At 43.2% G+C, this 144,179-nt stretch overlaps 1 long non-coding RNA gene across 2 annotated transcripts; it reads left to right on the top strand.

The window, feature by feature from the left end:
* Positions 1-80,020: 80,020 nt before the first annotated feature.
* Positions 80,021-132,925, top strand: LOC134355264 (uncharacterized). 2 transcript variants are annotated; one of them, XR_010020002.1, is made up of 3 exons: positions 80,021-81,423; positions 96,703-96,986; positions 132,837-132,925. It is a non-coding gene; the product is annotated as an uncharacterized LOC134355264 (long non-coding RNA). The 2 variants fall into 2 exon arrangements; XR_010020003.1 differs by lacking the exon at positions 80,021-81,423 and adding an exon at positions 81,933-82,984.
* Positions 132,926-144,179: the final 11,254 nt, after the last annotated feature.

The raw sequence follows: 144,179 nt of genomic DNA, 5'->3' as shown, positions 1-144,179 counted from the left end.
CGAATGAATATTCAAACGGCTTCCACACAGACCTTCGATATTCTTCGCAGTCAGCTTTCGGGCGAGCCCTTTGTGATGTCTTCTGAGGTCACCGACCGTGACCCCTCCGTTTCCAGATACGATCGTTTCTCTGTGGTGAACCTGGCACCCAGGCAAGGGCGGACACACACACCAGGTTCCCGCTGATCGTGCCTTTCCACCCTGTGCGTCTATGGCTTGGTCCCGCGACCAGCCTTCCAAAACTTCCCACCGACTTGTGGGAGACGCACCGCTTCCAGGGTCTCATTACCTCGGGGTGTCGTGTGTGCCTTGCCCTAGCGAACCTGTCCCTTTTTATACCCCTGCTGGGGTATCGCCTGTCCATCACTTCAAACAGTTTAGGGTTCAAAGGGGGAGCCGATCTTGACAGCTCTCCTTCCGTTAAACTCTCCCGACCCTTCATTAATATCTCCAAATGCTGCTCCATTGTTTTCCTTATCCCTCTTTCTCCTGAAGACAGGTGGCAGACCAACTGCTGATCCCACTGGTGCCAGCACAGGCCAGCTAACATCTTAATCTATGTGTATTCTCGTCACAAAGGGTATTCATGTCCGCTGGGTCCATGGTGGCCAGATTGTTCTGTTACAATGTAATGGGGTGAACCCAAACGTAGGACACAGGCATGGAGATTGAGTTAGGATACAGACACAGATATCAATGTTGAACAGCAAACAGGAGGGAGTGCAAGAAAGCAGGAGGCAGACAGAACTTATCTTAACACGGAGCGTAGAAAGGAAAGCGGCAGACAAAACTTTTCTTAGCACGGAGAGACGGAGTTTCCAGGTAAACCTCGGAACTGGAGTAGAACTTAGAAAACTTCTCTTGACATGGAGAGACTGAATTTCACAGGTAAATCTCGGTACTGAAGCAAAACTTAGAACACACAATCCTAAGCAACCGGGAAACGTTAATTACCACACAGGCAGAACCAACAATCTGGCAGCTAGTGGGTGCAAAGCCGGGGTTCTTATGCTGCAGGTCTTGATGAAAACCAGGTGTGCCGCCATCAAAGGAAATTAGGAGACGTGGAATTAATGGTCAGGACAGTGACAATTTGATATTTCCATAAGACCATAAGACAAAGGAGCAGAAGTCAGCCATTCGGCCCATTGAGTCTGCTCTGCCATTTTATCATGAGCTGATCCATTCTCCCATTTAGTCCCACTCCCCTGCCTTCTCACCATAACCTTTGATGCCCTGGCTACTCAGATACCTATCAATCTCTGCCTTAAATATACCCAATGACTTGGCCTCCACTGCCGCCCATGGCAACAAATTCCATAGATTCACCACCCTCTGGCTAAAAAAATTTCTTTGCATCTCTGTTCTGAATGGGCGCCCTTCAATCGTTAAGTCATGCCCTCTCGTACTAGACTCCCCCATCATGGGAAACAACTTTGCCACATCCGCTCTGTCCATGCCTTTCAACATTCGAAATGTTTCTATAAGGACCCCCCTCGTTCTTCTGAACTCCAAGGAATACAGTCCAGGAGCGGACAAACGTTCCTCATATATTAACCCTCTCATTCCCAGAATCATTCTAGTGAATCTTCTCTGTACCCTCTCCAACGTCAGCACAACCTTTCTTAAGTAAGGAGACCAAAACTGCTCACAGTACTCCAAGTGAGGTCTTACTGGTGCCTTATAGAGCCTCAACATCACATCCCTGCTCCTATCCTCTATTCCTCTAGAAATGAATGCCAACATTGCATTCGCCTTCTTCACTACTGACTCAACCTGGAAAAATTTCAACCCCTTTTTCCCCCAGGAAAAAGATACTGTCTCTCTGTTCCATCTATGCCTCTCATAATCTTATCACATCTCCCCACAATCTCTGCTGCTCCAGAGAAACAACCCAAATTTGTCCATCCTCTCGTTATGACACATGCCCTCTAGTCCAGGCAGCATCCTGGTCGACTTGTTTGTCGGGTTGTTCACCGAGCCTGGAGTTTAGGTCGCAAGTGCTTTGTCAGCAGTTGAGGTGACATCATCAGTGTGCATGTGAGTGTTGTTTCTGCAGAGTGCTCAGTGCACAACCCCACAAACAAGCAGGCAACCAAAGCTACCAATGTTCTCTTTCTTCCTGGTAAACCTCTGTAATAAAGTGATCTGTATGGATAGCATGCCAAACAAAGATTTTCGCTGTATCTCGGTGCATGTTCAAAGTTCGAAAGTTCAAAGTAAATTTATCATCAAAGTACATATATGTCACTATTACAACCCTGAGATTCATTTCTTTGTGGACAGACTCGATAAATCCATTGAAAAATAACCATGACAGAATCATTGAAAGACTGCACTAATTTGGTTGACAATAATAGACCAGTTTTCCAATTTTAAAATTCAGAAGTATAAAGATAATAACGGTGACTATAAAATTATCAGACTTATAAAAAGCTATCAGTTAAATAAGGTTAAATTAGTAAATAAATAAGTTTATTAACCTGTTTATCCACCTCTAACTCTACTTCGTTGCTGATCTGAAGCCACAGATATTTTTCTTTAAATCCCAAGGTTCTGCATAGAATCTGCTCTGGGAGAAAAAACTGTCTCACAGCCTATTTCACAGTCTCTTTCTTTCATATTACAGAGTAAATTATATATATATTATGTTACCTCTTATCTCTGTTCACAGACAAAAAGATCAAAGATTTTACAACATAACAGGAGCAAAAGTTTGCAGAAACAGACTAACAAATTGATCCATGAGTCCATAATAACATACCGCAGCAAACTGTGTGTGTCTCCAATAGTTGCTCCAGCAGAATTGATTTCTGAGCCATTTAGTAATGGTTGTGTGGCCTTTCAGTATTCAATACCGCTGAGCAACTGTTGGAAGATTGTAAATTAACAATATATTATCAGCATTGATCTCTGGCAGGGTAGCACATCTCATAGAGCAGCACCAGAAACCTGGGCTCAGTCCTGAGCTCTCAGGTGCTGTCTGTGTACAGCTTGTACTTCTTTCCTGTGACGTGTGGGCTTCCCCCAGACTTTCTGAGGAGACTTGGTATGTCACCTAAAACTCATGAAAATTTCTACAGATGTACCATGGAGAGCATTCTAACTAACTGCATCACCGTTTGACATGGTGGGGTGGGGTTTGTGGGCAGGGGTGGCTACTGGACAGGTTCGAAGTAACCTGTGGTGAGTTGCTAAATTGGTCAGCTCCATCATGGGTATTAGACTTCATAGTATCCAAGCGACCTTCAAGAGCGGTGCCTTAAAAAGGCGGCGTCCATTATAAAGGATACCCACCACCCAAAACTCTTCTCATTGTTACCATCAGAAAGGAGGTACAGAAGTCGAAAGGCACACACTCAGTGATTCAAGAAAAACTCCTTCCCCTCTGGCATCTGATTTCTGAATGGACATTGAACCCATGAACACTACCTCACTACTTCCTGTTTCTATTTTTGAACTACCTATTTAATTTAATGTGCGCGCACGCACACACACACACACACACACACACACACACACACACACACACACACTTACTGTTATTTACTGTTTCTTATATACTGTATGATATTACCATGTATTGCATTCTACTGCTGCCACAAAGTTGACAACTTTCACGATATATGCCGGTGATATTAAACCTGATTCTGATCCTGATCTCTCCCACATACTGAGGATGTGCGGGTTGGTACGTGACTAGGCTCCTAGTAGTATCTGTGGAAATTTGATGGGAATATGGGAAGAATTTTGCACATACATTGTTTGTCAGTCTATGTTTATGTACAGATTTCCATAAATTTACTTATTTTTTTAAACTTGGAGATAAATCGCAGAACAGGCCCTTCTGGGCCATTAAGCCATACTGACCAGAAACCCTAGCACTAGCCTCAACACATGACAGAATAAATAAAAATTAAAGTTCCACAGCTCTTAGGTGCTCCTCCGTTTGACCACCGAAATGTCATTAAGCTGGACTCTTGACCTTGCCATCTACCTCATTATGACATTGCACATTATTGTCTGCCTGCACTGCACTCTCCCTGTAGCTGTAACACTTTATTCTGCATTCTCTTATTGTTTGATTTTGTCCTACCTCAATGGACTGTATAATGATTTGATCAGATTGAACAATCAATGTTTCAGGCCAAAATCCTTCATCAGTCCTGGTCCTCTTGGAGGAGGCAGCATCTATGGAAAGTCCTGGTGAAGGGTTTCAGTTTGAAATGTTGACTGTTTATTCCTTTCCATAGATGCTGCTTCCTCCAGGAAGACTGCAACCTCATCATGATTTGGAGGCTTGTGTGCCTCAATGACCCAGAGACCTACATTAGCTGGAGTCAGGGCTTTATGCTTTAGCTCTTGGAAGTGTCATCAATGCCCAACAGTTCAAAGGGTAGAGGCCAGACTAAGAGTGGTCCATCGGTCTTCCAGGTTCAGGGCTTATCTCAGGGCCGACAACCCTGACTGGTCAAACAAAATTGTTACGGAAACAGCAATGAAGATTTCTTCTATCAACAGCGATTCTTCATTGCTGCCCTAAACATCAGAGGCAGTAAGTACAGAGGTTGCTGTCCTGCTGAGTTCCTCCGGCATTTTGTGTGTGTGATTCCGGATTTCCAGCTTCTGCAGAATCTCTTGTGTTTATAAACAGTAAGGAAGTTAGGATTTTAACTGCATATCAGTCATCTGACAATAATAAACCAACTCCAATAATGTGGTGGACTCACATCAGATTGGTTTATGTCACTAAGGAGTTATTTTCTTGGACGTTGTGAAGGTCGTGTCAGGTTACTGCTGTGCCGTGTTAATGTGTCCGTGAAACATTCCCCCTCTCACCTGAAATACCGTACATGTACTCTGATATTTGACATTCCTGCAATGGGGGAAAAAGAGGATTTTGACTGTCTAACCTATCTCCCCTCTCAGAATTTCCCGTGTCACTTCTGCCTCTCACAATGTCCAAAGTTCTCTGTAAAGTAAGCTGGGACTTCAGCACATAGAGGTATCCAAATAACATCTTTATTCAGGTAATGTAAGGGATTATTGAGTTATACTAGTGAGGGAGGAAGCTGGACTAGCTACTTGGCAGTTCTTTCCTCACAATTACTTTGTACCTTTGCATCTTTCATGCATTTATGTCTATAAGGTTCAAAGTAAATTTTATCATCAAAGTACATATACGTCACCATATACAACCCCGAGATTCATTTTCCTGTGGGCATACTCTATAGCAGGATGAATGAAAGATCAACCAGAGTGCAGAAGACAACAAACGGTGCAAATGTAAATAAATAGTCGTAAATAATGAGAACATGAGATAACAGATAAAGAGTCCTTAAAATGAGATCAATGGTTCCCCATCTTAATGGGTGGGAAGTGAGCGTAGTTACCCTCTTTGTTCAAGAGCCTGATGGTTGTGGGGTAGTAGCTGTTCTTGAAACTGGTGGTGTGACACCTGAGACTCTTGTACCTTCTACCTGATGGCAGCAGTGAGGAGAGAGCATGACCTTTGTGGTGGGGATTTCTGATGATGGATGCTGCTTTCCTGCAACAGCATTTCATGCAGATGTGCTTAATGGTTGCGAGGGGCTTTACCCGTGAAGGACTGGGCTGATTCCAATACCTTTTGTAGAATTTTCTGTTCAAAGGCTTTGGTGTTTCCATAATAGACCATGATGCAGCTGATCAATACACTCTCCACTACACATCTGTTGAAGTTTGTCAAAGTTTTAGATGTCATGCCGAATATCCACAAACTCCTCAAGAACTAGAGGCACTCCCATGCTTTCTTCACAATTGCAGTTATGTCCTGGGTCCAGGACAGATCGTCTGAAATCGTAACAACCAGAAATTTAAAATTGCTGACCCTCTCCACCTCTGATCTTCCAATGAGGACTGGCTCGAGGACCTCTGGTTTCCTTCTCCTGAAGTCTACAATCAGTTCCTTGGTCTTATTGGCATTGAGTGAGAGGTTGTTGTTATTACACCACTCAGCCAAATTTTCAATCTCCTTCCTGTAGGCTGATTCATCACCACCTTTGATTTGGCCCTCAATGGTGGTGTCATCAGCAAACTTGAATATACTATTAGCCACATTGTCATCGGTATAAAGCCAGTAGAACAGGGGGCTATTCACACAGCCCTGTGGTGCACCTGTGCTGATGGAGATCGTGCAGGAGATGTTGTTGCCAATTCAAACAGACGGGAGTACAAGTGAAGAAAGTCAGGTTCTAATTGTACAAGGGGGTCATTGAGGCTAAGGTCTTGAAGCTTTTTAGAGATACTGCAGAGTGACAGGCCCTTCTGGCCTAATTACACCATGTGACTAACCCATGCATCCTTGTGATGTGGGAGGAAACCGGAGCACTGGGAGGAAGCCCACATGGTTGCAGGAGAATGCACAAGCTCCTTACAGACACTGACGGAAGTTGAATCCGGAATCACTGTTATAGCATGGTGCTAACCACTATGCATCCTTGCTGCCCTTGCGTGGAGCTTTTGATGTGCCTTCCCTAACAATGATGCAGTTAAGACCTGTCTCTTTAGGAAACTCAGCAGTAGCGTACTCTTTTGTGTTTCTGTCCACCACTTCATCACATATTCACAGTCCACTGGACAACAGCAGTGCCAAATACTGATTGACATCCCATTGAGTGCATGCATGTCACCTGCACAGGAAAGTGTGATCCAAAGTTCCCGTGCGTGCCATGCATGCAATAAAGTCCCAAATCGATTTTACTCTGCAATCATATCCAGGCTATAGAAAAAAAGAATTGCACTTTGCAATTGAATTTCTAGCCGCAATATGTAGTTCAAATCTCAAGGGATACTGATTGTGACATGAGCCTGTATAAGGGAGTATGTAAAACACGTAAACTGTTTGCAGAAGTGACCAGGATTGTCGCGCCTGAGAGAATACCTAAAGCAGACCAGACACTTGTAACAGAGATATTCTCTTAACAATCAGAGTACCAATTACATCCAGTTTGTAAAAGATTGCCACAGTCAGGAGACTGCAAGATACTGCTTTGTAAACAGTGCCTGAATTGTTTCTCGGTGTTGTACGTAATGCTGGTTTGACCTCAAGAACATCGAATTGAAACAAAAATCACCTTTTATTGTGCATTTAGTTTTTGCAAAATGTCTGTAGTCTTCTCTTCTGGAAGTACTTGAGCTTTTGTGCTTGATGAAGATCAAAGACCCCCAGAATCCAGTCCATATCATCTATTCAATGCTGCCATCAGAAAGGAGGTACAGGAACCTCAGGAACCATTGGGTTCAGGAATAGTTATTACCCCTCAACCATCAGGCTCTTGACTTCACTCAATTTCACTCACCTCTTCACTGAACTGTTTCCACAACCTGTGGATTCACTTCCAAAGACTCTTCATCTCATGTTCTCGATATTTATTGCATTTTTAAAATTACTATTATCATTTTGCTTTTTTAAAATTTGTTTATTTGTATTTACTATGAATGTCTGCGAGGATTAATCTCAGGGCTGTATATGGTGACATATATGTACTTTGATAATGAGTTTATTTTGAACTTTGTACTTTGAGTACATCTCCCTTGCCCTTCTTCCCTTTTTCAGATCAATATCAGAATCAGGATTATTATCATGGACATATCTAGTATATTTTACAATATAAAATATATAGAGAGTATACACTCTGTGGCCATGTTAATAGATACCACCAGTACTTACAAAAGTGACCACTAAATTTATGTTCATGGATTTCTGCCACTGTCACCCATTCCACTTGAAGGTTCAATGTGCTGTGTGCTCAGAGACGTTCTTTTGCACACCACTGTTGTAATGTGTGGTTATTTGAGTCACTTTTCCCGTCTTGTCAACTTGAACCAGTCTGGTAATTTTCTTCTGAACTCTTCCATTAACAAGGTATTTTTGCCCACAGAGCTCCCACTTTGTGGATTATTTTTTTGGTTTTCACATCATTCTCTGTAAACTCCAGACACTGTTGTGCATGAAAATGACAAAGGATCAGCAGTTTCTAAGATATGCAAATCACCCCGCCTGGCACCAATAATCATTCCACGGTCAAGGTCACTTATATCACATTTCCTCTCCATTCCTATCTTTGCTCTGAACAATTGAACTTCTTGACCATGTCTGCATCCTTTTATGCCTTCAGTTGCTGCCACATGATTGGCTGATTAGATATTTGCATTAATGAGCAAGTGTACAGATGTACTTAATACAGAGGCCACTAAGTGGATATAGGATACGACTGAAGTTATATACTGCAGTATGCTCTTTGTAACCCTTGACACCCTTACTATTAAACTCTGCTTTAAAATTACTTGTCCTGCACAGCGACTGTGGCAATGAATGCCACAGATTCACCACCCTCTGGCTGATGAAATTACTCCTCATTTCTGTGCATCCTTACATTCTGAGGATGTGCCCTCTAGTCCTGAACTCTCTAACTGTTGGAAGCGTCCTCTCCAAGTCCACTCTGCCTCAGCCAAGGGTTTACCCAATCTGATGTCCATGGACCCCTCTGTTCATGGTCGGGGTCCACGGCATAAAAAAATTTGGGAATACCTCAAAGGCCTTTCAATGATATCCCCCCCTCCCCGCTAAATTTCAGCGAGTACATGCCCCAATCCTTGAAGCACTCTTCATACGTTAACCCTTTCATTCTCAGGAATCTTGGTGTGGAGAGGGTGGAGTTGATAGGAACTGGGGGAGAATAATGATAAAACGTAACTGACTGGCAGCTGGCATGCAGAGGACTTTGATTCTGTGCTGTAGCTCCTACCTCCCACAGTATTAGAACAAGGGTAGTCGGGCAGGGTAACAGCTTCTTCCCCCACGCTGTGAGACTTCTGAGCATCCTGCTCCTACTCAGTGCACATTACTTATGACAGTGTCCATAGCATCATACTGTTGTATATTTAACTATATGTCATATCTGCATTTTATGTCAAGCTAGTACATCGACTGATTTTTAAAAAATTTTCTGTTAATATTAATGTGTTCATATTAATTTATGTTCTGAATGTGATATGTGTACTACCTTTTTGCTCCTCATTCCTATAGGAACAATGTTTCATTTACCAACTACCCAATAGAACCCCTACCAAAGATTATTTATTTATTTGTTTATTTATTTATTTACTATTTAGAGTTACAGCATCGAACAGGCTATTCCACCCCAATGAGCCTCACTGCCCAGCAACCCATCTATTAAACCCTAGCCTAATTACAGGAGAATGCACAATGCCCAATTAACCAGTAGGTCTTTGGACTGTGGGAGGAAACCTGAGCACCCGGAGGAAACCCACGCAGTCACGGGGAGAATGTACAAACCCCTTACAGAGAGCGGCAGCACTGAGCTCCGAACACCGACGCCCTGAGCTGTAATAGCGTCGTGCTAACGGCTACATTATCATGGCCTTTAGGTGCATGCATGTGTAGGCTTATGAACTTCAACTTGAACTTGACTGCATGACTCAGAGCCACACTGTGAACCATCACAGCAACAAACTAGTTTCCATAGCATTTAGCTTCAGAGGCTCCTTTAATGTTTGGGGGAGGCCTTGTTATCATTGATAATAGGATTAAATAAAGTAACTGGACACGGAACACATACTCTTACGACTTAACAACGCTTTATTTACTTAGGCACAAGGAGAACAGCATGGCCCCTGTCACCACACTATTCTGAATTCTGAACCGAGAAATGGAGGGCTATGGTCCCGGTGCAGGCCGATGGGACACATAGGCAGTTTAAATGGTTTGGTATGGACTAGATGGGCTGAAGGGTTTGTGCCTATGCTGCCTTTTTCTATAACTCCTTGACTAAATGCCATTTTTATACCGAATTTGCCAGCAGTTATGGATATTGACCACCTGGCAGGTTGCATATGTTTGAATCTCCTACTTGCAAGAACAACCACCATTCACAATACAGGTATTTAAAGTCAGTAGAAGCTACCAGCTTACAACCGATGATACTTTGAAGTTACTAAACCAATTGTCTCTCAGTTGTTGTGTGTGCCTTGGATCGCTTATCACCTCCCCAGACTCCTAGTGTGCAAAGGGAAGCTGTTCTCTTCAAAGCCTTTGCTTGCCTGGGCTGGCTGCACTCTATCTTCAGTCTATTGTTGCCTGGATATTATGTTAACCCTTGCCTTACCACCAAGAGGAGCACAACCTTGTCGTAGGGTTTGGAGGCTCGTGTGCCTCAATGACCCGGAGAGCCATGCCGGCTGGAGTCAGGGCTTTATGCTTTGGCTTTTGATAGGGTCACCCATGCCAAACAGGTCAAAGGGTAAAGGTCTGATTAAAAGTGGCCTATCTGTCTTCCAGGTTTTGGGGGGGTGGGGTTCAGGTCAGGGCTAACAACCACAACTGGTCAAACAAAACTGTTTCCAAATCAGCAATGAAGAATCATTCTACATCTGTGTGCGGCAGTATTCTTGAGTCTCCACCCATGATTTTCTTGGCTGACAGTAGTGAAAACTGAGATGAAGCTACTGATGATAAAGGAAACCGTGAACACTGCCAAGACCAAGACAAGAATTGGTTTCCCAGGACAGACAGAGATGGAGGACCTTCATTGCTGCTATAAATGCCAGTGGCGTAATAGGCAGTGAGTAAGTTACCACAACATCTACAGCCACATTTAGAGATAGGACAATGAGTACAGTGCATAGCAATCCACCTGTTCCACCCTGACCTAATCACAGGACAATTTACGAGCTCGAATCCGGCCGGCTCCCTTGAACGCTCGCCATCCATGCCTGGGTTGAGTCTCAAGCTAACAACTCGACCTCATAAAAAAAAAACCTGGAGAGGGATGGGCTTCACCAGGTTTCAGATGCCCAAGACACGTCGTACAATGAGCATAACAAAAAAGCTTGTCATGATGGCGACCCGACGACTCCACCAGGAGTTAAGGGGGCGCGCGCACAGACACACAATTAACCTACTAACAAGTATGTCTTTGGACTGTGGGAGGAAAGTGGAGCATCCAGAGGAAACCCATGTGTTCACGGAGAGAATGTACAAGCTCCTTGCAGAAGACGCCAGAATTGAACTCTGAATTCCAATGCTAGTCGTGTTAACTACTAACACGCCCGTGGGTGTGCTGAGAGCATCTTACAAGAGTTGCAACACATTCCAGTGCCACAGTGCTTGGCAGAACAACACAGAACACAGCAACATAGAAGACAACAATCTACAAACGCACCAGAACAAAACAAGCCCTGTTCCTCCCTCCCACCCACACACAATCGCAGCCTTCCAACCACGCGGCAGGCCCGTTTTCAGCCTCCAACCTTCAGCAGACTCTAGCTTGGACTCACAGACATTGGGCTTTCAATCCCCCAGTGGACTGGCAAAGATTCGAAGACCTGGGCTCTGTACAATGGGAATCGAATTCTGGGCAATTGATAGAGGGGAGATAACCACTAGAATAGGGCAATTGAGCATGGAATCGGGCTCTTTGGTCCAACAAGAGGAGGTGGAGGCATAGCACAAGACTTGGTAGTTGATAGGTGGATCCACATAAGGGGAGGTGATGGACAGATGGAGAAAGGAAGAGTGGAAATGATCACACAGGCTGAGACATGACAGTTGGAGGCAATAAATGGCTGCAGGTGATCAAAGGTTCAAATATTACTTTATTATCAAAGTATGTATCCATATACAACTCCGAGATTAATCTTCTCCAGATAGCCACGAAACAAAGAAAGAACGTGAAGGTCATCCAGAGAGAGGGACATCAAATCCACCTCCCCCGCACAAAAAGTATGGCATCCCGCTCATCAACCCACAGAACTTACTTCCCCACACAAAATGGAATAAGAACATCGACCCCCAAACCCCCCTTCACCTTTACAAAATGCAACAAGAACTTTGAACCCCATACAACTCCTCCCCTGCACAAAACAACTAACAGAACACAACCAGAACATCAATCCTCAAACCCCCACCCCACACATAACAAAACAGAAAAGGAACCGGTGAGATAAGTGAAGCATTATAAAAACTGTAAGTCTGAAAAAGTTCACAGTCCAGAAACACAAGAGTCCAATCCATAAACGCAGAACCACAATACAATCCTTTGATATCACTGACACTCATGGAAGGAAAAGGGCACCCCATGAGGCAGAGGACTACCAGCCTGCCACAGTGATAGGCCACTCACAGGTAAGGCAGGCATTCGGCACCGTACTCTCACTCACCTTCCACATTTGCTTTGATGGAATAACACCCAAGCCTCTGTTGCTGTTTCCTCATCTCTTCTTCCTCATCTGCCTGTCATCCCTCCTCACATAAATCCACCTATTACCTGACAGCTCTTGCTCTACGACCTTTCCTCATCTCTCTATACTAGCTGCTTCCCCACTAGCATCCAGTCTAGATCAGAATCAGCATTATTACCACTGATATATGCTGTTAAATGTGTTGCTTTCTGATAGCAGTACAGTGCAATTCAAAAAAAATTACTATAGGTAGACAGATAAATAGGTAGAACGATAGATGAATTTATAAATAGAGAGATAGCACACTCAAAATGCAGGAGGAACTCAGCAGGTCAGGCAGCGTCTGTTGTTGTTCATTTCTGTGCCTTGTGGCATATTGGGAGGTAACATAGAACATAGAACATAGAATAGTACAGCACATTACAGGCCCTTCGGCCCACAATGTTGTGCCGACCCTCAAACCCTGCCTCCCATATAACCCCCCACCTTAAATTCCTCCATATACCTGTCTAGTAGTCTCTTAAACTTCACGAGTGTATCTGCCTCCACCACTGTCTCAGGCAGTGCATTCCACGCACCAACCACTCTCTGAGTAAAAAACCTTCCTCTAATATCCCCCTTGAACTTCCCACCCATTACCTTAAAGCCATGTCCTCTTGTATTGTGCAGTGGTGCCCTGGGGAAGAGGCGCTGGCTATCCACTCTATCTATTCCTCTTATTATCTTGTACACCTCTATCATGTCTCCTCTCGACGTTATCGTTTCTTTAGCTTTTTGTCTGTTTTTTTACTAGGCCAATTTGCTAGCTCAATGCTCAACTCATCACAGATAGAAATGTACAAGGAGTTGGCTGGGTTTGAACCCAGGAGCACTTATCTTGAAGTCCGGTGTGGATGCAACAGCACCGCTGGCCGGCTGAGGCAGTGTCTGTAGAGAGGAATAAAGAGTTAATGTTTCAGGACAAGACCCTTCATCAGGACTGGAAAGGAAGGGGAAAACAGAATAAGGAAGCAAGGGGAAAAGGAGGGGGTACAAGCTGGCAGGTGATAGGTGAGACCAGGTGACAGGGAAGTCAGGTGGCTGGGAGAGGGGGAATTGAAGTGAGAATCATGGAGGTGATAGGTAGAAAAGATAAAGGGCTGAAGACAAAGGAATCTAAAAGGAGGGGAATGGTAGAAAGGGAAGGAGGAGGGGCACCAAAGGGCACGTGAGGAGAACAGGGTGGGTAATAGGGAGTGATACTGGGGAATGGAAAAAGAGAGAAGGGAAGGGGGAGAAATTACCAGAGCATACAGAAATCGATGTTTTTGCTGTCAGGTTGGAGGCTACCCAAACAGAATATGAGCTGTCACTCCTCTGACCTGATAGTAGCCACTTTGGGGCAGTAGAGGAGGACGCTGACTGACAGACAGGAATGGGATAAAATGTTTGGCCACTGGGAAATCCTGCCTGCTGCGGGTGGAGTGAATATGCTCAACAAAACAGGTAGGATCTTTATTGGTTTTCACTGTCAATAGATACATAGACAGAGAGTAATAACGAGAAGAGTGTATGTTGTGGGTGGTAAGGGTCCTTAGGGATAGATAAGATAGAAGTGAGAAAGTTGTTTCCATTTGTGGGTGAGACCAGAACTAGGGGACATTGCCTCAAGATTCAGGGGAGAAGATTTAGGACGGAGATGAGGAGAAACTGTTCATTCCAGAGAGTGGTGAATCTGTGGAATTCTCTGCCCAGGGAAGCAGTTGAGGCTTCTTCACTAAATATATTTAAGATACAGTTAGATAGGTTTTTACATAGTAAGGGAATTGAGGGTTATGGGGAAAAGGCAGGTAGATGGAGCTGAGTTTACAGACAGGTTAGCCATGATCTTATTGAATGGTGGGGCAGGCTCGATAGGCCGGATGGACTACTCCTGCTCCGATTTCTTATGTTCTTATGTAGGGTTGGATGTTGTCTTCTTGAGGCATTCCCTTTTGAAGATGTCCGCTATGGTGGGGAGAGTTGTGCTATAGATGGAACTGGCTGAGTCCATAACCCTCTGCAGTCTCTTTCGGTCCTATGCATTACAGCCTCCATGCCAGTCCATATCGGATAAATCATCTCAACCAGAAATATCAACAGTCCATTTCGCTCCATAGATACTGCTTGACCCAGAGAGTTCCTCCAGCTGTTTGTATCTCACTCTATGTCCCAATATCAACTGTTGCTTGTGTTGTCATTTGACTCAGTGCCTCTGGTCAGAGATGGAGCCGAAATCAAGACCCAAGACTGGATGTTCAGCCACAAACCTTGCTTTTGAAAGAACCTTGGGTTTAACCTCATTGTAATTCCGGTTTGCTTTAGTAGATATTACAACCAATTAGATTCTGAATATAGACTGCACTGTGTACCCACAATGTCAGTCAATTTAGCTATACTTATTAGGAGATGGTTAATATGGTAAGTAAATGAGTGAGGCTTCCATAGGTCAGGGTCGACCATGGATATTGTGTCCTAGCTGTCTAGATACACAAACCTAGGTAGTACGATATAGAGAGCAAGCTGTTGCCCATGTAGCAAGCTCCCCCTCTCCATACATCTGATGAATACAAAAGAATGGCAGAGACTGATGAAGTTTGGCACCAGCAGTGTCGTAGGAGTTGCCAGTCAACATTGAACTCAGTGTAGAACTGCCTTAGGGACTCCAGCTCTGGATTTTTCCCTCGGGATTTACTCCCAAAGCCTTCCCCCTGAGTGGGTATAGCCTCAAAGCAACGGAGGTTTGAGATCATAGTTTCCTTCACCTAGATGAGCTTCCAACCACGGCTGACAAGCCCGATCTGCCTGAAGCAACTGGTTTTAAGGTGCCAGTAATCCGCCTTTGCTCTTTCTCCTGTCAGTAGAAACAGTTCTGCTGGGCTTAGTAGCTAAGCCACGTGTGAAGGCCAGGAGCTGGACTTGGTTGTCAGAGGCTATTTGAGGCGCACACCATTGGGAACATTTAATAGGTAGTGGGAGCTTATCCCCACTACCACCCCCCAGCTATAACAACCTTAAGGAACCATGGCAACTATCTACTGTCCATCCAACATTGTCCCCCAGGGTGGTCCTGAGCTATCTTTTTGAGCTGCCTATGCAGTCTGTTAAGGGGTGAAAAGTCCCTAAATTGAGAACATGCAATAGTGAGAGATTGGCAATATTGTACTTCTCAGCTGAGATGGTTTGTATCCTAGAACAGCAATACTATAGAATCATTTTGGGTGGTGGGATGGAGATATATCTCTACTAAAGGAGGTGTAAGACGCTCCTTCCCTCCACTGTCCTGCAAATCACCCTCGGACAAGGTGTAGCACCTGCTTAGCCCCCCCCAATCAGGGTCATGTGAAGCCATGGGAGCAGGTGGTGGATGGTCATATGAGCACTGGTGCATATCACAAGTCCTGGTTATGCGACCACTGACACCAGGCAGACAATCTCTGAAGAGTATTGATAACGGCTGTGGTCACCGGTCCTGTAAAGACACTGCCCAGAAGAAGGCAATGGCAAACCACTTCTGTAGAAATATTTTGCCAAGAACAATAATGGTCAAAGACCATGATAGCCTTTGAAATACAACATGGCACACAATAATGATGATAGAGTCATTGAGTGATAGAGTGCCACAGCACAAAAACATGCCATTCAGACCATCTAGTGTGTGCTACATAGACCTACACCCGGACCACAATTCTCCATACCCCTCCTATTCATGAACCTATCTACATTTCTCTTAAATTATGAAATCAAACCTACATCCACCACTTCTGCTGGCGGCTCATTCCACACACTCACCACCTTCTTCGTGAAGAAGTTCCCCTTCAGGCTCTCTTTAAACATTTCACCTTTCATCCTTAGCCTCTGACCTCTTGTTCTAGTCTTGCCCAATCCGAGGGAGAAAAGTCTGCTCATATATCTATCTATCTATATTTATATATATTGTGGTGAGCAATTGGCCCATAATGATAGAGGAGGAAGCTCGTTAAACTCAACAACCACTTTATTGTGATAAACACAACACAGGCCAGGCACCATGACCCAGAGAGAGAATAGCTCAGTCTAATATAAATGGGGGAGATGACCATCACATATCCTGGTTACAGTTAAGGTGACCCATAAATACACAAGAGAATAACTGTACAACCCAAGCTAAAATGTAACAATGAATGCACTTGAACTTCCCACCATGATTCTGCAAAAGCATTTTAACACAGGAACAATAAACAGCATTGATCATTAGAACTACAGGGGTGGACTGTTAACCATGGCCTCCCGGAGCATCACACTGCCGCCACCTGAGGGGCCAGCCATCCTTGGCTACCCGAGAGTTCATAACAAAGTCCAAAAGACCTGGTGGGAGTCGACGCTGCTGCCTGGGGTGCTGGAACACCATCGAAGGAAGGCACCGTTTGTGTGAGGCCAGAGGCAGGGCACTCGGAGTGTCACTTCCTTCCTTCAGCCTCGGTGGGTCAGTGGTGGTCAAAAGCTGATGCGGTGCCAGCCGATCCCGGTGCAGCACGACTGCGTTCCGCCACACAGGCAACCGCGCCCGGCATACCACATCAGAGATGTGGTCGAGCACCTCTCCTGGCTTCCTCCAGTGGCTTCTCAGCCTGGGGGATAGCCCCTTCTTCCGGGAGGGGCAGTAGACCCATACTGGGGTCCCCACCATGTACTGCTGCATTGGCCCCTAGACTGGTGGCCCAGCCTCTTCTAGGGAGTGCAGGCGTTGCAGCAGTGCACGAACAGCTCCGCGTCCTGCTTGCACTCAGGCCAGTAGAAGTATTGGAGCAGCTTGGCCAACGTCATGGCAGCTGCGAAACAGCTGGCCCCCACCAACCCATGCACCGACCACAGCACCGTGGCGCAGAGTCCCCGGGGGATCACTGACTGCAGATGTCTGTCACCACAGGGCAACAGCCACCACCGGAACAGGAACCCGTCGCCCACCTCCAGCGAGCATAGGGCTTTGGTCTCTGGATCCAGGGCAGGGACCTCTGCCCTCTCTAGCTGTCATCACATGCTCAGCATCTCCTCACCCAGGCCAGCACGGGTTCGCTCAGCTGCTCACTGCACAGGTGCTGGAGGTTGTAGCCGGCTGTCACCTGAAGGGCTGTCACTGTAACTTCCCCCTGTTTCAGCTGTGTTTTGTTGGGACGCTTTGGGGTGTGCTGCACTGCAGTGGGCCGCTGTGAGATTGGTGGTGGTGGTTTCTGCCCTACTGGAGAGCCACGGGTTCAGTGCCAAGTTAGAGTGTTGCCCCCGACACACCCACATAGGTCCAGGCCAATGATGCAGGGTTACTGGATGTCTGCGAGCCTCACCTTGTGCTCCTCTGTGTGGCCTGCCTTACTGCAATGGTAGCAGAGATCGTTTCGTGGCCCACGGCGGGGTTGCCACGGCACTGGTCGGACCTGTCTCACGGGCTCCTCCTCCTTCTCAGTTTCCTCTTCACCCTCAGTGACGCAAGGCTCGCGGCATGTGGGGTGATGCTGGAACACCTTGGGGCGGGGCGGGGGGAGGATAACATTGCTTCTGCTCTCTCTGCCTTGGCCAGTGCCTCAGTCAGCGATGATGGTGATGCCAGGCGAACATGCTGCTCTTCCTGGGCCGCGGGACAGAACTGGGGGTAGCCATGCCAAGGACTGGCCCCAAGCTTTCTCCCATACGGCGCCGTCTGCTGCACAGTTCTTTCCTCATTGCTTCCGGCAAACGCCTCCGCTCGAAACTCCAGCACCGTTACGAGGGCCCTGTAGTCACACTGCTCAGCTGGTGGTAAGACATGGAGGGCCCTCAGGGCATCTCACTCCAGTGCCAGGACAAGGTGCACTGCCATCTTGGAGGGGCTCCACCCATTGTGCCATGCAGCAAGTTTGACCTGCACCAGGTAAACCTCCAGTTAGCCGGTGTTGTTGTGTCTGAGGAGCTTCAGGATGGGCATTCCTCCAGCTCCGGCAGTGTCTGCCATCGTGTCCATGGCTACAGCGTCTGGGGTTCCCTGGTGTGGGTCGTGATGTGCTCTGCCATGGCTCCTGGATGTGCTCGCTCCATCTGGGCTCCCTGGGAAGGCACTCCCTGTGTCCTCCCTCCCAGTCTCATCTTCATGAGCCTGGGCCAGAGGTACAAGGGAGATATACTGCTTGGTCCCTTGGCTTATTCCCTGAGTCTTAAGGCGCCCTATCTGATGTCGCAGCTCTTCAACCTCGTTGCCAATTTCGCACCCCACTCCTGACAACAACGGCAAGCATTTGGTTCATAATGACAAAGAAGCTCGTTAAACTCAACAACTGTTTTATTGTGATAAACACAAAACAGACTGGTCACCATGACCTGGTGAGTGAGCCCAACTAGTCTCTTTCAGCCGGGGGGAGGTGACCATCACACACCCCAGTTACAGATAGAGTGACCCACAAGTACACAAGGGAGTATGATCCTACAAAATATTTTTAACACAAGGACAATAAACAGCATTCATCATTAGAAATACAGGGGTGGGCTGTCGACCACGCAACCCCCTCCCCACTGCTGGAGTGTCACACTATATATATATACACACACACATATACAAATGCATAAATGCATCCAAGGACACAAATACTCTCCCAAAGCTTTTTCCATGTGTGTTTTTCCTTCAAAGCAAATCACTCCAGAATTATATCGACTGCCATTATTAAGACCATAAGACCATAAGACAAAGGAGCAGAAGTCGGCCATTCGGCCCATCAAGTCTGCTCCGCCATTTTATCATGAGCTGATCCATTCTCCCATTTAGTCCCACTGCCCTGCCTTCTCACCATAACCTTTGATGCCCTGGCTACTCAGATAACTATGAATTTCTGCCTTAAATACACCCAATGACTTGGCCTCCACTGCTGCCCGTGGCAACAAATTCCATAGATTCACCACCCTCTGACTAAAAAAATTTCTTCGCATTTCTGTTCTGAATGGGCGCCCTTCAATCCTTAAGTCATGCCCTCTCGTACTAGACTCCCCCATCATGGGAAACAACTTTGCCACATCCACTCTGTCCATGCCTTTCAACATTTGAAATGTTTCTATGAGGTCTCCCCTCATTCTTCTAAACGCCAAGGAATACAGTCCAAGAGCGGACAAACGTTCCTCATATGTTAACCCTCTCATTCCTGGAATCATTCTAGTGAATCTTCTCTGTACCCTCTCCAACGTCAGCACATCCTTTCTTAAATAAGGAGACCAAAACTGCCCACAGTACTCCACGTAAGGTCTCACCAGTGCCTTATAGAGCCTCAACATCACATCCCTGCTCCTATCCTCTATTCCTCTAGAAATGAATGCCAACATTGCATTCACCTTCTTCACCACCAACTCAACCTGGAGACTAACCTTAAGGGTATCCTGCATGAGGACTCCCAAGTCCCGTTGCATCGCAGAACTTTGAATTTTTTTCCCATTTAAATAATAGTCTGCCCGTTTATTTCTTCTGCCAAAGTGCATAACCATACACTTTCCAACATTGTATTTCATTTGCCACTTCTTTGTCCTTCTTCCAATCTATCCAAGTCATGGTTGAACATCATTTAGGATTTCAGAAACTTTCATGATGGTTTCCAGAATGACTGTGGTGCCATGATAAATTAGAGATTAGTGCGACACCATTACCGCTCAGGGTGCCGGGGTTCTGAGTTCAGTTCTGGAGTTGTCTGTAAGTTTGTATGTTCTCTCCCTGACCAGGTTTCATCTGGGTGCGAAGGTGTTCTACCACAGTCCAAAGTCATAATGATCAGTAGGTTAATTGGTCATTGTAAATTGTCCCGTGATGAGGCGAGTGTTAAATTGGAGTTTGCTAAAAGGGCCTGTTTCGCACTGAATCTCAACAAGTAAATAAATAAAGTAAATCACTCCTGATGCGCAGTATAACAACTGCTGTTATTTGGGGAGCTCTGTAGGGTTTAAACAACTATAGATATTCGTGGTTGAACAGCATCTAACGTTGCATAAACTTCTCATGACTTTTTCCATGAGAAAAACCCAGACAGGGGTCACTGAGGTTTGCGGAGACACAGGATACAGACTGATGGTAAACAGACACAACTGACATGCGAGTGGTGCATATGTAGAAAGGTAATGACGGCCAGAACCTTGGGCCTAATTTGTCAAGGGTCGACATAGAGAATTACAGCAAGGAAGCAGACTCTGTCTCCATACTGACAGTCAAACACCCATTTACACTAATCCCAGACAAATCAGATTTTATACTTCCCACAGTCCCATCAACTCCTCTCCAAATTCCACCACACACTGACACACCAGGGGCAATTTACAGCAACTAATTAATCTACCAGTCTGCATGTTTTTCAAAGTTCAAAATTCAAAGTAAATTTATTATCAAAATATGTATATGTCACCATATTCTACACTGAGATTGATTGGCTTGAGGGTATTCACAGTGGAACAAAGAAATAAAAAATAATCAATAAAAAACTACATACAAAGATGGACAAATAACCAACTTGCAGAAGAAGACAAACTGTGCAAATACAAAAAAACAAGTAATCATAATAATAATAGTAATAAATAAATAATACCGAGAACATGAGTTGTAGAGTCCTTGAAAGTGAGTCCAAAGGTTGTGGAATCAGTTCAGTTCAGTTTCCCAGGATGCTGCCTGGTTTAGAGGGCATGTGTTATCACATGAGACTGGGTAAACTTGAGTTGTTTTCTCTCAAGTGACGGAGGCTGAGGGGAGATCTAATTGAGGTTTATTAAAATATGATAGAGGTTTCTTGATTTCTTGAACTTCTAATAATACCCCCCACCATCACCAATCCCATTCCTGCTTCCCTCTGTTGCTCTTCTTCTTTCTCTTTTTTTCCATGGTCACCTACTCACTACTATCAAATCCCCCCTTCTCCAGACCTTTATCTCCTTCACCTGTCAACTTCCCAGCTCTTTACTTTACCTTCTACCTCTCCTGGCTTCACCTATCGCTGACCACTTTGTGCTTCTTCCTCCCCTCTCCCCACCTTCTTGTTCTATCTTCTCATCATTTTTTCCAGTCCACGGTGAAGGCTCTCGGTCTGAAATAATGATTATTTACTCTTCTGCAGTGCGGGCACGTGGCCAAGTGGTTAACGCATTGGACTAGCAACCTGAAGGTCATGAGTTCAAACTCCAGCTGAGGCAATGTGTTGTGCCCTTGAGCAAGGCACTTAATTACACATTGCTCTGTGACGACACCGGTGCCAAGCTGTATGGGTCCTAATGTCCTTTCCTTGCACAACATCGGTTTCGTGGAGAGGGGAGACTTGCAGCATAGGCAACTGCTGGTCTTCCATACAACCTTGCCCAGGCCTGCACCCTGGAGAGTGAAGACTTTCCAGGTCCAGATCCATGGTCTCACAAGACTCTTTTGCAAAGATGCTGCATGGCCTGCTGAGTTCCTCCAGTATTTTGTGTGTATTAGGGATAGTTGGCTTGGCTTTGTGCATGGTAGGTCATGTCTAACCAATATTATGGAGTTTTTTCCGGAAGTTACCAGGAAAGTTGATTAAGACAAGGCCGTGTATGTTGTATGCATGGACTTCAGCAATGCATTTGACAAGGTCCCACATGGGAGGGTTGGGCAAGAAGGTTTAGTCACTTGGCATCAAGATGAGGAGATAAATTAGATTGGACATTGGTTTAGCAAGTGTGGTAGTAGATGGTTGCCTTTCTGACTGGAGGCCTGTGACTAGTGAAGTGCAGGGTCTGCTGTTGTCTGTCATCTATATCAATGATCTGGATGATAATGTGGTAAACTGGATCAGCAAATGTGTGGATGAAACCAGAACTGGGTCTGTAGTGGACATCGAGGAAGACTATCAGAGTTCGCGGTGGGATCCGGACAAGCTGAAAAAATGGGCTGCAAAAATGCCAGATGGAATTGAATGCAGACAACTGTGAGGTGTTGAACTTTGGGAGGTCCAGCCAGGGTAGATCTTACACAGGGATCAGTCAGGAACTGAAGAGCTCAGTAGAACAAAGGGATCTGGGAATACAGGCCTATAATTAATTGAAAGTGGTTTCACCAGTAGTTAGGGTCATAAAAGAAAGCTTTTAGCACATTGGCCTTCATAAAACAAATAGTGAATACAGGAGATGGGATGTTATGTCGAAGTTGTGTAAGACATCAGTGAGGCCTAATTTGGAGTATTGTGTGCAATTTTAGTCACATATCTGGAGGAAAGATGTAAATAAGTTTGCAAGAGTACACAGAAAATTTACAAGGATGTTGCTGGGACTGGAGGACCAGAGTTATAGAAAAGTCTGAATAGGTTAGAACTTTATTCCCTAAAAATGTAGAAGATTGAAAGGAGATTTGATGGAGGTATACAAAATGATGAGGGGTATAGATTGAGCAAGTGCAAGCAGGCTTTTTCTACTGAGGTTGGCGAGACTACAACTAGGGGTCGTAAGAGTGAAAGATAAAAAGTTTATGAGGAACATGAGGGGCAATTACTTCACTCCGAGGGTAGTGAGAGTGTGGAACAGGCTACCAACACAAGTTTTGGATGTGACTTTGATTTCGGCATTTAAGGAAAGTTTGGATCGGTAGATGGATGGGAGGGGTATAGAGAGCTACTGTCTGGGTGCAGGTCGATGAAACAAAGCAGTTTAAATGGTTCAGCATGGATTAGATGGGCCGAATGGCCTGTGTCTGTGGTGTAGTTTTCTATGACTCTATGTCAGAGGTAGTTTATTAGTTTATTACACAAAGAGTTATGGGTGAGTGGATGCCCTGCTGGGGCTTGTGGCAGAGGTAGATACATTAGGAACCTAAAAGAGGCTCTTAGATTGGCATGTGGACTGGAGGAAAATGGAGGGCTCTGTGGGAGAGGAGGGTTAAATTGATCTTAGATTAGTCTAAAAGGTTGGCACAACATTGTGGGCCAAAGAGCCTATACTGTGCTGTCGTGCTCTATATTGATACTCCAGTGACCTATCTTCAAAGAACTGAACAGTCAAGGAGGCAGGTACCCAACTGTGGTAGTACTGGTTCTTTGAATGTGGTTCTCAGTTAGTCCTTTACCCCTCAGCATTGTTATATTTTTTAACTTTTTCAAAGCCTTTTTCCAACTCCCTCTTGAGAGTTAAATCAAAACTAAAATATGTAGAGTTCTGTTTAAATTGTAGGAATACTATGAATGCTTTAGTCAGAGGGATCTGGGTATCTGGCTATAAGAAGGTTAGCTGGAAAGAGTGCAAAGAAGATTTATAAACGCAAGAGATTCTGCAGATGCTGGCAATCCAGAGCGACATGCAAAACGCTGGAGGAACTCAGCAGGTAAGGCAGTATCTATGGAGGGAAATAAAAAGGTTCAAAGGTTCAATTTAATGTCAGAGAAATGTATACAATATACATCCTGAAATGCTTTCTCTTCACAAAAACATCCATGAAAACAGAGAAGTACCCCAAAAAATGAACGACAGTTAAACGCGAGAACCCCAAAGTACCCCCCAGTTCCCCCCTCCCACACGTAAGTGATGGCGAGCAACGATTCTCCTTCCCTCCACAAACAAAACAAAGAGCGCACACGCTACTGAGCACAAGAGTGAGCTAGGCGATAGCAAAGACACAGACCTTGCAGTTACTCCAAAGACTATCACAATTCATCCAGCAACCCACAGGTTCTCTCTCTCCCTAATAAGGGAGAGGGAGGTTTCCCCCATTTTCACAGTGAGCGGGAGACATAACAACAACCCATAGGTTTACGATGTTAATAGTCTGCTTTGTCGCTTTTTACAAGCTCTGTCCCTGAAGATCGCAAAGATCCCGGGTCTTTGGGCCACAGCGAAAAACTTCCTGGCCTCCCCGATGACACACGAGTTTCCAGCCGTGACACTGACCCTCGATCTGCCCATCTCCAGACCCCTGAGATCTTAGGCTTCCAAACACTAGGCCACCTCTCAGGCCGAAGCCTTGGTGTGCCGAGCAACAACGGCCAGTCCTGAAACTCTGAGAACGGGTCTCATTCCCACAAAGAAGCGAAGTCAGCATGTAACTCCAGGTCATGGTCTTCAGAAGAACCCTGAAAGTGAATAATAAAGATATTAAGGATGGAAATAGAGCTGTTTCCGAAGATTCAAACAAAGGAGTCGCCGTTTAGCGCCATCTTAACTCCACCTCCATTCTAATGTCAATGTTTCAAGCCAAGACCCGGTGAAGGGCTCCTGTGGTGCAATTCCATTGGTCCCTGTACTCCCTCCTTATTTTTCTGTTTACCCTCCAACTTACTGTCTGTCATGTGCGCCTGCCGACTCCATTTTGCCATCACCATCTCCTCACCTGATCTACCCATCACTCACACACTCCCACTTATTCCTTTAAGCAAGAGCGTCTTGCCCCAGTCTAAGTATCAAAAATTATCAATACAAGGGATTCTGCAGGTGCTGGAAATACAGAGCAACACACACACACACAAAATGCTAGAGGAATTCAACAGGTCAGGCAGCATCTATGGAGAGGAATAACCAGTTGATGTTTTGGGCTAAGATCTTTCATCTGGACTGGAAAGAAGGGGGAAGAATCCAGAAAAAGAAGATGGGGGAGGGAAAGGAGTACAAGCTGGCAGATGATAGGTGAGATCAGGTGAGGGGGGTAGATGGGTAGGTGGGAGAGGGGCAATGAAGTGGGAAGCTGAGAGACGATAGGTGGAGTAGATAAATTGCTGAAGAAGAAGGAATCTCATAGTAGAGAGGAGTGGACAATGGGAGAAAGGGAAGGAGGAGAGATGATGGGCAGATGAAGAGAATAGATGGGCTAAAACAGGAGCCAGAATGGAGATTGGAAAAAGAGAGAAGGGGAAGGGGAAAGAAGTTACCAGAAGTTAGGGAAATCATGTTCATGCCTGACACATAATAGGTGAGTCTGGTGTTCTAAACCTGATGCTGGCAAGTCGAGAAGTTGAAGCCCAAAGGTCAAAACCCCAAGGTTGATGAGTTTGGAGGTTGGAGGCCTGATATCTGTCAGTTCAGTGCCCCAGTCTGAAGGTCATGTTACCAGATGTAGGCTTCCCTGGAGTTGGAGTCACATCTGTACATAATGAGTGAGAGTGTGTGGAAGAAGGTTTTGTTTGTTGTTGTCACTTGTATGTTGGCTGCGTGTTGTTCTGATGAACATTATGTTCATGCTATGTTGGCACCAGATTGTCTAGATAGTTAACACAAATGACACATTTTTCTCTATGTTTTGAGGTACATATGATTTATGAATAAATATAAACTAATCTAATCTATAAGACCATCAGACCATAAGACTGAGGAGCAGAATTAGTCCATTTGGTGCATTGAGTCTGCTCTGCCATTCCATCGTGGTTGATTTTTTTTATCCCTTTCATACCCATTGTCCTGTCTCTGCCCGTAACAAAGGATGCACTGATTAATCCAGAATCTATCAACCTCTACCTTAAATATACCCAATGACTTGGCCGCACAACCATCTGTGACAAGGATTCCAGAGAATCACCACCCTCTGGCTAAAGCAATTTTTCCTCATCTCTGTTCTAAATGGACAACCCTCAATTCTGAGGCTGTGTCTTCTGGTCCTAGAGCCCCTGGTATAGGAAACATCCTCTCCACATCCACTCTATCCAGACCTTCCAATGTTTGATAGGTTTCAATGACATCCTCACTCATTCTTCTAAACTCCTGCAAGTACAGGCCCAGAACAATCAAAAGTTCCTCATATGTTAACCCTTTCATTCCTGGGATCATTCTTGTGAACTTCCTCTGGACTCTGTCCAATGCCAGAACATCCTTTCTAAGATAAGGGGCCTAATACTGTTCTCAATACTCCAAGTGCAGTCTGACCAATGCCTTATAAAGCCTTAGCATTAAGTCCTTGATTTTGTTTCCTAGTCCTCTCGAAACTAATATTAACTTTGCATTTTCCTTCTTTCCCACTGATTAAACCTGCAAGTTAACCTTGAGGGAATCCTGCACAAGGACTCCAAAATCCCTCTGCTCCTCTGATTGTTGAATTTTCTCCCCATTTAGAAAATAGTCTACACCTTTGTTTCTTCTGCCAACGTGCATGATGGTGGACTTCTCTAAATTATATTCCATCTGCCACTGCTTTGCCGTTTCCCTCAATCTGTCCAAGTTCTTCTGCAGACACCCTGCTTCCTCAACACTACTTGCCTTTCCACCTACCCGCAAACTTTGTCACAAAGCCATCAACTTCTTCTTCCAAATCATTGACTTAAAACATGAAAAGAAGCAGTCCCAAAACTGACCCTGCAGCACTCCACTAGTCACTGACTGCCAACCATAAAAGGCCCCCTTTATTCCCATTCTTTGCTTCCTGCAACCAGCTGATATCATTCTAGTACCTTTCTCTTAATACAATGGGGTCTTGTATTTTTAAGTAGCTTCATGTGTGGCACCTTGTCAAAGACCTTCTTAAAATCCAAATAAGCACCATCCACTGGCTCTCCTTTGCCTTTCCTACCTGCTATTTCTTCAAAGAATTCCAATAAATTTGCCACATGAGATTTCCCCTTTAGAAAACCATGCTGTCATTCACATATTTTGTCATGTGTTTCCAAGTATCCTGAAACCTCATCCTTAATAATCAAATCTAAAATCTTTCCAAGCACTGAAACCAGACTAACTGGCCTATATTCTCCTTTCGTCTGCCTCCCTCCCTTCTTAAACGGTAGAGTGACATTTGCATTTCCCTGGTCCTCAGGAACGATTCCAGAATTTAGTGATTCTTAAAAGATCATTACTAATGCCTTCGCAATCTCTTCAGTTACTTCTCTCAGAACCCTAGGGTGTAATCCGTCTGGTCCAGGTGACTTATCTACCTTCAAACTTTTCAACTCCCCAAGAACTATCTCCTTGGTAATAGCAATGATACTCACTTCTGCCCCCAGACACCCTTGCATTTCTGGCATTCTGCTAGTATCTTCCATGGTAAATATGGACGCAAAATACTTATTAAGTTCCTCTGGCTTTTCTTTGACCCCATTACTACCTCTCCATTATTTTCTAGCAGTCCAACATCTACACGTGTCTCTTTTTTACTCCTTATATATTTGAAAAATAAATTTTTGTATCTTATTTTATATTATTGGCTAGCTCACCTTTATTTTCATCTTTTCTCTCTTTATGGCTTTATAAGTTCCCTTCTGTTGGTTTTTAAAAGTTTACCAATTCTCTACTTTCCCACTACTTTTTGCTTTATTATATGCCCTCTCTTTTGCTTTTATGCTGTCTTTGACTTCCCTCATCAGCCATGGTTACCTCATCTCCTTTCAGAATACTTCTTCATCTTTGGGATGGATCTTTACTGCATTTCAGAATTCCTCACAGAAATAATAGCCTATGTTGTTCTGCCATCTCCCTGCTGGTATTGTTTTCCAATCAACTTTGTCCAGCAACTCACTCATGCCCCTGTAATTCCCTTTATTCCACGGTAATACTGATACATCCAATTTTAGCTTCTCCTTCTCAAACTGCAGGATGAATTGTATCGTAATATGAATACTGTCTCCTACGGATGCCTTTACCTTAAGCTTCCTAATCAAATCTGGGTGATTAAACGATACCCAGTCCAGAATTGCTGATCCCCCAGTGGGCTCAACCACAAGTTGCTCTCAAAAGCCATCTTGTGGGCATTCTACAAATTCACTCTCTTCAGGTCCAGTACCAACTAATCTTCCTAATCTACCTGCATATTGAAATCCCCTATGACTTTCTGTCAATACCTCCAGTTGAACTCTGTCTTTTTGTGTGTTTCCCCCTAGTTGTCAGTCTGTGGTTTTGTATTGCCATGTGCTCCTGTCCTCACTCCTGCTCTACTCCGGCCCCTGTATTACTGAGTACTCTGTCTCTCATCTGCTTCTCATTATTACCTGTATTGCTGCCACCTGTGTCTCATTGTGCTCCACCTATCATCTGCCTCTCCGTTTATTGCTCAGTGTATTTCAGACCTGTGTTTTCACCTGTTTGTTGCCAGATTGTGCTGGTGAATTTTCCTGAGCCTTTCCAGCATTTATACCTGTCTGTCTGTCTGTCTGTCTGTCTGTCTGTCTGTCTGTCTGTCTGTCTGTCTGTCTGTCTGTCTGTCTGTCTGTCTGCCTGCCTGCCTGCTCTGCCTGTTCTGCCTGTTTCCCAATTCTGGTTTTTAGATTTCTTTGGATGCTTTGATCTCTGTCTGAACTCTGATGCTGACTTTGTTTGCACTTTGGGACTAGTTACTCAAGAAATCACTGTGTGCACAGCATTGTGTCTGCGATTGGATTCCTGTTCCAGTGTCCTGACACTTTTGCAATATTACCTCTTTTACATGCTTTTTCTATCTCCCATTGTAATTTTACCCCACATCCTGGCCACTATTTGGAGGCCTGTATATAACTCCTATCATGGTCTTTATACTCTTGCAATTTCAGAACTCTACCCACAAGGATTCTACATCTTCCAATCCTGTGTTATCTCTTTCAAAGGTTTTGATTTCAGTTTTTACCAATGGAGCCACACCATTCCCTTTGCTTTTCTATCTGGTCTTTTGATATAATGTGTATCCTTGTATGTTAAGCTCCCAACTGTGATCTTCTTTCAACCACAACTCAGTAATGCCTACAATATCACACCTGCTAACCTCTAACTACTCTACAAGATCATTTACCTTATTCAGTATACTGTGTGCATTCAAATCTAATACTTTCAGTACTGTATTCATCACCCTTGTTTGATTTTGGTCCCTTGTTACACTTTAACTCCTCCCACTTACTACAATTCTGTTCTATCATCTGCTTGTTGTCCCACACAATCTCACTATACGAGCATCAACTTGTATACCTACTGCCTATGACTTCAGTTCCCATCTTCTTGCCAAATTAGTTTAAATCCTTCCCCACAGCTCTAGTAAACCTGCTTTCAAGGATATTGCTCCCTCTCAAGTTTAGGTGTCACCTGTCATTTCTGTGCAGGTCATACCTTTCCCAGAATTGATCCCAATGACCTGGAAATCTGAAACCCTGCCCCCTGCACCAATTCTTCAGCCACACATTTATCTGCAAAGTCATCCTATTCTTACCCTCACTAGCACATGGCACAATTAGCAATCTAGAGATTACTACCCCAGAGGTCCTACTTCTTAGCTTTTTAACCAAATTCCCTATACTCTCTCTTTAGGACCTCCTCCCTTTTCCTTCCTGTGTTGTTAATAAAAATCACGAAAAGTAGAGGTCCCAGAACCGATCCTTGTGGGACACCACTAGTCACAACCCTCCAATCTGAATGTACTCCCTCCACCACGACCCTCTGCCTTCTGCAGGCAAGCCAATTCTGAACCCACTTGGCCAAACTTCCCTGGATCCCATGCCTTCTGACTTTGTGAATAAGCCTACCATGTGGAACCTTGTCATATGTCTTAATAAAATCCATATAGATCACATCCACTGCACTACCCTCATCTATATGCCTGGTCACCTCCTCAAAGAACTCTATCAGGCTTGTTAGACACGATTTGCCCTTCACAAAGCCATGTTGACTATCCCTGATCAGACCATGATTCTCTAAATGCCCATAGATCCTATCTCTAAGAATCTTTTCCAACAGCTCTCCAACCACAGACATAAGGCTCACTGGCCTATAATTACCCAGACTATCCCTACTATCTTTTTTCAAAACAAGGAGACAACATTCACCTCCCGCCAATCCTTCAGTACCATTCCCGTGAACAACGAGGACATAAAGATCCTAGCCAGAGGCTCAGCAATCTCTTCTCTCGCCTTGTGGAGCAGCCCAGGGAATACGCCATCAAGCCCTGGGGAATTATCCATCCTAATGTATTTTAACAACTCCAACACCACCTCTCCCTTAATATCAACATGCTCCAGAACATCAATCTCACTCATATTGTCCTCACCGTCATCAAGTTCTCTCTCATTAGTAAATACCGAACAGAAGTATTCATTGAGGACCTCGCTCACTTCCACAGCCTCCAGGCACATCTTCCCACCTTTATTTCTAATCGGTCCTACCTTCACTCCTGTCATCCTTTTGTTCTTCACATAATTGAAGAATGCCTATGGTTTTCCTTTACCCTACTCGCCAAGGCCTTCTCATACCCCCTTCTTGCTCTCCTCAGTCCCTTCTTAAGCTCCTTTCTTGCTACCCTATATTCCTCAATAGACCCATCTGATCCCTGCTTCCTAAACCTCATGTATGCTGCCTTCTTCCACCTGACTAGATTTTCCACCTCACTTGTCACCCATGGTTCTTTCACCCTACCATTCTTTATCTTCCTCACCGGGACAAATTTATCCCTAACATCCTGCAAGAGATCCCTAAACATCGACCACATGTCCATAGTACATTTCCCTGCAAAAACATCATCCCAATTCACATCCGCAAGTTCTAGCCTTATAGCCTCATAATTTGCCCTTCCTCAATTAAAAATTTTCCTGTCCTCTTGGATTGGAGGGTTGTGACTAGTGGTGTCCAAGATCGGTTCTGGGACCTCTATCTTTTGTGATTTTTATTAACGACCTGGATGTGGGGATAGAAGGGTGGGTTGGAAGGTTTGTAGATGACACAATGGTTGGTGGTGTTGTGAATAGTGTGGAGGATTGTCAAAGATTTCAGAGAGACACTGAGAGGATGCAGAAGTGGGCTGAGAAGTGGCAGATGGAGTTCAACCCGGAGAAGTGTGAGGTGGTACACCCTGGAAGGACAAACTCCAAGGCAGAGTTCAAAGTAAATGGCAGGATAATTGGTAGTGTGGAGGAGTAGAGGGATGTGGAGATTCATGTCCACAGATCCCTGAAAGTTGCCTCCCAGGTGGATAGGGTAGTTAAGAAAGCTTTCATAAATTGAGGGATAGAGTTTAAGAGTCACGGGGTAATGATGCAGCTCTATGAAACTATGGTTAGGCCACACTTGGAGTACTGTGTCGAGTTCTGGTTGCTTCACTATAGGAAGGATGTGGAAGCATTGGAAAGAGTACAGAGGAGATTTACCAGGATGCTGCCTGATTTAGAGAGTATGCATTATGATCAGAGATTAAGGGAGCTAGGGCTTTACTCTTTGGAGAGAAGGAGAATGAGAGGAGACATGATAGAGGTGTACAAGATAATAAGAGGAATAGATAGAGTGGATAGCCAGTGCCTCTTCCCCAGGGCACCACTGCTCAATATAAGAGGACATGGCTTTAAGGTAAGGAGTGGGAAGTTCAAGGGGGATATTAGAGGAAGGTTTTTTACTCAGAGAGTGGTTGGTGCGTGGAATGCACTGCCTGAGTCAGTGATGGAGGCAGATACACTAGTGAAATTTAAGAGACTACTAGACAGGTATATGGAGGAATTTAAGGTGGGGGTTATATGGGAGGCAGGGTTTAAGGGTCAGCACAACATTGTGGGCCGAAGGGCCTGTACTGTTCTATGTTCTATGTTCTATCTGTTGTTGGTACCAATATGTACCATGACTTCCAGCTAGTCACCCTCCCCCTTTAGAATGTTGTGGACCCAATCCGAGACTTCCCTAACCCTGGCATTTAGGAGGCAACATACCATCCAAGTGTCTCTTTTACATTCACAGAATCTCTCATCTGCTCCTCTGACTATGGAATGCCCTATTAATACTGCACTCTGCTTCTTCCCCGTTCCCCATTAAGCCACAGAAACAGACTCCGTGCCAGAGACCTTCACCTAGTAGAACTTGCTTCCATCCAACTGTACCCAAAGTGTGTACTTATTATTGAGTGGAACTGCACTGACTACCTATTCCTTTTGCCTCTCCTGACAATCACCCAGGTACCTGCCTCCTGCAATTTAAAGTTGACTACCTCCCTGTATATATATATATATGCCGGGCACTTGTTAAGAGGTAGTGGACTGCAGAAATTGTTATTGGAAGGGATGACAGAAGGAAAGAGGGAAAGAGGAAGGCAGTGAACCACTTGGTACGATAATGTGAGGCAACGGACTGGGTTGAGTTATGCTGAGGCCAGAAAAAGAGCGCAAGATCGAAGAAGATGGAGGTGTATAGCTGCCAACCCCAGATTCCGGACGGCACCCACTGACTGACTGACCTCCCTGTAGCTCCCGTCTATCGCCTCCTCATTCACCCATAGGAGTTGAAGGTCATCGAGCTGCAGCTTCAGTTCCTTAACATAGTCTCTAAGGAGCTGCAGCTTGGTTCATTTTCTGCAGGTGTAATTATCAGGGAGACTGTACGACTCCCAAAATTCCCATATCGCACACAAGGACATCCCATTATCTTCAGATCCATTCTAAGTACACTAGCTATATCAGAACAAAAAAAAACTTACTAGAAATATTTTTACTTACCTACTTAGATCCAGTGTCTGGAAATCAGAAATAAATGGCTTTGTGACCAAGTTTGTGGACAACATGAAGATAGGTTGAGGGGCAGGTAGTGTTGAGGAAGCAATGAGTCTGCAGAGGGCTTAGACAGATGAGGAGAATGGGCAAAAAGGTGACAGATGGGATATAATGTTGGGGAATGTATGGTCATGCACTTTTGTAGAAGGAATAAAAGCTCAAGACTATTTTCTAAACGGGGTTAAAAACAGGAAGAATGTACAATCCCCTTGCAGATAGCAGCAGATTGAACCCCGATCTTACAGATAAAGAGTGGTGCTAATGGCTTCACTACCAAGCTGCCCTTTCTTTCTCCATTAGACACTCCCCAGTCTTCCACACGCACTTCTGCATCTTAAAACCTGCTTTATCGCTGACTTCCACTTCTGGTGACGAATCTTCAACCTCAACCATAGAGGTGGTTTCTTCTTCCACAGATACTGCCTGACTTATTGAATCTCCTATGTGTTTACTGTTTTTATCTGATTGCACAGACTTCATCAAACCCTGAGTCTCCAGTATCAATATATTTTACCAGAGTATTTTCCTCTGTTCTGTGCTTGCTTGGAGTGAAATTCATACAGCACAATAAGAGGACCTTACGGCCCGACAAGCATGCACTGCTCAACAACATCCATATGGCCAACTACCCTACCAATCCGTCTGTGTGTGGAATGTGGGTGGAACTGGAGCACCCACTCAGTCATGAGGAGAACATGCAAACTACTTGGACAGTGGCAGAATTGAACCCGGGGTGCTATGCTAACTGCTAAACAACCATACCTTCTCTTTATATTGCTACCTTCACTCCCTGCTTAGTTCTGATTCAAGGTTTTGTCCTGAAACATCGAAAATTCCACATCCCTTCCCACCGAACAGATGCTGTTTGGCCCTCCAACAGAATGTTTGCTACTTTAGATACCAGCATCTGCCATCTCTCTCTTCCCTCCGTTATTTATTACCCTTTTCATCTTCATGTCTAATACAGTTTGCTTCTTTTTCTGACTATTTGAACATACTTATTACATTGAATTCCAAATAGTGCACACTTGCACCAAAATGTTAGGTGCACAAAGGCATTAATCAATCTCCCCCCTAATTAATTTGGACTTTGGTTCAATGGCTTGCTTCTCAAAACTCGCACTTGCCAAACTGTATAGGCAGATTCATCAATATAAACCTGCTTACCTTTAACTCCAAGATCTTTTTTCTCTGTATCAGACCATGTTATGGTTCTAGCCAGTTGGTTTCCCTCTCCTTAGAGACATAGAACACTGCAGCACACAAACAGGCTCTTCAGCCCATCTAGTCCATGCTAAACTATTAATCTGCCTGGTCCCATTGACTTGCACCTGACCATCGCCCTCCATACCCCTCTGATCCATGTACTGATCCAAATATCTCTTAAACTCCTAGAAGGTGATGTGTACATCAGTGGCTCTCAACGGATTGCAGAAAATCGTTCCAGGTTTCCTCTTAAATATACTTCTCTTGAATTACTTCCACTGCAATCTGCAGCATGTAAACTTCCTCTTAATAACAGACTACAAACCTGCATCAATTGTCATGAGGTGTTACGGTCGACATTTGAATGCAGAGCAGAGGTCACGAGCTCCAGCGGTACGGTTAAGTGCGGTGCCTTTAAGGGTTAACGCCGTGAGGAGAGGCGGAATTCAAACCAGGCTGAAGTGTAGAGGGACGGGATGTCCTCTACCCAGCACCTTGTTGGCGAATGTGCAGTCACTGGGAAGTGAGACTGATGATCTCAGGGCAAGGTTGTTGTATCAGAGGCAGATGAGGCTGATCTCAGTTTTTTGTTGCATTGATTCGTAGTTAGCAGTGAATACGCTGGACCTAGCTATCAAACCAGAAGGTTTTAAGATTTTCAGAATGGATCGAACCGCGAACTCTGGTCAGGAAAAAGTGGCGGTGTGTGCTTTTTGGTCAATTTTCTTTGGTGTTTGAACTTCGGAGTTATGTCAACCTCTTGTTCCCCTGACTTAGAACACCTAATGATTAAATGTAAAGCATTCTGTTTGCCACAAGAGTTCTTGCCTTTGATCTTGATGGTAATTTATATCCCACCTGTGGCTGATGATAACCAAACCCACCCAAAACTGCACAATGTTGTCTATGATCAAGAAACAGCTCATCCGCATGAACTTCAGGTTATAGTCAGTGACTTTAACCAGGCCTGTTTGAAGAAAGCCCTGCCCAATTATTACTAGCATGTAACCTGTTGCACCAGAGGTCCCAACACTTTAGACCACGCTACATTATGATAGGGAATGCCTATCGTTCCTTCTGGAGACTGCATTTTGGCAAATCAGATCATTTGGCTGTTGTCCTACAAACTACATACAGACAGAGGCTAAAGAGCAAGACTCCAGAGGTCAAGACAACTAAGAGGAGGTCACGGGAGGCAGAGGAACGGTTACAGGATCGCCTTGAGTCAGTGGACTGGGCCATGTTCAAGAACTCATCTGACTACACCAGGATTATTACAGACGTTATTAAAGCAGCCATTAATGAGTGTGTCCCCACAAAATCATTCAGAGCCTACCCCAATCAGAAGCCCTGGATGAAAAATGAAATCCAGAATCTGCTGAGAGCTGGATCAGAGGCATTTAAGTCTGGAGATCAAGAATGCTACAAAAGGTGCAGGTATGACCTCTGGAAAGGTGAAGTAGCGATTCCGGACTAGACTGGAATCAATGGGGAATCCCAACAGCTGTGGCAGGATTTGAATGTCATAACCTCCTACAAAGTTAAATCTTGCAGCAGAGGGGACAGCAGCGTTTCGCTTCCAGATGAGCTCAATGCCTTCTATGCTCACTTTGACCACCAGACCAAGGAGGAAGTATTCTGAATCCCCATGTCTCCCAAAGATCTTCGGTCTCAGTATCCGAAAAATGACGTGAAGACTGCCGTCAATAGAGTGAATCCAAGGAAAGCATCCAGTCTGGACACAGTTCCTGGCTGAGTACTGAAGACCTGTGCTGACCAACTGGCTGGCGTATTCACGGATTTCTTCATCCTCTTGCTCCAGCAATGTGTTAAATCCACCTGCTTCAAGCAGGTTTCAATTGCACTGGCACCCAAGAAGAGTGTGCTAAACTGTCTAAATGACTATAACCCAGTGGCACTTGCATCCACAGTGATGAAGCGTTTTGAGAGGCTGGTGTTGAAACATATCAGCTCCTGTCTGAGTGGTGACTTGGATCCGCTCCAATTTGCCTACTGAAACAACAGGCCTACAGCAGATGCCATCTCATTGGCTCTTCACACTACCCTGGAACATCTGGACAGCGAAGATTCTCTTTATCAGTTACAGCTCAGCATTTAACACCATCATCCCCACAAAACAAATCAGTAAACTCCAAGATCTGGGCGTCAATATTGTCTTCAGCAAATAGATCCTGGTTTTCCTTACTTGTAGCCTCTGGTCTGTTCAGATTGGCAAAAATATCTCCTCCACAATCTCCACCAGCACAGGAGCACCACACAGGTGTGTACGTAGCCCCCTGCTCAATTCGCTTTACACCTATGTCCATGTGGCTAAGTATAGCCCCAACACCATATACAAGTTTGCTGATGACGCCATTGTTGTGGGCTGTATCAAAGAGCGTGATGAACTTGCATACAGGAGGGATATTGAAAATTTGAGTGAGTGAGTGAGTGGTGTAATAACAACAACCTCTCACTCAATGTCAATGAGAACAAAGAACTGATTGTAGACTTCAGGAGAGGAAAACCAGAGATCCGTGAGCCAGTTATCTTCAGAGAATCAGAGGTAGACAAGGTCAGTAACTTTGAATTCCTGGGTGTCACTATTTCAGAGGACCTGTCCTGGACCCATCATATAGATATAATTGCAAAGAAGGCAAGACAGCACCTCTACTTCCTTGGGAATCTGCAGAGATTTGGCATGTCATCGAAAACTTTGGCAAACTTTCTATAGGTGTGAGAAGGAAAGTGTACTGACTGGCTGCATTATAGCCTGCTATGGGAGCACCAATAACTTTGAGTGGAAAATCTGACAAAAGATAGTGGATTCAGCCCAGCAGATCATGATTAAAGCCCTCTTAATCACTGAGCACATCTACATGAAATGTTGCTGTAGAAAAGTAGCATCCACTATCAAAGATCCTCACCACGCAGGCCATGCTCTTTTCTCAAAGCTGCCATCAGGTAGAGGGTACAAGAGCCTCAGGACTCACACCACCAGGTTCAAGAACAGTTACTACCCCTCAACATCAAGCTGTTGAACAAAAGGGAATAACTACACTCATTCTCTTTCTGATGTTCCCAAACCGATTGTCTCACTTTAAGGACTCTATCTTGTTATATCATATTCTTGTTTCTTATTGCTATTTGTTTATATTAGCATTTGCATAGTTTGTTGTTCATTGATCCTGTTTACAGTCACATTTCTCTAGATTTGCTAAGTATGCCCACAGGAAAAATAATCCCAGGGTTGAATGTGATTACACATATGTACTCTGATGATAAATTTTACTTTGAACTTTTGAATATTGAACCTTCTGCACTATCTATTTATTTCTAAATATTTCTTATTGTAACGTAAAATAATATTTTATGTATCACGCTGTACTACTGCCGCAAAACAACAGATTTCATGGTATACTGTATGTCAGTGATAATAATCCTAATTCTGATTCTTCAGGAACACACACAAAATGCTGGAAGAACCCAACAAACCAGGCAGCACCTGTGGAAAAAAAAGTACAGTCGACGTTTCAGGCCAAGACCCTTTCGGCAGGGTGGGAGGAAGAAAGCTGAGGAGTAGATCTGAAAGCTCGGGGGAGGGGAGGGAGAAACACCAGGCGATAGGTGAAACGAGGGAGAGGGATGAGGTAAAGAGCTGGGAAATTAATTGGTAAAAGGACGGAAGACAATAAAAGAAAGAAAAAAGGGGGGAGGAGCACCAGAGGGAGGCGATGGGCAGACAAGGAGATAAGGTGAAAGAGGGAAAAGGGGATGGAGGGAGTATGGCGAATAGTGAAGGGGGGGGGGAACATTACTGGAAGTTTGAGAATTTGATGTTCATGCCATCAGGTTGGAGGCTACCTAAATGGAATATAAGGTGTTATGCCTCCTATCTAAGTGTGGTCTCATCACGACGGTGGAGGAAGTCATGGATGGACATTTCGGAATTGGAATGCAAGGTGAAATTAAAACAGGTGGCAACTGGGAGATCCCGCTTGTTCTGGCAGATGGAGTTTAGATGCTAGGTGAAGCGTTCTCCCAATCTATGTCGGGTCTCGCCAATATACAATAGGTCACACTGGAAGCAAAGAAAACAGTATATGACCCCAACAGACTCACATGTGAAGTGTCACCTTACCTGGAAGGACTGTTTAGCACCCTGAATGGTCATCAGGGAGGAGGTGCAGGGGCTGGTGTAGCACTTTTCTGTTTGCAAGAGTAAGTGCCAGGAGGGAGATCAGTGGGGAGGGACCTTGTGGGAATCGCATAGGGAGCGACCCCAATGCAAAGCAGAACGTGGAGCAGAGGGAAAGACGTACTTGGTGGTGCAATACCATTGGAGGTGGCTGCAGCTTCAGAGCATTATGTGCTGGATGTGGAGGCTGGTCCAATCCTTGCAGGACATGAGAAAGTCAAAGAACCAACTCTCTCCCATCGCTCCCATTTGATTCTTAAGACATATAGAAAATAAGAGATGACTTTATAGAGGTGTACAAGATGATAAGAGGCATAGATCAAATGAAAAAAAATGAAAAAATAATAGAAAAAGTGACTTTTTCCTTTGCAGAAATGGTGAACACCAGATGGCATAATTTTAAGGTAAGCCCAAGAGATTCTACAGATGCTGGAAATCAAGAGTAACACACACAAAATGCTGGAGGAACTCAGCAGATCAGGCAGCATCCATGGAAAGGAATGAAAGTCAATGATTTGTGCTGAGACCCTTCATCGTAATTTTAAGGAGATTGGAGAACAGTATAGGGGAAACGTCAGAGGTTGATTTTTTTACACAGTGAGAGATGGGTGCATAGGCCTGGTGGCAGAGACAGATACATACATTTTGGAAACTTAAGAGTGTCATGGTCCGGTCCGTGAAGTCCGTATTCTGGTTTACGTTCCGATCCATGGACTCAGGACTCCAGATCTTCCGCCTGTCCCTCGTTTGATTGAGTTAATCATAGGCACCTGATTCCCATCTTGGGGCTTGGAATATAAGTAGCCTTGGGGTTGAGTGTGGGCTGCTGGTTTGTCTCGTCAGTCCCCCTCGGAGCAACTTGCTGATGGAGGGCGAGTGAAACCATTTGTGATCTCTAGGCCTGGTTGGAGGGCCACCACTTCATGAAGCCTTGTTGCCACTCGTCGGAGTAGTCATCGTGGTATGGATTCGGTTGTTTCTGTAGCCAGCCAAGGTTGCTGGCCGCCCTGAGACTCAGAGCCACCCCAGATTGAGCTCCTTTCCTGTCCTTGCCTCTGTTGGGTAAGCCATGCCATAATTGCTGTCACCCTGTGGTTGGTTCTGTCCCTTCCTGTCCCTTGCCTCCGTACAGTAAGCAGGCTGTTTGCCGTTACCCTGCGGTTGGGTTTGTCCCTCCCTGTCCTTGCCTCCGTGGAGTGAATTTCCGCATCCTGCCTGGGAGTTCCGTGTCCTGCCCAGGAGTTCCTCCAAGAACCCAAGCCTCAAAGACCCCAAGCCAAGCTCCAAGAACACAAGCCTCAAAGACCCCAAGCCAAGCTCCAAGAACACAAGCCTCGATGATCCCAAGCCAAGCTCCAAGAACCCAAGCCTCAAGACCAAGACCCCAGCCTCTAAGCCTCAAGACCAAGACGCCAGCCTCCAAGCCTCAAGACTAAGAACCCAGCCTGCAGCCCCAAGCCTCTAGACCCCAGCCACGTCCTGTCCCATAGTCATGTCATGTCCTTGCCTGGTTCTAGGGCCTGAGCCCAAAGCAAGACCCAGGTTCTGGGTCCTTGTCCAGTCTCTGGCTCGGAGCCCAAGCCCAGGCTCCTAGTGCATAGTTCCTTGTCCGGGTTCCCTGTCTTGTCCATGCCCTAGCCTAAGTCTGTGTTCTTGTCCCTGCTCCTTGTCTGTATCCTGTCATGTCCCTACTTTAGTCAAATCCTGTTCCTTGTACTTCAGTGTCTGTGTCTCACATTTGGGTCTGCTTCCAATGCCCTCATTGTGACAAAGAGTCTCTTGGACAGGCACATGTACAAAAGGAAAGTAGAGGGCAATGCAAGAGTGAAATGTTAGATTCAACTTGGAGTAGGTTAAAAGGTCAGCACTACATTGATGATCAAAGTGCCTGAACTGTACTGTTCTATGTTATGTTCTATTGTACTCATCTTAGTTCCAATGATTATACCTCTACTATTGAGCAAAATCTACCACCAGGATCAAGGACAGCTTCTATCAGATGGATGAACTGTCCACTGATACACTAACAATGAATTCTTAATCTCCCATCCGTTGGATCCTGATTTGGATCCAAAGAAAGAGGCATAAACCTTGTTGCTTCATGATTATTTTATTAAGTGCTAAGCGAACAAAGAGAATTGGAAACACAGAGTTGCAAAAGTCTAGTAGCTGTGAACAGAGAACAGAAATGACTAAAGATGGTAGGGCAATGTGTTCTGTCCTTCTTATACTTCATAGATAAGACAAGTTCTGTTCAAATTTGTAGATAAGAGTTAACCCATCAGACAACCCTTATTCAAATAACGTGATACCAGAGAGCTTCCCAGAAGTATACCGACCTATAAACACTAGAGAACACACTGAACAACTGCATATGCATACTGTGACCACCTGGAAACATATTAAAGAGTTAGATGTATACAGGCAGTTATTTAAAATACAAAGCAGGGATAAAGTTAAGATGCAAAGAAAATAAGAATTAAGATGTCTAATCCAAAACATCTACCTCATCATGCTCCATGCACTCTACTTGTCTTCCTGCACTTCACTTTCCCTGTAATTACAACATGATATTCTGCATCTGTATTTTCTTTATATAACTGTTGGCGCATGAACAAAGATATAGGTGGTAGATATGGAGCAGACTTTTATTCATTAAAATGAAACACAGCCGGCATCATATTGAGACCCTTTTGGAAGAAGAGGTCTGATTGACCCAACATTACATGACATTTTATATGATAAATACCAAAGGACAATTCTATATTTACAATAGGACAATTCTATATTTACAATGCTTCCTTTGAATTGCATATAACTTTCACACCTCCTTCTTCACCCCCACACTCCAGACAACATTGTCTGGTTTTTCAACTGACTGCTGTTTTCACAGTTCCTGGAACCCAATGTCCAGAGCTGTATTTTAAAATTAATCTGCAGTCCATATTCAGAAATGAAGATTGTTGCTGAAGTAATTTGCTCTATGTGCCAATCCATAAAATGCATAGTGGACACCCACATCAAGATGCACAGGAAGTGTATCCATTTGGGTTACCCAGAGAAACTGGCAGTTGCAGAACTTTGCATTCACAATGGACATAGGATTGACTTCGACGGCACAAAACTATTGTGCTGCATCAATAGCTTTAGGGGCTACATGGTGAAGGAAGCCATGGAAATAAAATGGGAGGAAAAGAACTTTAACAAAGACAAAGGTCTCGCTCTAACTAAGAACTGAAGAGACTGAGGAAGAGGCGGTTGGCTCACAAATGGAGAAAGCTCGGAGACAGTGTGTGGGGGAGGCAGGTGATAGAGAAAGGATGCGCTCAGACGGATGGTTTGAGATGTGTCTACTGTAATGCAAGGAGTACTGTGAACAAAGTAGATGAGCTTAGAGTGTGGATCAGTACTTGGAGTTATGATGTAGTGGCCATTACAGAGACTTGGATGGCTCAGGGACAGGAATGGTTACTTCAAATGCTGGGTTTTAGATGTTTCAGAAAGGACAGGGAGGGAGGCAAAAGAGGTGGGGGCATGGCACTGTTGATCAGAGATAGTGTCACGGCTGCAGAAAAGGTGGATGTAATGGAGGGATTGTCTACAGAGTCTCTGTGGGTGGAGGTTAGGAACAGGAAGGGGTCAATAACTTTACTGGGTGTTTTTTATAGGCTGCCCAATAGTAACAGGGATATCGAGGAGCAGATAGGGAAACAGATCCAGGAAAGGTGTAATAATAACAGAGTTGTTGTGATGGGAGATTTTAATTTCCCTAATATTGATTGGCATCTCCCCAGCGCAAGGGGTTTAGATGAGGTGGAGTTTGTTAGGTGTATTCAGGAAGATTTCTTGAGACAATATGCAGATAAGCCTACAAGAGGAGAGGTTATACCTGATTGGGTATTGAGAAATGAACCTGGTCAGGTGTCAGATCTCTCAGTGGGAGAGCATTTTGGAGATAGTGATCATAATTCTATCTCCTTTACAATAGCATTGGAGAGAGATAAGACAGACAAGTTAGAAAAGTATTTAACTGGAGTAAGGAGAATTATGAGGCTATCAGGCAGGAAATTGGAAGTTTAAATTCGGAACAGATGTTCTCAGGGAAAAGTACGGAAGAAATGTGGTAAATGTTCAGGGGATATTTGTGTGGCGTTCTGTATAGGTACGTTCCAATGAGACAGGGAAGTTATGGTAGGGTACAGGAACTGTGGTGTACAAAGGCTGTAATAAATCTGATGAAGAGGAAAAGAAAAGCTTACAAAAGGTACAGAGAGCTAGGTAATGTTAGAGATCTAGAAGATTATAAGGCTAAGAGGAAGGAGCTTAAAAAGGAAATTAGGAAAGCCAGAAGGGGCCATGAGGAGGCCTTGGCGGGCAGGATTAAGGAAAACCTCAAGGCATTCTACAAGTATGTGAAGAGCACAAGGATAAGACATGAAAGAATAGGACCAATCAAGTGTAACGGTGGGAAAGTGTGTATGGAACCGAAGGAAATAGCAGAGGTACTTAATGAATATTTTGCTTCAGTATTCACTATGAAAAAGGATCTTGGTGATTGTAGTGCTGACTTGCAGCAGACTGAAAAGCTTGAGCATGTAGATATTAAGAAAGAGGATGTGCTAGAGCTTTTGGAAAGCATCAAGTTTGATCAGTCGCCGGGATCAGATGAGATGTACCCCAGGCTACTGTGGGAGGTGAGGGAGGAGATTGCTGAGCCTCTGGCGATTATCTTTGAATCATCAATGGAGACAGGAGAGGTTCTGGAGGATTGGAGGGTTGCGGATGCTGTTACTTTATTCAAGAAAGGGAGTAGAGATAGCCCAGGAAATTATAGACCAGTGAGTCTTACCTCAGTGGTTGGTAAGTTGATGGAGAAGATCCTGAGAGGCAGAATTTATGAACATTTGGAGAGGTATAATATGATTAGGAATAGTCAGCAAGGCTTTGAATTTTTTGAGGATGTGACTAAACACATTGATGAAGGAAGAGCAGTAGATGTAGTGTATATGGATTTCAGCAAGGCATTTGATAAGGTACCCCTTGCAAGGCTTATTGAGAAAGTAGGGAGGCATGGGATCCAAGGGGACATTGCTTTGTGAATCCAGAAATGGCTTGCCCAATGAGGGCAAAGAGTGGTTGTAGATGGGTTGTATTCTGCATGGAGGTCGGAGACAAGTGATGTGCCTGAGGGATCTGCTCTGGGACCTCTAGTCTTGTGATTTTTATAAGTGATCTGGATAAGGAAGTGGAGGGATGGGTTAGTAAGTTTGCTGATGACATAATGGTTGGGGGTGTTGTGGATAGTGTGGAGGGCTGTCAGAAGTTACAGCGGGACATTGATAGGATGCAAAACTGGGCTGAGAAGTGGCAGATGGGGTTCAATCCAGTTAACTGTGAAGTGGTTCATTTTGGTAGGTCAAATATATAGTACTAATGGTAAGAATCTTGGCAGTGTGGAGGATCAGAGGGATCTTGAGGTCGAAGTCCACAGGACGTTCAAAGCAGTTGCGCAGGTTGACTCTGTCGTTAAGAAGGCCAACGGTGTATTGGCCTTCATTAATTGTGGAATTGAATTTAGGAGCTGAGAGGTAATGTTGCAGCTATATAGGACTCATGGTGAGACCCCATTTGGAGTACTGTGCTCAGTTCTGGTCACCTCACTATTGGAAGGATGTGGAAACCATAGAAAGGGTGCAGAGGAGATTTACATGGATGTTGCCTGGATTGGAGAGCATGCCTTATGAAAACAGGTTGAGTGAACTCAGCCATTTCTCTTTGGAGTGATGGAGGATGAGAGGTGATCTGACAGATGTGTATAAGACGATGAGAGGCATTGATCGTGTGGATAGTCAGAGGCTTTTTCCCAGGGCTGAAATGGTTGCCACAAGAGGACACAGGTTTAAGGTGCTGGGGAGTAGGTAGAGAGGAGATGTCAGGGGTAAGTTTTTTACTCAGAGAGTGGTGAGTGCGTGGAATGGGCTGCTGGCAACAGTGGTGGAGGTGGATACAATGGGGTCTTTTAAGAGACTTTTGGATCAGTACATGGAGCTTAGAAAAATAGAGGGCTATGGGTAAGCCTAGTCATTTCTAAGGTAGGGACCTATTCGGCACAACTTTGTGGGCCGAACGGCCTGTATTGTGCTGTAGGTTTTCTATGTTTCTTTGTTTCTAATTGGTATTCGATTGTAAACACTGTGGGACAGCAGGAACCTGATTGAATGAGGACTAACCAATCAGAAGGGACAGATGCAACACACACAAAGTTCTAGAGGAACTCAAGAGGCCAAGTAACATCCATTGAAAAGAGTACAGTCCACATTTTAGTGCTGCTGAAGGTCCTCGGCCTGAACTGTCAACTGTACTCTTTTCAATAGATGCTGCCCAGCCTGCAGAGTTCTTCCAGCATTTTGCGCACATTGCTTGGATTTTCAGCATCTGCAGATATTCTCTTGTTTGTGAGGAGGGACAGATAGCAGGGTTGTATCTACCACCGGACTAGGTATGCCCAGGCATCATCCCTGATGAAGATGGCATCAAAATATTGGTTAAAATCGATAGCTGTACCTGCCTGGAAGCCCAAGAAGTGTTAATTTGTAACATTGTTAATGTTAATCAACATTGTCTGGTTTTTCAATTAACTGCCATTTGCACAGCTCTAGGAACCCATTGTCCAGAGCTGTATTTTAAACTTAATCTACAATACAGATTCAGATTTGAAGGTTGGCGGCTGAAGTTAATTGTTATATGCCCTAATCCTGAAAATGTCCTAAAAATAACTTCAATCTACTTACGAATACAATAACCTGACCTGCTTGTATGTAAAAAAATCTTTTCACAGAGGGAGACACTGCCTAGCGGAGCGGGCATCAAAGGAGCAGTCTTCCACGGAGTGGCCTGAGTCAGAACGGTAGAGCTTTGGCTCATTCAGGCTTTGCTGAGGTAAGTGGGTAAGTAGACTTCATTTTTTCCTGATGAAGGGTCTCGGCCTGAAACGTCGACTGTACCTCTTCCTAGAGATGCTGCCCGGCCTGCTGCGTTCACCAGCAACTTTGATGTGCGTTGCTTGAATTTCCAGCATCTGCAGAATTCCTCGTGTTTTCATTTTTTTCCTTGCATTTTTGAAGGAATAAGGAGCATATCTGTAGGGTTAGTACTTTGATCTGGGTGTCAGATGTGGGAATCCTGGGAATCTTCCAGTCTCCCAGATAGCCACATCCGCTCCAGGTGCACTGAGATGCAGCTCCTGAGAGACCACGTTAGGGATCTGGAGCTGCAGCTTGATGACCTACAGCTTATTAGGGAAAGTGAGCAGGAGATAGATAGGAGCTACAGGGAGTGAGTCACCCCGAAGCTGCAGGAGTTAGATTATTGGATGACAGTCAGGGAAGGGAAGGGGAGAGTTCAGATAGTAGAGAGAACCCATGTGGCCACCCCCCTCTGTAACCGCTATCTCGTTTTGGATGCTGTTGAGGAGGGTGACCTGACAGAGGACATCCACGGCGATTGTGTCTCTGGCACTGAGCCTGGTTCTGTGGTGCAGGAGGGAAAGAGGAAGATGAGGAATGTGGTAGTCATAGGGGATTCCATAGTGAGGGGAATAGACATGAGGCTCTGTCAACCTGAAAGAGATACCCACATAGTATATTGCCTCCCAAGTGCCAGAGTATGGGATGCCTCAGATCGGGTGCATAGTATTCTGAAGGGAGAGGGTGAAGGGCCAGAGGTCTTGGTACATTTTGATATCAATCACATCGGTAGAAAAAAGGAGGAGGTCCTGAAGAGAGAATTCAGGGAGTTAGGTACGAAGTTGAAAAGCTTGACTTCCAGAGTAGTAATCTCAGGACCGCTGCCTGTGCTACATGCTAACGAGCACAAGAATAACATGATCAGGCATATTAATGTGTGGCTAAGAGACCGGTATAGGGGGCTGGGTTTCAGATTCCTGCATCACTGGGGCCTCTTCGGGGGGAGGTACGACCTGTACAAAAAGGATAGGTTACACCTGAACCCAAAGGGGTCCAATATCCTAGCAGGCAGGTTTAATAGAGCTGATAGGGAGTCTTTAAAGTAATTTCACAGGTGGATGGGAAATAGGGCTGAGGAAGGAGAAAATGGAAATAAGTAAAAGATAGCGTGCAACAGAGATTATGGAAAGAACAGGCAGAAGATGAGGCATAGTCACAGCAAGAGAGATGAGTTACAGGGCAATAGAGGTATGGTGTAGTTAAAACAGAAAGTAACGAATACTAGACTGAAAGTATTATATTTAAATGCACACAGTATAAGAAATAAAATGGCCGATCTTGAAATTCAGCTACAGTTTGGCAAGTATGACATTGTGGCAATCTCCAAAACTTAGCTTAAGGATGGCTGCCATTGGGAGCTGAATGTCCAAGGATATACAGTGTATCAGAAAGACAGGTTAGTAGGCAGAAGGGGTGGTATGGCCCTGTGTATAAGAAATAATATTAAATCATTAGAAAGGGATGCCATAGGATTGGAAGGTGTAGAGTCTCTATAGATTGAGTTGAGAAATGGTAAGGGTAAAAGGACCCTAATGGCAGTTGTATACAGGCCTCAAAACAGTTGCCAGGATGTGGATTACAAATTACAGCAGGAGATAGAAAGGGTGTGTCAGAAGGGCAGTTTCATGATAATCTTTGGGGATTCTAACATAAAAGTGGATTGGGAAAACCAAGTCAGTACTGGACCTCAAGAAAGAGAATTTGTAGAATGTCTAAAGGATGGCTTTTTAGAACAGCTTGTTGTTGAGCCCACCAGGGGATCGGCTGTGCTGGATTGGGTGTTGTACAATGATCAAGAGGTAATAAGAGAGCTTAAGTTTAAGGAACCTTTAAGGAACAGTGATCACAATATGATCAAGTTCACTTTGAAATTTGAGAAGGAGAAACTAAATTCCAATGCGTTGGTATTTCAGTGGAATAAAGGAAACTACAATGGCATGAGAGGAGAACTCGCCAAGGTTGACTGGAAAGGGACACTAGCAGGAAGGACAGCAGAGCAGCAATGGCTGGAATTTCTGTGAAAAATGAGGGAAGTGCAAGACAGATATATTCCAAATAAGAAAAAATTTTCAAATGGAAGGAGGACACTACCATGGCTGACAACTGAAGTCAGAGATAATGTAAAAGCAAAAGAGAGGGCATACAAGGAAGCCTGAACTAGTGGGAAGTTAGAGGATTGGGAAGCTTATAAAAACTTGCAGAAGGAAACTAAGAAGGTCATTAGGATGGAAAGATGAATTATGAAAGGAAGCTGGCGACTAATATCAAAGAAGATACTGAAAGCTTTTTTAAGTATATAAAGAGTAAAACAGAGTTGAGGGTAGATATAGGACCAATAGAAAATAATGCTGGACTTACCGTAATGAGAGAAGCAGAGATGGCAAAGGAACTAAATGTGTAATTTGTATCGGTTTTCACAGTGGAAGACATCTACAGTATACCAGACATTCAAGAGTGTTAGGGAAGTGAAGTATGCGCAGTGAAAATTACAAATGAGAAGGTGCTCAGGAAGCTTAATTGTCTGTGGGTGGATAAATCTCCTGGACCTGATAGAATGCACCCTTGGGTTCTGAAGGAAGTAGCTGGAGAGATTGCAGAGGCATTAACAATGATCTTTCAAGAAACGATAGATTCTGGCATTGTACTGGATGACTGAAAAATTGCAAATGTTATTCCATTATTTAAGAAGGCTGGGAGGCAGCAGAAATGAAACTATAGACCTGTTAGCCTGACATCAAGTGGTTGGGAAGTTGTTGGAATTGATTGTTAGGGATTAGATTACTGAGTACCTGGAGGCACATGACAAGGTAGGCCAAAACCAGCATGGTTTCCTGAAAGGAAACTCTTGCCTGACAAACCTACTGTAATTTTTTTGATGAAATTACAAGTAGGGTGGACGAAGATGATGCAGTAGATGTGGTGTACTTGGATTTTGAGAAGGCCTTTGACAAGGTGTCACACATGAGGCTGCTTAACAAGATAAGAGTCCATGGAATTATGGGAAGTTACTAACATGGGTAGAGCATTGGCTGATCAGCAGAAAATGGAGAGTGGAAGTAAAGGGATCCTATTCTGGTTGGCTGCCAATTACCAGTGGAGTTCCACAGGGTTCGGTGTTGGGACCGCTGCTTTTTACAATGTATGTCAATGATTTGGACTGTAGAATTAATGGATTTGTGGCTAAATTTGCCGATGATACAAAGACAGGTGGAGGAGCAGGTAGATTTGAGGAAACACAGACCTTGCAGAGAGACTTAGATAGTTTAGGGGAATGGGCAAAGAACTGGCAAATGAAATACAATGTTGAAAAGTGTTTGGTCATACACTTTGTTGGAAGAAAAAAACGGGTAGACTATTATTTAGGTGGGAAGAGAATTCAAAATACAAAGACGCAAAGGGACTTGGGAGTCCTTGTGCAGGATACTCTAAAGGTTAACCTCCAGGATGAGCTAGTGGTGAAGAATGTGAACGCAACATTGGCACTCATTTCTAGAGGTATAGAATATAAGAGCAGGGATGTGATGTTAAGGCTCTATAAGGCACTCATGAGATCACACTTGGAATATTGTGTGCAATTTTGGACTCCTTATTTTAAAAAGGATAAACTGACATTGGAGAGGGTTCAGAGAAGATTCACGAAAATGATTCCAGGAATGAAAGGGTTACCATATGAGGAATGTCTGGCAGCTCTTGGGCTGTATTCCCTGGAGTTCAGGAGAATGAGGGGGTATCTCATGGAGACATTTAAAATGTTAAAAAGCCTGAACAGATTAGATATGGCAAGGTTATTTCCCATGGTAGAGGAGTCTAGGAAAAATGGGCATGACTTCAAGATTGAAGGACGTCTATTCAGAACAGAGATGTGGAGAAATTACTTTATTCAGAGGGTGGTAAATCTGTGGAATTTGTTGCCACGAAAGGCCGTGGAGGTCAAGTCACTAGGTGTATTTAAGGCAGAGATAGGTAGGTTCTTGATTAGCCAGGTCATCAAAGGGTGTGGGGAGAAAACAGGGGAGTGGGGATGAGTGGAAGAATTGGATCAGCCCATGATTGAATGGTGGAGCAGACTCGATGGGCTGAATGGCCTACTTCTGCTCCTATATCTTATGGTTTTACGGTCTATCGCATCCTAGTACAGGTGACAATAATAAAACCTTGCCACTGCATAGCTCAAGTTTCCCAAACAATAATTCATTTTGTGAGCACTGATATCTGTACAGCAATCAGGTGTACAGGTGTACCTAGTATAGTGGCCACTGAGACTGAGTTGGGGATCCAAGGCAGTGTAGCAATTAGCATGATGTTATTACAGCTCAGGGCGTCAGAGCTCAGAGTTCAACGCCAGCACCATCTGTAAGAAGATTGTGCATCCTTCCCGTGTGCGTGTGGGTTTCCTCTTAATGCTCCGGTTTCTTTCCACATTGCAAAGATGTACTCATTGGTAGGTTAATTGGTCATTGTAAATTGTCCTGTGATTAGACTAGGATTAAACTGGGTGATTGCTGGACGGCGTGACTCAGAGACCTGGAAGGACCTGTTCTGTGCTGTCTAGTCAGTAAAATAAAATGAAAGTAGGTGGGTTTCTGGGCAGTGCAGCTCATGGAACCATAAGGGCCTGTTCCGTTCTGTATCTCTAAATAAATAAATATATCATTGCACGGGAATGACACACACTACTCAATGTAACACATTGACTTTTCAGAGGGTGCCTTTCATGCTTTGCCTTAATGCCAGTGCACAGCTAGCAACTCGAACCAGAAAGTCAAGGTGAAAGTGGGTCTGTAAATGCCAGCTTCCAGATCCATTTATTGACTGAATGCTACCTCTGCCTTTTCCTCTAGCTCAGCTAGTCCAACAGGGAAGGCAGCTGCTGGCAGATGATGACTGAAATTGCCCAGAAAATATCAATGTCTGCAGCCAGTTGATCGGGTTTGCACATTGCTTCCAGCACTAGGAAAATATGGGCCTCAATTTTGCTCAGCTGAGAATCATATAATTTCACTGCCTGGTAAGTGGCTATTTGTTTCATACTCTCCACTAGAAGGAACACCAGACAAGCTTGATGCTTTCATTCCCTTTACAGAGTCCTATAAATACTTATTCATTGTCAAGACCCCATTTCGAAGTGGTAAAGTACTCAGTAGCCAATTTATTAGGTACACCTGTTTGCTGTGCCGATATCAGTGTTCACCAAACAAATAAGTGTTTGAGAAGCTTTTGCTATGCAGTGACAAGTAAGTGAAAAGGAAACCACTTTTCTGGAAAAATTATCACTGATTAAGTAAATCTACTTGGTAAACTAAATTACACATTACGCATGTATAATTACAAGACAAGATTAATTGCATTGTAAAATACGCTCAGGGACCACTTCATTAGGTACACCTGTACACCTGCTCGTTCATGCAAATATCTAACCAGCCTGTCATGTGGCAACAACTCAATGCATGAAAGCATGCAGACATGGTCAAGAGCTTCAGTTGTTATTCAGACCAGACATCAGAATAGCGAAGAAATGTAATCTAAGTGACTTTTACTGTGGAATGATTGTTGGTGTCAGATGGAGTGGTTTGAGTATTGCAGACTCTGCTGATCTCCTGGGGTTTTCATACACAGCAGTCTCTAGAGTTTACAGAGAATGCGGCAAAAAACAAAAGCAGTAAAACCTCCAGTGAGCAGCAGTTCCGTGGGTGAAAACACCCTGTTCATGACAGAGGTGGGAGGAAAATGGCCAGAATGGTTCAAGCTGACAGGGAAGCAACAATAATTCAGATAACCACACCTTACAACAGTGGTGTGCAGAAGAGCATCTCTGGATGTACAGCACATCAAATCTTGAAGTGGATGGGCTACAGCAGCAGAAGACCATGAACATACACTCAGTGGTCACTTTATTAAATACAGATATCTAATAAAGTGGCCATTGAGTTTAGAATCATGCAATTATAGATGGAGATCCAACTCCAAAACTAAGACACCACCATGCTATGACCCATTGTATATATTAAATTCCCTCTTTAGAGATTCTGATTGTAATGTTATATGAAGTTGGTGAGATTGTACTATAATATTTCGCACTGATTGGCATTCAACTCCTACCATTGTCCCTAAAGAAATTTGTACCCTCTCCCCATGACCATATAACCATATAACAATTACAGCACGGAAACAGGCCATCTTGGTCCTTCTAGTCCGTGCCGAACGCTTACTCTCACCTAGTCCCACTAACCGGCACTCAGCCCATAACCCTCCATTCCTTTCCTGTCCATATAGCTATCCAATTTTTCTTTAAATGACAATATTGAACCTGCCTCTACCACTTCTACTGGAAGCTTGTTCCGCACAGCCACCACTCTCTGAGTAAAGAAGTTCCCCCTCGTGTTACCCCTAAATTTTTGCCTCCTAACTCTTAACTTATGTCCTCTTGTTTGGATCTCCCCTACACTCAATGGAAAAAGCCTATCCACGTCAACTCTATCTATCCTCCTCATAATTTTAAATACCTCTATCAAGTCCCCCTCAACCTTCTACGCTCCAAAGAATAAAGACCTAACTTGTTCAACCTTTCTCTGTAACTCAGGTGCTGAAACCCAGGTAACATTCTAGTAAATCTTCTCTGTACTCTCTCTATTTTGTTGACATCTTTCCTATAATTCAGTGACCAGAACTGTACACAGTACTCCAAATTTGGCCTCACCAATGCCTTGTACAATTTCAACATTATATCCTAACTCCTATACTCAATGCTCTGATTTATAAAGGCCAACATTCCAAAAGCTTTCTTCACCACCCTATCCACATGAGATTCCACCTTCAGAGAACTATGCACCATTATTCCTAGATCACTCTGTTCTACTGCATTCTTCAATGCTCTACCATTTACCATGCATGTCCTATTTTGATTAGTCCTACCAAAATGTAGCACCTCACACTTATCAGCATTAAACTCCATCTGCCATCTTTCAGCCCACTCTTCAAACTGGCCTAAATCTCTCTGCAAGCTTTGAAAACCTGCTTCATTATCCATAACGCCATCTATCTTAGTATCATCTGCATACTTACTAATCCAATTTACCACCCCATCATCCAGGTCATTAATGTAGATGACAAACAACATTGGACCCAATACAGATCCCTGAGGCACACCACTAGTCACCGGCCTCCAACCTGACAAATGGTTATCCACCAATACTCTCTGGCATCTCCCATCTAGCCACTGCTGAATCCATTTTACTACTTCAATATTAATACCTAACGATTGAACCTTCCTAACTAACCTTCCGTGTGGAACCTTGTCAAAGGCCTTACTGAAGTCTGTATAGACAACATCCACTGCTTTACCCTCGTCAACTTTCCTAGTAACCTCTTCAAAAAAATTCAATAAGATTTGTCAAGCGTGACCTTCCACGCACAAATCCATGTTGACTGTTCCTAATCAGACCCTATCCAGATAATTACATATACCATCTCTAAGAATACTTTCCATTAATTTACCCACCACTGATATCAAACTTACAGGCCAATAATTGCTAATAATAAACTATGTAGGTTTCCGCCAGGTGCTCCAATTTCTTCCCACATTCCAAATGTGTACAGATTAATAATGATTAGTAATTTGCAGGCATCCTATTTTGGTGCAGAAAGCATGATGACACGTATGGGCTGTCTGCAGCATACCCTCACACTTCTCTACATGCATGCCCACAACTCACTTACCCGAACCTGTACGTCTTTGAAATGTGGGAAGACACCAGAGCACCTGGAGGAAATCTACATGGTCACAGGGAGAGTATAAAAACTCCCTGAGACCATCTTGGGAATTGAACCCTGACCTTACAGTTAATTAAGCTTTACGCTAACCACTATACTACCCTGCCTCCCAGAGTCCTTGTCAATCCAGGGTTATTGGGGCTGTAAGGGAACATCTCTGGTAGCTATGCCACTCTGCTGCTTTAAAGGTATTCAGGAAAATATGAGGCAGGATTAAACAATAAAGGGAATGGCAGTATGGATTAAGGAGAATAACACAATGGTTGAGTTATAGTGTTCTGAAAGACAGAATCCATCCACTCTTTGCACTTTTAGGAAGGTTCTGTTGTACCAGGTGGTAGGAAAGGTGTCAAAGAACAGATTTTAGAGGGAGCGTTACAGAAAATAAGAATCAGAATCAGAATCAAGATCAGGATTATTTTCACTGACATACATCATGAAATTTATTGCTTTGTGGCAGCAATACAGTTCGATACATAAAATGTGTGTGTGTGTGTGTGTGTGTGTGTGTGTGTATAATGACATGTTTTAATATTTTTATTATTTATTTATATACGCAAAATAAATAAACAGTGCAAGAAGAGAGCAATAATAGTGATGTGGTGTCCATGGGTCGGTTCCTTATCCATTCAGTAATTAGACGCAGGGGAAGAAACTGTTCGTAAAAAGTTCTGTACCCTCTCGTACGTCCTCTCTGGTGGTAGCAATGAGAAAAGGGCATGTCCTGGGTTGTGGGGATCCTTGATGATGGATACAACCTTTTTCAGATATTGTCTTTGGAAGATGTCCTCAATGGTGGGGAGGCTAGTGCCCCTGATGCTGGCTGAGTTTAGAACCCTCTTCAGCTTTTTCTGATCCTGTGCAGTGGCCCCACCATGCCAGACGGTGATGTAACTAGTTAGAATGCACTATAAATCAGCTGGTTTCTGGTGACATACAAAATCCTCTCAAAATCCAAATGAAATATAGGCATTGGGTCTTCCAAATTGCATTAGTCTGTTGGGCCCAGGATAGATCTTCAGAGATTGTGATGCCCAGGAACCTGAAACTGCAAAAGCAATAGAACAAGAGAAATTGGTGACTTCAACTCTCCAAAATAAACTTTGATTGCAGTAATATAAGTGGAAAGGAGGGGATAGCTCATTTGATCCAAAGGCCCACTGAAGAACAGGGTGTTGCTGGAGCCTGGCTCAGTGAACTACTGTACTGTAAGTATCTGTGTGGGAAAAAGTGAACTTATCAATTCATTTGGACTAGAATAGCCATGAAAGGTGATATAGAAATCTTCATGGTAAAAATAGTTTGTTGGATAAGAGCCACTCTCAATGTGATGAGAACAGATCTGGCCCAACCAAATTGGTAGCAAAATTTGGCTGGAAATGACATGAAAATATTTCAGTTACTCTCCAGCTATTCCAATGAGGCAGAGGCCCAGAGCTGTCTGGATAAGCCAAGGGCAAAGAGTGCAAAGTAGAGCAGAAACAGAGCACACAGCAGGTGCCAGGTTTTCATGTGGAAAACAGGCTGAACACTGAGAGTTCAGAGGGGAAGTAAAAATAGGAAATGAGATTTGTGCCAAAGAGAGAGCATGAGAAAAGTGTGGTAGAAAACACAGAAACAAATCCAAAAATATTCTACAAGCATAAGAACAGGGTACGGGTTAGAAGTGGCGGGATGAGGACAATCGCAGATTAAAGTTTAAACTCATTTCTTAAGGCAGAGGGCTTAGACACCGAATTGATTCCTCATTAGCCTTCCCTAAAGAAGACAATATTGTCGGAGTCCAAGCAAATGAAATGCAACTAAAATTCAACTGGGCTGAAAAATTAATTGAGGAGCTGCTAAAAAGAATGATTCCACTTTAAAAAGAGGACTAGTCTCCATCTAGTACAGGGGTCAATATTGAAGATGGTATTGGTTTTGCCGTCCGTGAAATTCTGAACTTTAATGAAGATCTTAAAGTGCATCTAAAACATACAGATGATTTCTATCTGATAAAAGATTTTTGAATTACAAATGATTTTTAGTATATAAAGGTTTTTTAAGTCACAGATATAATTCCTTTAAACGAAAAAGACATGCCAACAAGTTGCAGATGAACGAGTCGTCCATTGTAGAAATCAATGGCAGAGGAATGGATTCTAATCTTGCAGTCATTCTTTGACCATTCCTAACAAGCCTGACTGTTCTCTAATATCTCTTTACTTGGTGACTTCACATGCATGTGATATATTTTCGTTACATTCTTCAGGGCAGATGAGTGCATTGTTTAATAAAGCTGAAGTGGACCTCATTGTTTTCTCGATTAAATAATGGACCAATGAGGACCTCATTGTTCGCTTTCTTATGACAAGAGGCTGGGCAGGACTATTGGTTGGCAGTTTAACTTACTCAGAAACAACTCTTTGGTCCCCGGAAGTGTCAGCTACTCTTTTATTAGAAAGCTGAGCCTGGCAAAACCACCCAAACCCCCGTCCCTGGAAAGTAAATATCTATCACAGATCAAAGGCCAAAGGACAATTGGATGTCCAGAGGTCGAAGCCCAATAGCTGAATCCTGGATGCAAGACGCCTGAAGTCCTGCCCTGGGGTTGCAGGACTGGTCAGTGTGGATAGGAAAGAGGGTGGAAAATAACTTGTTTTGCTGTTGTTGTTTTTTGCTTGTTGTGCTCTGTGTTGTTTTGCTGAGCATTGTGGGGATGTTATGTTGGTGGCAGAATACGTGGTGATCTTTGCAGACTGCGCCCAGCAGATCCTTGGAGTGTGTTGGTTGTTAACACAAACAACACATTTCACTGTATGTTTCCATGTACAAATGATAGATCTGAATTTTAAAAAAAACATCATCTGGTCCACGTCAAAAGCTGTTGAAGAAATTACATAATAACGGCCAATCATCATAGATTCAAGGATGGTGCCCGAGAATTGTAAAATTACAGATGTTACACATTTGCTCAAAACCAGCTGATGGAGTTTGTCTACTCTTCTTGCCGCTTCAGAAAAACAGCCGGCATAATCAAAGGCTCCATCCACTCTGGACATTTCCTCTTCTCCTCTCTCCCATCAGGCAGAAGGTACCCAAGCCTGAAAACACGTACCTCTAGGCTCAAGGACAACTTTTATCCCACTAGACATCACCATCTACCTCATTATGATCTTATTGTTTGCTTGTATTGCAATTTCCTGGTATCTGTTACACTTTATTATACATAGTGTTGTTCTACCTTTGTCTACTTCAGTTCACTGTGTAATGACCTGATTTGTATGAATGGTATGCAAGACTAACTTTTCACTGTATCTTAGTACATGTGACATTAATAAACCAATATCTATACCAATGCCAGAAACTTCTTCCTCAGATCCCCACCAAATCTCTGACACTTACCATAAATCCACGCCCTCTGGTTTTCAACCCCTCTTGTGTGGGGAGATGGTTCTATCTATCCATTTTATCAATCCCTCTCATATATTTGTACAACTACCATGAATCCCTCAACATCCTTCAAGAGAATATAAGACTAATGCTTTATAAGGTATTATTAAGAGTATCATTAGCATTTTTGAGCTGCATATATAAGAAAGGATGTGCTGGAATTGGAGAGAATCCAAAGGAGGTTCACAAGGATGATCCCATGAATGTGAGAGAGAGAGAGAGAGAGAGAGAGATACTTTATTGATTCCAAAGGAAATTCCAGTGTCACAGTTGCATTACAAGTGCACAGGTATACAATATTGGAAGAGAATTAAGAAGATGTGTTGGTATTTCAGTGGGGTAAAGGAAATTATAGTGGCATGAGAGAGGAAGTGGCCAAAGTTGACTGGAAACGGACACGAGCAGGAAGGACAACAGAGCAGCAGTTGCTGGAGTTAATGCGAGAAGTGAGGAAGGTGCAAGACAGATATATTCCAAAACAAAAGAAATTTTTGAATGGAAAAAAGGATGCAACCGTGGCTGACAAGAGAAGTCAAAGGCAAAGTAAAAGCAAAGGAGAGGGCATACAAGGAAGCAAAAATTAGTGGGAAGACAGAGGATTGGGAAGTTTTTAAAAGCTTACAAAAGGAAACTAAGAAGGTCATTAAGAGGGAAAAGACGAACTATGAAAGGAAGCTAACAAATAATATCAAAGAGGATACTAAAAGCTTTTTCAAGTATATAAAGAGGAAAAGACTGGTGAGAGTAGATATAGGACCGATAGAAAATGATGCTGGAGAAATGGTAATGGGAGATAAGGAAACAGTGGAGGAACTGAACGAGTATTTTGCATCAGTCTTCACTGAGGAAGACATCCGCAGTATACCGGACAATCAAGGGTGGCAGGGAAGAGAAGTGAGCACAGTCACAATTACAACAGAGAAAGTACTCAGGAAGCTGAATAGGCTAAAGGTCGATAAATCTCCTGGACCAGATGGAACGCACCCTCGTGTACTGAAGGAAGTGACTGTGGAGATTGCGGAGGCATTAGCAATGATCTTTCGAAAGTCAATAGATTCTGGCGTGGTTCCAGAGGACTGGAAGATTGCAAACGTCACTCCGCTATTTAAGAAGGGGGCAAGGAAGCAAAAAGGAAATTATAGACCTGTTAGCTTGACACCGGTGGTTGGGAAGTTGTTGGAGTCGATTGTCAAGAATGAGGTTACTGAGCACCTGGAGGCATACGACAAGATAGGCAGAACTCAGCATGGCTTCTTTAAAGGAAAATCCTGCCTGACAAACCTATTGCAATTTTATGAGGAAATTACAAGTAGGCTAGACAAGAGAGATGCAGTGGATGTTGTATATTTGGATTTTCAGAAGGCCTTTGATAAGGTGCCACACATGAAGCTGCTAAACAAGATAAGAGCCCAAGGAATTACAAGAAAGTTACATACGTGGATAGGTCGTTGGCTGATTGGCAGGAAACAGAGAGTGGGAATAAAGAAATCCCATTCTGGTTGGTTGACGGTTACCAGTGGTGTTCCACAGGGGTCCGTGTTGGGGCCTTTTCTTTTTACATTGTACATCAACAATTTCGATTATGGAATAGATGGCTTTGTGGCTAAGTTTGCTGATGATACAAAGATAGGTGGAGGGACCGGTAGTGCTGAGGAAATGGAGAGTCTGCAGAGAGACTTGGATAGATTGGAAGAATGGGCAAAGAAGTGGCAAATGAAATACAATGTTGGAAAGTGTATGGTCATGCACTTTGGTAGAAGAAATAAACGAGCAGACTATTATATAAATGGGGTGAGAATTCAAAGTTCTGAGATGCAACGGGACTTGGGAGTCCTCGTGCAGGATACCCTTAAGGTTAACCTCCAGGTTGAATCGGTAGTGAAGAAGGCGAATGCAATGTTGGCACTCATTTCTAGAGGAATAGAGTATAGGAGCAGGGATGTGATGTTGATGCTCTATAACACACTGGTAAGACCTCACTTGGAGTACTGTGTGCAGTTTTGGGCTCCTTATTTAAGAAAGGATGTGCTAATGTTGAAGAGGGTTCAGACAAGTTTGACTAGAATGATTCCGGGAATGAGAGGGTTAACGTATGAGGAACATTTGTCCGCTCTTGGACTGTGCTCCTTGGGGTTTAGGAGAATGAGGGTAGATCTCATAGTACGAGAGGGCATGACTTAAGGATTGAAGGGCGCCCATTCAGAACAGAAATGCGAAGGAATTTTTTTAGCCAGGGGGTGGTAAATCTGTGGAATTTGTTGTCATGGGCGGCAGTGGAGGTCAAGTCACTGGGTGTATTTAAGGCAGAGATTGATAGGTATCTGAGTAGCTGGGGCATCAAAGGTTATGGTGAGAAGGTGGGGGAGTGGGAGTAAATGGGAGAATGGATCAGCTCATGATAAAATGGCGGAGCAGACTCAATGGGCCGAATGTCCGAATTCTGCTCCTTTGTCTTATGTTCTTATGGTCTAAGAATAAATAAGTAAAATAAATAAATAAGTTATCTTAAACAGTCTAACGGGAGGGGTCATCACTTCCCTGGCTACAGGTTGACTCATTATAAAGCCTAATGGCCGAGGGTAAGAATGACCTCATTAAGCGCTCTTTGGATCAGCACATTGTCTTAGTCTATTACTAAAAGTGCTCCTATGTTCAGCCAAGATGGCATGCAGAGGGTGAGAAACATTGTCCCGAATTTCCAGGATTTTCGGTGGTGGGGGGGTGAAAGGGTCTTTTGTTCTACCACAGCTTCCTGTGTGCCCAGTTTGACTCTGATAACAGAGCCAACTTTTCTGATCAGTTTATTGAGCCAGTTGGCGTCACCCGTGTTGATACCCTTGGCCCAGCACATCACCGCGTAGAAGATTGTACTGGTAATGACAGACTGGTAGAACATATAAAAGAGAGGCCTGCATACTCCAAAGGACCTCAGTCTCCTCAGAAAGTAGAGGCTACTCTGGCCTTTCTCGAACACAGCCTCTGTGTTGGTGCTCCACTCAATTCTGTCATCCAGGTGCCCCCAAGTACTTGTAGGTCCTCACCACATCCACATCCTCAGTATTAACAGGAACAAGGAGCAGTGCAGGTTTAGTCTTCCTAAAGTCCATCACTATCTCCCTTGCAATACACACAGAATGTTGGAGGAACTCAGCAGGCCTGGCAGTACCATCAGGCAGCATGATGCTGCCAGCATTTTGTCTGTGTTGCTCGGATTTCCAGCATCTGCATATATTCTCTTGTTTGTGACCATCTTACTGATGTTGAGCTGTAGATGATTGCACCATTTGACAACGTCCCCCCACCAGGACCCTGTATTCATCCTCCAGTCCTCCCTTTATACACCCAACTATTGCAGAGTCATCAGAGAATTCCGACAGATGACATGGCTCATTGTTATGTTTAACACTGATATATACAGGATAAACAGGAAGGGAGCCAATACAGTCCCCTGTGGGGCCCCACTGCTGCTTATAGCCATGTCTGACACACAGCTCTGAAGCTGCACATACTGTGGTCTGCTAGTCGGGTAGTCCATTATCCAGGATACAATGGAAGTGCCAACTTGTATGGAACGGAGCTTTTTTCCCCAGCATTGAGGGCTTTATGGTATTGAAGGCACTTGAGAAAACAAAAAAAAAAGATTCTCACAGTGCTGCCCTACTTATCCAAATGGGAGTCAGCACTGTTCAGCAGGACAGCACCGTCGACTTCAATGTGTTCCTGGCAGGCAAACTGCAGGGGTTCAAGGGCTGATCTGACCAGGGGTCAGAGGTGAGCCAGGACCAGCCTCTCTAGGGTCTTCATGATGTGTGAAGTCAGGGCCACTGGACGGTAATATGTGTAGAGCGTTTGACATCTATGGGTCTGTGCTTGTTGGAGTTTAATAGAATGGGATCCAGCTGGATTCTAATTCAAAGCTACTGAATATTGAAATGCCTAGAAAGAGTGGACATGCAAAAGATATTTCCAATAGTGGGAGAGTCTTGGACAAGAGCCTAGCCCCAGAGTAAAACATTGAAACATAGAAAATAGGTACAGGAGTAGGCCATTCGGCCCTTCAAGCCTGCACCGCCATTCAGTATGATCATGGCTGATCATCCAACTCAGAACCCTGTACCTGCCTTCCCTCCATACCCCCTGATCTCTTTAGCCACAAGGGCCATATCTAACTCGCTCTTAAGTATAGCCAATGAACTAGCCTCAACTGTTTCCTGTGGCAGAGAATTCCACAGATTCACCACTCTCTGTGTGAAGAAGTTTTTCCTAATCTCGGTCCTAAAAGGCTTCCCCTTTATCCTCAAGCTGTGACCCCTCGTTCTGGACTTCCCCAACATCGGGAACAATCTTCCTGCATCTACCCTGTCCAATCCCTTTAGGATTTTATATGTTTCAATAAGATCCCCCCTCAATCTTCTAAATTCCAGAGAGTATAAGCCTAGTCGATCCAGTCTTTCATCATATGAAAGTCCTACTATCCCAGGAATCAATCTGGTGAACCTGCTTTGTACTCCCTCTATGGCAAGAACGTCTTTCCTCAGATTAGGGGACCAAAACTGCACACAATACACCAGTAGAAGGATGTCCAATGAGAACAGAGGTGATGAAGATTTTCTTTAGCCAGAGGGTGGTGAATCTGTGGAATTCATTGCCACAAATGGTTATGGAGGCGAAGTCATTGGGTATATTTAAAGGGGAGAATGATAGCTTCTTAATTATTTAGGGCATCAAAGGTTACAGAGAGAAGGCAGGAAAGTGGGGTTAAGAGGGAAAATAGATCAAACATATTGGAAGGGTGGTCCTTCACTTCATGAAAAAGCCTGTCAAGAGGCTCCTCATAATGGAAACATTCCACCTCAAGCAACATTCCAGTGCACCTCCCCTGCACCATCTTGGTGACCTTCAGATGCGGGCAAGTACATCTGATGTTTCAGGAGAGAAAGAAAGAAACCTGCCACAAAGTGTTCAGAGTCCAATGTCTAAATGGTTCCCTGTTCCAATCATTCCCACTGTCCCTCACGTAGCCCAAGGTCTCTGTAAATTTGACCCAGGTGCGTGCCCTAAGGAGCACTCCCAAGTCCTGCAATTTGTTTGAATAATGCCACAACTTACATCTGTTCAACCCCTGAGCCCAGGAAAAGCAAACCATGCAAATAAATCAATTTAAAATTGCAAAGCTCTTTCTGGCCAGCTACATTCACCTCTCCCACCACAATAAAGAAATCACTTACGGAACAAGCCAAACTTCTATACATTAATACTCCTTAGTATAAGTTCACCCTGAATTAATATTTGTGTCAGGGTAGAGCCTTTTATTGCCTGTTTCAAGACCAGAACAGCAATAAGCTGGGTCAGGCTTCATCCTTGAATCTCTGAGAAAGCATTTGCCGAGATTTCTTTAGGGAACAATTTTTGAAAGTACAAAATGACAGCTTTTAAAAAAAAAAGTTGACATATGTAACGGCAAAATGAATGTCAACTTCTGTTTTCTCTTCCAACAGAGAGCAAATGATTCAGACGCGTACCTCAGATTGTAAGCTCTGTGAGATTTCCTAGGGAATAGGATGTTGTTGGAGAAATTTGAACTACAGGCCTTTTCCTATCATTCTCGGCTGTATTTCCCACAGTTCTCTTTGACACCTTGACATGATACATATTATTGCTCTCCAAGCTCATAGGCAGGGGGTTGTCAATCATCCGAGCCCTTTTTCCGTCTGATGGGTGACACATCGCATACCGTGACTTACACTCAGTGGCCACTTTATTAGGTACAGGAGGTAGCTAATAAAGTAGCCACTGTGTGTATTTCTGTATGTTCATGATCTTCTTGTGTTGTAGCCCATCCCCTTCAAGGTTACACATGCGTGTGCAGAGATGGTCTTCTGCATACCACTGTTGTAACGCATGGTTATCTGAGTTACTGTCATGCCCCTGCCAGTTTGATCTACTCTGACCACTCTCATTAACAGAGTGTTTTCACCTACAGAACTGCCGCTCACTGGATGTCTTTTTTTTTGTTTTTCACACCATTCTCTGTAAACTCTAAAGACAGTCGTGCATGAAAATCCCAGGAGATCTGCAGTTTTGGAGATACTTAAGCCACCCTGTCTACAAACAACAATCATCCTCTGTCCAAAGCAACTTAGATCACCTTTCTTCCCCATTCTGGTGTTTGATCTGAACAACAACTGAACCTCTTGACCATGCCTGCATGCTTTTATGCATTGAGTTGCTGTCACATGATTGGTTGATTAGAAATTTACATTAACGAGCAGGCGTACAGGTCTACCTAATAAAGTGACTAGTGCGTGTATTTTCAGTGTGGCTAGGTAAAGATTCAAACTCCTTGAGGAGGGTCTTGAGACAATAAGCCAAGTTAGGTGGAATTAATTGACTGAATTTAGATTTTCTTAAGAATATCGGTGAATTTCCCGCCCAAATCAGGATGGTGGACAAACCCTTGAGGCGCAAGAAATGTATCCATGGGAAAGAAGAACAAGCTACTGTATGCCTGGAGATTGTGTTTGGTAGAACATCCAAGACACAAGAGACTGCAGATGCTGGAATCTGGAGCAAGCAAGTGATCTGTTCGAGGAACCCTGGGTCAAGTGTCAACTGTGGGCAGCCTGGTAATGTGGCGCTTAGCATCATGTTTTACATCAACAGCGGTCAGAAGATTGGAGTTCAATTCCCACTGCTGTCTGTAAGCAGTTTGTATGATGGAACAGTGAAAAGCATAGGGAGAGGACGTTTCTTATAATGGGGGAGTCTAGGACCAGAGGGCACTGACTCAGAATACAATGACATCCCTTTAGATCAGAGTTAACGAGGAATTTCTTTAGCCAGAGGTTGGTGAATTTGTGGAATACATTGCCACAGATGACTGTGAAGGACATCAATGTTTAAGGGGCGAAGGCGGGGGAATGGGATTGAGAGGGATAATAAATCAACCATGATGGAATGGTGGAGCAGACTCAATGGGCCAAATGGCCTAATCATCCTCCTGTAACTTCTCACCTAATGGTCCTTCTCTGTGACCATGTGGGTTTCCCCTGGGTGCTCCATTTTCCACCATATTCCATAAGATGTAGGGGTTAGAGTCAGCAAGCTGTAGACACTTGAAGCATGACAATACTTGTGGGCTGTCCCCAACACATCCCCTGATGTGTTGGTCATTGATGCAAATGACATATTTCACTGCATGGTTCAATGTACAGGTGACAAATAAAGCCGAGGTTTAATATGCAATCTTTGAAAGCAATTGTTGATGTTTCAGGTGAGGTTTTGATCTGAAACATCGACCATGGCTTCCTCCCAGCAGATGATACTAGACCTGCTGAGTTCCTTCATCAGATTTTTGTTAACCAGCTATGCCTCTGTAAGTCTATACTGTATATTAGACCATAAGATCATAAAGCATAGGCCATTCAGCCCATCAAGTCTGCTCGGCCATTGCATCATGGCTGATCCCAGATCCCACTCAACTCCATACACCTGTTTTCTCGCCATATCCTTTGATGCCCTGACCAATCAGGAAGCGATCAAATTCTGCCTTAAATATACCCACAGATTTGGCCTCCACTGGAGTCTGTGGCAGTGCATTCCACAGATTCACTATTTTCTGGCTAAATAAATTCCTATTTACCTCCGTTCTAAGGAGTTGCCCCTCAATTTTGAGGCTGTGCCCTCTAGTTCTGGATACCCCACCACAGGAAACATCCTCTCTACATCCACCCGACATAGTCCTTTCAACATTCAGTAGGTTTCAATGAGATCCCCCTGCATTCTTCTAAATTCCAGTGAGTACAGGCCCAAAACTGCCTAACGCTGACCGTCCTTCTCAGGTCCTCTCTCTTTCAACTGGCGTTTCAGCACTGTCTGCCTGCAGGTGACGGTGTCTCTCCCTCTCGCTTGATGCTGCCAGAGTTTTGGGCTTTGGGAGTCCTTGTGCAGGATTTCCTAAAGGTTAATTTGCAGGTTGAGTCTGTGGTGAGGAAGGCAAATGCAATGTTAGCATTCAATTCAAGAAGAATTGAAAATTAAAGTAAGGATGTAATGTTTAGACTTTATAAAGCACTGGTGAGCCCTCTCTTGAAGTATTGTGAGCAGATTTGGGCCCCTTATCTTAGAAAGGATGTGCTGAGGTTGGAGAGGGTTCAAAGGAGGATCAGAAAAGTGATTCCAGGATTAATGGGTTTGTCATACAAAGGGAGTGTTTGATGGCTCTGGGTCTGTATCACTGGAATTTAGGAGAATAGGGGTGATCTAATTGAAACCTTTCGAATGGTGAAAGGCCTTGTTAGAGTGGATGTGGTGAGGATGTTTAGGTCGGAGTGTCTGACCAGAAGTCACTGCCTTAAAATAGAGGGGCATCCCTTTAGAATGAAGATGAGGAGGAATTTCTTTAGCCAGAACAGAGGTGAATCCGTGGAATTTGTTGCCACAGGTAGCCCTGGAGTTCAAGCATTTATGTATATTTAAAGCAGAGGTTGATAGATTCTTGATCAGTCAGGGCATAAAGGTAGCAATGAACTGAGTCACCAGGAAGGAATTCCAACCTTCAAAATTCAAAGATTCAAAGTACATTTATTATCAAAGAATGTGTGCGATATAGAACCCTGAGACTGGTCTTCCCACAGACAGCCACAAAAACAAAGAAACATCAAAAGAAAAATATCAAAACCCAATGCGCAATGAACAAATCATGCAAACAGCATCCAAAAACGAATACAGAATATAAGACATCAAACCTAATCATTAAACAGTCCAGGAATAATATTCTGCTCAGTTCAGTTTAATCCAGTGCCGTGTAGTTTGTTGACTGCAGGCAACGGTGGGAGTGGGGGGGGGGGGGATGAGAAGGCTGAGAGGAAAAATGAATCAGCCATGATGAAATGAAAAGGCAGACTTGTTGTGTCAAATGGCCTAATTCTGCTCCTATATCTTATGGTATTATGGTTTTAATCGGTGCAGTTTGTGGATTGGACTCTGTAGTTCATGTTGTGATATGTTTCTGGTTTCTGTTTGCTCCTTTTAGTTGCTATATTGTGTGATTTTGATCAGGGTGGAGTGGTGCTGCGATCTGCCGTCAACAAACTACATGGCACTGGATTAAACTGAACTGAGTAGAATATTATTCCTGGACTGTTTCAATGATTAAGTTTGATGTCTTATATTCTGTATTTGTTTTTGGATGCCGTTTGTATGATTTGTTCATTGCGCATTGGGTTTTGATGTTTTTCTTTTGGTGTTGCTTTGTTTCATGGCTGTCTGTGGGAAGACCAATCTATACTACATGCATTCTTTGATAATAAATGTACTTTGAATCTTTGAACTTTGAGTATTGGAATTTCCTCGTGGTGATTCAGTTCATTGCCACCATCGAAACACTCAGCAGTCCATCCAGGAGTCCGTAAGGTCATAGGAAAGGGACATAGAATTAAGTCATTCAGACCATTGAGTCTGCTCCGCCATTCAATTATGCCTGATTTATGATGTCTCCTAACCCAATTCTCCTGCTCTCTTCCCATACCCTTTGATACCCTGACTGATCAAGAATCTATCAACCTCTGCTTTAATTATACCCATTGACTCTGTGGCAATGAATCTACAAGGCAATAATTTATTCTTGTATTTTATAGGATTGTGCAAGCAACACTCTTGGTTGCCATCACACAGGGAATAAAAATTTGTCCTTAGAGACTTCATTAACCACCAGTCCCAAAAATTTGAATTATAGAATAATATTCGCTCCCATTGATTTTATGTTAAAACGTCTGTAAATGAATGAACACAGTTTCTTTCCAACTAGCATTCCTTGACACGTGCAAATTGTGTCAGAGAGGCCAAGGCAAGGATGGTAAGTACCCAAACACTGGAGTATTTGGGACTAGAATCAAGGCACAATTCCAAGATTGAGATAAGAACAGGGTGATAGATGAGAGTCCAAACGAGACAGAAATCCAAAACGCCATCGCTGGCTGACCTACAGTTGAGCTGACTAATGAGCACCCAGCCTTAGCGCAGGTTATTTTTAAATATTAAAATCCTGGCTCCAAAACACGGCTGTCAATTAGCGGAGTGGGCCTAAATCTTTAAAGGGACCTTGCCAGCTAGGCATGCTCAGGAGAACTGGAGAGTCTAAACCCTGGAAGCTGGCATGGTCGGGTGCATGTGATGTAGTTTCCCATTACGGACAAACCTGTGCTATCCTCAGCAGGGGACTTACCTTCACCACCCTGCACACGCACCTCGACGAGTTCTGTGCCCACCATAAGCCCAATCTGTTTTCTGTCTTTTCTGCTTCCACATCTATTTCTTCGGCAAGTATTCCCCATTCCACTCCTCACCGATGAACCCTTCTCCCATCTCAAGCCTTCCTCCTGCTCTTCGTCTCCCTGCTCTTGCCTTTGTTCCACTCTAGATCTACCCATCTCTACCTCCTGATGGACATTAACCATCTTGACTTGACCGTTCCCTTCACCTACTCCAACGTCACTCCCTCTGCATGCCCTCTTTCTGCACCAATCTCAGCCTCGCCGTTAAACCTGCAGACACGACAGTGACATTCTGGTCTGGTGGACTTACCTCTATCTTGCCGAGACAAGCCAACAGCTCTCAGACACCTCCTCTTACACACCCCTGGACCAGGACCGCACTAGAAGGACGAGGCCACTGTCTCCCGCACCCCCATCAACCCAATCACCTCCAAATATGTCCTCTGTACAACAAACACCCTCATCATTCCCCAATCCCAAGCGTCCTGTTTCTTCCTCAGTCCTGATGAACAGTCTCAAGCCAAGATGTCATTGTCCATTTCCCTCCTTAGATGCTGCTTGGCCCACTGAGTTCCTTCAGCTTTTTGTGTGTTGTTCCAGATCTCCAGCATCTGCATATCTGCATTTTCTTGTGTCTCCATGATTTGGACCTCCTCCCCCCTACTCCCTGCATTCTTGTAACACAGGGGTCACCTGGATTCCGTGTTCATGACAGGATCTCTACTACTCAGCAGGCTGTGAAGAAAGCTAATGGCATGCTGGCCTTCATAACAAGGGGAATTGAGTACAAGAGCAAAGAGGTCCTTCTGCAGCTGTACAGGGCCCTGGTGAGACCACACCTGGAGTATTGTGTAAAGTTTTGGTCTCCAACTTTGAGGAAGGACATTCTTGCTATTGAGGGGAGTGCAGCATAGGTTCACAAGGTTAATTCCCGGGATGGCGGGACTGTCATATGTCGAAAGATTGGAGCGACTGGGCTTGTACACTCTGGAATTTAGAAGGCTGAGAAGGGATCTTATTGAAACATATAAGATTATTAAGGGATTGGACACACTGGAGGCAGGAAGCATGTTCCCGCTGATGGGTGAGTCCAGAACTAGAGGCCACAGTTTAAGAATAAGGGGTAGGCCATTTAGAACGGAGTTGAGGAAAAACTTTTTCACCCAGAGAGTGGTGGATATGTGGAATGCTCTGCCCCAGAAGGCAGTGGAGGCCAAATCTCTGGATGTTTTCAAGAAAGAGATGGATAGAGCTCTTAAAGATAGCAGAATCAAAGGTTATGGGGATAAGGCAGGAACTGTATACTGATTGTGGATGATCAGCCATGATCACAGTGAATGGCGGTGCTGGCTCAAAGGGCTGAATGGCCTACTCCTGCACCTATTGTCTTTTGTCTACTTTGGTGTAAACCAAATGCAGAGGGGTGAACATTTGGTTATAAAAATCTCCATTCAAAAACGCAGGTGAGAAACTGGGCTTCTAGTTATGGGACACTTCAACCTTCCCTCCCATTCCCAACCTTACCTCTCTGTCATTCGTCTTCTCTATTGTTCTAATGAAATCCAATGTACAAGTTCAAGTTTATTGCCACAGGCTTACATACGCAAGGGAGATATGCCAAGAAATTAGCTTTTGGCATAAGCAGCACATTGCAAGACAAGTTAACATAAACTTAAATTAACATAAATTATACAGTATATAACTTGCACAGAAGTAGAGGACCACATAAACAGATGAACACGAGTGCAAGCTGGGAGAGAACAAAGAGTATTGTGCAAGTCCATGATGCCATTAAGGTTTTTGAGGTGAATTCAAGAACCTGATGGCAGTGCAGAAGCAGCTGTTGTTGAGCAATTGAGCACACAGAACTGCACTGTATTCCTTGGAGTGGTCTCCTGGACCAAGTAGTGAAAAGCTGATTAACTGTTCATACAGATCCGATCGTACCACAGTGCATTGAGGTAGGACATGGTAAAACAATAACAGAATGCAGAATAAAGTGTAACAGCACCAGGGAACGTCCATTACAGGCAAACAATAAAATGCATGATCATTACAGGTTAGACTGTGAGGTCAAGGGTCCAATTTATTGTACTGGGACACTATTTAATTGCCTTCTAAACTGTGGGGTAGAAGCTGTCCTTGATCACAGTGGTACATGCATTCAGACTTTGGTGGGAGAAAGAAGAAGGGAGGTTGTCCACCACGGATTAAGACTTTGATTATGCTGGTGGCTCCTACACTCAGGCAGCCAGAAGTATAGACAGAGTCTATGGAAGGGAGGCTTGTATCTGTAATATTAGATTAGATTAGATTATGAGGACACTCAGTCCTCGTTTATTGTCATTTAGAAATGCATGCATTAAAAAATGATATAATGTTCCTTCAGTGTGATATCACAGAAACACAGGACAGATCAAGAATAAAACTGACAAAAACCACATAATTATAACATCTAGTTACAACAGTGTCACGCAATACCATAGTTTGATAAAGAGCAGACCATGGGCACGGTAAAAAAAAGCCTCAAGTCTCGATAGCCCCATCATCTCATGCAGACGGTAGAAGGGAGAAAAACTCTCCCTGCCATGAACTTCCAGCACCGCAAACTTGCCGATGCAGCGCCCTGGAAGCACCCGAACACAGACGACTCCGAGTCCGTCCGGAAAATTCGAGCCTCCGACCAGCCCTCCGACACCAAGCACCGAGGACCATCTCTGCCAAGCGCTTCGATCCCGCCCCGGCCGCCGAGCAACAAATAAAGCCGAGGACTCGGGGCCTTCCCCTCCGGAGATTCTGGATCACACAGTAGCAGCGGCAGCAAAACAGGCATTTCGGAAGTTTCACCAGGTGTTCCTCCCTGCTCTCACATCTGCCTCCATCAAATCAGGATTGTGCACGGCCCCCTACTTGACAGATAACAGACATCACCACCGGAGTGGCCGCTGCGCACTGCGTCGCGCCACCATCTTCTCCTCTCCTCACTATGAGAGGATGCTGTAAAATGAACACTACCTCACTAATTCTTTTCCTTTTTGCACTACTTATTCAATTTAAGACACACACACATATAAGTATAATCCGTAATGTAATTTACAGTTTTTGTTATTATGCATTGCAAAGTATTGCTGCTGTACAACAACAAACTTCACGACATGCCAGTGATACCAAACCTGATTCTGATTCTGGTTTTGAAGGTCCATGACTCTCATTAGTTTCTTGTGGTCACAATCAGAGCAGTTGCCAGACCAAGCCATGACACCTCCAGATAGGATGCTTCCTATGGTATGTGGATGGAAATTGATAAGGGGCACTGGGCCATGCAACTTTCTTTCACCTCCTCAAGCCGAGGTGCTGGTGAGCTTTCCTGATGGGTGGACGAAGACAGGCTATTTGTGATGTTCACTCGTAGGAACTGGAAGCTGTCAACCCTCTCATCCTCAACGCTCTTGATATGTGCATCACCCTCCTTCCTGAAGTGAGTGAGCAGCTTATTTCTTTTCCTGGTATTCAGGGAAAGCTTATTGTTCAGGCACACTGTTGCACTTAGGACTTACTGTTATATTTAACTGTTACAGTTACGCAGCTTCCTCATTTTAGGGCTGACAATCATTTCTGCAACGGGGTCACCTGCTGTAATATGAATGCGGATTTCCCTCTCTTTACAGCTGCAGGTTGACTAGCTGGGATCCTTTTACAGTCTCTTTCATTTCTGAGTTCCAGCTTTTGCTGTGTTTTACATTTGACAGTTCCAGCATTCTAATTAAATTTTCCTCATTCACCTCCCTCTGTGTATGCAGATCAATAGGATGGTAATGAAAGTCGTTTGGATAAATTTGATCTCCATCTTTTCTTCTCCCCACCCTCCCCCCTTCTGCAGCATGAAACACTTTTTTTCTGGATTTTGCAGTTCAAATGGAAGATCATTAAATGAAGTGTTAACTCTGATTTATCTTCATAGATGCTGCCCGACCCACAGAATGTTTCTAACATTTTCCACCGTTCATAGTTCTTAAAAGCTTTATTATAGGCACAAGAAAGACTTTAGATGCTGGAAACCCAAAGCAACATACATAAATTGCTGGAGAAACTCAGCAGGTCAGGCAGCATTTATGGAAAAGAGTAAACAGTCGACTTTTCAAGCCGAGCCCCTTCTTCAAGACTGAGAAGGAAGAGGGAAGATGTTAGAATAAAAGGAGGGGAAGGAGGCTAGATGGAAGGTGATAGGCGAAGCCAGGTGGGTGGGAAAGGTCAAAGGCTGGAGAAGAAGGAATCTGATAGGAGAGTGGAGTGGACTATAGGAGAAAGGGAAGGAGGAGGAGACCCGGGGGAAGTAATAGGTGAGTGAGAAGAGGTAAAAATCCAGAGTGGGAATAAGGGAAGCATTATTATACCCACTGATATCCCTCAATCATGTGGTAACCAATACACGTTTTGGAAACACCAATCATAAACATAACAGATTCTTCCGTTGCTAGAAATCCAGAGTAATGCGCACAAAATTCCGGAGGAACTCAGCAGGCCAGGCAGCATCTGTGGAGAGGAATAAAGAGCTGACATTTCAGGCCAAGACCAGTCATCAGGTCTGCGAAGGAGGTGGGGAAGAAGGTAGATGGAGGAGAAGGAGTATGCCAGCAGGTGATAGGTGAGACCAGGTGAGGGGGAAGGGAATGAAATGAGAAGCTAAGAGATGATAGGTGGAAAAAATAAAGGAGCCAAAGAAGAAGGAATCTGGTAGGGAAGGAGAGCGGACTATGGAAGAAATGAAAGATGACGGGCCACCAGAGTGAGATGATGGGCAGGTGTAAAGAAAAGAATGGGTAAGAAGAGAGCGAGAATAGGGAAATGAAAAAGGGAGAAGGGGAGGGGGATTTATTGTCAGGACAAGTGAGTCAGTGTCTGGTCCTTTTCCAAGCCAGTCTCTCTGTGTCCAAACTTTACTTACACCCAGACACATCTTCTGTACATCTGACCCTGACATCAGAAAGATATACTCTGCTCCAGACTCCTTCACAGCAAGAGATTTCCGGAAGGGTGAAGAAGTTCTTCAAAGACGTTCTCAAGCCCTCCTTTAAAAAAAAAATCTAAAGTACTTACTGACTCATGGGAGTCCCTGGCCCCTGGCTGTACAAGCTAGGAAAGGAGTATTTGACAAGAGCCTTGTGCCTCGACATAGATACCATGTGGACACCATCCAGCTTAGTGGGTCTCAGGATCAGATTTCCAGGTGAGCAGGGGGCATGAGAGCCGGTGACCCCTTAGGTATACAAGTTGTCAAGTCCGGAGTTTGTGGTTCAGAGCTTGTGGTCCCATCATTGGCTAGTGTTGATGTCAATAGCAATGATTAAAGTCCAAAGCTCCATCGGAAGTCCGGAAATAAAGCCTGATGGCCGAAGTCCTGGGTCTACAATCCCGAGGTCCACTGTGGAAGTTGGAGGCCTGCTGTCCAAAGGCCTGTTCTTGGTTTGGAGGACCGTCTATGTGATTGTGTTGTATGATGTGGCGGGGGGGGGGGTGTGGATGGGTAGGAAAGGGGCTTGTTTTGCTGAATCAGAATCAGAAACAGAATCAGGTTTATTATCACTGACATATGTCATGAAACTTGTTGTTTCGCTGTTGTTGTTTTGTTGTTTGTTGTGTTCTGTGATGCTCTCCTGACTTTTGTGGGAATGCAAGGTTGGCGCTGGAATATGTGGTGACACTTGTGGGCTGCCTCCAGCACATCCTTAGGTTGAGCTGGTTGTTAATGCAGACAGTGCATTGCACATGTTTCGATGTACATGTCATAAATAAATGAATCTGAGTCTGAGTAAGAATCTGACCTCCAGAGCTATATACCTGGCCACGCCATTAAACGCCATCTGTGAAAGAATCTGTAGAGCCCTTACTGGGACCTTCAGCCATCTCAGGTCCCAAAAGAATGGAGTGGAAGGAAGTCCACTGCGACCCCGAGTGACTAACCATGAGGAAGATGGAAGACTGTCATTGAATTCAACTCAACCACCTATCACCTGCTATATCTTACTCCACCCTTTATGTTCATTGTTTGTATTGGCTATTTCCCCTCTTTTCTCAGTCCAGATTGCAGTATATTTAATATTTCAGTAATATTTGAGTGATGTTGGAAATAAATGTTTTGATGAAACATTCTTCATTGTTTAAATAGTTAATTATGGGTTGTATATTTGCATGGCCTTTAACTGGATTTGCATTATATCACTTTTATCATGATATATGGTGTATATTGGTTTAGGATTTGCCATTGAAGGTTCTTTGCCTGAAAAGTCATCCGTTTACTCCTCTCTATAAATGTTGTCTGACCTGTTGACTTCCTCCAGCATTTTGCTGAGTGACATTGAGTAACAAGAATGATAAAGATGAACTCTTTCAGTCGACCTTGTCATGGTCCCTTTGTCTACCTGCACTGCACCCAATGACTAGGCCAGGTTATTGAATAAAACAATTTATTTAAATCTTACATCCATCCCACAACGTGGGGGAGTAAAAATCTTTGTGTTGCAATGTGCAGGCATGTGAATATAAAAGTCTAATAGCTTGTAGAAAGAAGCTGACCCCATAGCCTTTTGGTCATGGCTTTAATGTTTGCCGGACAGAAGCTGCTGAAATAGTTTATGGTTGGGATGACTGGTGTCTCTGCTTTCCAAGCCTGCTTTCTGCACCTGCTGCTATAAATGTCATTAGTGGAGTGAAGTTCACATCTACAGATGTGCTGGGCTGTCCATATCACTCTCTGCAGTGCCCAGCGATCAAGGTTGATGAATTTCTCGTTCCAAGTGGTGATAGAGCCAGTCCGCACACAATCAATGGTGCCCCTGTAGAAGGTCTTGAGGACTTGGGGGCCCGTGCTGAACTTCTTCAGTTGCCTGAGGTGGAAGAGACGCTGTTGAACTTTCTCTTGCCACACAGCCAGTGTGTACAGTCCAGGTGAGATCATCGTTGATGTGTGTACCGGGGAACTCGAAGCGACTCAGCCTTTCAGACCCATTGATGTTGAGGATGTATTTAAGGCAAAGATTAATAAGTTCCTGATTAGTCAGGGCATGAAAGATTACAAAGAAAAACCAGGAGAATGGGATTGAAAGGAAATGGATCAACCATGATGGAATGATGGGCTACATGGCCTAATCCTGCTCCTATGTTTTATGGTCTTATGGTCTGCACCATTTCATCATATCTGATCCATTTCCCTGTCAACCCCAATCTCCTGCCTTCTCCGTGTATCTCTTATGCCCTGACTAATCAAGAAATTATTAACGTCTGCCTTAAGTATACCCAATAGCTTGGCCTCTACAGCTGCCTTCAATGTTTTCTCCAGTATATTCTCATAATGGGTCCTAAACTGAGCTGATATATTCAGGTTGGCCATACACGGCAGTCTATTGCATTTCTTTATTAATGGGGATGTGTGTGTGTGTGTGTGTGTATGTATATTCTTTGTGTCCTGTATTTAAGGTAGATACTTCTGTTTGTTTTGTAATATGATTGTAACTGCATTGTGGGGTGCATCATATTCTGATTTATGTGTAGTCCTAAGTTAACTCTGTTGGTAAATACAGACGGTATGTCCTGTTGCCTACAGAAAAGGGGCCCATCGCCCTCAGTAAGGGAGAGAGGTAGGGGCTGCAGGAGTTCACACTGGACAAGAATAAGTATGGAGCTATTCTCGTGTTTTCTTGTAGATATCATTTTGTAAATATTGGCATGTTACATTTCATTATTTTTGCTAATTTTTGTAAGCTTGATTTCTGACTCACCCAATAAACATCCTTGCACTAGAGTGCTAAGTGGCTCCAGCCATTTTATCTTTGGTCATAAATGTCATTAGTGGAGTGAAGTTCACATCTACAGATGTGCTGGGCTGTCCATATCACTCTCTGCAGTGCCCAGCGATCAAGGTACACATGTATACATATATCTAACACAAGAGTACACATGTATACTGCCAAATGGAACAAGGTTCCTCTGGAGCAAGATGCACAACACAATACAGTTTACCATCCTAACAGTTCTTAATCTAATGCTGTGGTCCCTCCTGCCCAATGGTAATGGGGTCAAAGAGATTGTTGGATGATTGGAAGAGCTCATAACAATGCCAAGGGCCTGGTGTATGCCGTGCTCCAGATAAATATCTCTGATGAGTCGAAGAGAGACCCTGATGATTCTCTCAGTAATCCTTGCAATCCTCTGTAGGGTCCTGTGGTCAGGTGCCTTGCAATTCCCATACCAGCCGGTGATGCAGCTGGTCAGGACACTACTGATGAGGTTTCTGTTAAAATTAAAATGGGGGTGAGCCTCATTTGCCTCAATTTCCTCAGGAAGTGAAGATGCTGCAGCGCTTTCTTGACCAAAAATGTGGTGCTGAGGGACAAGGTGAGATTGTCCGTTATATTGCCTGTTATTTTCACATAGCAAAGGATCCACACTTCAAAAGTTTTTTGATAAGGCTTTACAGCATTAATATATATCAGTCCCCAAGTCTGATAAGTCAGACCCTTGACCTCACAACTTTTAACACAGGAGATTCTATGGATCTTGGAAATACAGATTAACACACTAAATGCTGGTAGAACTCAGCAGGTCAGGCAGCATCTATGAAAGGATATAAACAGTCAACCTTTTGGTCTCAGACCCATCATAAGAATGGAAAGGAAGGAGGAAGAGATCAGCAGCTACCTCACAATCTACCTCATTACGGCCTGGGACTATTGACTTCATGAACTCACACAAAATGCTGGTGGAACGCAACAGGCCAGGCAGCATCTATAGGAAGAAGTATGGTCGACGTTTGGAAAAATGTCAGGACTAATGGAAAAAAGAGATAGTAAGAGATTTGAAAGTGGGAGACAGAGGGGGAGACCCAAAATGATAGGAGAACACAGGAGGTGGAGGGATGAAGCCAAGAGCTGGGAAGTAGATTGGCAAAAGGGATACAAGGCTAGAGAAGGGGGAGGATCATGGGACAGAAGACCTTGGAAGAAAGAAGGTGGGAGCGGAGCACCAGAGGATGATGGAGAACAGGCAAGGAGTTATTGTGAGAAGGAAAGAGAGAATAAGTAAACAAACAAACAAACAAATAAACAAATAAATAAATACATAAATAGGGATGGGTTAAGAAGGGGAGGAGGGGCTTTTTTTCTCTCTTTCCCTCTCACAATAACTCCTTGCCTGTTCTCTATCTTCCTCTGGTGCTCCCCTCCCCCTTTCTTTCTTCCAAGGCCTTCCGTCCCATGATACTCCCCCTTCTCCAGTCTCGTGTCGCTTTTGCCAATCTACTTCCCAGCTCTTGGCTTCATCCCTCCCCCTCCTGCCTTCTCCTACCATTTCGGGTCTCCCCACCCCCACTGTCAAATCTCTTACTATCTCTTTTTTCCATTAGACCTGACAAAGGGTCTTGACCCGAAAAGTTGACTGTACTTTTTCCTCTAGATGCTGCCTGGCCTGCTGCGTTCCACCAGCATTTTGTGTGTGTTTCTTGAATTTCCAGCATCTGCAGATTTTCTCATGTTTGTGTTTTTGACTTCATGAACTACATGTTTTCTACCTGTGACACTTAATTCTGCATTCTGTTATTGTTCTCCCATCTACTGTTGCGAGGCAGTGATGTGATGAAATGATCTGTAGGGAAGGCAGGAAAGCAGAAAGTTACTCATTTATAAATGTAAAGACATTTGGCACAGACTAGATGGGCCGAATGGCCTTTTTCTCTGCTGTAGTGTTCTGTGACCCCATGTTTGCTTTAAAGTAGTTCTTGCCTAATGTTGATTTTAGTGGTTGTCCATCGTATCCAATGAAGACAGTCGGATTTGTGCAGTTCTGTTGTGTGTTCGTAGGTGACTGCTGAATCCAATTTGTGAGCGACGTAGACATCCACCAGGAGGACATTAAAACTCTGCTGGATCTGGCAGCGGAGCCCCTGCTATTGCTTTTCTTTTTTGTCGGGCAGTGATTACTACTGCTCAGTGCTTGCTTGATGACTGTTCAGCACTTTACAGGGTTAATATTATTCTGCCAACAGAAAAACATGACATCAAGTGGTATGTTGTTAGATATCTCTGGGGCTTCATCCATTGAAAGGAAGTTGTTGCAATGTACTGATGTCAATAATTACAGGATCACCTGATTGATAAGTAAAGACTGATAATTGAAATTACTCAATTGGTTTTCTCTCCATCAAATCACCACACCCCTCTGGCCTCCTCAAGTGAAGCACACAACTGATGTTTCTTCATCTGTGAACTGACCGCAGTGTAACTGGAGCACATCTTGGCTCTGTCTCCTTGGCAACTTCCATCCCATGGGAATCGTCCAATTTCATGGTGCACCATCTATGTTGGGCCTCGGGCACTGGAGATTTGGTTACTCCACAACTTACGCGTTCACTCTGAAGCGTCCATTGAAGAGGCAGAAATGTCATGAGGCCCTGACTCAAGAGGGCTGCTCTCAGTATTGGTTCACACAGAATAACTCCCTCAAAACAGAGATGCAAGCAGTTCGGATTGTAATGAAGGTGTAAGGCATGCTTGTCTTCATTATTCGAGGCTTTGAGTAAAAGACTAAAAGGTCATATTCTTCTCTTCTTAAACTCATCATCTCTAGAGGGGCACAGACCTCCAAAAACAGCTCACTAGTGTCCTCTATCCTGGGCCGATAGGAGGTTGATCTGCCCTGTGGCTTCCACTTTCACCACATATCTTCATACAGGTGCATCTTCTGGGTGAAAATCCTTCCTCACCTAGGGAATAAGTCTTTGGACCTTCTTCTGGCATTTCTGTACCCCCATGCGCAACCCTCCTTCTTTCATAGCTGGGCTTGGGACCGCCCATGGCAGAGTTAAGTCACAATGCAGCTGTACGTAGTTGCAAAGACTGGGCAACACAGTATTACAGCAGCAGCAACCGTGGTTCAATTCTGCTGCCTCCCGTAAGGAGATTGTACATTCTCCTCGTGACTGCATGGGTTTCCTCTGGGTGCCCCAGTTTCCTCCCACACACCAAAGATGTATGGGTTATTAGATTCATGGGTAACATGGATATAACTGGACCAATTGAGCCTATTATGCTGGCAGGGCCCGTTACCATGCTGAATCTCTAAATAATAGTCATAGTCATAGTCATTGTCATACTTTATTGATCCTGAGGGAAATTGGTTTTCATTACAGTTGCACCATAAATAATTAAATAGTAATGAAACCATAAATAATTAAATAGTAATATGTAAATTATGCCAGGAAATGTCCAGGACCAGCCTATTGGCTCAGGGTGCCGGACCCTCCAAGGGAGGAGTTGTAAAGTTTGATGGCCACAGGCAGGAATGACTTCCTATGACGCTCAGTGTAGCATCTCGGTGGAATGAGTCTCTGGCTGAATGTACTCCTGTGCCCAACCAGTCCATTATGTAGTTGATGGGAGACATTGTCCAAGATGGCATTCAACTTGGACAGCATCCTCTTTTCAGACACCATCGTCAGAGAGTCCAGTTCCATCCCCACAACATCACTGGCCTTACGAATGAGTTCATTGATTCTGTTGGTGTCTGCTACATTCAGCCTGCTGCCCCAGCACACAGCAGCAAATATGATAGCACTGGCCACCACAGACTCATAGAACATCCTCAGCATTGTCCGACAGATGTTAAAGGACCTCAGTCTCCTCAGGAAATAGAGATGGCTCTGACCCTTTTTGTAGACAGCCTCAGTGTTCTTTGACCAGTCCAGTTTATTGTTAATTCGTATCCCCAGGTATTTGTAATCCTCCATCATGTCCACACTGACCCCCGGATGGAAACAGGAGTCACCGGTGCCATAGCCCTCCTCATGTCTACCACCAGCTCCTTAGTCTTTTTCACATTAAGCTGCAGATAATTCTGCTCACATCATGTGACAAAGTTTCCTATCGTAGCCCTGTACTCAGCCTCATCTCCCTTGCTGATGCATCCAACTATGGCAGAGTCATCAGAAAACTTCTGAAGATGGCAAGACTCTGTGCAGTAGTTGAAGTCCGAGGTGTAAATGGTGAAGAGGAAGGGAGACAAGACCTTTGGTTAGGCCTCAATTGGAGCAATTCTGATAACTCCATTACAGGGAGGATGTGGAAACTTTGGAGAGGGAGCAGATGAGATTTACCAGGATGCTGCCTGGATTAGAGGGTATGTGCTATGAGGAAAGGTTGATAAGCTGGGGTTGTTTATTCCAGGATGTGAGAAATTTACAAAATTATGAGAGGTATGGATAGATAGTCACAGTAATAGAGGACATACTCTTCAAAGTTCAAAGTAAACTTATTATCAAAGTACATATATGTCAGCATATACAATCCTGAAATTAATTTTCCTGTGGGCAATCTCAATAAATCCAAAATAGGGTAATAACCATATTAAAATCAATGAAAGACTGCATCAACTTGGGCATTCAACCAGTGTGCAAAAGACAACAATCTGTACAAATACAAAAAGAAAGAACAACAAATAATAATAAATAAATAAGCAATACATGTTGAAACATAGAAAACCTACAACACCATACAGGCCCTTCGACCCACAATGCTGTGCTGAACATGTACTTACTTTGGAAATTACCTAGGGTTACTCATAGCCCTCTATTTTTCTAAGCTCCGTGTACCTACCCAGGAGCCTCAGCAAAGCCAGCACTGCACTGAAAGGAACAACTAAACAATAAATGAATATTGTTAGTCCTCAGGGTCAGTTGACTCGACAGTCCAGTTTCTCAGGCAAGGCCAAATAGAGGCAGGCAGGGAAATGTTATTGTGCTTTGCTCTAGTCTCAGCCGATATTGAGAACATGAGCTGAAGAGACCGTGACGGTGAGGGAACATTTCAAAGATGGGGCAAGTGAAGTTGAGTGGAGTTGCTCCCTTTGGTTCACGATCCTGATGGTTGAAGGGTAATAACCTGATGCTGTGATTTCTGATGGCAGACAGTGAGAAGAGAACACGTCCTGGCTGGTGGAGGTCCCCGATGGTGGATGCTGCTTTCCTGCGATAGCGTTTCACATAGATGTGTTCAGGGTGAGAGGTTGACAGTTTAAAGGATATGGGCAGGGCAGGTTTTTATAAAACATGGAGAGTGGAGGATGCCTGGGGTGGTGCTGGGCTCACTTTCAAGACCTCTACAACTCATGTTCTCAGAAATATCTGTCTATCTATCTATCTATTTATCTGTCTATCTACCTTTTTATCTATCTATCTGTCTGTCTAATTATCTATTTATTTATCTACAGTATTTATCTATCTACTTATTTGTTGTTTCTTTCTTTCTTTGCTTGTTAATTATTTGCACAGTTTGTCTTTTGCACATTGGTTGTTTGTCAGTCTTTGTGTGTAGTTGGTGCAGTTCTACTGTGAATACCTGCAAACATAAATATCGAGAGAGCAAATGACAAAAAAATTTATGTTGAACATTTGAACTTTGACCTGGAACATGCTGTCACGAGTGGTAGTAGAGCAGATACGATAACAAGGTGGGAGGAGAAGAGCAGTGCACCACGATTGCACAGCCCTCCGGTGAAAAATGATATTGTATCTGTTAAATAGGGGCCGTGGATGATTCTGATTTGATGGAGAATGGACGTGAAAGCACAGAGGAACATCTGGAGAAATTTCTGAAATGCTCGTTCTCTGCTGTCTTTACTGCGTGGTCGGGAATCTTTTGGAGGGTAGGCCTCAAAATCCCTGGCCTTGCCTGCTTTTGGCAACCGAGAAGGAGGTTGAATCGTTCGGACAGAGATGACGCTCAGTACTCGGTATCGGAGAGCTGATCAGAGCTCGAAGTTTTCAGATGGCTCAGAGTCGGACTGTGGTCAGCATGGCAGGGAGAGCTCTTCCTTCTCCCGCCTGCGTGAGATGTGGGACACTTAAGAGACTCTGAACTTTTACTGTGCTCATGGACTTCTTCATCAGGTTATAGTATTGTTGCACTGTTGTAAATATATGTATAATTATGTGGTTTTGTCAGTTTTTTCGGTCTGTCCTGTGTTTTGTGATATCACAATGGAGGAAATATTGTATCATTTCTTAATGCATGCATTACTAAATGACAATAAAAGAGGACTACGTGTCTTCATAATCTAACATCGGACAGACAGGCATGTGAACAGGTGGGGAGCAGAGGGATGAGGAGTTCCCAACCTGGGGTCTACGGGCCCTTTGGTTAATGGTAAGGGTCAATGGCATAACAAAGGTTGGGAACCCTTATAAATGATACTGACCTTGTAAAGGCCATGTGGTTACAATTGTATTATGGTTAGCACAAATATTATAGGTTGAAGGGTCTTTCCCTGTGCTGTACTGTTCTATATTTTATGTTACACCACCCATTAGGATTGTGGATCAGATGTAGTTCCTTTTAAAGTTCATAGGGATGGTTTTGGGGACAGAGGGGAGAGTTAGAGCTCAGAGTACCTCCAACAAATTCAGGAACATTTATTACCCCTCAACCATCTGGCTCCTGAACCAGAGGTAATAATTTCATTCACCCCAACACGGAGGTCCCAACTGATTCCCTTTCAAGGAGTCTGCAACTCCTGTTCTCAATGTTATTCATTACTTATTTATCTATTATTGTGATTTTGTTTTTATTTTTGTATTTGCAGTATTTGTTGTCTTTTGCACAATGGCTGTTTGCCTGTGTTTGTAGATTTTTTGTTGATTCTATTGTGTTTTTTGTATTTATTGTGAATGCCTGCAAGAAAATGAATCTCAAGGTAGTATATGGTTACATATATGTAGGAAAGGAAAGGTACGTCGCATCCGGGAGTTTCTCTGGTTAGCGGACGATTTCTCTCCACGCCTCTCTGACGTAGTGGGGAACCGCGTACGAGGCAAGTTACAGCAGTTGTTTGCCATTGCCTTCTGCTGGGTGAGTTTGCAAAGAGATCACCAGCTTGTAACCCTGCATGGATGGAAAGCGTGCAGGGGAGCCGGCTGGATTCGAAAAGTCCGACACTGATACTACTAACCACTTTGATAATAAATTAGCTTTGAACGTTGGTTTAGGACAGGGATGTGGAGGAGATGTGTGGGTCCCAGGATCAGACGCCTGTGCAAGCAGGAGGGAGGAAAGCTGGATAGCTGATGAGTCCGGAGTTCGGGGTCTCATTGTCAGTTAGTTCGGGGGTCGATACTGAAAATCGATCAGAAGACTGGAGGCCTGGCCTGCCATTCTAGGACTGTTTGTGTGTGTGGGTGGGTGGGAAAGAAGAAAGTTTGGCTATTGTTGTTTTGTTGCTTGTTGTGTTCTGTGCTGTTCTGCTATGGGCATACTATGTTGGCGTCGGAATGTGTGGTGACGCTTGTAGGCTGACCCCAGCACATAATTAGGTGTGGTGGGTGTTAATGCAAAGACACATTTCACTGTATGCTCCTATGTACAAGTGATAAATAAATCTAAATCTGCATCCAGTAATTTCACCATTCATTAAGCCCAGATTGTCACAGCAGACGTCATGGTCTTCATTCTGTAAATGTCAAGTATAGGTTTAACAGAATACCAGACTCCTTACATCAAAAATATTTACTCCATCTGCTCTGCAGAGCCACTTTTTTTTGTGTGTGAAGAGCTCTTTGACAGCAGACTGAGATGATTCATCAGTAGTTTGGACCTTAGTCCTATTGTCAAGACTTAAACCTGTCACTGAATCGGGTCTATTGAGTAAGGTTATTTTTCCCCAGTAGATTATCTGGTATGTCAGACATTTATGAATCAACTGTGAGCCAGGCTTGCGTTATTTTTCGCACACTGGTCTGACTTGGTAACATGGTGCTTTTAATTAATCCTTCAGCAGCTTATAGAGAGCGTGTACAATCAATGCTGAACTTTCAGCCTCTTTGCATTGTTCCGTGTTCAGGTCAGTTGAACATTTCAAACGTTGCTCTGTTTCCTTTTCTGTTAGACTTGCCACTCATAATTGACCCATTCTCCCTGGCATTCATCCTGGTTTTAACTAAAACCTGGATGTGGGAACATATTCCAGTCCTAGCTATTCTGCAGTGGCTTCCCGTATCTTTTAGAATTGATTTTAAAGTTCTCTTACTTCTTTTTAAAACTCTTAATGGCCTGGGACCAAAGTACATCACAGAACCATTTTTGTTTCATAATCCTGTTCAAGGTCCCAGTTTGTTTTTTCGCTGGTCACTTAAGTTTAAGCAATCTCCCTTAAAAGATAATTGGCAGGTCAGCTCTGTTGAACTATGCTCCGAAACTATGGAATTCATTCCCTAAAACTAGAAGGGATGCCAACTCAACTGACTCTTTTAAACATCAGCTCAAAAACTATTTATTTAACCTTGTTTTAACTAACATGCAGGGTCCTCTCTGGGTCAAAAACAAAAGATGTAATGTTTGTCCTGTTTACGATTGCAAGATTGCTAGACCCTGTTGGATATTGAGAACATCAGGCAGGTCTACTAGTGAGTTAACTGTATGTTTTGCTGCTATCATAATTATATATGTACACTATATGTGCTGTGTGCTGTGTGTGACTGTTGATACTGGGTATTGCACTTTGGCTCCAGAGGAACACTGTTTTGTTTGGCTGTATTCCTGTGTGTGGTTGAATGACAATTAAACTTAGACTTGACTCGCAGCGCACACAAAATGCTGGAGGAACTCAGCAGGCCAGACAGCATGCGTGGGAAAGGGTAAACAATCGACATTATCAGGCTGAGACCCTTCATTAGGACTGTTTAAAAAAGATGAGAAGTTAGAGCAAGAAGGTGGGGGGAGGGGAGGAAGAAGTACAAAGTGGTAGGTGATAGGTGAAACAGGGAGGGGGAGGGATGAAGTAAGGATCTGGGAAAATGATAAGTGAAAAAGATAAAGGACTGCAGAAGGAAAGGGAAGGGGGAGGAGCACCAGAGGGAGGTGATGGGCAGGTAAGGAGATAAGGAGAACGAGGGAAACCGGAATCGGAATAGTGAAGGGGGGCAATTAGATAGATACTTTATTGAGACCAAAGGAAATTACAGTGTCACAGTAGCATTACAAGTGCTCAGATATACAAATATACACATATTAGAAGGGAAATAAGAAAGAATAAAAATTAAGTTACCTCAAACAATCTAACAGGAGGGGTCATCACTTCCCCGGCTATAGGTTTGACTCATTATAGAGCCTACTGGCCAAGGATAAGGATGACCTCATATAGAACTCTTTGGAGCAGCACAGTTGTCTTAGTCTATCACTGAAAGTGCTCCTCAGTTCAGCCAAGCTGGCATGCAGAGGGTGAGAAACGTTGTCCAGAATTGTCAAGATTTTTCGTAGAGTTTCTTTTTTCTACCACAGTCTCCAGTGTATCCAGTTTGACTCCTGTAACAGAGCCAGGCTTTCTAATCAGTTTATTGAGCCTGTTGACATCACCTGTTTTGATACCATTGCCCTAGCACACCACCACAGAGAAGATTGGACTGGTGATAACAGACTGGTAGAATATGTAAAGGAGAAGCCTGCATACTCCAAGGACCTCAGTGTCCTCAGGAAGTAGTGGATATTCTGGCCCTTCTTGTACACAGCTTCTGTGATGGTGCTCCACTCAAGTCTGTTATCCAGAAGTTTGAGGAATCGATGTTCATGCTATCAGGTTGGAGGCTACTCAGACGGAATAAAAGGTCTTGCTCTTCCAACCTGAGTGTGGCCTCATCACACTTAAACTTGAACTTTTTCTCTTTTTTAATGTTTGCAATTTATCCCTTTGCAAAACACTTTGTACAACATTGTCTATATGAGAAGTGCTCGATAAAGAAGTTATTATTATTATTTGGTTCCATTGCTGATAATGTAAGTGATTCTTTAAATGATCAGCAAGCACAGCTTAGGATAAAGGTAGTGACATGGAGAAGGCATAGCAGACTCTGGGGCTCTATTTGCAATAAGCAGGGTTTCCTGATGGCCAGCCATTTAAATTACAATCCCCAATTCCATTCCAACATGTTGGCCTATGGCCTCTTGTACAATGAGGCCACTCTCAGGTTGGAGGAGATACGGTAGGGTCTTTTAAGAGACTTTTGGATAGGTACATGGAGCTTAGTAAAATAGAGGGCTATAGGTAAGCCTGGTAATTTCTAAGGTAGGGACATGTTCGGCACAACTCTGTGGGCCGAAGGGCCTGTATTGTGCTGTAGGTTTTCTATGTTTCTAAATTCCTTGGATCCTAAATGAACTCCTTGGACATGGGCGCTAGCCTCCCTACCATCAAGGACATCTTCAAAAGGTGGCACCTTGGTAAAACAGCATCCAACATTAAGGATATGCCCTCCTTGTTGCAAAACAACAAATCTCACGATGTGTCAGTGATATTAATTCTGATCCCTCCATAGCTTGAGCTGAAAAAGAATTTAACACACTTTAGATGCAAGAGATTTTTCAGAAGCTGGAATCCTTTTTATTATAGAGTCTTCCCTCTTCTTTTCCAGTCCTGATGAAGGGTTTTGGTCTGTCTGCCATCCGATTTCTGGACATATATTGAAGCACTAACACTACCTCACTACTTTTTTTCACTAGTAATTAATTTACTACAAGAAGTATATGCTTACTGTAATTTACACTTTTTTATTATGTATTGCTGCCACATAACAACAAATTTCACAACATAGGCCAATGATATTAAACCTGATTCTGAAACATTGACTGTTTATTCATTTCCATCAATGCTGCCTGATCTGTTGAGTTCCTCCAGCACTTTGTGTGATTTAACTCGCCTGACCTCCTTTCAGCAGGTATTCCCCATTACTCTAGAACCAGGAAAAATTTTCTGTGGTCACATCCTCATTTAGGTGTCATTTAAAAATAAAAATACAGATTTTTCACTCAGCCAGTGTGGGACGAATCTACGAGATGAATTCTGTCTTAACACACTCTGAGAACAATCTAATTAGATCCATTTGCAATCTTTGTTCTCAGGAACCTTGCAATATTTTTCAAGTACTTAATCGCTCATTCTCTCCAGTCACTTGCTTGCACATAATTTAGGATCTATGCATCTATAATTTATATTATATGGTTACACATTTTAACTAAAATCTATAAAACCTCTTCATGTTCATACTGAAGCAGACATTTACCAATTAAGTTTTCTTTAATAGCTGAAATAATTTATAAAACATCTTCACATCCATCCTGACTTATGTATCTTCAGTAATACAGTTTCCTTTAATGACTGAAATAATTACCAACATATTAATTTCTCAAATTTATGAACAATTGTTAGCTTTCTCATTCTGTTTAATAAACTATATCTCTGACACCTGTCAGTTACTATAATTCACAGGGATAATTAAAAGTACTAATGTATTCTGCAATTAAGTTAATTAAATTGTTTTGATGGACAATAAATCCAGAGATTAACTTTTCAATATTTGACTTGGCCTTTTCTCACACCAAAAGTTGCTGTATTTTTTAAATTAGTAATGCTGGAAAGACTGTAAGGGACCGAACAATATCTGTGGGGAGAGAGTGAGACCGGCTCATCACCTCCTTCTGGTGCCCCTCCTCCTTTCCTTTCTCCCATGGTCCTGTATTGTGAAGGGTTAATCATTGTGCCTGTCGAATGTCTCACCACTGTGAGACATAATGGAACTACCTGCAGGAGATTGGTTATGAGTGGAAAATCAGTACAGTGACCATGAGAATGCGATACACTGTGGGGATACAGCCATGACCAATTGAATAATTACTTTGGTTCTGTCTTCACTATGGAGGATATAAATAATCTTCCAGAAATAGTAGGGGACAGAGGGTCCAGTGACATGGAGGAACTGAGCGAAATACATGTTAGTAGGGAAGTGGTGTTAGGTAAATTGAAGGGATTAAAGGCAGATAAATCCCCAGGGCCAGATAGTCTGCATCCCAGAGTGCTTAAGGAAGTAGCCCAAGAAATAGTGGATGCATTAGTGATAATTTTTCAAAACTCGTTAGATTCTGGACTAGTTCCTGAGGATTGGAGGGTGGCTAATGTAACTCCACTTTTTAAAAAAGGAGGGAGAGAGAAACCGGGGAATTATAGACCGGTTAGCCTAACGTCGGTGGTGGGGAAACTGCTGGAGTCAGTTATCAAAGATGTGATAACAGCACATTTGGAAAGCGGTGAAATGATCGGACAAAGTCAGCATGGATTTGTGAAAGGAAAATCATGTCTGACGAATCTCATAGAATTTTTTGAGGGTGTAACTAGTAGAGTGGATAGGGGAGAACCAGTGGATGTGGTATATTTGGATTTTCAAAAGGCTTTTGACAAGGTCCCACATAGGAGATTAGTGTGCAAACTTAAAGCACACGGTATTGGGGGTAAGGTATTGGTGTGGGTGGAGAATTGGTTAGCAGACAGGAAGCAAAGAGTGGGAATAAACGGGACCTTTTCAGAATGGCAGGCGGGTGACTAGTGGGGTACCGCAAGGCTCAGTGTTGGGACCCCAGTTGTTTACAATATATATTAATGACTTGGATGAGGGAATTAAATGCAGCATCTCCAAGTTTGCCGATGACACGAAGCTGGGTGGCAGTGTTAGCAGTGAGGAGGATGCTAAGAGGATGCAGGGTGACTTGGATAGGTTGGGTGAGTGGGCAAATTCATGGCAGATGCAATTTAATGTGGATAAATGTGAAGTTATCCACTTTGGTGGCAAAAATAGGAAAACAGATTATTACCTGAATGGTGGCCGATTAGGAAAAGGGGAGGTGCAATGAGACCTGGGTGTCATTATACACCAGTCATTGAAAGTGGGCATGCAGGTACAGCAGGCAGTGAAAAAGGCGAATGGTATGCTGGCATTTATAGCAAGAGGATTCGAGTACAGGAGCAGGGAGGTACTACTGCAGTTGTTCAAGGCCTTGGTGAGACCACACCTGGAGTACTGTGTACAGTTTTGGTCCCCTAATCTGAGGAAAGACATCCTTGCCATAGAGGGAGTACAAAGAAGGTTCACCAGATTGATTCCTGGGATGGCAGGACTTTCATATGAAGAAAGACTGGACGAACTAGGCTTGTACTCGTTGGAATTTAGAAGATTGAGGGGGGATCTGATTGAAACGTATAAGATCCTAAAGGGATTGGACAGGCTAGATGCAGGAAGATTGTTCCCGATGTTGGGGAAGTCCAGAACGAAGGGTCACAGTTTGAGGATAAAGGCGAAGCCTTTTAGGACTGAGATTAGGAAAAACTTCTTCACACAGAGAGTGGTGAATCTGTGGAATTTTCTGCCACAGGAAACAGTTGAGGCCAGTTCATTGGCTATATTTAAGAGGGAGTTAGATATGGCCCTTGTGGCTAGGGGGATCAGAGGGTATGGAGGGAAGTCTGGTGCAGGGTTCTGAGTTGGATGATCAGCCATGATCATAATAAATGGCGGTGCAGGCTCGAAGGGCCGAATGGCCTACCCTGCACCTATTTTCTATGTTTTCTATGAGAAAGCCAGGTGAACAAAAGTTTGGGACCTGGGAAGTGTGGTGGCAAATGATGATTGGATCTGGATTGGTGCTTTGAACTGGTGCTAATATTTTGGTTCACTTACGTATCAGTGGAACGGGTATAAAAGTAGAGCGGAAGGGGCTCAGGGCTTTGCCGACAGGTTGGATGTGAACAAGGCCACTGACGGGCAGAACGGGAGGTATGCTGGAGTGAGAGGGGGCCCCATCATATTTAGGTACATATTTTAATAAACACAGGAAAGTCTACTGATGCCGAAATGTGGAGCAACACACACAAAATGCTGGAGGAACTCAACAAAAGTCAGGCAACAATTGTAGAAATAAATAAACAGTTGACGTTTCAGCCAAGACTTCTTCAGGACTGAGTATTTTAATGCTTGCTCTGTTCTGTCCTAATAAAGATAGTTTTAAGTAGATAATTGGAATCTGTGTCTTTCTGCCTTACCGGGCTGATTATGTGAACCCTGTGGTGCAAAATAACAGATCCAATCTAATCTATTAGATTCTTCCTTCTTCAGCCCTTTACCTCTCCTTGTTTATCACTACATCCCTCCCTCCCCCACCTATACCCCACCCCTCACTTGGTTTCCCCTATCACCTGCCAGCTTGCACTTCTTCCTCTCCCCGTACTTTGTTATCAGCCTTCTTCCACCTTCCCTTTGCCCTGAAACATCAACTGTTTATTCCGCTCTCTAGATACTCCCTGACCTGCTGAGTTCCTCCAGAATTTTGTGTGTTGATCTGTATGTCCACCATCTGCAAAATCTCTTCCTTTAAGGATAATGTCTTCTTACCAAAATCTTTTCAAGTAAGCCACGTCCATATAGCAGTTCCTTATTTTATGAAAGGGATGTGTTCCAATTTGTTGAAGCAAAACTTCGTTTAGAACCAGATTTATTATCACTGACGTATAAGACATGAAATTTGTTGTTTTGCAGCATCAGTGCAAAGACTTGTATTACTATGAAATACAAAATAAGGTAATAATGCCAAAACAAGTAATATTGCAGTCATGTTCACGGACTGCTCAGAAATCTGATGGTGGATGGGAAGAAGCTGTTTCTAAATTGTTGACTGTGGGTATTCAGTTCCCTATACCTCTGCCCCAGTGGTGCTTACAAGAAAAGAGAATGCCCTGGACGGTGACAATACCTAGTTATGGAAGCCGCCTAATTGTAGTGCTCTATGACTGTACACTCAGTGGCCGCTTTATTATGTACAGGAGTAGAATCTGGTTTGGTCTTCTGCTGCTGTCGCTCATCTACTTCAAGGTTCGATGTGTTGTGCGTTCAGAGATTCTCTTCCACACACCACTATTCCACCGTTGCAACCTGTGGTTGTTTCAGTTACTGTTACCATCCAGTCAGCTTGAACCAATCTGGTCACTCTCCTCTGACTTCTCACTGGATGTGAAAACAAGGAGTTTACACCCACAGAACTGCCACTCACTGGATTTTTTTTTCTGGTTTGGTTTTCACACCATTCTCTGCAAACTCTAGAAACTGTTGTGCATGAAAATCTCAGGAGATCAGCATCTCCTGAGATACTCAAACCACCCACAATCATTCCACGGTCAAAGTCACCTAGATCGCATTTCTTCCCCATTCTGATGCTTGGTCTGAATAACAAATGAAGCTCTTCATCATGTCTGCATTGAGTTGCTGCCACAGGGTTGGCTGATTCATTCCAGCCGTGGTTTGCATTAACAAGCAGGTATAAAGGTGTACTTAATAAAGTGAATGTATAATCAGAGTTGCTGGCCCCAATATTGCCCTACCCAACAGAAAGTACTACAAACCCTCAACAGGACAGGCATCATCTGGGGATAGGGAAACAGTTAATATTTCAGGTCTGGGACCGTTAAATAGAGTAGAAATGGAGACAAAGCAAGGGACATTTCAGAAGCAGAGAGGCTGAGAGATGAATGGGCAGAACAAAGATAATATCTCTGATAGGGTGAGACCAAATGAGTTAACGTGATAGTCAGAATCAGGTGAAGCTAACATCAAGAGTGTGGAGCATGTCTTGAATAAGACCACAAGGCATAGGAGCAGAATTAGGCCAATCAGACCATTGGGTCTGCTCCACCATTCCATCATGGCTAATTTATTATCCCTCTCAACCCCATTTTCCTGCCTTCTTCCTAGAAACTTTAATGCCCTTAATAATCAAGTATGTATAAACCTCCACTTTAAATATACCTGGTGACTTGGCCTCCACAACCATCCATAGCAAAACATTCTATAGATTCACCATCCTCTGGCTAAAGAAATTCCTCCTCATCTCTGTTCTAAAGGGACGTTCCTCTATTCTGAGGCTATGTCATTCTATTTCTGCCTGCAAAACTCTGTAGATACGTCAAGTCCTTACTTAACATCTATGGTCTTATTGACGGTTTACACCGTTGACTGGCAATCATGCCAAATGTCAGTGGGTCAGTGAATTTGCAAATTGGGTCTGGTCTCATTCCTTCAGTGGTTCCTCTTTGGAAGAACCCCACAGTATTCCAGATTAATATTCATTTATTTAACATATGTTTCCTAGACTTGGGGAGTCTAAGACCTCAGGCTGTGCCCTCTGGTCCTAGCCTACCCCTCTATAGGAAACATCCTCTCCATGTTGACTCCTGACACTTCAATATTCGATAAGTTTCAAAGAGATGACCCTTATTCTTCTAAACTCAAATCCTAAACATGAAGGTTAAATTATACTGACAAGGGGGAATATCTCAGCCAATATCACAGATGGATGATTGGTCATTTTTTAATACACATAGAAAGAATGAGCAAATCAGAGAATTCACTGTTCTCAGTATTGCCAATATCAAACACTGTTTCTCAACTTCAGTGATAGTCCTTGACCTGTTGATGTTTACCCAATCCCCATTCTGGCTTCTCACCTATCCCTCCCCTTCTCCTTACCATCCCATCACCTTCCCCTGGTGTCCCTCCTCCTTCCCATGTTTACTTTCCTCTCCTATCGTCTTCATCGCTTTACCTTTTCCCCCCTGATCATTGACTACAGGAGGACGAAACCAAAGATCCATGAGCCAGTCCTCACCGGGGGATCAGCAGTGGAGAGGCTCAGCAACTTTAGATTCCTTGACATTATTATCTCAGAAGATCTGTCCTGGTTCTAGCATCTAAGTGCCATTACAAAGGAAGCATGGCAGAACCTCTAATTTCTTAGTAATTTTGCAAGATTGAGCGTGTTATCTACAACCTTCAACAAATTCTATCGCTGTGTAGTGAAGAGTGTATTGACTGGCTGCATCACAGCCTGGTATGGAAATACCAATGCTCTTGAACAGAGAACCCTGCAATAAGTTGTGGATACAGCTCAGTCCATCATGGGTAAAGCCCTCCCCAACACTGAGCACACCTACATGGACTAGTGTTGCAGAAAGGCAGCACCCCATCATCAAGTCATGCTCCCTTCTCACTGCTGCCATCAGAAAAGAGATACAGGAGCCTCAGGACCTATAGCACCAGTTTCAGGAACAGTTATTACCCCTCAACCATTCAGCTCTAGAACCAAAGGGGATAACTTCACTCTCCTCACATATAGACTCGCTTTCAAGGACTCTTAATCAAAGTACATTTATTATTAAAATATGTATACTTTCACTGTGGCTGAACAGTTCACCTACCTAGACCGCATTATCTCCTTCAACACGACAAAAGTATGGGACATTGACAATCGACTCTCCAAAGCCAGTAGTGCCTTTGGGTGCCTCCAGAAACATGTGCGGAAGAACCACCAGCTGTGTCTGTCCACAGAAATCCGGTGTACAGGGCTGCCATTGTCACAACAATGCCATACGGCTCCAAAGCCTGGATCTTGTACCACAAGCAAATCCAGTTGTTCAATTACTTCCATCAGTGCTGCCTCCTTTCCCTCATGGGCATCATGTCTCCAACAATGAGGTCCTGGAGAAAGTTCAACCTCCAAGCATTGAAGCTACTCTGCCCCTCAAGCAGCTCTACTGGTTACATGTCTCTCATGGACAACTCCAGATTACCGAAGGTTGTATTCTTCGGAGAACTCTCTCAGAGCAAGAGAGATCATGGTGCACTGCACAAGAAGCACAAAGACCAACTTAAGCAGCAGCTCCCTCAGGCAAATGTCAAGGTCAACGAGTGGCAGCAGCTGACTTGTGACGGAGACCGCTGGAGAATGCTGATCCACAGCGCAGCCAAGAATTTTGAGGAATCCAGAAGAACAACTGCTGTAGAGAAGAGGAGATGCAGGAAGGACCCGACTATCCAAGTGTCCACATCCCACCTGTTCTCATATCCTTACCACTGCAGATCCAGAATTGGCCTCTACAGTCACCAACAATCGTGCCGTCGCTCCTGAGGACTCTTCTTCACTCCTGATCTTGGCAAGCAAAGAACCTGCCAAAATGCACAAAGTATACAGACTTATGATTTATCACCTTACAGGCAGCCACAAAACAAGAAACCCAAAAGAACTCATTTAAAAAAAAAGACGAACAAACATCCAATGTGTGGAGAGACAATATGCAGTCTCAGTTTATCACATAGTAGGGCAAATCGTCATGGAGCTTACAGGAATGATTCATCTTATAGTTTTGATATTGGTACCCTCCAAATATCCGGACCTGCCTCTCGGTTTTTTTTTGCACTGCCTTACTTTCCATTTTTCTATTTTCTATTTATGATTTATAATTTAAATTTTTAATATTTACTATTGATTTGTAATCCAGGGAGCGGGGAGCGCTGAATCAAATATCGCTGTGATGATTGTACGTTCTAGTATCAATTGTTTGGTGACAATAAAGTATAAAGTATTGCTTATTTATTAATTATTATTATTGTGTTTCTTTTCTATTTGCACAGTTTGCTGTCTTTTTCACATTGGTTGCTTGTCAGTCTGTGCTTATGTATAAATTTCCATAAGTACTATTGTATTTCTTTCGGTTTCTCCTGAGAATGCATGCAAGAAAATGAATCTCAAGGTAGTATATGATAGCATATGCATACTTCCATAACAAATTTACTTTGAAATTTGAACTTTAGTCTGACCCAATATTTTCCTTCAGATTTCCAGCTTTACATTATACAAATTGAACATGTGCCTTCTGTCCCTCTTCTGCGTGTATATTGAACGATAAAGAAGCTATGTTTCTTAATTAGAGCTTTCAGTTTATTCTCTCAAGGTTTTCACTTCAGGCTCTTCCATCGACCATTACCACCTTTTAGACGCAGTTAAATATATACTGGATTTAAGCGCTAACCTTTACTAGTTATCCTACTTCCTTTGATAAGACTGTGGTGAAATAACCTTAAAATGTCATTCAATGCAGTAATTCCAGTGACATTTCTCACAGATTACCGCAAAATTAATTTCAAACTCCTCAGAAGTTTCGGGGACACAACATGAAAGACATAGTTCTTGGCAAATACAATCCCTTTGAAAAGAAAAGGTAAAGGTATCAAGACGAGAATTTAATTTGAGGCCAATTATTGATAAATGGGATTGAGATTGATGGGACAGCATGAACAGGATGGGCCAAAAGACCAGTTTCATCCCTCTGTGAGTTCACTCAGTAGTCACATTATTAGGTACCTCCTGTACCTAATAAATTGACCACTGAATGTCTATCAATGTTCCTTGAGTTTATTTAACCACTTATAAGACCATAAGATACTGGAGCAGAATTAGGGCATTTCGTCCTTCAAGTTTGCTCCGCAATTTCATATTGGTTGATGTACCTTTGTTTTATGTTCTGTGCTGCTCTGTTCTATGTAAGGGTGGCATGGTAGTATATTGGTTAGCACAACGCTTTATAGTACCAGCGACTCGTGTTCAATTCCCGTCGCTGCCTGTAAGGAGTTTGTACGTTCTTCCCGTGACCGTGTGGCTTTCCTCCAGGTGTTCCAGTTTACTCCCACAATCCAACGACGTACCGGTTGATGGATTAATTTGTCCCTGTGTATTGTCCCGTGATTAGGCTAGGATTGAATTGGGGGATGGCTGGGCGGCAAGGCTCGAAGGGCCAGAAGGGCCAACACCACGCTGCATATCAACAAATAAATAAATAAATGCTGTGAATTCTGCTGTGTTGCAGCAGCAGTACAGTGCAGTACATAAAATTGATTAAATCACAAAAAGAATATAAATATATTCAGAATGGCAGGCGGTGACTAGTGGGGTACCGCAAGGCTCAGTGCTGGGACCCCAGTTATTTACAATATATATTAATGACTTGGATGAGGGAATTAAATGCAGCATCTCCAAGTTTGCGGATGACACGAAGCTGGGTGGCAGTGTTAGCAGTGAGGAGGATGCTAAGAGGATGCAGGGTGACTTGGATAGGTTGAGTGAGTGGGCAAATTCATGGCAGATGCAATTTAATGTGGATAAATGTGAAGTTATCCCCTTTGGTGGCAAAAACAAGAGAACAGATTATTATCTGAATGGTGGCCGATTAGGAAAAGGGGAGGTGCAACGAGACCTGGGTGTCATTATACACCAGTCATTGAAAGTGGGCATGCAGGTACAGCAGGCAGTGAAAAAGGCGAATGGTATGCTGGCATTTATAGCGAGAGGATTCGAGTACAGGAGCAGGGAGGTACTACTGCAGTTGTACAAGGCCTTGGTGAGACCACACCTGGAGTATTGTGTGCAGTTTTGGTCCCCTAATCTGAGGAAAGACATCTTTGCCATAGAGGGAGTACAAAGAAGGTTCACCAGATTGATTCCTGGGATGGCAGGACTTTCATATGAAGAAAGACTGGATGAACTGGGCTTGTACTCGTTGGAATTTAGAAGATTGAGGGGGGATCTGATTGAAACATATAAGATCCTAAGGGGATTGGACAGGCTAGATGCAGGAAGATTGTTCCCGATGTTGGGGAAGTCCAGAACGAGGGGCCACCGTTTGAGGATAGAGGGGAAGCCTTTTAGGACTGAGATTAGGAAAAACTTCTTCACACAGAGAGTGGTGAATCTGTGGAATTCTCTGCCACAGGAAACTGTTGAGGCCAGTTCATTGGCTATATTTAAGAGGGAGTTAGATATGGCCCTTGTGGCTACGGGGGTCAGGGGGTATGAAGGGAAGGCTGGGGCGGGGTTCTGAGTTGGATGATCAGCCATGATCATAATAAATGGCGGTGCAGGCTCGAAGGGCCGAATGGCCTACTCCTGCACCTATTTTCTATGTTTCTATGTTTCTATAAATAAATATATACTGCAAAAAGATAGCAAAATAGTGAGGATATGTTCATGGCTTCAGAAAAACAGAGGGCTATGTTGGAGGAAAGGGTTAGATTGATCTTAGAGTAGGTTAAAAGCATGGCACAATGTCATGTCCCAAAGGGCCTGTACTGTTTCTGTTCTATGTTCTATATCTGAAGTTCTGATCTGAATTGTAGGCCATATCTCGGGTAATGATGAGTTTGAGTACAGAGAGGAAATTAAGAACCTGGTAGCATGGTGTGAAGACAATAACCTATCTGTGGTAAACCATATATATATGTTGTAACTGGGTTAACTGTCTGGACATGCCCCTCTGCTGACTGCCCCTGTGGCTCCTCCCACAGTTTCCTGTATAAATGTGTTTCGCCTTGCCCCTCCCCCTCAGTCCGGGGGCAGACACTCACCATGGAGGTCGTATTGTGCAGCGAGTAAAAGCCTTTCGGTATTTTACCTAACCTCAGTCTTTTGGAGTTATTGAAGGTGCTTCACTATCCCTCAACGTCAGCAAGACGAAGGAATTGGTTGTTGACTTCAGAAGGAGTAGCAGACCGCACGACCCAATTTACAGCGGTGGTGCGCAAGTGGTACAGGTCAAAAGCTTTAAGTTCCTCGGGGTCAATATCACAAATGACCTGACTTGGTCCAACCAAGCAGAGTTCACTGCCAAGAAGGTCCACCAGTGCCTTTACTTCCCGAGAAAACTAAAGAAATTTGGCCTGTTCCCTAAAGCCCTCACTAATTTTTATAGATGCACAGTAGAAAGCATTTTTTCTCGGGTGCATCACAACCTGGTATGGAGATTGTCCTGTCCAAGACCGAAAGAAGCTGCAGAAGATCATGAACAGGGCGCAGCACATCACACAAACCAATCTTCCGTCCTTGGACTCACTTTACACCGCATGCTGTCGGAGCAGTGCTGCCAGAATAATCAAGGACACGACCCACCCAGCCAACAGACTTTTGGTCCCTCTTCCCTCCGGAAGAAGGTTCAGGAGCTTGAAGACTCGTACGGCTAGATTTGGGAACAGCTTCTTTCCAACTGTGATAAGACTGTTGAATGGATCCTGACCCAGATCTGGGCCGTACCCTCCAAATGTCTGGTCCTGCCTCTCAGTTTTTTGCAGTACCTTACTTTCCATTTTTCTATTTTCTATTTACGATTTATAATTTAAATTTTTAATATTTACTAATTTTAACTATTTTAATATCTTTAATATTTAATATTTGTAATCCAGGGAGTGTGAAGCACAGAATCAAATGTCGCTGTGATGATTGTACATTCTAGTACCAATTGTTTGGCGACAATAAAGTATAAAGTATAAGTTCCTCAAATTTATTAGGCTCAACCTTTACATAACCTTCAGGTCTAGAATTATAGTTAACGGCAAACAGCTCTGAGACAATGGATAAACAATTATTGGAAATATCATCTGACCCAGCCAATTCTGTGAATGAACTTGGGGAAAATAAAACCTATTGTTGTTGATTTTCCAGCTTAAGATGGCACTGCTCCATAATTGCGTGCTCCAGAATTGATTGGAAAAGAACACTGGCAGGGATGATGGCAGAACGGCAGTGGCTGGAATTTCCAGAAGCAATTCAGAAGGCACAGGATATATAAATGACAAAGAGGAAGAAGTATTCTCAAGGAGAAAATGGCACAATCATGGCCAACAAGAGAAATCAAAGTCAACATAAAAGCCAAAGAGAGGGCATATAATAGACCAAAAATTAGTGGGAAGTTAGAGGACTGGGAAGCTTTCAAGTACCAACAGAAGGTAAGTAAAGAAGTCAACAAAGAAGTAAAGATGGAAGATGAAAGTAAGCTAACCTATATTCTTAAAGAGGATACCAAAAGTTTCTTCAGATATATGAAGTGTAAAAGAGAGGTGAAGGTGGATATCAGGCTGCTTGTAGATGATGTTGGAGAGATAGTAACGGGGGTCAACAAATTGACAGATGAACTGAATAAGTATTTTATGTCAGTCTTCATTGTGAAAGGCACTAGCAGGATGGTGGAAGTTCCAGTGTCAGGGGGCATGAGTGTATGAAGTTACCATAACTAGAAAGAAGGATCTTTGGAAACTGAAAGTTTGAAGGACAAGATAGTCAGGGTTAGACATAGAAACATAGAAAGCCTACAGCACAATACAGGCCCTTAGGTCAACACGTACTTACATTAGAAATTACCTAGGTTACACATAGCCCTCTATTTTTCTAAGCTCCATGTACCTATCCAAGAATCTCTTAAAAGACCCTGTAGTACCTGCAGTCGCCGGCAGCCCATTCCATGCACTCACCAATCTCTGTGTAAAAAACTTACCCCTGACATCTCCTCTGTACCTACCTCCAAGCACCTTAAAACTGTGTCCTCTCATGTTAACCATTTCAGCCCTGGGAAAAAGCCTCTGACTATCCACATGAATAATGCCTCTCATAATCTTATATACCTCTATCAGGTCACCTCTCATCCTCCGTCGCTCCAAGGAGAAAAGGCTAAGCTCACTCAACCTATTCTCATAAGACATGCTCCCCAATCCAGGCAACATCCTTGTAAATCTCCTCTGCATCCTTTCTATTGTTTCCACATCCTTCCTGACAGGAGGTGACCAGAAATGAGCATGGTACTCCAAGTGGGGTCTGACCAGGGTCCTATATAGCTGTAACGTCACCTCTCGGCTCTTGAACTCAATCCCACGGTTGATGAAGGCCAATACACCGTATGCCTTCTTAACCACACCGTCAACATGTGCAGAAGCTTTGAGTGTCCTATGGACTCGGACTCCAAGATCCCTCTGATCATCCACACTGCTAACAGGCTTACCATTAATACTATACTCATATTTGAACTACCAAAACGAAGCGCCTCACACTTATCTGGGTTGAACTCCATCTGCTAATTCTCAGCCCAGTTTTCCATCCTATCAATGTCCCACTGTAACCTCTGTCAGCCCTCCACACTATCCACAACACCCCCAACCTTCGTGTCATCAGCAAATTTACTAACCCATCCCACCACTTCCTCATCCAGGTCATTTATAAAAATCATGAAGAGAAGGGGTCCCAGGACAGATCCCTGAGGCACACCACCGGTCACCAACCTCCATGCAGAATATGAACTGTCTACAACCACTCTTTGCCTTCTGTGGGCAAGCCAATTCTTAATCCACAAAGCAATGTCCCCCTGGATCCCATGCCTCCTTACTTTCTCAATAAGCCTTGCATGGGGTACCTTGTCAAATGTCTTGCCGAAAGTCATATACATGACATCTACAGCTCTACCTTCATCAATGTGATTAGTCATATCCTCAAAAAATTCAGTTAGGCTTTTAAGGCATGACCTGCCTTTGACAAAGCCATGCTGACTATTCCTAATCATATTATGCCTCTCCAAATGTTCATAAATCCTGCCTCTCAGGATCTTCTCCATCAACATACCAACCACTGAAGTAAGCCTCACTGGTCTATAACTTCCTGGGCTATCTCTACTCCTTTTCTAGAATAGGAGAACATCATCTGCAGCCCACCAATCCTCCAGAACCTCTCCCCTCCCCATTGATGTTGCAAGGATCATTGCCAGAGGATCAGCAATCTCTTGCCTCACTCCCCACAGTAGCCTGGGGTATATCTCTTTCGGTCCCAGTGACACATCCAACTTGATGCTTTCCAAAAGCTCCAGCATATCCTCTTTCTTAATGTCTGTATGCTCAAGCTTTTCATTCTGCTGTAAGTCATCACTACAATCACCAAGATCCTTTTCTGTAGTGAATACTGAAGCATAGTATTCACTAGGTACCTCAGCTATCTTCTCTGGTTCCATACACACTTTTCCACTGTCACACTTGATTGGTCCTATTCTCTCACGTCTTATACTCTTGTTCTTCACATACTTGTAGAATGCCTTGGGATTTTCCTTAATCCTGCTCACCAAGGCCTTCTCATGACCCCTTCTGGCTCTCTTAATTTCATTCTTAAGCTCTTTCCTGCTAGCCTTATAATTTTCTAGATCTTTACCATTACCTAGTTTTTTTAATCTTTTGTAAGCTTTCCTTTTCTTCTGGACTAGATTTTCAACAGCCTATGTACACCATGGTTCATGTACCCTGTCTCATTGGAACATACCTATGCAGAACGCCATGCAAATATCCCCTGAACATTTGCCACATTTCTGCTGTACTTTTCCCTGAGAACATCTGTTCCCATTTTGAGCTTCCAATTTCCTGCCTGATAGCTTCATATTTCCCTTTACTCCAATTAAACACTTTGCTAACTTGTCTGTTCCTGTCTCTCTCAAATGAGATAGAATTGTGATCACTATCTCCAAAATGCTCTCCCACTGAGAGATCTGAAACCTGACCAGGTTCATTTCCCAATACCAAATCAAGTACAGTCTCTCCTCTTGAACGCTTGTCTACATATTGTGTCAAGAAACCTTCCTGAACACACCTAATAAACTCCACCCCATCTAAACTCCTTGACCTAGAGAGATATCGATCAATATTGGGGAAATTATAATCTCCCATCACGACAACCCCGTTATTATTGCACCGTCTCCCTATCTGCTCCTCAATATCCCTGTTCCTATTGGGTGATCAATAAAAAACACCCAGTAAAGTCATTGACCCCTTCCTGTTTCTAACTTCCATCCACAGAGACTCAGTAGACAATCCCTCCATGACTTCCTCCTTTTCTGTTGCCGTGCCACTATTTCTGATCAGCAGTGTCATGCCCAGACATCTTTAGCTCCCCTCCCTGTCCTTTCTGAAACATCTAAAACCTGGCACTCTAAGTAGCCATTCCTGCCCCTGAGCCATCCAAGTCTCTGTAATGGCCACAACATCATAGCTCCAAGTACTGATCCACGCTCTAAGCTCATCCATTTTGTTCATGATACTCCTTGCATTAAAATAGACACATCTCAAGTCATCAGTCTGAGCGCATCCCCTCTCGCACTGCCTACAAGCTTTCTCTATTTGTGAGCCAACAGCCCCTTCCTCCATCTCCCCAGTTCGGTTCCCACCTCCCAGCAATTCTAGTTTAAACTCTCCCCAATAGTCTTAGCAAACCTCCCTGCCAGGATATTGGTCCCCCTCGGATTAGAGTGCAACTTATTGTACAGGTCACTCCTGCCCCAAAGGAGGTCCCAAAGATCCAGAAAACTGAATCTCTGCCCCCTGCTCCAATCCCTCAGCCACGCATTTATCCTCCACCTTACTCTATTCCTATACTCACTGTCACGTGACACAGGCAGTAAGCCCGAGATCACTACCCTTGTGATCCTTCTTTTCTTATTCCCTGTAGTCTGTTTTCAGGACCTCCTCCTTTTTCCTACCTATGTCGTTGGTATCAATATGTACCACTACATTTGGCTGTTCACCTTCCCAGTTCAGGATATGATGGACGCGATCAGAAACATCCCAGACTCTGGCACCTGGGAGGCAAACTACTATTCGTGTTTCTTTCCTGCGTCCACAGAATCACCTGTCTGATCCCCTAACTATAGAGTCCCCTATCACTGCTGCCACCCTCTTCCTAGGCGCAGATCCATGGTCTCGCGAGTCTACCCTTCTGAGCCACAGGGCCAGACTGAAAGAAGTGACTGAAGAGATCGTGGAGGCATTAGTAATGATCTTTCAAGAATCACTAGATTCTGGAATGGTTCCAGAAGACTGGAAAATTGCAAATGTCACGCCACTTTTCAAGAAGGGAGAGAGGCAGAAGAAAAGAAACTGTAATCCAGTTAGTCTGACCTCAGTGGGTGAGAAGATGTTGGAGTCGATTATTAAGGATGAGGTCTCAGGGTAATTGGAGGCACATGATAAAATAAGCCATAGTCAGCATGGTCTACTCAAAGGAAAATCTTGCCTGACTAGTCTTTTGGATATCTTTGAAGGTATAACAAGCAGGATAGACAAAGGAGAATTGGTTGATGTTGTGTACTTGGATTTTTTGAAGGGCCTTAATAAGGTGCCTTAATAAGAGGCTGGGTATTTGGGCGCAGGCCAGGACCTCATTGTTGGTGACTCAGTCAGTCCACGCTGGCTGGGCCACGTACACCGCATGTCAGACGGGAGGATCCCGAAAGACCTGCTGTACGGGGAACTGGCCTCTGGCAAGAGAGCACAAGGGCGGCCCCATCTTCGTTTCAAAGTCGTTTGCAAGAGAGACATGAAGTCACTGAAAATGAACGTCGAGAGGTGGAAGGACATCGCAAGCAATCGCCCTCACTGGAGGCTGGAACTACGCAGAGGCCTAAAAAGAGGAGAAGAGAAGCTGAGGCTTGCTGCTGAAGAAAAGCGCACTCGTCAGAAAAACAGCACCAAGATAACACCAGAGGACAGCGCCTTCAACTGCAGTCGATGCAGCCGAGACTGTCACTCCCGTGTGGGCCTCTACAGCCACAACAGACACTGCTCTAACACAGACTGAAGCAAGACTTTCCAGGCGCAGATCCATGGTCTCGCGAGTCTAACGGATGCCACCACAATAAGATGCCACACATAAGGCTGCTTAACAAGCTACAAGCCCGTGGCATTTCACAAAATATTCTCAAATAGATAAAGCAGTGGCTGATTGGCAGGAGGCAAAGGGTAGGAAGAAGGGGAGCCTTTTTTGGCTGACTGCTGGTGACTAGTAGAATTCCACAGAGGTCTGTGTTGAGACCGATTCTTTTTCTGTTATAAGTCAATGATTTGGGTGATCTAATTGATGTAGCAGAATTTGAAGATGATAGGAAGACAGGTGGAGGGCAGGTAGTTTTGAGGAAGTAGTGAGGCTTCAGAAAGACTTAGACAGCTTCAGAGAATAGACAAAGAAATGGCAGATGGAACGCAGTTTCGGGAAGTGGATGTTCATGCACTTAGAAGAAATGAAAGGGTTGACTATTTTCTAAATGGAGAGAAAGTACAAAAGCTGAGGTATAAAGGGACTTAGGAATCCTTGTGCAGGATTCCCTAAAAGTTAATTTGCAAGTTAAGTCTGTGGTAAGGAAGACAAATGCAATGTTAGCATTCATTTCACGAGGACTAGAATATAAAAGCAAGGATGTAATGTTGAGACATTATAAAGCACAAATGACACCTTGGTTGGAGTATTGTGAGCAGGTTTGGGCATCTTAGCTTTGAAACGGTGTGCTGAAACTGGAGAGGGTTCAAAGAAGGTTCACAAAAATTATTCCAGGATTAAACGGCTTGTCATATGAAGAGTGTTTGATGGTTCCGGCCTTGTATTCACTGGAATTCAGAAGAATGAGAGGTGACCTCATTGAAACCTATTGAATGGGGAAAGTCCTTGATCATTAGTCAATAGGTGCAGGAGTAGGCCATTCAGCCCTTCAAGCCAGCAGCGCCATTCTCTATGATCTAATGGATGTGGAAAAGATGTTTCCTATGGTGGAAGAGTCCAAAACGAGAGAACACAGCATCAGAATATTTGCTGTTTGCTTACTTTTTTGGTTGTATGATTTGCTTTTTTTAGATTCTCTCTGCTCTTTGGGTATTTGTCAGTCTTTTTTAGTGTTCTTTTGGGTTTCTTCGTTTTGTGGATACCTGTAAGGAGATGAAGCTCATAGTTGTATAACGTATGAATACTTGGATAATAAATGTACTTCAAACTTTGATTAGTCACGGCATCAAAGACTATGGACAGAGGATAGTAGAATAGGATTGAGGGAAATAATAAATCACCCATGACTGAATGGTGGATCACACTTAATAGGCCAAATGACCTAATTTTGCGTCGGTGTTTTATAGTCTTATGGTCTTCCCACATCTGCTTGTGCTCAATGCTTCCTTCAATTCCAACATCAACAGTGTTTTTAAAGTCATGTATGAAGGCACCTCATCTTCACTTCTTATACTAAATTCATACTTGATCAAGGAGTAGATCTTCCCTCTGTTGAGTGTGCTCTACATTCTGTTAGATCAAAAGCCTTCCTGATCCTCAACTTCATTCACCTTTATGTCACATCTATTGATACCTGCATCTAACGAATATCTATTGACCTCCCTTAGCCAGATAAATTTCACTTCCTGCTGCAAAAGGGCTCAAACGTATCAGGCTTTGAAAGGATGGTTGTAGAAGTATGAGGTATTTTGATTTTGTGCACAGTTCTCAAGATCCCTATCAATAAATCTAACACAAAACAAAAGCTAGAGTTAATCCAGAGCTGAGCCAGATCTCGAAAGAAGCAAGCATTATATAATTTCACATCAAATGGGCAATGATGTTCAGAGGTCTGTAGGAAAAATCCAGTTTGGAAATCCAGTTCTGTATTATCAGAGCTGATATTTTTAGTTGGAAGAAAAGCAAATGAATATCTCCACCATAGTATTTGGGTCAACATACACACAGTGGCCACTGGTTAGCCACACCTGTACACCTGTTCATGAATGCAAATATCTAATCAGCCAATCATGTGGTAGCAGCTCAATACATAAGAGCATGCAGTGGTCAAGTAGTTCAGTTGTTGCTCAGACCAAACTTCAGAATGGGAAAGAAATGTAATCGAAGTGACTTTAAGCATAGAATGGTTGTTGGTATCTTTGAAACTGCTGATCTCCTGCGATTTTCATGCACAACTTTTACAGAGTATGGTGTGAGAAACAAAAAACATCCAGTGAGTGGCAGTCACTGTTATTGAAGGAGGCTAGAAGAGAATGACAAGACTGGTTCAAGCTTACAGGAAGGCGCTAACAACTTAAATAACCTCATTACAAGAGTGGTGTGCAGAAGAGCATCAGAAGTTTCCATCGAAATCAATATATAAGTTTGCTGATGACACAACAATTGTAGGCCATATCTTGGGTAATGATGAGTTTGAGTACAGAGAGGAAATTAAGACCCTGGTGGCATGGTGCGAAGACAATAACCTATCCCTCAACGTCAGCAAGACGATGGAATTGGTTGTTGACTTCAGAAGGAGTAGCGGACCACACGACCCAATTTACATCAGTGGTGCGCAAGTGGAACAGGTCAAAAGCTCCTCGGAGTCAATATCACAAATGACCTGACTTGGTCCAACCAAGCAGAGTCCACTGCCAAGAAGGCCCACCAGTGCCTTTACTTCCTGAGAAAACTAAAGAAATTTGGCCTGTCCACTAAAACCCTCACTAATTTTTATAGATGCACTGTAGAAAACATTCTTCTAGGGTGCATCACAACCTGGTATGGAAGTTGTCCTGTCCAAGACCGGAAGAAGCTGCAGAAGATTGTGAACACGGTGCAGCGCATCACACAAACCAATCTTCCGTCCTTGGACTCACTTTACACCGCACGCTGTCGGAGCAGTGCTGCCAGGATAATCAAGGACACGACCCACCCAGCCAACACACTTTTCATCCATCTTCCCTCCGGGAGAAGGCTCAGGAGCTTGAAGACTCGTACGGCCAGATTTGGGAACAGCTTCTTTCCAACTGTGATAAGACAGCTGAACGGATCCTGACCAGATCTGGGCCATACCCTCCAAATATCCGGAACTGCATCTCAGATTTTTTGCACTACCTTACTTTCCATTTTTCTATTTTCTATTTATGATTTATAATTTAAATTTTTAATATTTACTATCGATTTGTAATCCAGGGAGTAGGAAGCGCAGAATCAAATATCGCTATGATGATTGTACATTCTAGTATCAATTGTTTGGCGACAATAAAGTATAAAGTAAGTATTATAAAGTATTATAAAGTATTAAGTATAATATCTCTGAACGCATGTCATGTTATACCATGAAGTGGATGAACTACAATGTCAGAAGGCCATGAACATTCTCTCACTGCCCATTTTAAATGTTGAAATCAAAGCCGCATCTACCACTTCCACTAGCAACTTGTTCCACACTCAAACCACCATCTGAAGGAAGAAGTTCCCCCTCAGGTTCCCCTTAAATATTTCACATTTCACCCTTAGCCTATGACCTGTCTAGTTCTAGTCTCACCCAACCTCAGTGAAAAAAGCCTTCTTGCATTTCTCATTTGCCCGTCCAGCCAGGCACTCTTGCCCCAACTGTGTTAGAGTCTACAGGTCCCAAATTTTAAATTATGAAGACACGTAGTCCCCTTTTATTGTCATTTAGTAATGCATGCATTAAGAAATGATATATTATTTCCTCCGGTGTGATATCACAAAAACACAGGACAAACCAAGACTGGAAAAACTGACAAAACCACATAATTATAACATATAGTTACAACAGTGTAACAATACCATAACTTGATAAAGAAAGTCCGTGAGCACAGTAAAGATCAAAGTTTCTCAAATGTTCCACATCTCACGCAGACGGGAGAAGGAAGAAAAACTCTCCCTGCCATGCCGACCACAATCCGACTCTGAGTCATCCGAAAACTTCGAGCACTGATCAGCTCTTCGACACCGAGTACTGAGAGGCATCTCTGCCGAACGATTCGACCTCCTTCTCAGTTGCCAAAAGCAGGCAAGGCTGGGGATTTTGAGGCCTACCCTCCGAAAGATTCCCGACCACATAGTAACGACAGCAGTGAACAGGCGTTTCAGAAATTTCTCCAGATGTTCCTCTGTGCTTTCACGTCTATTCTCCATCAAATCAGAATTGTCCACGGCCCCTATTTAACAGATACGACATCATTTTTCACCGGAGAGCTGCGCACGCACAGCACACTGCCATCTTCTCCTCCCGCCAATTGGCGTCATAACTCACCACAGGACACACAGAACTTGGGAGGAGGGGATCCTTTCTTTAGAATAGGAAAGAGGATGTGCAAGCAAGCAGTGGTTGATGCAATCACTTTACAGCTTCAGTGATCACTAATCAGAATTCGATTCCAACCACCTTCTTTAAGAATTTTGCACGTTCTCCCTGTGACCGTGTGGGTTTCCTCCAGGTGAGTTCTCTGTGACCATGTGGGTTCCCTCTAACATTCCAAAGACATATGGGTCAGGGCTATTACGTGTGGGCATGCTACGTTAGACCAGAAGGGTGGTGACAAGTACTCTGAACACAGGGAAGAATAAACATTGGAGTAGGTCAAGATCTGTGACTGCAGATCAGGTGGAATAAAAAACGAAAAAGAAAGTCCTCAAGGAGCATTGGGATGAAGGACCGACTCACAGCACAGAATTCCTGTAATAGTTCCTTTCTGAAAAGGTTGTTGATATTGAACCGGGGTCAGAGGGGAACACAGATTATAAAAAACATTGAATGAGCAGGTACAGTGTGTGCAGAATAAGTTAAATTGATCATTCTACAGACTGGAGAAGCCTGGGGAACATCAAGATGTCAATCTCGGGAGTGGATATGGGGCCATTCCATTTACTATTCAGCTAACGAAAGAGTGATGAATCATTACGAATACATTCCTTCACAACCATTCTATCACACAAAATAAAATCACTCCACAGATGTACAAGACACGAATGAAAGTTCAAAACTACAGTTATCAACAAGAAATCCGATAGAAACATACTAAGTAAAGTTGAAAGAGTACAGAGAAAATTTATAGGAATGTTGCTGGGACTGGAGGAGCTGAGTCATATGGGAAGATCGAATAGATTAGGAGTTTATTCCTTGGAACATAGAAGATTGAGAGGAGATTTGATAGAGGCATACAAAATTATGAGGGGTACAGGTAGGGTAAATACAAGCAGGCTTTTTCTACTGAGGTTGACTGGGACTACAACTAAAGGTCATGGGTTAAGGGTGAAAAGTGAAATGTTCAAGGGGAACATGAGGGGAAACATTTTCACTCAAAGGATCATGAGAGTGTAAAATGAGCTGCCAGCACAAGCGGTGCATATGAGCTTGATCTCGATGTTTAAGCAAAGTTTGGATTGGTACATGGATAGTAGGGGTATGGAAGGCTATTGTCCTGGTGCAAGTCAATGGGAGTCATCATCATCATCAGGTGCCATGCCCAGTTTGAGCTTTGACTGCCATGGCCCACACACTCCTGTTTCGGGTCAAGTGGATCAATTCATTGGTATTCATTTCCAAATCTCTGGCTGCTGTCTCCATCATCATTTGTCTTTGACTTCCTCTTGCTTTCTTCCCTTCAATCTTTCCCATAATTACCGTGCATTCTAACTCCTCTTTCCTAATTACATGTCCAATGAAGTTACATTGCCTTTTCATAATCTCTTACATTATTTCTCTTTTTGTGTTTGTTCTGTTCATGACATCCTCGTTAGATATTCATTTTGTCCATGATATTCTTTGCATCTTCCTCAAAAACTATATCTCTGCTACATCAATTTGTTTCCTCATGTTACTAGATGTTGTCCAACATTCTGAGCCATATAACACAACTGAATAAACGTTAACATTTCAGTACTCTGAGGTGGGTTGTCATGCCTAGTTTAGTATTGGTCAGTATACTCTTCATTCTCATAAAGGTGTCTTTTGCCATCCCTATTCTTCTTTTGATGTCCATGTCACATCTGCCATCTGATGTCACCCAGCTTCCTGAGGAACAGAAGTTCTGTACTTGTTTTATGTCTTCCCCATTTATCCTCAGCTTACAGATAGGATTCTCCTTTTTGGATATCACCATACATTCTGATATTTTGCAATTGATAGATAGACCCATTTTTGCACTTTCTTTCAACAACTATATTAAGTTTTGTAGTTCTTCCTCCGTACTTGCAATTAACGCAGTGTCATCCGCATATCTGAAATTATTGATGTTTTCACCACCAACTTTGAATCCCAAGATGTCTCTTATTTTTTTGTAAAATTGTTTCACTGTACACATTAAATAAATCAGGAGAGAAAACACACCCTTGTCTAATGCCTCTCTTGATTTTCGTAAAGTGACTCACTTCTCCATCTATTCTTATAGCGGCAGTCTGTTCCCAGCACAGATTTCTGATTAGGTGGAGGTCTTTTGAATCTAGATCTGGAGTTTCCTGTAATATTTCAAATAGCTTAATCTGCTTCACTTTATCAAATGCTTTTGTGTAGTTGATAAAACAAACAAACAAATCTTTTTGCACTTGAATAGCTCGTTCTGATAGTATCCTTAACATCGATATTGTGTTTCTTGTTCCTTTGTCTTTCACAAAACCACATTGTTCTTTGCCTATTTCAGCTTGTATCTTACTTTTAGCTCTTGTCATCAAAATTCTTAGAAGTATCATTAAACTTACAGCCCTATGTAATTCACATTCTATTGCTCCAGGTTTCTTAGGAAGAGTGATAAATACTGATTTTTTTCATCTCTTCTGATATTATTCCAGTCTCATAAATGTCATTGATTAAATCAGTAAGTTTTTCAATTCCATAATTTCAATGGGAGTAGGCAGTTTAAATGGTTTAGCACAGACTAGATGGCTGACGGGCCTGTTTCTGTGCTGTACTTTTCTATGACTCTCTGTCTATGACTTACCAGGAGAGTGGCTAGAATGTGAAATTTTCTACCACAAGTAACATTAAAATGTAGGATGTAGGAACCAAAGGCTGCAGGAGGCTGTCAACGCAACCAGATCCATCACAGGCACAACCCTCTCGAACAATGAGAACATCTCCAAGAAGGGAGCATCCATTACTAAGAACCCTCACCATCCAGGACATGTCATCTTCTCATTACTACTATCATGGAGGAGGTACAAGGAGCTTGAAGACCTACTTGGGAACAGCTTTGTCCTCTTCTTCATCATTTACTGAATAGTCCATACACACTCACTCATTATTCCTTTTTTTGCACTGTTTATTTATCTTTGTAATATATAACGTCTTTGCATTGTACTACTCCTGCAAACACATCTTACCTGAGTGATAAAATATCTGATTCATTTTCTGACAAAAGCAGGCTTCACAACTTCTGTACCATTTCTACTCCATAGGAAGAAGACAGCTGACCTGAAATTAGCCTCTAGTATTATTTTTGCTCCATAACTCCTAATAGCCATGTAATCAAAAAAATCCCAACAGTATATAGAAACATAGAAACATAGAAAATAGGTGCAGGAGTAGGCCATTCGGCCCTTCGAGCCTGCACCGCCATTTATTATGATCATGGCTGATCATCCAACTCAGAACCCAGCCTTCCCTCCATACCCCCGACCCCTGTAGCCACAAGGGCCATATCTAACTTCCTTTTAAACATAGCTAATGAACTGGCCTCAACAGTTTGCTGTGGCAGAGAATTCCACAGATTCACCACTCTCTGTGTGAAGAAGTTTTTCCTAATCTCGGTCCTAAAAGGCTTCCCCTCTATCCTCAAACTGTGACCCCTCGTTCTGGACCTCCCCAACATCGGGAACAATCTTCCCGCATCTAGCCTGTCCAATCCCTAAACATCCCTATACCTCAACATGGGATGTATTCAATGACCTCACTTCCATAGAATAGAATAGAATGGAAATTTATTGTCTCTGCTCAAGACTATGGTGCTACTCCACTCCATGCAAAAACAGATATTCACAATGCATGCATTAGGCTTAATTTAAAAAAGGAATTTTTGCAGATTCAAAGATTCAAAGTACACTTATTATCAAAGTATGTATGCAGTATACAACCCTGAGATTCGACTTTCCACAGACAGCCACGAAACAAAGAAACATCATGGAGGCCATTCAAGAAAACATCAAACACGCAACATGCACAAAAAAGAACAAATTGTGCAAAAGGTAAAAAAGGAGCAAAAATATAGAATATAAAACAACAAACCACATTGAAACAGAATAGGAATGTTCAGTTTAGTTCAATTCAGTTCAGTTCAGTTCGATTTAATGCTGCGTCATTTGTCAGTCGCAGAAGAAGTAAAAGAAGTAGTTCTGTGAACTATCTGAAGGACGTCATATTACTCCCTGGCTCCATGTTCATCACCCAGTGTAACAAGTGACTTTGGTAGTCCATAGTATTCAAAGGCCATTGGCTAGCCAGGGTGTAGCAAAACAGCTGCTTTTCAGTCTTACTGTCTTGGCTAAGATGGGACTTCTACGAGATGCCAGGGTGATTGAACAGACAGCATCCAGGATGGGATGGGTCTTTAATGATGTCATGAGTGCACCATATGCATCGAGAATTGTAGGTTATCTCCAGGTCTGGTAGCTGAGTCCCAGTGGTGTACTGAACCGTCCTAATCACCCGTTGGAGTCCTTTGGGGTCTGTCTTGCTGCAGCTAGAGTACCACACCACCATTCCGCATGTCAGTATGCTCTCTATCGCACATTGATGAAAGTTGGTCAGCAATCTTGCGGGCAGATTTGCTCCCCTTAAGCACTTCAGATAGTACCATTGAGGTTGTGTTGAAGCTCACAGACATTTAGAATGCCAAGGAGTTAAAAGCCCAGAAGAAAAATTTCTTTTTCTGCTTTAAGTTAAATAGGTAACTGCTTTCTTTGAAATTGCGCCTCTTAGTTTCAGGCTTCCACATAACGTAAAACATTATCTCAATATTTACTGTCAAATCTGCTTAGAATTGTAAATGTTTCAATAAGATTACATTTACTTTCATTACTTTTAGTTCTAACTTTTCCAATAAGTACAGTCAAAGTTAAGGTAAAAATTATTATCGAAGTACATATATGTTACCATATACCATCTGTGGATTAACTTTTTGTAGGCACTTACAAGAAAATAAGTAATTACAATCGAATTTAAGAAAAACTACACATGAACAAAGACTGACAAATTGGGTAAATATAAGGTTTTTAATATATATACATAATATAAATATGAGAACCTGAGTTGTAAAGCCTCCTTGAAAGCGAATTTGTAGGTTGTGGAATCACTTCATTATTGAAGCGAATGAAGTTATCCACACTGGTTCAGGAGCCTGATGGTTACAGAGTAACCATCTATTCCTGAAACATGTAGACTCTGAGGCTTCTGTAATTCCTTCCAGTGGTAATTGTGAGAAGAGAGCATGGCTTTGATGGTAGGGTTTTGTGATGATGAACGCTGCTTTTCTGTGGCAGAATTCTTTGCAAATGTGTTCAATAGTGAAGAGGGCTTTGCCTGTGATGGACCAGGCTGTTTCCATCATTTTTTTTGCAGCCTTTTCATTCCTGGGCATTCATGTTCCCATACAAGGCTGCAATGCAAGCAGTTAGGATACCCTCCACTGTGCATCAATAGAAGTTTGTCAGATCTGTGCAAACTTCTAAGAAAGTAGAGATGATCTCATGCCTTCTTTGTGATGGCGCTTATACGCCGGTCCGATGACAGATCCTCAGATATAATAATGCCAAAGAAATTGAAGTGACTGGCCTTCTTCTCCTTTCATTCCCTGATGCCTGGCTTATGGACCTCTGGCTTCCTACTCCTGTGTTTTTACTGGTGTTGAGTGAGAAGTTGTTGTGAGACAATTCAATGAGACTTTCAGTCTCCCTCTTACATGTTGATTCATCACCATCTTTGATTCGGCCAACAACAGTGGTGAGCAAACTTAAATATGGCATTGGAACTGTTTCATAGCCATACAATCATAGCTACAAAGCAAGTAACACAGGAGAAACGTAGTTAACCTTCTTTAAACTGAGATAAAATCTTCCTAAATTGGACCAGAACTTAGTCTCATCAGCATCTTGACGCTTGTCAGATGTACTGAGCACACAGGCCCCATAGCATTATCAAGGATCTCTCCCTTCCATCCATCAGGCAAGAGGTACCATAGCATTAGGACAAGGATTGTTAGAATTGGAGACAGCTTCATCCCGAAGACCGTAAGGCTACTGAACTCTCTGCCACCACCCAGGCCTTATCATGTATGAAGTGCTAGTAGATTGATACCACTTATTTTTGATTTGTGTCATAAATGAATCTTATGATAAATGTCAGTCTTCTGGAATATATTTTATCAATTGTGAGTTTATTTGTGGTAGTACTACTTTATGTGTTCTGTGTGAGCTATATATACTATGTTGTGTATCTTGGTCCGGGGGAAGATCGTCTCATTTGGTGGTATACGTGTATAAACTTGAACTTGAACTATAACAAATCATCCATTTTATTCTGTTCTATCCTCCTATTCAATAAGGGACTCAACAATATATTTCTCTTCCTAATCGCTTGCTGTTACCGCACACTAACTTTTTGATTCATGTCCAAGGTGACCCAACTCCTGCTGCTGAAAGGTTTTATGTCGTCTCTCTTTCTCTCTCACTCTCGATTTAATCAATGCTTTGCTTTTGTTATATTGGTTACAACAGCTGAAATAGATTCCCTTCAAGGTATGTTGGATGAGCGCATGATGGAGAAAGGAAATACGATCAGTGGCCACTTTATTAGGTACCCCTGCAGGCCTGCTCATTAATGCAAGTATCTGATCAGCCAATCGTGTGACAGCAACTCAATACATAAAAGCATGCAGGCAGGGTATCAGGAGATTCAGTCCAAATATCAGAATGGGGAAGAAATATGATCTAAATGACTTTAACCATGGAATGGTTGTTGGTGCCAGATGGGGAGGAGTGAGTATCTCAAAAACTGCTGATATCCTGAAATTTCATACACATCAGTCTCTAGAAGTTACAGAGAAACATAAACACAAAAAATGAGTGGGAGTTCTGTGGTCAAAAATGCCTTGTTAGTGACAGAGGTCTGCAGAGATTCATCAGACTGGTTCGAGCTGACAGGAAGGCAAAAGTAACTCAAATAACCACATGTTACAACAGGAGTGTGCAGCAGAGCATCTCTGAATGCATGACATGTTGAACATGCTGGACCTTGAAGTGGACGAGCTACAACAGCAGAAGAGCATGAATATACACTCAGTGGCAACATTATTATGTATAGGAAGAACCTAATAACGTGGCTGCTGAGAATATCTGAGTATATATCGATGAGGTTCATGTGGTGTATCCCTAATGGGCTGGTTGAGTCAAACCAGCTTCCGTGCCACAACTACTGCGTCACAAGAATCCTGTTGGAATATTAATGTTTAGGCTTCCATGAATATGGCAAAATTGGAATTGGATCTTAGTTAAAAACATATAAATATTACATTAGCACATTATTGCATCGGTTCCACGCCAGTGCCTTTAGACCAATATTCATTAGGCCAATATATGATAAAGTGATTTCCTAATGCATAATGCATATTGGGAGACATTATTAGTTTAACCACTCCATAAATACATAAACATTGCATAACCAGACTCAAATAAAAAGCAAACAGTAATTAAAATGATAAAAAATAGCCTGCTGTTCCTTCAAGCCAGAATCACGATAAATTAACAATTAAATTCCCTTCAGGATTTTGGTTCCATAGTACTGAATAGATCTTAACGTTGTTGTCCTTCAAAGTTCAAGACTAATGTTCAAAGGAAACTCATTATCAAAGTACATATACATTACCATATGCTACCCTGAGATTCATTTTCTTGTAGGCATACACAGTAAGTACAAACTAACACAATACAGTCAATGTTCATATCATCAGTACAGCACAGATCATGTACAATATTTTCACACAATCAGTTACGCTCAGTAGCCACTTTATTAGGTAGATGAGTGGAACTCAATGTTCTCTTCTGCAGCTGTAGCTGACTCCCTTCAAAGTTCAACGTGTTGTGCTTTCAGAGAAGCTCTTCCGCACACCTCTCAGAATCAGAATCAGGTTTAATATCACCAGCATATTTCGTGAAATTTGTTAACTTTGTGGCAGAAGTACATGCAATACATAATAATAGAGAAAAAAACAATGTGAATTATGTTAAGTATTTCATATATATATATATATATACACAAAATAGTGCAAACATTTTTTAAAAAATTAAAAAGTAATGAGGTTGTGTTCATGGGTTCAATATCCATTCAGAAATCGGATGGCAGAGGAGAAGAAGCTATTCATGAATCATTGAGTGTGTGCCTTCAGGCTTCTGTACCTCCTTCCTAATGGTAAGAAAAGGCATGTCCTGGGTGATGAGGGTCCTTAATGAAGGATGCTGCCTTTTTGAGGCATTATTCCTTGAAGATGCACTGGATAATATGGAGGCCTGTGCCTATGAATGAGATGACTAAGTTTACAACTCTTTGCAGCTTCTTTCAATCCACTGTGGTAATGCATGGTTATTTGAGTTACTGTGGCCCTCCTGTCAGCTTGAATCAGCTTGGCCATTTTCCCCTGACCTCTCTCTTTAACAAAGCATTTTCACCCATAGAATTGCCACTTATTGGATGTGTTTCTGGTTTTCACACCATTCGCTGTAAACTCTAGAGAATGCTCTGCATGAAAATTCCAGGGTTCTCAACTCACCCCATCTGGCACCGGCAATCATTCCACAGTCAAAGTCACTTAGATCACATTTTGATGTTTGGTCTGAACAACAACTGAACTTCTTGATCATGTCTGGATGCTTGTATGCATTGAGTTGCTGCCACACGACTGGCTGACTAGATATTTGCATCAATGAGCAGGTGTACATGTGTGCCTAATAAAGTGGCCCTGGAACGCATATTACAACGTAATTAGTCTTGGCTTGTAATTATACATGCGTTTCACGTAATTCAGTTTACCAAGTAGATTTACTTAATCAGTGATAATTCTTCCAGAAAAGTGGTTTCTTTTTCACTTTCTTGTCAATGCATAGCTAAAGCTTCCCAAACACTAACTTGTTTGGTGAACACTGATAGCAGGGAAGGTAAAGGGTAAAGAAAGAGGCAGACTAGGTTGTAATGAATGAAGTCAGAAAAGCACTACTTAATTATATTCCCTTCCGCTGCTAATGAGTAAATTAGCCAAGCCTCAAAGCTTTTATTTTTAGTTCACAGCGAATTCTGGGATGGCAGGACTTTCATATGAAGAAAGACTGGATGAACTGGGCTTGTACTCGTTGGAATTTAGAAGATTGAGGGGAGATCTGATTGAAATGTATAAGATCCTAAAGGGATTGGACAGGCTAGATGCAGGAAGATTGTTCCCGATGTTGGGGAAGTCCAGAACGAGGGGCCACAGTTTGAGGATAGAGGGGAAGCCTTTTAGGACTGAGATTAGGAAAAACTTCTTCACACAGAGAGTGGTGAATCTGTGGAATTCTCTGTCACAGGAAACAGTTGAGGCCAGTTCATTGGCTATATTTAAGAAGGAGTTAGATGTGGCCCTTGTGGCTACAGGGGTCAGGGGGTATGGAGGGAAGGCTGGGGCGGGGTTCTGAGTTGGATGATCAGCCATGATCATAATAAATGGCGGTGCAGGCTCGAAGGGCCGAATGGCCTACTCCTGCACCTATTTTCTATGTTTCTATGTTTCTATGTTTCTAATTCACTACCTCTAAGGGTACAGTTCAGTCCATCACAGCTAAAGACCTCTAGACCATTCATCGTATCTACATGGTGCACTGTCACAGGGAGCATCTATCATTGCAAACCCCCGCCACTCATGTCATGCTCACTTCTCACTGCTGCCCTCAGAAAGAAGGTACAGGAGCCTCAGGACTCACACCACCATGTTCAGGAACAGTTATTACCCCTCAACCATCAGGCTCTTGAACCAAAGGGGATGACATCATTCACTTCATCACTGAACTGATCCTACAATTTATGGATTCAATTGCAAGGATCCTTCATCTCATGTTCCCGATATTCTTTTTTGTTTGCTGAGTTTGTTGTCTTTTGCACGTTGATTTTTTAAATCTACCTTGTTGGGTGCGGTCTTTCATTGATTCTATTGTGTTTCTTATGAATGCCCGCAAGAAAATGAATCTCAGGGTGACCCTGATCTCTAAAGTTTAAACTTTGAAGCTCCAACAGCAGACTCGCTCAATGAATGCATACATCACTTGCTGCTGTTACAAATCAAACTGCCAAGCTGCTCTTTGACTGTCAAATGATGCAAGAAGAACAGTAACTTCAATTGATCTTCTGCATGCTTAGACAAGCTCCAACCTCAGAATATGCTGATTTACTTTAAGTAGCCCCACAGTCAACCGATCAGCTTCTCACTCACCAGAGCATCTGCCAGCCGTGAATTGTTAAATGGCATTCGTGGTGATGTTCCATCTTACCTGGTTGTTCGACTTCAATCTTGAGGCAGGAGGGAGAGAAACAGGGAAGGCAATGAAGCAGGAGCAGATATTGATTAGAAAATAAAAGCAAGGATGTAATGCTGTGGCTTTATAAGTCATTGGTCAGACCGCATTTGAATTACAGTGAACAGTTTTGGTTCCTTATCTAAGAAAGGATGTTTAGGATGGTGGTGAATATTCGTAGCTCAGGTTGAGGCGTTTTCAAGGCAAGCAAACATCTGGCTATATAAACATGTGCAGTTCCAGAGAGAAATACCAACAACTGTGCACTGAGGATGTCACCTCGACTGGTGGTGGTGTCCGCAAGCTAATTGCCAAGCGCAGCAAGCACCACAACATCAAAGAAAAGGTGTATTGGCATTTGAAAGGGTCCAGAGGAGGTTTGCGGGAATGATTCTGAGAACGTATGAGGGGCTTTTGATGTTTCTGGACCTGTTCTTGTTGGAGTTTAGAAGAATGAGGTGGGGATCTCACTGATACCTAATGAATAGATAGCTTCACTCGCCAAAGTGCTGAACTGACATCACTCCTGTCGGCTCACTTTCAAAGCCTCTGTGTTTATTATGAATGACTTTTTGTGGTTTCTATAGTATTACTTTATTTTTCTGTGGGTGTCTTCAAGAAAGCAGATCTCAAGGCTGTCTATACGCCGTATACTCGGGAAATAAATTAACTTCAAACTTTGAACTACTTCAGCTATTCATTTGTAGGTCGCTTTCCACAGCTTTCTTGACGGGCAATGAATGAACGATGAAGCTTATGCTGAGAAAGTACTTCTTTGACTGTAAAGTAGCTTAGAGGACTATGAGATTGTGAAAGCCTTTACAGAAATTTAAGTCTGTCTTTTATCTTTTGGTCTTCAAGAACATTCCCTTTCCTGAGCAGAACACAAAAATAAAGTCATTATGTTTAACAAAAATACACGAATCAGATTTATCTCATTTTGAAATCGAAATGTGTTTCAAGAGATTTTTTTTCTGGACAGAAAATCGTTTGTCCTTTCATTTTAGTCCTTGGCCAGTTCTTTGATGAAAGCTGAATGTGTTGGCATGGCAACACAACAGCTTACTCAGGGTGAGCAAGACCAGCTCGTAAAGCACAGGGTCAGCATGTCTTCTGGAGATGATCGATTTTTGTGAATGATAACTGGTCATGTAGCTATTTCAAAAGGTTAGAAAGCTGTCAGCCTGATGTATTTTAGATAAAAATATCAGAGCAACATTCCAGATCCACCTAAACAAAACAAAAGTTTGGTGGAAACCAAAGCAAGCCACAAACCACAAGCACCGTAGACGGTCGATAACAGTTGAAGCCCTTGGTTTGAAATGATGCCTAAGCTGTTCACCTCCTGTGGGAAGGTACATTAGAAACATAGAAACATAGAAAACTTACAGCACAATACAGGCCCTTCGGCCCACAAAGTTGTGCGGAACATGTTCCTACCTTAGAAATTACCAGGCTTAACCATAGCACACTATTTTTCTGAGCTCCATGTACCTATCCAAAAGTCTCTTAATTACCCTACCGTATCTGCCTCCACCACCGTTGCCGGCAGCCCATTCCACGCACTCACCAGTCTCTGAGTAAAAAACTTACCCCTGACATCTCCTCTGTACCTACTCCCCAGCACCTTAAACCTGTGTCCTCTTGTGGCAACCATTTCAGCCCTGGGGAAAAGCCTCTGACTATACACATGATCAATCCACATGATCATATTAAACAAATGATGATATGTCAAAACCAGTTCTATGCAACCTTCCAAAAAAATCTCTACGTTGCCTGACAGTCCTGTTGAATATCCTGAAGAAAAATATCTTCTGAAATTTATGGTTGTTTTGTCCATGGCTGGCTCTATGCATTAATAACTCTGAACTGATATCTGAGACTGACATGGAGGCACCAATGCTGAAGATCGGAAAAAGCTACAGAGGGTTGAAGACTCAACCAGCAGCATCATGGGCACAAGATTTGCTGCCATGAAGGACATTGTCAAGAGGCAATGCATCAAGAGAACAGCATTCATCATTAAAGGCCCTCTGCATCTGGGACATGCCCTCTTCTCATTACTACCATCAGGGAGGAGATACAGGAGCTTGAAGACCAAACTCAGCATTTGAACAACAGCTTCTTCCTGTCCATCATTAGATTTCTGAACTGTTCATGACCCATTCCTCACTCTACCTCAGGAACACTACCTCACTCGTTCACTCTTTTTGCCCTACTTATTTACTTCTTATATTCCTTGTTGTAACTTATAGAAATTGTTCATGTCTTGCACTGTAGTGCTGCCACAAAACAACATACGCCAGTGATGATTCTGATGCTGAGGTGCAGAAGTCTGCAGATGCCAGAATCTGGAGCACAAAAACTCGCTGCTGAGGATCTCAGCAGATCAGGCAGCATCAATGGAGGGAAGTGGGCAGTCAAAAATGGGAAGCCAACACTTTATGTTGACACCTTTCATCTGGACTGAAAGAGAATATGAGTGATAGCCAGTACAATGAGGTAAAGGGAACATGTGGCACTAGAGTTGGCAGGTGATAGGCGAAAGGGTTTAGCAGCAGATGGAGTCAGGTGGGGAAGGAAAGAAGGGTGGAGGGAGTGAAGGAGGCTGGCAGGTGATTGATGGGGGCAACAAAGGAGCTGCAGTGATAGAACCTGATTGAAGAAGGTGGAGCATAGAATTAAATGAGAGAGGGGGATGGCAGATGAGAACTCTTGTGTATTTAATATTTCAGTAATATTTAAGCAATATTGTAAATATATTCTTTGATAAGAGTCATACAGTCAAACAAAAGTACAGCACAGAAACAGGCCCTTCAGCCTCTCTAATCTTTGTCAAACTGTTTACGCCCATCGACTTGCTGGGACCATAGCCATCCATCCATTTGCCTATCTAAACTTCTCTCACATGTTGAAACCAAGCTAGCATACAGCACTTCAGCTGCCAGCTCATTCCACACTCTCCCCATCCTCAGAGTAAAGAAGATTCCCCTCATGTTCCCCATAATCTTTTCACCTTTCACCTTTAAGCCATTACCTCTGGTGGTAGTCCCACCCAACCTCAGTAAAAAAAAGCCTGCTTGAATTTACCCTATCTATACCACTCCTAGTTTTGCTTACCTGTATCAAATCTCCCCTCAATCTTCTACGTTCCAAGGAATAAAGTCCTAACCTATTCAATCTTCTCTTATAGCTCAAGTCCTCAAGACCCGGCAACATCCTTGTAAATTATGCATTCTTGTTCTTTTAAATAATTCATTATGATTTATATGTAAAATTACTGTAAGTGACCTGCATACATTATGACACTACCATATGGTATGTGCATGCCTCATAAAGTTAGATTTGCACTATGATTTTTTTTTGCTTTTAATTAATTTTACGTTGGAGTTACAAAACATAACAATGGTGATGAAAAAGTTTTAAATGACCATGAGGTAGCCACCTACCTGTTGAAGTGTAACGAGCTGTTTGAGTTTTTTTTAAAAAGCACAGTGACAATTAAGTTAAAAATTAAAAGCACCATTTTTTTCTTTCTTCACAAAAGGAAAGATGATCATGTTTAAAAAAAGACAGGGAATGAATGAAATTCATGGAGCTCATGGACATTGAGTACCATGTGATAATAATCATAAAGCAAGAGCAGAAATGGCTGGCTACATCAGAAAGATAGACATACTTGATTGCACAACAGATAACTGGCTCAGGTATACTGAGCTAATTGAGAAGTATTTTAAAGCAAATAGAATAGTCAATGAGAAACATCAGTTTTGCTGAGTGAAATGGAATTAGAGGCATACAGTTTGCTTTGGACTTTAACTGCTCCAACCAAATCAGCCAAAATGAGTTTTGCTGATACTGTGAAACTAACGTAGGAACACCTAGAATCAAAACCGTTGTTGATTGTAAAATGCTTTAGGTTTCATAAGCGGAATCAAAAGGAAAGGAATTTCATTTCAGTGTATGTGGCTGAATTAAAGAGATTGAGCATTGTTAGTTCAGTAATGGGCTTATTGATGCATGGAAGAATTACTTATTTTGTGGAATCTTACAACAAAACATTCAAAAATGGCTCCTAACTGATGCACAATTTACATTTAAAAGATCAGATGAAATAGCTGTATCAATGGAAACAGCAGACAGAGATGGCATTGAGTTGCTGTCAGGAATGGACGTGAGCAGGAACAAAGTTGCAATGTCTGAACTGAAATGCGCCCGGCCAAATAAATTGCACTACCATTGTGGGAGGGGTTCATACTCACCAGACCAACACACATTTAAAGGTGCAACTTGCAAAAAATGCAAAAAAAAAGACAAATACAAAGAACACGTCAGGCAGACAAAAATAGATGGACTGCAGAGGAAAGAGAAAAAGATAAAGGTCAAGTTGCAGTTTCAAACAGAACACTAATCTGCATGCTGTTGATGAAAAGTCTGATGAGAGTGATGCAAAACACGCCTTAAGATTTACTATGTGAAAACTAACAATAGACAAGCAATATGGCTTACACCTGAAGTGAATGGCAAATTTATTAAAATGGAATTGGACACTGACTTGCCTGTTTCAGTCATTCCACAAAATAAGTTTGAATAGCATTTCAAAGATAAAAGTTACTGAACTGAAGCCTGCAGATATCCAACTTAGAATATATACCGGAGAAAAGATAACTCCTGTGAGAATGACATTCACAACAGTGAAATACAACAACAAACTACATTGGGTGTGCCTGTGGTCAAAACAGGAGGGCCTGCATTGCAGGGATGTGATTGGCTGAGTCATCCACAACTTGATTGGAGATCCATCCACTATTTTTATTCAACTTTGGAATATTTTCCAACGTTGAGTGGAGCCTTGCATTCCTCACTCTGTGCTTGTTTTGGGGGCTTTTAATTAATTTTATTTTTTGGAATAGGGTTATAGATCATAGAACACAGAACATTACAGCATAACAGCACAGTACGGGTCCTTTGGGCCACAATGTTTTGCCAACACTTTAACCTCTTTTCATTCATGCACTGAGTTCTTGAGCTGACTATCCCTGAACCAGACAGGCTCACAACATTGAGATTAACTCATAGTATTCGCTGAACCTAATAGATCAATTTCTTTCCCTGGAATATGACAGTTGTATAATATTTCCTGAATATAACACATCGATGACTTGAAGTCAACTTACTTAAAACTCTGAGGAATGCCACAGTGTCCATTGGGTCCATACTTGGTCTGGACAGAAAAATCCCTTCTCTTCTCCTTATTTCCCTGCAACATTTTCTCGCTTCTGTGTTAGAATTGGTAGGCCACATTTGGAGTATTATGTGCAGTTCTAGTCACCATACCATATGGAGAATGTAAAGCATGCAGAAGGGTACCAGAATGTTGTCGAGATTGAAGTGCATTAGATATAAATAGACGTTGGTCAAACCAGGATCGTTTTCTCTGGGGTGTTGGAAACTGAGGAAGGATTTGATTGAAATGTACAGTATGAAATCATGTAAAGTACTGATAGGATAGGTAGTCCAAATCTTTCTCCCAGGTTGAAAATGTCATATATTTTTATTAAACTTAATAGAACATAGCACATAGAAAATTACACAATGTGGTGCAAACTCTAAAATCAATCTAACACTTCCCTCCTGTGCAGCCCTTCACTTATCTGTCACCCATGTGCCTATCTAAGAGTTTCTTAAATGCTTGAATATACAGTATATGCCTCTACCACCATCCCAGCAAGGTGTTCCAGGCAGCTACCACATACTGATTAAAAAAACTCATCTTAGGCATCCCCCCTGTACTTTCCTCCATTTACTGTATGCCCCATGGAAAAATCCGTTCCTGCCTTGGGAAAATCTTTTTGGCTATCCACTCAATTGATGCCTCTTATTACCTGGTACACCTCTATTAACACCTCTCATCCACATTTTCTTGTGTGCATACTTAGTAAATCTATCGAATAATAATCATAACAGAATCAATGAAAGACTGCCCAACCAGGGAGTTCAACCAGAGTGCAGAAGACGACAAACTGGGCAAATACAAAATGAAGAAATAATAATAAATGGTGGCATCCGTTAGTCTCACGAGACCACGGATCTGCGCCTGGAAAGTCTTGCTTCAGTCTGTGTTAGAGCAGCATCTGTTGTGGCTGTAGAGTCCCACACGGGAGTGACAGTCTCGGCTGCAGCGACTGCACTTGAAGGCGCTGTCCTCCAGTGTTGTCTTGGTGCTGTTTTTCCGACGAGTGCGCTTTTCTTCAGCAGCAAGCCTCAGCTTCTCTTCTCCTCTTTTTAGACCTCTGCGTAGTTCCAGCCTCCAGTGAGAGCGATCGCTTGCGATGTCCTCCCACCTCTCGACGTTCATTTTCAGTGACTTCATGTCTCTCTTGCAAATGTCTTTGAAAGAAAGATGAGGCCGCCCTTGTGCTCTCTTGCCGGAGGCCAGTTCCCCATACAGCAGGTCTTTCAGGATCCTCCCGTCTGACATGCGGTGTACGTGGCCCAGCCAGCAGAGATGGCGTTGTTGGAGCAGGGTGAAGAGGCTGGGTATCTGGGCACGGGCTAGGACCTCATTGTTGGTGACTCGGTCAGTCGACGTGATGTCCAGGATGCGTCTCAGGCTGCAAAGGTGGAAGGCGTTAAGACGCCGCTCTTGTCTAGAGTAGAGGCTCCAGGTCTCGCTGCCGTAAAGCAGTGTGCTGAGGATGCAGGCCCTGTAGACTGCAACTTTGGTGTGCGTCATCAGCTTTCTGTTCTCCCAGACTCTCTTTGTCAGCCTGGCACTTGTTGAGGCTGCTCGTCCGATCCGTCTGTTGATCTCGGGGTCTAGGGAGAGGCTGTCCGTGATGGTGGAGCCAAGGTATGTAAACTCATGAACTACCTCCAGCTCGTAGTTGTTGATGGTGATGGCAGGGGGCTGCTCAAAGCCTTGGCCTACACATTAGTCTTCTTCAGGCTGATGGTCAAGCTGAAGTCCTGGCAAGCTCTTGAGAAGCTGTCCATGAGGCATTGCAGTTGCTCTTCGGAGTGTGTTGCCAGTGCCGCGTCGTCTGCAAACAACATGTCCCTGATGAGTACTTCATGAACCTTGGTTTTCGCCCTCAGCCGGGACAGACTGAACAGCCTCCCGTCCGATCTGGTATGGAGGTAGACACCATCAGTTGATGTTCCAAAGGCGTGCTTCAGCATGACTGCGAAGAAGACGCCGAACAGGGTGGGGGCAAGCGCACAGCCCTGCTTCACACCACTGCGGATGTTGAAGGCCTCCGAAGAAGAGCCGTTGAACTGAACGACGCCCTTCATGTCTGTGTGGAATGACTAAACTATCCTGAGGAGCCTCGGGGGACAACCAATCCTGGGGAGGATTTTGAACAGGCCGTCTCTGCTCACAAGCTCGAAGGCCTTCGTAAGGTCAATGAAAGCGACGTAGAGTGGTTGTCTTTGCTCTCTGCATTTCTCTTGTGGCTGTCGAAGGGAGAAGATCATGTCGATTGTGGAGCGTTCCGACCCCAAACTGCACTGAGACTCGGGATATACCCTTCCAGCTATTTTCTGCAGTCTGTTCAGGACCACGCGGGTGAAGACCTTCCCAACGATGCTCAGCAAGGAGATTCCCCTGCAGTTGTTACAGTCGCTTCTGTCCCCTTTGTTCTTATATAGGGTGACAATGTTGCAGTCTCTCATGTCTTGCGGCACTGCTCCCTCTGTCCAGCACTGGCACAGTAGTTCATGTAGGCGGTTTAGCAGGATGCCCTTTGCGAATTTGCTGGCCTCTGGTGGAATGCCATCCAATCCTGGTGCCTTCCCAGTGGGCAGGCTGTAGATGGCTTTACTCAGCTCTTCAGCAGTCGACAATGCATCCAGTTCTTCCATGACAGGCAGGCATTCCACAGCATCTAGCGCACTGTCCGAGATGCTGTTTTCTCTGGAGAAGAGTTCAGAGTAATGCTCCACCCATCTCTCCATCTGCTTGCCTTTGTCATTGATGGTCTCGCCTGTTATGGTTTTCAATGGTGCTGTCTTGCTCTGGGTTGGCCCGATGGCTTTCTTGATCCCCTCGTACACTCCACGGTTGTTGCCTGTGTCAAATGATGACTGAATGCTTTAGCATAGTTGTAGCCAGTAGTCATTTGCACAGTGTCTGGCTGTTTCCTGGGCCTTGCTTCTTGCTGTCCTTAGCGCTTACAGTGTTGCCTGGGTGGGGTGCCATTTGTGCTCTAGTAGTGCAACATAATAAATAAACAAGCAATAAATATCAAGAACACGAGATGAAGAATCCTTGAAAGAGAGGCTGTTGTTTGTGGGAATATTTCAATGATGGGGCAAGAGAAGGTGAGTGAAGTTATCCCCTTTGAAGCAAGAGCCTGATTGCCTTTGCTCCAGAGAGAAAAGCCTTAGCTTGCTCAACCTGTCCTCATAAAACATACACTCCAATCCATGTAGCACCCTGGTAAATCTCCTTTGCACTCTCCCTAAAGCTTCCACATCCTTCTAAACTCTCTGTCAGATTTCTACAAAGCTTTCCACCTTTCACATATCTCTATGCTTTCATGGCCAGAAGGATAGCTTTAAGGAGAGATGTGGAATGTTTAAAGTCGAATTTTTGCACAGAGTGTAGTGGGTGCCTGGAACACACCGTCAGGGAAGTAGGGGAAGGAGATAAAATAATGAGATTTAAGAGGCAGGATGACTAGAGGGATACAGAGAAGTGTAGATAGTTAGAATTATTTCCAGTAACATTGATCAGTGCAACCATAATGGGCTGAATGACATGTCCTTCTGTCTATCTACCTGTCTATCTATCTATCTACCAATTTACCTTTCTACATATCTATTCTGAGTATCTGTCTACCAATCTGAATTATGATGCTTTTATCTGTGTTCACAGTTTGTGTTGGGCATGTGGCCAAGTGGTTAAGGCATTTGTCTAGTGATCTCAAGGTCGCTAGTTCGAGCCTCAGCTGTGGCAGTGTGTTTGTGCCCTTGAGCAAGGCACGTAATCACGCATTGCTCTAGTCTGTGCGAGGAGTGGCGCCCCACACAGACTTCCAATCTGCACCTTGTAAGGCATGAAAATGCCCGATGCAGGCCTCTCATGGTCTGAGTCGACGTTCCCTCCCTCCCTCCACAGTTTGTACATCCACTGATGGTTGCTACAAATGAGCCAATTATTCCCCTGGGAATCACACATTCAGAACACTCTCAAGATCAACCAGGTTTACAGCATACCATGAATTGTACATTGGTGGGGTGGTTATTGCTCAGAAGGAAATCTATCCTGCCCATTGTGTCGGGGCCAGCTCTCCAACAGAGCAGAGCGAAGGCAGAATAAACCGTAGATGCTGGAATCTGCAGAAACACACAGAGCAATGGAGTAACTCCAGTAGGTCAGGCAGCATCAATGGAAAGAAATGGAGAGTCGTCATTTTGGGCTGAAACGTTTCAGCTGCATGAGACTCTTCATCTGCACTGAAAGATAGGGAGGAGGTCGCCAGTATAAAATGGTGGGGAGGGATGAGGTGGATCAAGAGCTGGCAGCTGATAGGTAGGTCCAGGTGTGGGGATGTTATGTTTGTACTGACTGAAATAAATTTCATTCATTCATTTATTTATGTCCAGCATGAATTACCAAACTTTTGGTAAGTACTTCTCCTCTTTCCATTCTCCCTTTTGTTTCCTTTTTCTTCTCCTGATCCACCTGGCCCCCATCTCCCTATTTTCTGTCCCTTTCTACCACCCTCTTCATCTGCCCATCAGCCTCTCACCTCTCCCAATGGTTCCTCTCCCACCCTTCTTCCATTGTTCTTTGTCTCATTTGCTTCCATCACCTTCAGCCCTGAGTCACTTCCATCTATCACCTCCGAGCTTCACATAGCTTTCTCCCTCATCTGCCTATCACCCTCAGAGTGTCCAATCCTCAGACAATGGTCCAACAAGTAACTGGTTTTGAAGTGTGAGGCCCCTTGTTGGTCAGGGTTGACCATGGATATTGTGTCCCAGCTGTCTACGTGATATGCAAGCCACAGCAATACAGTATTGACAGCAGGCTGTTGCCTGTGCAGCTGATGAATCTAAAGAAACGGCAGAGACTGATACTGTTCAGCACCAGGGGACCAGGGGCTTTGCAGGCATTGCCAGTCATCATTGAACTCAGTATAAGGCTGCCTCACAAACTCCTGCTCTGTATTATCCCTCAGGGTTTACTCCTGAAGCCTTCCCCATGAGTGGGTACAGCCACAAGACAGCCGAGGTTTGAGATCAGACTTTTCCTTCTCCCAGATGAACTTCCAACCATAGCTGATGAACCCCAACTGCCTGAAGTGACTGGTTTTAAGGGACCGGTAATCCACCATTGCCTTTTCTCCTGTCAGTAGAAATGGTTCCTTTGGACTTAGTAACTGAGCAGCACTTGAAGACCAGGAGCTGGACTTGGTTGTCAGAGACTATTTGATACTTATTTAGTAGGTAGTGGGAGCATATCCCCACTACCACCTCAGCTACGACAACCTTAAGGAACCACCTGAAATGTAGGATTTCTCCAGCTCTTCAGGGGAGAGGAAATTTCTGACCTCACTCCTCAATTTCTTAACTCTGATTTTCAGGTTGTGCCCCTTTACTGTCTCATTATAAAATATATATAAATGTCATTAAACTCCCTGTCAACCAAACTTCGCCTAATCCAGGCAACTTTTCCAACTTCCCTCAAGCAGAATAAATCAAAGACCACCCCGCTCCCCACCCTAGACATTCTCTCCCTTGGGCAGAAGATACAAACGCCTGAAAGCATGTACCACAAGGCTTAAGGACAGCTTCTACAACAGTGTTATAAGAACACTGAATGATGCTCTAGTACAACAAGATGGACTCTTGGCCTCGCAATCTACTGCGTTATGACTTTGTACTTTCTTGTTTATCTTTTCCGCACTTTCTCTGTAACTGTAACACTATGTTCTGCATTGCTATTGTTTTCCTTGTACTGCCTCAATGCACTGTGTAACAAAATGATCTGCATGAGCACTATGCAAGATACGTTTTTACTGTACCTTGGAACAGGTGACAATAATAAAGGAATCTGCAATCTACTGTAACAAGGATCTGGGAACACTTATGAGCTCTATTACAGTAAATAACTTAAGTCTTAAGGTCTTAGAATCATAGAGTCATAGAGCACAGAAACAACCCCTTTGGTTCATCTAAGTCCCACCATTAGGTCCCACATCACCAGGTCAAGAACAGTTATTAGCCTTCAACCATCAGGCTCCTAAACCAGTATGGATAACACCAATCACCAAAACACTGAACTGACTCCACAAACTATAGACTCAATTTAATAATGTACTCCCAATAACCTTGCAAAATCTCCCCACTTTAACTGATCTTATATCACCTTCAGGAGCCCTCTCCTGTTCACACGTAAAGTCATAGAGTCATAGAATTTTGCAGGCCCTGGGGCCCATCTAGTCCGTGCCAAACTGTTCTTCTGCCTAGTCACATCGACCCACACTTGGACTATAACCCTTCATAACACCGCGCCCCCCCATCCTTGTACCCATCCAAACTTCTTTAAAATGTTGAGATTAAATCCACACCCATAACTTCGGTTGGCAGCTCGTTCCACACTCACATCACCCTCTGAGTGAAGAAGTTCATCCTAAGGTTCCCCTTAAATATTTTACCTTTCACCCATAACCCATGACCTCTAGTTATAGACTCACCCAACCTCAGTGGAAAAAAAGCCTGCTTGTATTAACTTATCTATATTTCTCATAGTTCTCTATACCTCTGCAAAATTTCCCCTCATTCTCCTGTGCTCCTATGAATAAAGTCTCAACCTATTCAACTCTTCCCTGTAACTCAGGTCTTCAAGTCCCTGCAACATCCTTGAAAATTTTCTCTATCCTCCTTCAACCTTACTGATATTGTGGCGAGAATTCGGTCCATGATGATAGACAAGAAAAGCTCATTTTTACTGCAACAAACACAAAAACAGCCTGGGTGCTATGACCCGGGGAGGGAGCCCACTCAGTCACATACAGACGGGGAAGTGGTTAGTACACACCCCGGTTACAGTCAGGGTGATCTACAAACACACATGAGAATAATTGTATAACCCGAGCTAAAATGAACTTGAACATCCCACCATAATCCCACGAAAGCATTTTAAAACAAGAACAATAAAGGCTGTTGACCCCCACCCCAGAGTGCTAAATATCTTTCCTGCATGTAGGGGACCAAAACTGCATACATTCTCCAAATCTGGCCTCACCAATGCCATATACAATTTCAACATAACATCCCAATTCCTGTATTCAGAACTCTGATTTATGAAGACCAATGTGCTAAAATTTCTCTTTACAGCCCTCTCTACTCGTGACCTGTAAATAACCAAATGATTCAAGAAAAAAATGGCTGAGGGGAAGTAACTGACCTGGAACTTGGTCAAGTCGGACTTCATGCTTCATTGTCATTGCATTGTTATTGTTTTGCCTTGTTCTCCCTCAATGCACTGTGTGAAGAGTTCGCAAGACAAGTCTTTTTACTGTATTTCTGGTAGCTGTGATGATAGTAGATCAATTCTGAATTCAATTTGAAATCCAATTCTCTTTTTCCTGGATGGCTGCTTGTGTGAGTTGCCTTCAACGGAGCCCCGGAAGTATCTTGTTCTGCCATCCGATTTCTGAGTGAACATTGAACCCCTGGAAACTACCCCACTGCTTTTTTTTATTTCCTTTTTCTTGCATGACTTATTTAATTTAACTATTTAAGATATACATACACTTTCTGTGATTCACAGTTTTCTTTTTTTTCTCTCTGTTATCATCTACTGCATTGTATTGCTGCTGCAAAGTTAACAAATTTCGTAACATATGCCAGTGATATTAAACTTAATTCTGATTCTGATTTCTTCCCAATTATAGTTGTAAAAAGATGGCTTGGTGGGATTTTTGATGATAAATGTGCCTTCTTGGGGCAGCACCTCCTGCAAACACTACTGATGGTGGGTTGGATATACCCGTAAACTTGAAAAATTCTGAAAATTCTGCCTGGCCTGCTGCGTGTTGCTGTGGATAAGCCCATAATATATTGGGCTGAATCCATTCCTGGCATGAGTTCAAGAGCCGTGAGTTAATGTCATAGTTAAGACCTTGGTTAGATCCCACTTGGAGTACAATGTTCAGTTCTGATCAGCTCACTACAAGAAGGATGTGGAAACTATAGAAAGGGTGCAGATGAGATTTACAAGGATGTTGCCTGGATTGAAGAGCATGGGTTATGAGAACAGGTTGAGTGAACTTGGCCTTTTCTCCTTGGAGTGACAAAGGTTGAAAGGTGATTTTACAGAGGTGTATAAGATGATGAGAGGCATTGATAATATTGATAGCCAGAGGCTTTATCCCAGGGCTGAAATGGCTAACATGAGGGAGCATGGTTTTAAGGTGCTTGGAAGTAGGTACACTGGGGGTGTCAGGGGTAAATTTTTCATACAGAGTGGTAGGTGCATGGAATGCACTGTCAGCCATGGTGGTGGAGGTGGGTACAATAAGGTCTTTTAAGAGACACTTAGATAGGTACATGGAGCTTAGAAAAATAAAGGGCTGTGTGATAGGCAATTTCTAGGCAGCTTCTAGAGTGGGTTATATGGTCGGCACAACATTGTGGGCCAAAGGGCCTATAATGTGCTGTAGATGTCTATTTTCTAGGTTCTATGAAGGGCTGTTTTATGAGTAAAGATGGGGCAGAATGATTCTACTCTCTGATGTTTAGATATGATATAAATATCTTAAAATATTTTGAAGGAAATGTCCCTTTCTATTGGGGTTGAATGATCATTGAATGATACTGTACCGATCTGGGCCTTTTGGCCCACTGTGCCTCCACCAACTCCTTTGAAGGATCGAGCTAATTAGCTTCTATCTTTGTCTCTTTCTCCAAACTTGCAAATGTTTCTCTTTTGATAAGATGTATAATGAGCAGTGGGGATGATTAATTCCTTTACACCAACTTCACTTTCAAAGTTGTCATTTGACTAAACAGACAAGTCTCCGAAGGTTTAATTGCCAGATTTAAATTAGTTTGACAAGAAATGCACTTGCTGTTTCAGAAATGTCTAACTCACAAATGAATGTAATATTCTGAAAGTAACTTACTCGCTCTCTCTTTCAATCTCAAGGTCTTTTCAAACATTTGGTCAATCTGACAAGGGACTTTTCCTTATCAAAATAAACTTTATTCATAATTTAAAAATTGATATTCATAGTCAATGCTTTCAGTACAGTTCTTTATTTTCTTTTTTTTAAATTTTGTATTTGCACAGTTTGTTATCTTTTGCTCTCTAGTTGTTTGTCTATTTCTGACACCTCTTTCCCCTTTCTGAATCTCTTCATATTCATCTCTGTTTTACTCATAAAACAACCCTTCATAGAACATAGAAAATAGACAACTACAGCACATTACAGGCCCTTTGGCCCACAATGTTGTGCCGACCATGTAACCTACTCCAGCTGTCTACCAAACTCTTTTACAAACCCATCAATTTCCATGGCTATCTTCACTATACCTCTCCCCACCCAGTCTCCTGTAAGAATGCTATTCCCTCTTCTCACTTCCTTCAGCTGTTCTGCATCTGCTCCCAGGATGAGACTTTCCTTTCCAGAACATCAGACCCGTCCTCCTTCTTCAAAGAATTCCCTTTCTCCAGCATTGTTGCTGCTCTCATTTGTATCTCTGCCAATTTCCTGGACATCTGCACTCACCCAATCTTCCTAGAACCTCAACAGGATCCTACCTCCAATCACATCTTCAACTCATCCCCTACTCTGCACTTTTCTCTGTGATTCCCTTGTCCATTCATTCCCTGCCCACTAATCCCCCTCCTGGCACTTATCCCTGCAAGCAGTTGAAGTGTACACCTGCCCATTCACCTCCTTCCTCATCACCATCCAGGGCTCCAAACAGTTCTTCCAACTGAAACAACACTTCACTTGTGAATCTTTTCAGGTCGACTACCATATCTGATGTTCACGATGTGGTTTCCTCTACATTTGTGCAACTTGGTGTAGGTTGGCGGACCACTTTGCTTAGTACCTCTATAAAAAAGCAGAATTTCTTCGTGGCCGCCCATTTTAATTCCTACCCCCACTTTCATTCCAGCATGTCAGTCCATGGCCTCCTCTTTTGAATGATGAAACAACTCTCAGAATAGAGGAACAACATCTCATATTCTGTCTAGGTAGCCTCCAACCTGATGGCATGAACATCGGTTCCTCCAGCTTCTGATGATTTTTTCCCTTCCTGTCTTGTCTCTTCTTCTATTCCCCACTCTGGCCTCTTATTTCTTCCCTTCACCTGACCATCACCTCCCCCTGTTCCTCACATCCTTTCCTTTTTCCCATGGTCTACTCTCCTCTCCAGCAAATGCCTTTGTCTCTAGCCCTTGGCTTTTCCCACCTGTCACCTCCCAACTTTGTACTCCATCCCCCCACACCCATCTGGTTTCATCTATCATCTTTCTTGTCCTCCTTCACATCCCCCCCCCCCCCCACACACACACACACACACCACCTTCTTGTTCTGGCATCTTTCCCCGTTCTTTCCTGTCCTAATGAAAGGCATTGGTCTAAAATATCAACTGTTTATTCCTCTCCCTAGAAGCTGCCTGACCTACTAAATTCCTCCAGTACTTTGTGTGTGTTGCTCAGGATTTCCAGTATCTGCAGAATCTCTTCTGCTTAAGACAGACTGAAGGGCACCTTTCACAAAGCTCATGACCTGCCAGCAGCACTTGATGTCCGTCTCAATGTCAGAGACTATTAACAAAGCATATACAATGTGTGCAGTTTTGGTCCCCTAATCTGAGGAAAGACATCCTTGCCATAGAGGGAGTACACAGAAGATTCACCAGATTAATTCCTGGGATGGCAGGACTTTCATATGATGAACGACTGGATCGACTAGGCTTATACTCGTTGGAATTTAGAAGATTGAGGGGAATCTGATTGAAACGTATAAAATCCTAAAGGGATTGGACAGGCTAGATGTAGGAAGATTGTTCCCGGTGTTGGAGAAGTCCAGAACAAGGGGTCACAGTTTGAGGATGAAGGGGAAGCCTTTTAGGACCGAGATTAGGAAAAACTTCTTCACACAGAGAGTGGTGAATTTGTGGAATTCTCTGCCACAGGAAACAGTTGAGGCCAGTTCATTGGCTATATTTAAGAGGGAGTTAGATATGGCCCTTGTGGCTAAAGGGATCAGGGGGTATGGAGGGAAGGCTGGTACAGGGTTCTGAGTTGGATGATCAGCCATGATCATACTGAATGGCAGTGCAGGCTCAAAGGGCTGAATGGCCTACTCCTGCACCTATTTTCTATGTTTCTATGTGGGTGGCTCTTCCCTATGTCCTCAAAATACATTATTTGACCAGACAACAAATGTAATGTTTTTAAGAGCAGACATGATGATGCAAGTATAGCAGCATGCCTAAATTAATAACTTGTTTTAAATAGAGACCAGACGTCCTCTCTGCTCAGTTTTTATATCTGCCAAGGGATTTTAACTAGAGGAACAACATTTTAATATATACATCCTCTCTGGAAGACATTATCCTTGAGAAAGGTTCAAAGTTCAATGTTTAAAGTATATTTATTATCACATATCTATCACCATATACTATTCTGAGACTCATTTTCTTGCAGGCATTCACAGCAGAATAAAGAAATTCAAGAGAATCAATGAAAATCTACACACAAGCAAAGACCGACAAATAACTAATAGGCGAAGGAAGACAATCTGTGTAAACATAGAAACATAGAAACATAGAAAATAGGTGCAGGAGTAGGCCATTCGGCCCTTCGAGCCTGCACCGCCATTTATTATGATCATGGCTGATCATCCAACTCAGAACCCAGCCTTCCCTCCATACCCCGTGACCCCTGTAGCCACAAGGGCCATATCTAACTTCCTTTTAAACATAGCTAATGAACTGGCCTCAACAGTTTGCTGTGGCAGAGAATTCCACAGATTCACCACTCTCTGTGTGAAGAAGTTTTTCCTAACCTCGGTCCTAAAAGGCTTCCCCTCTATCCTCAAACTGTGACCCCTCGTTCTAGACCTCCCCAACATCGGGAACAATCTTCCCGCATCTAGCCTGTCCAATCCCTTTAGGATCTTATACGTTTCAATCAGATCCCCCCTCAATCTTCTAAATTCCAACGAGTACAAGCCCAGTTCATCCAGTCTTTCTTCATATGAAAGACCTGCCATCCCAGGAATCAATCTGGTGAACCTTCTTTGTACTCCCTCTATGGCAAGGATGTCTTTCCTCAGATTAGGGGACCAAAACTGCACACAATACTCCAGGTGTGGTCTCACCAAGGCCTTGTACAACTGCAGTAGTACCTCCCTGCTCCTGTACTCGAATCCTCTCGCTATAAATGCCAGCATACCGTTCGCCTTTTTCACCGCCTGCTGTACCTGCATGCCCACTTTCAATGACTGGTGTATAATGACACCCAGGTCTCGTTGCACCTCCCCTTTTCCTAATCGGCCACCATTCAGATAATAATCTGTTTTCCTATTTTTGCCACCAAAGTGGATAACTTCACATTTATCCACATTAAATTGCATCTGCCATGAGTTTGCCCACTCACCCAACCTATCCAAGTCACCCTGCATCCTCTTAGCATCCTCCTCACTGCTAACACTGCCACCCAGCTTCGTGTCATCCGCAAACTTGGAGATGCTGCATTTAATTCCCTCATCCAAGTCATTAATATATATTGTAAACAACTGGGGTCCCAGCACTGAGCCTTGCGGTACCCCACTAGTCACCGCCTGCCATTCTGAAAAGGTCCCGTTTATTCCCACTCTTTGCTTCCTGTCTGCTAACCAATTCTCCACCCACACCAATACCTTACCCCCAATACCATGTGCTTTAAGTTTGCACACTAATCTCCTGTGTGGGACCTTGTCAAAAGCCTTTTGAAAATCCAAATATACCACATCCACTGGTTCTCCCCTATCCACTCTACTAGTTACATCCTCAAAAAATTCTATGAGATTCGTCAGACATGATTTTCCTTCCACAAATCCATGCTGACTTTGTCCGATCATTTCACCGCTTTCCAAATGTGCTGTTATCACATCCTTGATAACTGACTCCAGCAGTTTCCCCACCACCGACGTTAGGCTAACCGGCCTATAATTCCCCGGTTTCTCTCTCCCTCCTTTTTTAAAAAGTGGGGTTACATTAGCCACCCTCCAATCCTCAGGAACTAGTCCAGAATCTAACGAGTTTTGAAAAATTATCACTAATGCATCCACTATTTCTTGGGCCACTTCCTTAAGCACTCTGGGATGCAGACCATCTGGCCCTGGGGATTTATCTGCCTTCAATCCCTTCAATTTACCTAACACCACTTCCCTACTAACATGTATTTCGCTCAGTTCCTCCATCTCACTGGACCCTCTGTCCCTTACTATTTCTGGAAGATTATTTATGTCCTCCTTAGTGAAGACAGAACCAAAGTAATTATTCAATTGGTCTGCCATGTCCTTGCTCCCCATAATCAATTCACCTGTTTCTGTTTGCAGGGGACCTACATTTGTCTTTATCAGTCTTTTCCTTTTTACATATCTATAAAAGCTTTTACAGTCCGTTTTTATGTTCTCTGCCAGTTTTCTCTCATAATCTTTTTTCCCCTTCCTAATTAAGCCCTTTGTCCTCCTCTGCTGAACTCTGAATTTCTCCCAGTCCTCAGGTGAGCCACTTTCTCTGGCTAATTTGTATGCTACTTCTTTGGAATTGATACTATCCCTAATTTCTCTTGTCAGCCACGGGTGCACTACCTTCCTTGATTTATTCTTTTGCCAAACTGGGATGAACAATTGTTGTAGTTCATCCATGCAACCTTTAAATGCCTGCCATTGCAAGTTCATCCATGCAACCTTTAAATGCCTGCCATTGCAAATAAAAGATTATTATTCCTAGCAGTTTGCTATTGCTGCATGATTGTGGGGGTGGGGGTGGAGGGCGGGGGGTTGATGTTAAATCTAGGGTTGCAGGGGAATGGGAACCAGAGTGTCAGAACAGATAGTTGAGTGGTTGTGGAGAAAGATGTTGTTAAGCCTATTTACAATGCTAAAGTGAGCTTCATATTCTAACTACCCATTCAGATCTATTACACTGGACGATAAAGATTTTGCTTCCTGAATACTTGTGGGGGTATCTTATGGATTTTGGGCTGCTGATTATAAAAATCACCTTGAAATTTCCCCATCGTGCACCATTTTTTAAAAAAATGATCCATATTTGTTGTTTCTATTCAAAATTCAAGTCAAGTAAAATGTTGCCCACAATGTAAGCTGGAAAGTTCTCTATTTTGTCCAGGCATGCCTGGGGATTCTTAAGCAGGGCAGATGCTGCTTGGCAGGACAGGTGTTAGAAAGGCTATAAATTTCCATAAAAGATTTTGATATTTGAGACAAACGTTTCACAGAATAACTGATGCCAAGATTAAGGAAGGCATTTTTGTTAGTCATCAGTGACAGACAGTGTAAAGAACTTTTAGTGGGACTGAAAACAATTGAATAGAAGGCATTCAAGAATGTTCTTGGCAACTATAGAGCATCAAACTATGAGCAGCTGGATGACAACATGTTTCAGGCATACAAAACCATGAAGTATAGTATGTCACTAAAGATTCATTTTCTACATTCCTATTTAGACTTCTTCCTTGCAAATCTTGGCACTGTCAGTGACAAGCATAGTGAAAGGTTTCACCAGGACATTGCGGTCATGAAGAAACAGTACCCGGGCAACTGGAATCCACCAATGCTGGCTGATTATTGTTGGACACTTAAGTGTGAAGCCTCAGACACTGAGTACAAATGAAAATTGTCAACAAAACATTTTTAATTTAGTTGAACTATTGCAATGCATCAGCACCGTTGTGTAATTAAATACATTACATTCAATAAATGTTTTTCCAAATCCCTACATGATACAAATACTCTGAAGTTACATTTGTGCTTAACTTCAAGCAGTCTATCATAAACAAAAACAATCTCTGAGGAAGCAACAGTTTTGAAAAAAGTTGTTGTCCAGTGATATTTGATTTATTAGAGTCTGTCTTATATAATCCTTTGTTCGGTTTCCACTATTGTGGGGCAGGACATTGGCAGAACCGTACATTCCTGACCTCCATGCAATGCTGGTGGAATTTGCATGTTTTTCTTGTGGCTACGTGGGTTTCCTCCATCTTCTCCATTTCCTTCACACTTCCTAAAGTTGTGTGTGACGGTATATTAATTGGCCACTGTACCATGACCCTCATAAACATAAGGCATTCTGTAGATGCTGGAAATCTTCAGCAACACTCATGAGGTGCTGGAAGAACTCAACAAGTCAGTCAGCATCGATGGAAAGGGATAAACAGTAACACAGTGATCAATTGTTTTGGATGCCGTCCATACAGATCATTTCATTACAGAAGTGCATTGAGGCAGTACAAGGGAAAGCGATACCACAATGCAGAATAAAGTGTTACAGTTACAGAGAAAGTGCAATGCATGTAAACAATAAGGTGCAAGATCATAACAAGGCTGACAGTGAGGCCAAGGGTCCTTCATACTAGGGGACTGTTCAATAATAGTCTTATCCCAGCAGAGTAGAAGCTGTGCTTGAGCTAGGTGGTACATACCTTTAGGTTTTTGAAATCTTCTGCACACTAGGTAGAAGAGAGAATTCCTGGGTTGGGTGGGCTCTGTGATAATGTAGCTGCTTTGCCAAAGCAGTGAGACTCACTTACTTAAGCCCATCGCCCATCGCCCCTACTGGGCATTGGTCACCGACAGCAGCTCGCCAGAGTCCTCGAATCTTTGGAGCTCCTGTTGTTGTTTCTGTAGCACAGAGTTTTTACTGGATGGGCTACTCCCGTGCCCAACCCTTTTCCTTTCACAGCTGGGCCTGGGATCATCCATGGCCCAGTTCAAGGCAGTAATAAGTGTAGAAATATCTGCTAGTGCTTTGTTGTCATTATTACATCTTCACCAACTTGTGGGATCACCGAACAGACTCTTATTTCACCCCTGTTTATGCTTGCAGTCTCCCCCGCACCCTCAACCTGATAGAACCATAGAACCATAGAAACTACAGCACAGAAACAGGCCTTTCGAACCATTTTCTGCCTAGTCCCACTGACCTGCACACGGACCATATCCCTCCATACACCTCCCATCCATGTATCTGTCCAATTTATTCTTAAATGTTAGAAAAGAACCCGCATTTACCACCTCATCTGGCAGCTCATTCCATACTCCCACCACTCTCTGTGTGAAGAAGCCCCCCTTTATGTTCCCTTTAAACATTTCCCCTCTCACCCTTAACCCATGTCCTCTGGTTGGTTTCTCCCCTTGCCTCAGTGGAAAAAGCCTGCTTGCATTCACTCTATCTATACCAATCATAATTTTATATACCTCTATCAAATCTCCCCTCATTCTTCTACGCTCCAGGGAATAAAGTCCTAACCTATTCAACCTTTCTCTGTAACTGAGTTTCTCAAGTCCCGGCAACATCCTTGTAAACCTTCTCTGCACTCTTTCAACCTTATTTATAACCTTCCTGTAATTTGGTGACCAAAACTGAACACAATATTCCAGATTCGGCCTCACCAATGCCTTATACAACCTCATCATAACATTCCAGCTCTTATACTCAATACTTTCATTAATAAAGGTCAATGTACCAAAAGCTCTCTTTACAACCCTATCTACCTGTGACGCCACTTTTAGGGAATTTTGTATCTGTATTCCCAGATCCCTCTGTTCCACTGCACTCCTCAGTGCCTTACCATTAACCCTGTATGTTCTACCTTGGTTTGTCCTTCCAACGTGCAATACCTCACACTTGTCTGTATTAAACTCCATCTGCCATTTTTCAGCCCATTTTTCCAGCTGGTCCAAGTCCCTCTGCAGGCTCTAAAAACCTTCCTCATTGTCTACTACACCTCCAATCTTTGTATCATCAGCAAATTTGCTGATCCAATTTACCACATTATCATCCAGATCATTGATATAGATGACAAATAACAATGGACCCAGCACTGATCCCTGTGGCACACCACTAGTCACAGGCCTCCACTCGGAGAAGCAATTCTCTACCACCACTCTTTGGCTTCTTCCATTGAGCCAATGTCTGATCCAATTTACCACCTCTCCATGTATACCTAGTGACTGAATTTTCCTAACTAACCTCCCATGCGGGACCTTGTCAAAGGCCTTACTGAATTCCATGTAGACAATATCCACTGCCTTCCTTTCATCCACTTTCCTGGTAACCTCCTCGAAAAATTCCAATAGATTGGTCAAACATGACCTACCATGCACAAAGCCATGTTGACTCTCCCTAATAAGTCCCTGTCTATCCAAATGCTTGTAGATTCTGTCTCTTTGTACTCCCTCCAATAACTTACCTACTACCGACGTTAAACTTACCGGCCTATAATTTCCCGGATTACTTTTCGATCCTTTTTTAAACAATGGAACAACATGAGCCACTCTCCAATCCTCCTGCACCTCACCTGCAGACAGCGACATTTTAAATATTTCTGCCAGGGCCCCTGCAATTTCAACACCAGTCTCCTTCAAAGTCCGAGGGATACAGGGTCTCGACTGAGAACACTGACACAGATTCATTTGACGCTGAACATTTGTTCACCCTTCACAGATGCTGCTCAACCCACTGCCTTCCTCCAGCAGTTTGTTTTTTTTACTCTGGATTCCGGCATCTACAGTCTACGGTGTCTCCGGGAACACCACTACAATCTGTGTTCCACTGAGAATGGTATATACCTTTACATCCACTCTCCGTTTCCAGTCAGCAATTTGTTCAGCTTCATGCCCTCTGCGTCTGCATCCCCCTGTGCAAGGCGATGATGAAGTAGATTGTGAGGTCAATATCCTCCATATCATTCTAGGGCATGGACCAATACCATTAAACAAGGGGTCTGTAGATCTCAGATTGGAACCTCTGTTCTCGGGGATTGTTTAATAGTCTTATAACGGTGGGGTCGAAGCTGTTCTTGAGCCTAATGGTGCTTACATTTAGGCTTTTATACCTTCTGACCATTGAGAGGGATGAGAAGAAAGAATATCCAGGTTGGGGGTGGTGGGGAGAGTGGTCCTTGATGATGTTGGCTGCTTTAATGTGAAAAAGAGACATGTAGAGAGACTCCTTGGATGCACAACACTTCCTCTGTAATTGTAATACAACATTAGAATCAGAATCAAGTTTGTTTTCACTAACATATGTCATGTAATTTATCGATTAGTGGCAGCAAAGAAGTGCGATACATAAACTACAGTAAATTACAATAAGAAATAATTAAATAGGTAGCACAAGGAGGGAGCAAAAATAGTAAGATAACGTTCATGGGTTCATGGACAGTTCAGAAATCTGACGGCAGAGGGAAGAAGCTGTTCCTGAAACGATGAGTGTGCTTTTTCAGGCTCCAGAACCTCCTCTGTAATGGTAGCAACGAGAAGAGAGCATGTCCTAGGTGGCATGGGTCCTTAGTGATGGATGTCGCCTTCTTGAGGTATCACCTTTTTGAAGATGTGCTCAGTGGTGGGGAGGCTAGTTCCTGTGAATGAACTGGCTGAGTTTATAACCCTCAGCAGCTTTTTCCAATCCTGTGCAGTGCTTTGTTCTTCTTTCTGGTATTCTTTTCCATTGCGCTACCTCAATGCACTGCTGCGACAAAATGGACAGCACGTTTTCGCTGTAACTCGTTGCATGTAACAATAACGAAGCAATTTACCAATTTAAACAGTGCAACCAATTAGAAACAGACTGGAGGAGACAAAACTTGCCCCCAGCCTCCCCACCTTAAACATCAGTGATTGCCTTGGTATCAGACTTCATTCTGGCCATCCCACACAATGAACACGCCCTTTTGCAAATACTCCAAGTTCATGGGAACAGATTTGCACTTTAAAACATAAACCAGATTTTGGTATCCTTAATGAACAAGTTCTGCGATCTTTAACGATAAGCCATGTAAACATCTGCCAGCTGTCTTCCTGAAAATATACATATGCCCAGGCAAGTATTTCAAAAAATATTCAACCTCATTTTAAACATTTGTTGCTTCTTTTTTTTTTGCCAAATAAATCCTTCTGGTTCATGAACTGAAAAAGAAGGAAAGAATTAGTGAGTAATATACCGTACATCTGTTCATATGGACTCAGCACAGACATATAATATCACATAAAATCCCATTAATCTCACTAAATGCAAAGTCACAGCTTGCTTTATTTGTTGTTCTTCTTTTGAAACTGTGTAAGAGAAGAAAAAAAATCCATCTTACTTCACTCACTCAATCAAGTGAGAAAATATTAACTTGCAGATTTAGTGGATATGTGCTCTCAGAATTATAGACCAGAAAAATCTATTGGCAAAGTTTCCCTGCAAATAATTAATGAGCTTGCAACAAATTCCTCTTTTGGCTGTTTTAATGGGGGGTCCTGTTTTAATCTGATTAACTGCTCCATTAAACTTGCAGTTTAAGAGCAATCTGATCATAAATCTATTAAACATTCTTCCCAAATATCACCTCTAAACCCACAAACTCCACTGTCAAGAAGGACAAAGGCACCAGGCAGAAATGCATACTGTCACCAGACCCATAAATCTACCTTCTCTCAGATTTATATTACTGCTTTCATTTGATTGCAGGTTAAAAACCTGGAACTTACAAACTGACTGTCGGAATGGCTTCACCGCCTGAACTACAACAGCTCAGAGTGAAGCAGTTTGGCCCAGTACATCACAGGTAAAGCCCTCCCAACCGCTGAGCACATCTACATGAAATGCTGTCATAAGAAAGCAGCATCCATCATCAGAGATTCTCACCACCCAGCAAGCTCTTTTCTTGCTGTTGCCATCAGATAGAAGGTACAAGAGCCTTGATACTCACACCACTAGCTTCAAGAATGGTTACTACCCCTCAACTATCAGACTCTTGAACAAAAGGGGATAACTGCATTCAACTTCACTTGCCTTTTCAATGAAAAGTTTCCACAAGCAATGCTATCACTTTAAGGAATCTTTATCTTATTTCATGTTCTCATTATTTATTGCTATTTACTGTGTTTATATTTGAAATTGCACAGTTTGTTGTCTTTCATCGATCCTGTTATAGTTACAGATTTAGATTTGCTAAGCATGCCTGCAGGAAAATGAATTTCAGAGTTGTCTCTGGTGACATATATGTACCTGATAATAAAGTTTACTTTGAACTTTGAACTTTGAGATGCAGGTAATACATACAAATTGCTGGAGGAATTCAGCAGGTCAAGCAGCATCTATGGAGAGGAATGAAGAGTCAACATTTTGCGCCAACAGCTTTCATCTTGAGTCCTGATTTTTCCATCATCCATGTGCCTATCTAAGAGTTTTTAAAATGTCTCTAATGTATCTGATTCTACCACACCTGTACCATGTAGCCTACTGTATAATATAGGACTACTTTATGTTGTAGTAATACTTCGTATTGAACATGTACTATTAGGCGTGTATTGATCTGTACGTGTGTGTTTTAGTTTGGTTTCAGTTAGTAAAGAACCCTGTTAATGTAACTCCAGTCTCCAGCGTTTTTATTAATGATATTGTTGTGTAAACGGCCACATACACAACAAATTGGTGATGAGGTTAATGTAGCTACGTCGTATCGGAACGCCGTGTTTATTTGGTAATGGCACTGGGGAAAGGAGAGCAAGGTACAAGCTAAGAAGCTGGAGAGGCAGCAAGTCTGAAAGGAATCAGAGACACAGTTGGAGCAGCAGCATTCCGGGAGACCAAGAGACCACAGCCGGGGCTGAGGGTCTGCCTGCTCCAGAAGGGAGATTAAAAAAAAGGAGTGACACATGCATCTAGCTAGAGTACGCTTGTGGCATTAGCAAAAAAAAAGGTCACCAGAGTCAAAAAGAAAACAAGGGACCGGGGCTTAATTAACAAGGGACCGGGGCTTAATTCACATAACAAGGATGGTGTTAATTGGAACCATTACAGCATTTGATAGTGGCATTGAAGACTGGGAAACTTATATTGAAAGAATAGAGTTGTATTGTGATGCTAATAATGTTAATGAAGAAAAGAAAGCCAGCATCTTACTTAGGCTACATCTACACTACGCCGGATAATTTTGAAAACAAAGCTTTTTCTCTTCCTTTTGACCCTCTGTCCACAGTAAAACGGCGTTTTCATCCCCCAAAAATGGAGATTTTCAGAAACGGTCTCCAGAGTGAATAAATCTGAAAACGCCTAATATCCATTGCAGTGTGGACATGGTAAACGGAGCGTTTTTCATGACGTGCTGCAACAGATGGTGGCAGCCCGGCATTTCATTGTTTTCTTCTTCTTCTTATTATTATTATTACTTTATTGTCGTCAAACAATTGATACTAGAGCGTACAATCATCACAGCGATATTTGATTCTGCGCTTCGCAGAACCTAACAATTTCAGAACAGACGGCAACGAGACTGAAGCCAGAAGAGTTAGAAATGTACTCACCAAATACTTCGACCCATAGCTTACTGAATAAATAAGTATACTCACTTTGCCCTGTTTTCTGTCCTTGCTTGTATGAAGGTAAGGACAGAAAACACCCTCCGCCACCTCCAGTTTAAATTCCATGCGGAATATTTTGGAGGATCGAGGATCAAGAACCAAGGTGGTTTACTTATTTATGCAAGTACTTCTCTGACAATAGATGTGTAACAACCTAATGTAACATTGTATGGAAATACAAGATAACACTGATGCAGACATGTTTTATACATTTAACAAGGTGCTTTATTAATGCAACAGAGTTAGTCAGTTTTTCAATGTTCGTCGTCAGCCCGGTCATACTGTCCGTGAACTCCCTGTCAGTTGCCTCCATAAGCTCCAGTATTTGATTTTTTTAGTTTTAAGTCCTCCTGCACGAGAGCCAAGAGCAATTCCTTTTAAGTTTTTCTACTCTGTAACTGGACAAACGCGCACCAGGTATACTGTTTCCTCTTCGCTTGTTTTCTATGTGTCCTGTGCACACCCAGTAGGAGGAGATTCGCCCAAATATCCATCTAATATGGACAGAGATATTTTGAAAAATGCTTAGTGTGGACACCTGTCATTCTTAGTTGAAACCGGCGTTTTCAGAATTATCTGGCGTAGTGTAGACGTAATGGGCACGAAAACATACGGCCTGCTACGGAGCTTGTTAACCCCTGAAAAGCCAGCTGACAAAACATTCAAGCAAATAGTAGGCACTCTCCAACAGCATTTAAACCCCAAACCGCTGGTAATTGTGGAAGGATTTAAATTCCATAAACGGAATCAGAGCAAAAATGAAAGCATTTCTGAGTATTGCACTGAATTGCGCAAATTAGCAGAACATTGTCGACTTGGAGCTGGTCTATCAGACACATTGAGGGACAGGTTAGTGTGTGGCATGCACTGTGAAACCACACAGAAGAAGCTCTTTTGTGAAAAGGACCTTACATTCGAGAAAGCACTATCATTAGAAACAGCCGCACGAAGTGCTTCTGAGATACAACAAAAATCTCTGGAATATGCCACAAGTAAAATGCGACTGAACAGAAATGAAAGAAAGAAATGTTACCATTGTGGGAACAGGTCACATGACCCTGATGATTGTAGGTTTAAAAATAAAGAATGCAAAAACTGTGGCAAACAGGGCCACATTGGCAGAGTATGCAAAACTAATAAACAGCAGAAAAAGGACAAAATACTGAGAAAAAAGAAACCCCAGAAAGGAAAATACAACAATGTGCACAAAATGAAAGAAAACAATGCTGATGTGAATGACTGAGACAAAAGTGAATTGTCTTGTCTGCAACTTCACGGCTTGAAAGACACAGATGATCGAAGAGTAATGTGGATCACTCCACAAGTGGCAGGCGTGAGACTAAAAATGGAGTTGGACACAGGGTCAGCTTTAACAGTAATCTCTGTACATGACTACAGTCAACTGTTTT

Source organism: Mobula hypostoma, chromosome 12 (assembly GCF_963921235.1).
Source record: "Mobula hypostoma chromosome 12, sMobHyp1.1, whole genome shotgun sequence".
NCBI classification, from domain to species: Eukaryota; Metazoa; Chordata; class Chondrichthyes; order Myliobatiformes; family Myliobatidae; genus Mobula; species Mobula hypostoma.
The sequence above is the reverse complement of the archived record's forward strand: the minus strand, read 5'-3'. Positions and strand labels throughout refer to the sequence as shown.